Raw genomic sequence first — 144,179 nt, forward strand, 5'->3', positions numbered from 1 at the left:
GGGACAGGAGCCATCACAGGCGGGGGGGGAGGACTGGAGCCACCGCATGGGGGGGACAGGAGCAGGAGTCATCACAGGAGAGGGAACGTGATCCACCAGGGTGGGCACAGGGGGTGGGCATGCAGTATTCTAGTATCATCTTGGGCTTCTCACCCCCTCCTGCACAAGACAACGAGAAGACAGGCTCTCTGTCCAAAATGCCATCCCCCACTGTGATATACAGTACTTACAGGAGATACTCTAAGAGAACTGATTGAACTGATTGTCCTCCATACTTTGTTAATCAGTGTGGGTGCGATTGTGCCATTTCTTTATTGTATTGCAATATGCATGTTTGAAGAACAGAGGTTTGCTTACAAATTAGTGACAGTAATTAAGCTTGGTGAAGAGAAGCAGGTGCTGCCTCAGTGTAATCAGGGGTGTAATCGAGTCTAGGATGTTTGGGGCCCTGGGTAGAAATGGAATGTGTGAGCCCCCCTCTAAATAGCAGATACAAGACGCATTCAGGGCTGTTTGCATGTGAATGGATGCCCCTGCTCCTGAAGCTGCAGCCCCTCCCTCTGTCACCTTCAAGCACCTCTTAACAGCTCATCAAGGGCTGGAGGTGTGAGGGTTGCCATCCCGCTGTGCCTCTACAGTGCTGCTGGGGGTCTGAGCTTTCATACAGCATCGGAGTCAAGAAGGGAGGTGGGGGCAAGCTGTGCCCGGGTAAAATTACGGACAAATGGCGTCCGTTAAAGAATCCTTCACGGACAACGGACAGACAGCCAAAATTACGGACTGTCCGTGAAATTTACGGACGGTCTCCCAACTTACCTCGCTGCGTCTGCGTCCTTCGTGCTGGTGCTACCTTCCGGTTCCTCTCCCCCGCAGTAAGCTAAAACGCTGACCTAACCACGCATGTGTGTTTTTCAGGCATATGCGGGGTTAAGGCAAGTGTTGTTTAGCTTGCAGTGAAACAGAATGCCTGCTTAAAGTCATGTTGCAAAGGCTGTTTCCCTACGAGGTCACAAATAGATCGTAATTCCGAAGCCTTTCATGCCTAACTCAAACCTCAGAGCCGTCAAAGGGGTGCCTGGGACTAAATGCAAAAGACTTCTGAGAAAATGGTTCCCTATCTGTTGGACAGCAGACATTTTGCAAAAACACCACACATCTGTACTAGAGGTTGCAGCCGCAACTAGTTTCAATTAATAAAGTGGCATGATAGCGTTCAGTGCTTTGCCATCCATTGTGCGCTTGGTACTGTAAATATCCCCCTCATTTTGGATCACAATGCTGGCTGTGATGGTTTGTGATTGAACTTAATATGTCGGTTATTGAATCATGAAATTCATTCTAAGTGAGCACCCGTGGCTGTAAAGGCTCGTTTCAGCTTGATTCTGGGACTTTATAAGCAGAAGCACTAGCTCAATGACATTGATGCGCAACCTCTTACTGCAACAATACACTTCAAAACCCCACAATAGTTGATTCATCGACCCCTCAGTTAAGGATAGTAGCTCTACATCGTCTGCAAAAAGGAGAAGCACAGTTTGTTCCTCACCCACGGCGAGCCCTGTCGCTCCCCTAGGCCCTGCAAAGGAAGGTGCAGGTATAGTGGCATTCACAGGGGGGCATCAGGGGGAGCACTGTACTCATGCTATGTCAGCCTTCCTCTGTGCTGGGTGTCAGGACCTACCCTCGCTCCTCTCAGATGCGGGCGCTTGGGCTGCCGGCTACTGGGTGCAGTCCTTTTGTTTGCTCACGCTTGCACTGGCTCTCCTTAATGCAGGGTGGGTATCATTGTTCACTCCCTGCAACGGGCGGAGTATCTTTAACATAAATATTGCCCGGTCGGCAGGGTGGCTTGCTTGTTGGCAGGGGCTGCTGCTGCTGCATGTTGCCTCACAAGCTGGCTGGGTGTCATAGGGTGACCAACCGTCCGTAAATTTCACGGACAGTCCGTAATTTCGGCCGTCTGTCCGTTGTCCGTGAAGGAATCTTTAACGGACGCCATTTGTCCGTCATTTTAACAGGGCACCGGTTGCTCCATCCTAAAGCCGGCAAAGCTTGCACCCACCTCTTTTCTTCACTCCGATGCTGCACCAAAGCTCCTCAGATGCCCCGCAGCATTGGAGAGGCACAGCGGGATGGCTACCCTCACATCTCCAGCCCTTGATGACCTGTTAAGAGGTGCTTCGAAGGTGACTGAGAGGGAGGGGCAGCCGGTTCAGGAGCAGCGACATCTATTCACATGCAAACAGCCCTGAATGTGTCATGTCTCTGCTATTTAGAGGGGGCTCACACATTCCATTTCTACCGAGGGCCCCAAACATCCGAGACTCGGCCAGATTACACCCCTGATGACACCGAGGCAGCACGTGGTTCTCTTCACAGAGCTTAATTACTGTCACTAAATTGTAAGCAAACCTCGGTTCTTCAAACATGCAGTCTGTAATGTAAGAAAATAAAGAAATGGCACAATCGCACCCACACTGATTAACAAAGTATGGAGGACAATCAGTTCAATCAGTTCTCTTAGAGTATCTCCTGTAAGTACTGTACATCACACTCTTCATGCTGGGTATATTCAGACACTATTCCATAAGAAATGGGGGCATTTTTCTTCTCTGAAAGGCTGATCTCTTGGTATTCCAATCCAGCAGGGTGCCTTTTTCTTGTCTGAACCAACATTGTTAGACTATTAAAAAAAAAAAGTTGACAGCAAAATAGTTACTACAAAGCTAAAAATGTAGCCGTGCAGCAGAATGCACTTTTTGGGGCTTGATTGGTTACTGGTGTGCGACCTGATTGGCAAAATAGCCTTGCTTTCCTTCTTTTATTTCATCATTTGATTTGCTCCAAAATCAGCAAAATATTGACACATAGGGTTCGATTCAGATTCGGGAAAAACCGCTATGAATAGCCGTTCGGAGTTTTTTCCTGTACGAATCGTACCCTCCAACGTCCCCCGTACATATGACGAAGTACGATTAGTACCAGGAGCTGGACTCCGTACGAATCGTACAGAGACCGTACGAATCTCCCTCGGAACCCGCTGTACGCGACATCTGTACGGTTCGCGGCTGGTTTTTCCAACCCAGCAAGTACGATTCGTGTCGGGTACGCACCGTATGACCCTTTTTCTACGGGAGCTGTAAACAGCCGTAAAAGCAGAGTTAGCCCCAAAACAGGTATGGAACCCCCCCTGGGTATGGTGCATACACCCCATGATTGCAGGGGTACGCACCGTACCCCTGCGATCATGGGGTGTACACACAGAACCCCTGTGATCATGGGATGTATGCACTGTACCCCATGTTCGCTGGATGTACGGTGCGTACACCCTGCGATCGCAGGGGTACGGTGTGTACAACCCATGATCGCAGGGGTACGCACCGTACCCCTGCGATCATGGGGTGTACGGACCGTACGGTGTGTGATTGTGTACTTTTCCGTACGAATCGCCTTACCTGACCTGGACCGTACGAATCGCGTCCTCATACCCCGGTCCAGATCGTACTCGTCGGGTCGTACGGCATGGGTATGATTCGTACGGAGAGGGTTCCGGATACGAATCGTACAGACTTTTTTTTCCAGGATCGGAATTGACCCCATAATGTCTCTATTCTAGTTGTTTGAGTGTCTGTTGTATGGACATAGAATCCTACTGATTTGTCTCATGTGAAGTAGTGTTTATGTAGAACAGTTGTAAAGTATTTCTGGACGTTTTATGTGATGACTTCATCCAGTTTATTTTGGTGTGGGCAATATGAAAGTAACAAAGATTGGTAAAACCAATAAGTCGGACCCTTTATTAGTGAAAGTGCTTGGTAGGTCATGGGGATTATACTACTGAATATCGACCTCCCAAAATATTGTCATATAAGAGTATTGAGGACAGAATATTGAGGGACACACTATTGTAAGGTGAGTGAATATAATAAAGCTTAAATTTACTATTCTTAACTCTACATGTACATACCTTAAAGATATATGTACTGTGCAGGTACATATATATGGAGTGAGGTAAAGAAAATCTAAACTTACCTGTCGATATTGTTTTTTTAAATATTTTGCCCTCAATATTCTGACCCATGGATATTCAGGGGTTAAAATTCAGGGTGCACACCAGTCATGGGCAAAGTTGCGTGGGGTCATGTGGGGTTGTAAGGATGGAGAAGTCAATTAATGTTGTGCTTATGTGAGTGAGTGAATGTGGGTGATGGTGGATGATGAAGGGTTATGTGATGGGGGAAAATGGATGGAAGCTTTGAAAACTAGAAAGCAGAGGGAGGATTGGACAATAGCATCACGGCATCAATACACCTATGGCCAATCATCTTACCCATTTTTCTGTCTATATATCTACTCACACATTCATCCAACCATGAAATCAGCTATTTGTGTATGCAGAGTCGCCCAGAACCTCAGCATCATCCTGGACAGCGAACTCTCCATGAAACATCAGGTCAACGCCTTGTCCTCAGTTTGCTTCCACATCCTCCGCATGCTCCACAGAATTTTCAAGTGGCTCAACATTAGCACCATGAAAACGGTGACACAAGCCCTCATCACAAGCCGGCTAGACTACGGCAACACACTCTATAAAGGCACCACCATAGTACTCATGACAAGGCTCCAGACGATCCAAAATGCAGCTGCCTGACCGCTCATCAATCTGCCTGAGAGGACCCACATCACCCAGCACTTGAAAGAGCTCCACTGGCTCCCCATCCAGAAAAGACGCCAATTCAAGCTTGTGATCCATGCCTACAAAGCCCTCCTCGATAAAGGACCTGCCTATATGAACCAAGGCCTGAATTTCCAACTACCTACCAGGAACCTCTGCTCCGTTCACCTCACCCTCATACAGATACCATGCATTTGCAGCTGCCGCACTGGAGGATGCTCCTTCTCCCACCTCACCGCCAAGTCCTGAAACACACTTCCCCTCCACCTCCACACCTCACCCTCATTGACTCAGTTCAGTATGGGACTCAAAACCTGGCTCTTCGACTGACACCTGCAGCACAGCGCCTCGATACCCTCTCGGGTGATGTGCAGCGCTCTACAAGTACCGGTTGATTGATTCATTCATCCATTCACCGAATCAGTTATCCTCATATATGCAATCTGTTAATTGTTTACGCTGAAAGTCATACAATTATCAAGTACAAACATTTTATAATAGAGAAGGCAATTCATTTATATAATTACAGCATTAGGCAACTACTTAAAAGTTTAAAAATGTAAACCAAAGAGCAGGTACAAATGTCTGTGCCTTGCGACCCACCGTGCATATGAATTAAAGGTTGCCATATCAGTCTGATGGCTTAGTGTTAATGCATATTTACAGTCTATATTCCTATGCTTTTTAAACAAAGGAAGACGTTTTTTAATTTGCAAGACAAGTGTTTGTGACACTTTATTTCTAACCTTTTCATGTTGCAATCACAAAGACCAGCATTAATCTCATTAGAGTACCATTTTGCAGTGAATAATTTTACAGTTGAGAACCAAAGTCTGAATTTTAAAATTCAATGATCTCCGGATCTCAGTTTTTTATCTCTAAATGAGGTTCAAAACCTGAAGATATCTAAACTGCCAAATAATAGGACAGCAAGGAACCCTCTCTGGCATTACTAGCAATTAACTTGTGCTTTAGCTGCCAGTAGGGGGGCTTAGTAGCCAGGGCTGTGAACATGTGCTTTTTGATGGGATTATTCCAGAGGCCACTACATCTGATCATTTCTAGCGTCTTCGCCACATATATAAGCCACTGCCACTTCCTGGAGTCTTTCATACCCATGATATCATGCAGAGCGTTTAAATACAGCTTTCAGCAGACATTTCAATGTAGGAGTTTAAATACAGGTTTAAGAAGGAAGTCACATGAAGTCTAATACAGAATACCAAGTCGGTTGTATAACAAAGGCATGCATTGCTGAACCACGTGTGCCTCTACCATGCAGCCCCAACAGCGAATGCGTCTAAACAATGCATTCCTTTACCACGTATGCCTTTACCACACAATTGCGTGGTAAAGGCATGTTTGGTAAAGGGATGTGTGGTAAAGTTCACAACCCAGCCCCTCCGACCTGATTCCTAAAATCCTTTCCTCTGCCTATAATCTGAACCCTCTTGAGCCCTAAAAACAACCAGGCCCGCTGAAACCCTAACCTAACCAGACTACCCCGGCCCTGAGCCCTAAAAACGTCCCCCTTCCCTGAAAAATGCCCCTTCCCCCTGTCCTGAGCCCTAAAACTCTTCCCCCTTCCTTAAAACCTACCTCGACCCAACCCCGACCTAAGACCTAAAAATGCCCTTGCCCTGAAAACTGTCTCTTCCCCCCTGACCTGTGCCCTAGCTAAAATTCTGAACCTACCTTAAAACCTACCCACTCCCTGCCCTGAGCCCTAAAACAGATTTCCTCCCCTAAATCCTACCCCCCTTGGTCCCCCCATGCTGAGCCCTAAAACTGCCCCCCTCCCTTTAAACCCCAGCCCAACTTACCTCGCTGCGTCTGCGTCCTTCGTGCTGTTGCTACCTTCCGGTTCCTCTCCCCCGCAGTAAGCTAAAACGCTGACTTAACCACTCATGTGTGTTTTTCAGGCATATGCGGGGTTAAGGCAAGTGTTGTTTAGCTTGCAGTGAAACAGAATGCCTGCTTAAAGTCGTGCCGCAAAGGCTGTTCCCTACGAGCTCACAAATAGATCGCAATTCCGAAGCCTTTCATGTCTAACTCAAACCTCAGAGCCGTCAAAGGGGTGCCTAGGACTAAATGCAAAAGACTCCTGAGAAAATGGTTCCCTATCTGTCAGACAGCAGTCATTTTTTAAAAACACCACAAATCTGTACTAGAGGTTGCAGCCGCAACTACTTTCATTTAATAAAGTGGTATGATAGCATGTAGAGTTTGTTTGTTTGTTTATTAGAAAAACTGTGCGATTACTTAAAATCTTTACAGTCTAAAATACAGTGAACTACAATAAAATGCAATAGTGCTTTGCCATCCATTGTGCGCTTGGTACTGTAAATATCCCCCTCATTTTGGATCACAATGCTGGCTGTGATGGTTTGTGATTGAACTTAATATGTCGGTTATTAAATCATGAAATTCATTCTAAGTGATCACCCATGACTGTAAAGGCTCGTTTCAGCTTGATTCTGGGATTTTATAAGCAGCAGCACTAGCTCAATGACAAGGATGCTCAACCTCCTACTGCAACAATAGACTTCAAAACCCTACAATAGTTGATTCATCGACCCCTCAGTTAAGGATAGTAGCTGTACATCGTCTGCAAAAAGGAGAAGCATAGTTTGTTCCTCACCCACGGCGGGCCCTGTCTCTCCCTTAGGCCCTGCAAAAGAAGGTGCAGGTATAGTGGCATAAACAGGGAGGCATCAGGGGGAGCACTGTACTCATGCTATGTCAGCCTTCCTCTGTGTTGGGTGTCAGGACTTACCTGCGTTCCTCTCAGATGCGGGCGCTTGGGCTGCTGGCATAGTGGGTGCAGTACTTTTGTTTGCTCACGCTCTCCTTAATGCAGGGCGGGTATCATTGTTCACTCCCTGCAAGGGGCGGAGTATCTTTAACATAAATATTGCCCAGTCGGCAGGGTGGCTTGCTTGTTGGCAGGGGCTGCTGCCGCTGCATGGTGCCTCACAAGCTGGCTGGGTGTCACCATCATCTGAGGAGCACCTCTCTGCTCTTGTTCTGGGACCAGCAACGCAGGTGCTGCAAGAAGTGCAGGGGCTTGCTTCTGCAGTATGGGGGTGCTGTGTACACTGTGCATCTTGTCTATACCTTGCCCACTCAGTGGTGCCACATCTCTGCGCCTGCCCGAGGCCACGCAGTGGCCATTGAGAGGGCGGGCATCTTAGTCACGGAGGGCGGTCCCGCCCCCAGCAGCATGTCCAGCGCATCCGCCTCACTGGTTGGAGGAGGCGGCTGGCCGGGAATCTCGTCCGGGCGGCGGGGAGGGGCCTCCGGGTACTTAAGCTACTGTACCCCTCTGAAGAGCCTCTTTGCCGCCCGGACGCCGTCGTGGATTTTCGGGACACTCTTTTCCCTCCCTTCCGCTTACCCAGAGTGTCAGTCTAGGGGGCTGGGGGGGCATTTTAATGTCTTGTTTTTTCGTTGCAGGCGGAGTTACTGGGCGATCCGGGAGAAGAGAGGTGCAAATGCTGTACTTCAGTGGGCACATAGGGGTGCCAGAGCCTAACCTGTAACCTCATGGGAGGTGCAGGAATTCGTGTCGGCGCCCCAGTAGTCCTTCGGGCGGTTGTGGGCCTGTGCAACCGGGGGTTTGCCTAGTCACGCCTAGCAATGGGCGTGTCCGTAGTTCATGTTATTGTACAGCAGTTGGGTGGTTCGCCACTGTGCTGTTTGGCTCAACAGGCGGGCAGGTTGCGAGAATGCGGCCTGCCCTGGATCGCCCGTAAGCTAACCCACCATCTTTACATATGTTGTATGTAATAAATCCTGCAGCAATTTTTTACCCAAACTTAACAAATTGTCTGTGTTTCCTTTGCGGGTTTGGGTAAGTGGGGGCGGGGATCTTCCTGTAGCCCTGATGTGACTATGTGACGCCTTCACTGCTTCTCCGCTCTGTCTGCTGAGTATGGCGGTTGGGCACTGCGCTTTCTGCAGATGGATGGCAGCTGAGGAGGTGGGTGCAGGAGGCAACTGATTTTTATTGTCTCCCCCCCGAGCATGGTCAGTGACTCATTCTACTGTCCTGTGCTTGCATGGGCCACAACGCACACATAGGAGCTGCTGGAGCAGATGCGGGCACTTCTGTACCGGGGGCTTTCAGTGTCGGTGCAAACTTAGTCTTACTCCGCTGCTGGTGGGTTCACCTGGTAGTCAGCACACTGCACTGCTCTCGTCCCGATGAAGGGTCGGGACTGCTTGCTTCGGTTGCTTTGCTGTGGGCACTTGAGTGCAGTCTTTTGCTTTGAAGGTCGGCATCATTGAGATGAATCGAGCGTGGTGCTTGCTGCAATGCTACTCCCCCTTTCTCAACTCTCAGCAGCTGCAGCAGGTGCAACGGGTGCCCTAGACGTGGGCTACACTCTCCCCATGAAAAACAGCGAAGTAGCTACCAGCACATACGCAGGTTTCGGCTCGCTCATCGACATTGTAAATTAGTGGGCTCTGAGCCCACATACTTGGAAATTAAGGACTCAGACAGAGGTGTATGGTTACTGGAACTGACCCAGAGCATGTGCGCTCAGCACCTTTTATTAGCAGGTTCACCTGACGGCGACACCTGTGATGGGTGGGTGTAGATTGTGTGTACAGCACAATCCTGGAACGCCAGAACGTGTCCAGCAGAACACTAAATCTAGTACTCAGACTCTTCCTGAACTCTGCCTCAATTCCACTAAGTGCATTGCTACTTTCAGTCCATTTTGAATTTGTTTAAATATGACCTTTTCATATATTTAACCTTCACCGTCCAGCAAAGAAAACCAGCAATATTTTTCTGACTCCAAAGGGCTACGTTTTTTATTTATTTCAGGATAAATATAGTTGATGACTGTGAGCAGGGAGCATAACTACAATTAAGACAGCATTGAAGATCCTGAGAAAGGTGGATTCCATAAATGTATCCAAGAATGATAGATATCTACTCCGATTCTGTCCAGACAAGGCCCACTGTTTTGTGTTTGGTTAGGATTGGCAGAAATATTTTCAATTAATACATTTCACACCATTGTTCTCAGGATCTTTACACCTAGGGCCCGATGTAGGAAATTCTAAATTACCACTTCTAAAATACCGAATCATACCGATTCGGTATTTAAGAAGTGGTAAATTAGAAGGGGGGAAATGTAGGTATTTCAGATTCGGTAAATACCGAATCGTTAAGATTCGGTATTTACCGATTCTGTAAATACCGATTCGGTAAAGGCCATTGATTCCTATGGGCATTGTAGCCCATAGGAATCAAAGGTCATTACCGAATCGGTATTTACCGATTCGGTAAATACCGATTTTTGAAAGGGTGCAGGGGGTGTCACTTTGACACCCTCTTGCACCCCAATTCCGGACTTGTGTGCCATGTGGCACACAGACATGCCCTAAGGGCATGTCTGTGTGTCACATTGCACAGTTGTGCATGCAGATGTGCATGCACACCTGTATTCGGTATTTTACCACCCAATTGGATTGGGTGGTAAAATGCCGATTCTTAAAGCCCTGTGGCACTCTGACATGTGCCAGCTACATCTGCATTTACAGAATCGATATTTTACCGAGTCTGTATTTACAGATTCGGTAATTTTACCGAATCGGTAAATACAGAATCGGTAAAATACCGATTCTGTAAATGCATGCCCTACATCAGAAAACCTTAATACCGGTCGGAAACGGCCAAATTCGTCCGTTTCCGACCGGTATTAGGGCACCTACATCGGGCCCTAAGTCCCTTGTCTATAAGCTATTGAAGGAGCCTGGGCCCACCCGTTCGATTCAGTCCAACGTTGCACCTCAGATGGTTCTTTTTAGTAGCATGAATGCTTAGAGGGAAGAAAAGGTCATGAGTCATTAGAAATACAGTGGAACACAAATGGCTATACAAGAAACCAAATCAGCAAACAATTGGAGGTTAGACAGTTTATTACAGATTACAAAATAGTTGGACATACACAAACCTTACCATGAGCCTTTAGAAATACAAGGGAAATAAAAGAACATCCAACCTCCTGAAAAGGTTTACTCGATGGAGCATGAAAAGAACTAGTAGCTCAATTATGATTATGCATGAAATGAGAAAATAAAAGTTCAAATCTCCTTGCATCCACTAATTTTTTTTTTTCAATTTGTTTTTATTGCAGATTTAGGAACAAGACCATATCATAGGCCAATCAGTACACGTGCAGCATCACAACCTTAAAGATGACAGAGATACCATACACAGCCATTTAGCCCACATCCCGGAGGTTCAGGACTATCCTTCCCAGGATGATGCTTCCGTGTATCCCTTTCCCAGGATTCAACCAACAGCACTTTTTAGTATCTGCTTTTACCCCCCTAAAACTCCCCCCCCCATGCATCAACAAGCGAACACAGGATTCTCCAGGAAACACCGTCACCAGCTCCTACCCCGTTCAACATAGTTCAGACCATATTGTTCCAGAGTTCCCCTCCCAGGCCCCCCAATATGACTACCAGAGTGCCTGCCTTCCATCGCGGGAGTCCCCCGTTACCTGGGCCAGACCTACGCACTATCCACCAAGTTCAATCCAGGCCGCTATGTCGAGCAACCTCCATCAAGACACCCTTTCCCGCCCCTCCCCCCCACCCCCCCAACTACTGCTGCTGCTGCTGCTAATGCGGGCTGTCCAAATCTGTACCATCTCAGGGGCTCGCCACCTACCAGGAGTCGTTCGCAATCGCTAAGAGTGCATGGAATCCTCATGGACTATTACTCCTCCTCATCATCTCCTACCATGTAATAACGCAACGCTTGCACCACCAACTCCCAAGCTCTCGCCATGTCCAAACAGCTCTCCTTGCCAAGTCTAGTAGCCTGCCGCATTCTAATGATGCTCTCACAGCCCACCCATTTCAACAGCTCATTCATCCACCTCCTCACTGAAGGGCCTTCTCTAGACTTCCAGTGCCAGGTTATCTCTCTTTGTGCCAACATAAGTCCCAAATCAATAAATTTACTCGTAATTCTCATTTTTTTAGTATGCGGGAACCAGAGCAGGAGACACGCCGCCATATCAAAGTCCACCTCCCTATCCGTCACCGCATTCAAAAGCACCCCCACTTCCAGCCAATACGTCCCCAGTTTCGGACATCCCCACAACAGGTGATCTAAGTCAACCTCGGGTGCCAAGCATCTGGGGCACACTGCGTCAAGCACTTGGAAGTACCGCTTTAACCTCTCCGGAGTCAGGTACGCCCTGTGTAATATAAAGAAATGCACTTGCTGAAACCGTGCGTTCCTCGTGCCCTTCCACGTCCGCCTCAGGATCTGACTCCAGACCGTGTCTGGAATGGGCTTGCCTATACTATCCTCCCATCGCGACTTCAATGCCAGCATCGGTGTTAGCCCCTCGTGCAACATTCTCATGTGGAGACACGTTACCGCTTTAACAGTGCCCGCGGCCATCACCACATACTGACACGCCATGGACACTTCCGGCTCAGCGAGCCCTACCCCCCAATGTTTTTGCAGCGCCGCCACCACTGCCGCGTGCAATAGAAAGGTACCGTCTGGCAAGCCAAACTGCTCCTGAAGCACTTGATAGGGAACCAATGCTCCATAAATGTACAGGTCCCCCACCATCTGTAGCCCCAACTCCTCCCATTCCAGAAGCCTGGACCAGTCACCCCCATGCAGCAGCGGGGTTAACATCCCCAGCGGTATCTCCGGTGCATACGGCCGGACTTTCCCCGCTCTCTTCACACTCCTTTGCCAGCACATCCGAAGCGTCCTTTCCTCCACCGTAAGCTCCCTCGAATCCAGTTTCTGTTGCATAACTATATAAGAAAGGATGCACCTCGGAATAACAGCACCACGGTCATTCTCAGGACCCCTAAATTCTCGAGCCACATTCTGTGTTAGGATCTGCAGTTGCGCCGCTAAGTAATACAGTTCAAAATCGGGGACTGCCATTCCCCCTTCAGTCTTAGGCCTAATCAGAGTTTCCAATGCCACCCTCCACCGGCCTTGGCCCCATAGGAAGCCAGTCACCAGCGTCTTTAGTTCCTTAAAGACCCGCTGCGGAACCCACACCGGCAGTGTTCGAAAATAATAAAGCAGCCGCGGTAGCGCCACCATCTTTAACAGCGCTTCTCGGCCCAGGACCGACAGGGGGAGCGAGGCCCAGAATGTCATGCTGCCCTTCAGTGCACGTATGCATCACCCTATGTTCCCCTCCAGTAGGTCAGCGCCTCGTGATATATGCGCACCCCGAGGTAGGTGAAGCCAGAAGGCTCCCATACCACCTCCCTCGCTAACAGGGGACAGGGTGTACCTGCCCGCAGTGGGAATACACAGGTCTTAGTCCAATTCACTTTAAGGCCCGACAACCGACCGAATCCAGCCAGCATATCCACCGCTCCCTCCAGAGACCGCTCGGCGTCCGCCAAGTACAGAAGCAAATCATCAGCGTATAACGATATATAATGCGACTCCGGCCCTTGCGCGATCCCTCCATACATGGCACCCATCCTCGCCTGCGCCGCTAGCGGTTCCATCGCCAGTGCGAATAGCAGGGGGGACAATGAGCAGCCCTGTCTCGTCCCTCTGCAAACAGGGTAGGCCGAAGATATCAGCGGGCCCAGGCGCACCCTTGCCCTAGCCGACGTGTACAGTACCCTCGTCCAGCTCCGAACCCCTCCCCAACTCCGAACTTCAGGAGTACCTCATCTAAATACTCCCATTCAAGGCTATCAAAAGCTTTCTCGACATCAACTGCCAATACCACGGAATCAAGAGCCGAAGATCCGGCACTATCCAAAATTCGGACCAGCCTTCGTATATTCATGGAGGTATTCCTAGTCGGGATAAACCCCGCTTGGTCCCTATGCACCAATGTTGTCATGTGCGGCAGTAACCTGGTGGCCAGGATGCGACTCAAAATCTTATAGTCCACCGTCAGCATCGATAATGGCCTGTAAGACGTTACATTCAACGCATCTTTGCCGGGCTTCAGCAGTGGCACCACTAGTGCCTCCCTCATTGACTCAGGCAAGCAACCCCTCTGCCGGGCCTCCGAATACACCACCACTAGTTTTGGCGCTAGGGTATCCACAAATTTGGCATAGAACTCTATCTGCAAGCCATCCACCCCTGGGGTTTTATTTCGAGCCATCTGTTTAATAGCCACTCTCACCTCTGCCAGTGTTATCGGACCTCCCAGTTCCTTAGCATCCTCACTGTCCAGCACTGGCAGTGGGAGCAAGGCCAAGTGGTCGCCTATCTCATCCCTCTCCGCCTCCAGGTGGCATTCATACAATCCTGAGTAGTATGACTGAAAGCACGCCAGCACAGCTGATTGCGAGTAGACTACCTCCCCTCCCTCCGTTCTTATACTCATAATCGGGCACCCCCTAGGCTCTGGATCTGCAAGCCTGGCAAGGAGCGCTCCCACTTTATCACGTTCCTCATGCACCTTAATGTTGTACAACTTATAGTCATAGCACCGCAGCCGTTCAGTCTCAGTCGCCACCACCTCCTTAGCTTCCACCAATCTCTCCTGCAGATCTGGCCGGTCAGGCCTCTGTCGTTCCAGGCCTCGCAACTCCACTTCCGCTTTCGCCAAATCATTCAAGACCGCCGTCCGCGCATTCGAGAATCTACCCAAGCACACACCCCTCACCACCACTTTCATTGCATCCCATTCTACTGATCGTGACGAGGCAGACCCCTCATTCTCCGCAAAGTAGCGGTCAATGCCCTGTTGAACCATGTCACTGAACACCAGATCTTCCAGTGTCTCAGGCCTCAGCCTCCACGATGGGACCGCCGACCTAGCCCGTTGCCACTGCACTGACACCAATAAAGGGTTATGATCCGATATGGTCCTAGCCAGGTACTCAGTATGGGTCACCATCGTCGCCAAAGCGCCACCACACAGCACTGCGTCCAATCTAACATGCAGTTCGTGTACTGTAGAAAAGTAGGAGTAGTCCCTCATCTCTGGATGCTGCTCCCTCCACACATCAAGCAGTCCCCACTTCTCCTGCCAATCTTTCCTATGCGCCGCCAACCTGCGCACTGGGGAGTCGACCAACAGCGGATGTGACCTATCTAGTTCCACATCAGTGATCGAGTTAAAGTCGCCCCCTAATAAGACCGGGCCAGCCAAAAAGTGAGCCAGCGAACTCGTTAAGCCGTCAAAAAAACGGGCCTGATCGGAATTGGGGGCATTAACACTACACAGGACCACCTCTCTACCGTAAAGTCGTCCCTCTACCGCCACATACCTACCCTCGGAGTCTACCTGCGGTGTCGTGACTTGGAACGGAGTCCCCGCTCTCACCCATATTAGGGCCCCTCTGGCAAATGCCGAATAGGTTGTGCCAAACACTTGACCCCGCTATCTCCTTTGCAAGGCTCCGCATTCTTTCTTAGTTAAATGAGTCTCTTGAAGCATTGCTATCTGCACTCCCCGCCTCACCAAGTATGCATGCACCTTATGGCATTTCACCATTGTCTGAAGTCCTCAGACATTCCACGTAATACATTTCACATTAGGTAACGACCCCATAATAGATATTTCTGCACAATACCACCATTAAACAGTTGTTCCCCGCATTGCAGCAGTTGCGTCCCCCTTCCCAATCCCCCCACAAAACACCCCAAACCCCGCTCCCCAGGACAGGACCTAATAACCCAGCTTCAGTCCCGTTCCAAACCATCAAAACCACACACTAACACTAATCTGTGGTCGCCACCACAGAAGGCCTTAAGGGCCACAAGAGGGTGATAGGGCACCGAACCTGGGCAGACAGAGCTCCCACCCCGCGCCCCAGCCCCATACTGCTTGCTCAGCCCCATACCTGACAGCAAGCCAATAGTCCGGAGAGTCAGTCCCAGCAGGTACCCCGGAGTTACCAGAGTCATCGAAACGTCACTCGTTAAACAATCCATCCGAAGTCTGTGGGGTAACCACTGGCCCACTGACACTCCCCGTCTCCGATTCATCGCCTCCAGATTTCTCGCCCTCTTCCTCCGAGGCCGACCCCTCCGACGTTCTTTCCTGCTGTGATCCTGTAATGCTTACCGTTGCAGCCACAGCCCCTTTCCTGTCCTCCGCCATCTGGGCATCTCACACGGCCTGCTGGAGCTTGTTCCGTGAGCGAATGCGCTGCGACTTCCTGATCCGGATCGGTTTCGGTCTTTCCCTGCCGCTTTTATTCGTGCGGTCCGTCCCAGGGCGGTATAGTTCCAGCCACGACCAGGCCTCGTCCGGAGTTTGGAAGAAGTGTGTCCTGCCATCGAGGATAATCCTTAGTTTAGCAGGGAAGAGTAAGGAATACTGAATCCCCTCTTCCCTCAGCTCTTTCTTAACTGACAGAAAGGATGCCCTGTGTTTCTGCACTTCCTGCGTGTAGTCCGGAAAGATCGTGACCTTGCTATTATCCACTTGGAAGGGACCCTGGGACCATGCCCTCTGTATCAAAAGATCGCGGTCCTTATAGTGCAGCAGTTTCACCACCATTGGTCGGGGTGGTCGGCCCTCCAGGGGTGGCTTAGCCGGGACCCTATGTGCTCTCTCCAGGGAGAAGAAAGGAGAAAGCCCCTCCGGCGCCACTACAGTCTTAAACCAGTCCTCCATGTACGCCACTGCGTCGTCTTTCTCGATCTTTTCCGGAAGGCCCACCACCCTCACGTTGTTCCCCCTGTTACGACTTTCCGCATCCTCCGCCCGTCGTTCCAGAGTCGCCAAACGACCAGGAATATCCGTCAGTTTGTGTTCCGCCGTCACCACAGCAGGTTTCAGGTCCAGGAGTAATTGTTCATGTTCCTTCACCTTATCCGAGAGCTTGGTATGGTCAGCCCTCAGGAGGCCTAGCCCCGTGGCAACCTGCGCAATATCATCGTGCAGCGTTTCCTTTGTCGTGGTAATCGCAGCCAGGATAGCGTCTAGACGCAAGTTCAACCTCTGTTCCGGCGTAGTGTCATCCTGTGGGGCCCGGGTACCCCCCATTTGAATCGAGGTGGACGCGTCGTCTTGTCCCGGCGGCGCGTTCAGAACCCCGCCCGCAGCAGCCAACTTGCGCTCGGAAGATGCTCCCCCTAGGCCACCGCTTATGGCCCCTCCATCCACAGCTCTCCTTCCAGTCACACCACCTGTTGCTCCTTCCCGGGCAAGACAGCGGCTACACGTAGTAGGGCTCCCCACACCGCAGCAAAGTCAGTTCCTGTGTCCGCCATATGCCAGCTGTGCCCCTTGAACGCACCTTCAGGCTCCGGCCACTACCAGCAACACGCAGTCCAATGCTACCATCAGGGCCCTGGGCCACCTCCCAAATCCAGCCGCCCGGGTCAGCAACGCTCCCCCAGACCAGGAGGCGGGTGCCCCCCGGGGCCACTCACGTCGGCCGCCCGACCAGGACACTGCAGCTGGCCAATTGTATAGCCTCAGTCCTTGCTCCTCACGTGCCCCACCTCCGCAAGCACTGTAATACAGGCGGGCGATCGCCGCTAATAGAGCAAGCCCCTGTGGTCCTCAGTTGAATGCAGGGCACCTCCCGTTCCCAGGAGCTCACAGGCGTTGCATCGCCTCCCAAATGCCCGGGTCCCCAGCTGCGCCTGCTCCGGCCCCTCTGCTACTGCGGCTTCAGTGTCCGCCGCCCGCCTGCACCAGCCGATCCTCATGCGATCGGGTCCGCCTGCCAGCGCCGCCCCCTCCAGGCGTCTCAGGCCAGCGCTCTGTGTGTGCGCCCGCCGCCCGCCGCAGGCGCCGCAGCCCCAGGCAGTCCGTCCTGCTCCAGCTTCCAGGACCGGGAGGGGGAGGGGGGAGGGCGCGAGGGAGTCGCACTAACCACAGTCTGGGGGACAACGTTTCCAGCCCCTCCGCCGATCCCGAAGGAGTCCTCAAGCGCTTCTCCGCTCCCCTCACTCCACTCGGCAGCCACCAGGACACCAGCTGTAAACGCCCTCAGTCTGCGGTCCGCTCCGGAGCCTTACGCCGCCATCTTGCCTTTGTGCACGGCCAGGCACCTCCGTGCTCCGGATCCCCGTCTCCGCTCGGTCCCCGAGGCACCGCCAGCAGCCAGACTCTCTGCACCAACCAGAATTCACCCCTCACGGCGAATTTATGCTTCCATAGGTCCCGTAGGCGGCAGCAACAGGATAAATTACGGGACTCGGCGCGGAGCTACACGCTCACACGGCCATCCCGGTCGGCGCCAAACCACGCCCCTCTCCTTGCATCCACTACTTGTAGATGCAACACTTAATTCTAACTATCTCTGCACTCATTCTAAAGGGGAATCCCTAAGTTAAGGCACAAGCAGAGGACGCTAGTTAGGTAAAAAAGGTGTCAGTGGACAAAGCCTCCCTAAGAAGTCACTTCGCCATAAGATGGGTCTGAGGCATGAAGCCACAAGCAAAAGAAAGAAAGTACATCAGCACGTAGGTGCTCTCTCATATGAGTTCAAGCAGGGAAGTGGGTAACTGTCCCTCTCTAGCAGGCATCATATACATAAAGTTGTATTCATCAAATGACCCATAATGCTTTCGCCTAACAAGCTGTACAATGGGCTCAGCGACAAACTTTTCTAAGACTTCAATTACCTTCAAGCCCTTGCCAGGCCCATGTACCCCTGTAACAGCTCATCCCCGGTCTTCTGCCAGTCTCCTGTGTGAAAACGTATCCCTCCACCATATCTCCTGTGATTAAGCTAACTGTAACTCCTTCATTCTGCAGCTTTGCCTAATGAAACAAAACCCCACTCTTCTCTAGAAAACGTTGTCCAACTGCAATGCAAACTTGAGATAGAGACATCCTGCGATTTTCACATAAGAGTTTGAACATTACTATCAGAAATTAAGACGCTCCAAGTGTAGTACAAATTGAGGCCTATGAATCAAGCTAAGATAATAAATTCACCATACAATGTAGGCCAGCAAATACATCAGCTGACTACATTAATACACATTTTTGTATTTAAGTCATTAACCTAAGAAAGCAGTTATTGTTATTAACACATCATTGAATCGCATTTCTGAGACCTATAACAAGTTACATTTATAACAACGATATGTACACATTTTAAGCTATAAATACCAAGCCCTGCATTGGGTTACATTGACTTTTCCAGTAACATGTTAGTTGATTCCCATTTTCTTCTAACATCTAATTCTCACAACATCAAATAATATGTGAGGGCGTTCTACAGGCGATTACATTGAATTCCTAACAGGTACCCCATGGAGGATACACATTTTCCACTCTATCACTGGGAAACATCATTTACCACGAAGGCATTACCACTACTAACGTTTACCACGTGACACTTACCACGCAGGGTGCCTTCCACGCAGGGTGCCTTCCACGCAGGGTGCCTTCCACGACGTCTTTACCACGGGCTGGGGGGGAGACGTGGCATTCCTTCAAGTCGATCTGCGTGGGCATGGAGGGGCAGAGGGGGGGGGGCTCGGAGGGGGCCTGGGGGGGGTCTCCCCCCCAAAAAAATAACAAGCAGGTTACTTTAAAAAAAAAACGAACATACATTTAAAAGAAAAAGGAAAGAGCCTCCCCCAAAGACGTGCCGTGTACGTCAAAAAAGCAGTCCTTTTTTAATTTTGGTATACGTGTTTAGACGCTTGTTTCAATGGAGGATGGAAGTAAGGGCTCGTAATTTAAAGTAAAATATGTGTGTAAATCAGCTTAAAAAACGGGTTGCAATCGTGACTGAAAGTGTATTTTAAAATGTACATTTATTTTGAACAATTGACCTTCTTCGCTGTATTTTTCATCCATCTTGGTTGGGGACACGTCTTTGAAGGGTCAGTGAAAGTGACAAAAGACAAACGCTGTCACTACGCAACATATTTTTTTGTAACCTATTACTTTCATTGTGTTTACTTTTGCGTCGTTTCTGCTTCAAAAACGTTTGGTGCATCATTACGTTATATGCGTGGTAAAATACTTCGTTTTAATTTTCAGCGTGTTAAAACCTCTTGCGTTGTTAAATTCACGTAGTATTGGCATGCGTGGAACTTGTTTGCGTGCTATAATCATATATTCCTATCACTATCGACTGGACCAACTGCTTGTAGACCATTAATACCTCTGACTCTCACTTTCCCAACTGTCTCACTGCAGTTGGTGTAATACACAGCTCTAAAATGCTTCAGCCCCACACGTTCACAACTTACAGTTGTAGGCATGTTGGGTCCTTAATTCCTTAAGAGGCAAGTTCCCAAAATCTCAGCTTTCGTTTTTCAGAGAGTGCTAATTAAAAACCTTCTTACACCTTGTGCCCTGCTGCTTCTTATTTAGCTCAATATGGTTTCCTGCAGGTTTTCAAAAGTTGCTCTATCATATATGAATCAATACACAAAGACATCAATTAAACTTTCATTTTTTTCTAAAGCCTTGAAAATTTCAAGGGTAATTCATAGTCTTTGTGTCTGTCATCCACTTAAAATAACCAACATTTTAAGATTATCCTACATGTTATAAGAATACATTGTCCTAAAGGCCCTTCAAATCCTTGATCTCCACATTGGTTATTCATGGTAGTGTGTAGTGTTAAGTGTTTTTGAGCATTTGAGAGTCTGGAAGTTTGGCATACGTGAACTGTTTGTTCAAAGTGTATTAAAAATAGACTGGTAAAAGATAAATGTAATGTGTTTTTTTCTCTATGAAGGCTGAACATGTTTGCTAGAGTTATATTTGCTGTTTGCAAAATTCGTGTAATTTGCTTTCACCTAAGTTTGTGTAATTTCGGCAAAATGATGCGTAATTAGACAGAATGTGAATCCATCATTTACGGTAGGATTTTAGCACGAGATGCATCCCATCATTTAGCATTGTATTTTAGGAAGAAATGCCTCCTCACATCAACTTTTGATACGAGGTCACATTTCGCACAAAACATGTGTACAAAAACAAAAGCACTGTGGGCCTGATTCACAGAGCTAATTTAAGACAAAATCCTAAACCTACTACCATTTTGGTATTCACAGAAGACACTTACTCATTTTGGCACTCACAGAAGGCACTTACTCATTTTGGTATTCACAGAGGCACTAACTCATTGAGGAGTAAGTGCCGTCTGTGAATACCAAAATGAGTAATTTACTAATTTTGAGTAACTTACTCATTTTTGTATTCACAGAAGGCACTTACTCATTGTGAATACCAAAATTGTAGGAAGTTTAGGATTTTGTCTTAAGCTAGTTCTGTGAATCGGGCCCTGTGAACAAAACGAGCTCCCGTTCAGTTCTTTGCAGAGATTTGTGGTAAATTTACAGCAAATAGCACATTGGCTGTAAAATTTTCTGTGAATGTCTCGTAATCCAGCGACATGCCATAGTAGCATAACTTCCCAAATCTATGCAAATTATGAAATGTTAGTAAAATTGTATCCAGCCCTAGTTTATATCAAATACTCTCACACCACCAAGGTGTCAGCTGCTATTTAGGAATGGACCAAATTTTTGATACATAGCAAACGTCATCAATTTATGGCAAAAACCGCAAAAAACTTCAATTTCGCTATATTTCTTTTTGTGAATTGGTTTGTTTTCAACATGAATCGTTTTTAATAGATATGTTTCCAAGATTGTATTGAAACAAAATTTGTCCGAATTGTGCTCGTTTTGCTTTTGTCAGTATTTTACTATCTGGTTTCGAGATTTTCCATAACTCCCCACGTAACAAGAAAAAAGTGACTCTGAGCTCAGGCAAACACGTTTCCATCACTTCAATTTACTTTTTCCCCAACCTTAGCTTGTTGACCTGGGTTCTTTTATTCAGTGTAAAATATTGTTAATAAAAATAAAGAGATCTTGGACGCGGCTCTGGGCCTCCCCTGAGTTGAGTATATACAGGGGAGAGTTAACTGAGATCTTGCAATTACCTAATGTTGCTAAATTACCTTGGTTTAAGCATGTCAGAAGGGAACTTGAGAATCTAGGTCTTGAGGCAATGTGGTCCGATCCGGAGCAAGTATGTGCAGGGATCTCGAGATTGAAGCTGGTCCAGCTGTACCGGGAAAACAAAAGGATGTGTTTACTGTCCAACATCCAAACGGGAACACTTACAGCCATGTTTCTAGCAACAAAGGACTGCTATTTTTATGAGCAAGTTTTGGATGGTTTGGGCCCAGCCTTGGAAAGGAAGCTTTTACTACAATGGCGGCATGTCTCTTTCCCGATTAGAGCACTGAGTTTAAAGTGGAGCATTTCATCTCCTGGGAACTGCCCAGGTTGCAGCGCCAATCTAGAAAGTGAGGTCCATGTTGTCTTTATCTGCCCTGCCTATGTTATTCCAAGGAGGAGGTGGGTTGCCCCGTTATGTAAAAGCTTGGGGTTAACTCACTGTGCTCAAGCATATAGGATTCTTAAGTCCGATCTCTCGTCGGTTGTGGTCTTTGCTGTAACTAAGTACTTGGCAGCAATGTGGAACATGAGAAGGTCACTGTTAATTACCCTCTGAGGTTTGAACTGTGACTATTCGACTGACGGGGGATTCCCCCCTCTTATCTCTGTCGGGGCACAAGGGACTTGTATTATGCACTTTTTTACTGTTTAATGTACATGGAATGGTTGAAATGTTTTAACTTTTTATTCCTCGTTTTAACTATTTTAGATGAAATAAATGTTTGTCATTTTTCTTTTATGACAAACAAATTGTCGAAATAAAGAAATAAAGAAAGAAAAAGAGATCATGCTAATATCAGCGGAAGGGTCTTGTTCATTAAAAGGAGGTAGAGCTTTGAGGGTTCAAGTGAGACCGTTTGCCTCCCAGATATGCAACAAATATTATTTTGAGTACACACATTTAAAACACCGCATGCAGAGAAAAAGCACCTTGATGTTAGGAGCCAATAAGGTGGAGGTGAATTGCCTTCAGCGAGTCCAGAATGTTGACGCCCATTTCCTGCTCAGGCTCCCTAGAACCTGCCCCACGTCGGGTGCCGTGTGGCGTCTCCACTGGCTACCTGCTCCTAAGCGGATTGAATTCAAGGCACTCTGTCTTACTTTTAAAATCCTAATACTATCGTCCTCTGATATTTTATCTAATCTACTGGTCCCTTCTGTCCCCATACGTCAGTTATGCTCGGCTGAGCAAGACTTGGCCTCGGTCACCCAGGTGAAACGTCTCAGAGCGGGGGGCCGGTCTTTCCGATAGCTGGCCGCTGAGCTGTGGAACTCTCTTCCCGTTCAGACCCGTCGCCTGGATGGCCTGCTTCTTTTCCACAAGGCCATCAAAACTCATCTGTTTTCTACAGGCTAGTCCTGCTGCCTTTCTGACTCTGCTTTCAGCGCCAGGACGCCCCTTTGCTGGGGCAGCTGCGCGCTTTATAAAATCACCTAATAATAACAATAACAATTTTAAACCCAGCGTATTTTAAAATTTATTCTTCACCACTGTACATTTGTCAAGGTGTACTTGGCTTCTACCCCTCCTCTGAAGGTCTTGGAGGCAGGTTAAGAGATTGTCCACACAATGGAGCTGATTTTCAAGCCCCTTGTGCCACCAGTGCGTCAGTTTTCGTGACGCACCGGCGGCGCATTTCACTGCCCCATATTTACAAGGACAGGAAAAGCCACCCTGCGTGACTTTTCCTGTCCATGTAAATTCGACCACTTTACATGCAACATTTTGCGTGAACGGGGCTTTCCATGGGTGTTACTGTGGGTGTTCCCACACAACACCCATGGAACCAGACACATTTCCAGACTTACGAGGAATCGGAAACCTGGAAATGCGTCAGAGTCCTACGTCACCCTAGGGTGCTGTAGCGAGGCACAACAAGGAGAAATGTTTTCAATTCTCCTAGTTTTGCCTCTTTCAATGAATGCTGCACTCTACAGTACACATTGAAAGAGGAACATGCCTGTAGTGATTGTTTTTGTGCTGGAAGGTGCCCCTTCCTGCACAAAAAATAATCTACCCATGATGCAGGCATTCTTGCACCAGGGTGCAAGGGTGCCTGTGCTGGCGCATGGCAGCTGTTTGTGCGCCAGAGCAGGGGAGAGCACAGGAATGCGACATATTATTGTAAATATGTCGCATTTCTGTGCTTTGAAAGTGCGGCAGGGTGGTGCAGCCAAAGGGCCGCGTTGTGGCACTTTATTGTAAATCTACCCCAATTTGTTTACTACAGACAAGGAAATTCATGATTGTTCCGGTGGAAAAGGATGGAGGAGTTGAAACATTCTTTTTCACAAACTTCACAGAATACTAAGGGAAATGGCCAAACTTTATGAAGTTCAACCATGTTGGTTTTCCTATATCTGCATGAAAATCGGGACTTTTGGAACAATTTCTATAAGAAAAAGGAATTCTGTGACAATTTATGTCAGAAGGGACAGATGTGCGCTGAAAATGTTTTCTGTTGTGGAGAAAAGGTTGCATACATTTGCATTCTTGCTTAACTAAGTTTGAAATGAAAATGATCTTGAAGTTGCATCCTAGGGAAATTGATCTCGCAATATTCATAAAACCTTATACCAGCAAGTAAACATACAAGGCAATTTCCCACACGTCGCAATATTCGGAAGCTTCGCCAACAACCAACAAATAAAAATTACACGCAAAACCAGCACCTCACTATCTTTATTTTTTTTATCTTTATTGAGATTTATTTATTTTTTTTTTACATCATGGTTACCCCACCCTCCCCGCCCCCTGAAACCCCTCCTCCCGGTACAGGTAACATTTTGAAATTTGAAAATTAGCAGTAAAAGAATAGAAAAATTATAAAGAAAAATAGGAAAATACAGGCTTCGAAGAATAAGAAGAAAAAACAAAAGGAAATACATTGTTACATTCCTAAAGCACTCGATATATCTCAACCTAATTGAACTATGCTGGGCTCAATAGCCATAATCTAACTGGGTCCCAAATTTGTAATCCTTTTATTTTTTTCCTGATACCTTTCCGGCTATAAATGGCAATTTCAAGATTATATGTAGCTAAGAAGCGCATCCGCCACTGTTGAAATGTGGGTGGATATTGATCCAGCCATGCGGAAGTTAAACAGATTCTTAAGACTGCCATAGCAATATATATGAGTCCCTGCATGGCAATAGGTCTAGTAACTTTATCTACCCCTAACATGATTTCTGCTGTGCTGATCTCTATATTGACTTTGAGTATTTCCGATAGGAAGTTAGAGACTTCTCGTTTAGTATTATCTAAAGTATGACATGTAGCCAACATATGTATCAGATCGGCTTTAGGTCTATTGCATCTGGGGCAGAGAGTTCCCTTCCCTTCCCCCCATTTTGAAATCTTTTCGGGTGTATAATAAAGGTCGAAAAAAGTTTTGTAGAACTGAGCTTGTAGCTTGGTGGACATTAGAATAGAGCTGGATAATTCGAGTGCTTTGTGGGCTAGAGCCTCTGTGATATTGATCCTATTTTGCCAAATATTTGCATGTTTATCAATATCGTCTGGTAGTACAGCGATTAGGTCTTTATAAATGTCTCCAATTTTTACCTTGGCCGAACTGACCACAGTGTTAATTGTGGGGATTTTCTTAAAGCAACCATTGGGTCCCCCCTTTTTGAGAATAAAATCTCTTGATTGTAAAAACTTAAAGAAATCATGCAAATTCAGCCCATATTTATTTTTTTAGCGATTCAAATGAACAAAAACCTGTTGAATCGTAAAATAAGCCGAGTTGCGAGATTCCTAAACTAAGCCATCGCCGCATACAGGAATCCAAAAAAATTTCAGGCAGATTGGTATTGTTTTCTATCGGAGTATAAAATGAAAACCTGCCTATCGCCAGATGTTTCCGACCCATGTTCCAAACTGTATAGATACCCTTAAGTGTTTTAAATCGCTCTTTTTTTAGATGGCATTCATAGGGTAGTTTCCAAAGGTGGTTATTGGCATTATTACCCAAAATTAGTTCCTGCGGAGTTGGAGACGAACAAATGGACTTTGAGTCTTGTTTGGGGATTAATAGTAAACGACTGTATTTGATGGTTGTAGCCCACCAATAGAATTTGAAATTAGGGAGGGCTAGGCCACCTCTATCCCTTGAGTGTGTGATATGTTTATAGGCTCTTCGTGTTTTTCCATAGCTCCAAATGAAGCGAGATAGCATATTGTCTATTTCATTAAAGACTGATAGGTCAAAGTTAAGATAGATTGCCCGGAAGAAGTACAACAATTTGGGCAGAAAAACCATTTTAATGAGATTGCATCTTCCGATTATTGTTAAATGCAGGTTGTGAAGTCTCAATAAGGTTTTATTTGTCTGTTTCACTAAAGGGTCTAGGATCAGGGCCACTAGTTTATTCAGATCAGAAGTGATATTAATGCCGAGATATAATGCATTATCAGTAACTCTTGCATCATCAACACTGATGTTATTATTTATTACAATCTGGGTTTTAGTTTGATTTAATTTGTATCCCGAAATCTCCCTGAACTTTTTAGCTTCTTCCTCCATTATCCTTGCTGTTTTAATTGGATCAGATGTAACAATCGCAATATCATCAGCGAAGGCTAGAGTTTTAGTTACATCATTTGTTGTCTTCATGGTTAGTATGGACGGATTCTTTTCTAGCCTTGCGATAAAGGGATCGATGTAAATGGCGAAGAGTAGGGGAGAACAAGGACACCCTTGTCTTGTACCTCTAGTCACTTTGATGCTGTCCGATGTGACCCCATTGATCATAACGACCGCTTCGGGAGCAATATACATTTTCTGTACTGCTTGAATGAAATGTTCCCCGATTCCACACTTTGCCATGACCGACCATAGATATTGCCAGGAGACCCTGTCGAATGCTTTTTCAGCATCTAATAAAATTAGGCTCACTATCTTTAAACATTTTGTCGCTCCATTTTGAATTACGGTGCTGGTGAAGAATTTCATGCAAATACCTTTTAACACCAGAAAATTACACCACAGCAAGTTGGTAGGCAAGGGTATTTGTTAGTAACATAAATACAATCATACTGTAAGACTGACAGCATGTTTCTGGTATTTTTGCTGAATCATAGATTGGATGAATGGTTATTGTCTTGCTTTTTTCTTCTGAAAATCACAATTTTATTGACAATTTCTCCTAAACATTAGAATACCTTTGTAACATTTGTAAGCTTTGTGAATATCCTCACATAACATCATGGAGTATAAGGATACAGAGCTCCACTTTGGAGATCTCTGTTCTGCAGCCCTGTTTACAATAAAGCAGATGGGAAAAAATCACATAATACATATATCTGTGGACATTTAATAAATGAGAATTAAATGAGTCAAAATATAAAGCAGTCCTTCTTGAGACCCCTTTCAGCTATGAGTTCTTATTCAAAATATGAACAATGAAAACTGCATGATCCAGGCTTGGTTACTGCAGGTATAGGTAATAATGAGTATTTGTTTAAATTATAAAATAAGATGTAAATATTTGTATCAGTCTCTCACTTTGTGTATAAGTGACTGCATGGGTTGGTGAGTAGCTACATGAGTGTCTATATGGGTTATTACTTGGTTTTTCAAGTAAGAGTATGAGTGTCTGTATGGTTCAGTGGAGGGTATTAGTTAGTGCATAGATGCATGAATGAGTGTGTCACTGTTTGTATGTGTTGAAGACAGTATGTGTGCAGGACAGTATGGGTGGATGAGTGTATGTATGGGTGTGTTAGTAAGTGAATGACTGTCCCAATAGTGTCTTTATAAGTAACTACATATATTTTCAACTAGTATATGTGAGTGTTGGTGTATATAAGTGAGTATATGTGAGAGTGAGAGATTGGAAGAGTTCCTGTATGAATAAGTATGTGTTTCTATAAGTGATTGTTTAAAAGAGTAAGTATGTGTACGTTTCTGTAGAAGTAAATGTGCTGGTGTGTGTATAACTGTATATGCAAGTAAATGGATGTTTGATTCTTTATTAGCATGAGTGACTATGTGTGTGAGTAACTCTATGGATAAGTGGCGGTTTGTAACGTGATGTATAGGTGTATGTGTACATATATTAAGCGAGTACATGTATGAGTGACTGTATAGGAATGTTGGTGAATGAGTGGATGTGGATGTAGATCTTGGAATTACTGAATAGGTTGTTGTAACTGGAATTGGTATATCCATTGTTTTGAAAATGTTAGTTTGTATTTTTGAGTGTGTGTATCAAAGGTTATATTAGGGTGAGAGTAGGTGTGCCTCTCTATCACAAGGAAGATGTCATCAGTGATGTAATCAGTGATGTCATTTGAGATACCATCAGTTGTCATGAGCGATGTCACTGACCATGTCATGAGTGATGAGATATGTGACGTCATCAGCAGTGCATTGTGGGCGCGCGAGTTATAGTTAGCTGAACAAACTATAACGGGGGAATTTCAAGGGTTTTGTACGAGTGAAATGTCCAGCTAACTATAACGCCCCTGAAACCTATGGTTTTTTCAGTGAATTTCTAAGGTTTTTTAAATGCTAATTTCTATCTATAACGTCTTTGAAACCTATGGTTTTTTTCAGTGAATTTCAAATGTTTTTAAAATTCTAATTTTTAAGTGTGATGGTAGTTATACCAAATTTTTTTACTAATTTTCTACAGTTTTTTAACTGTTTATTTATAAATATTTTATTTAATAAATAACATCATATGGTTTTCTGAAAATTGCAAAAAAAGATTTTTTATTCAAACTGAAATATTGATTCATTTTTGGGTTTTCATTTTTTATTTTAATACATTTATATTATTTTCTTTAAATAAAAAATTTCGGAGTCGCGCACTCATAGTACACATCACGGTGGGTGCGCGGATTCTAACCACCATTATATAAAAGTCACGAAGGATCCGCGTACTGTGAGTGACGGCTGTGTGTTTTTCAGTTACATCATATACATTTCATATTACGTGATGTGCGCGATTGGTATGCAACCAGTCCGCAACTCCTGCTCCCGCGCATTCACGACACATGCGCATTACGGTACGGGACGTTTGCACGGTGCGGGTCCAGCGGTACGTCATATACGTGCTGGGACACGCTGGGTGTGCGACTCCTGCAAAAAAATGATGTTCCTAAATTATATGTATGTATCTTTAATATACATATTAGGGCAAGAGATTATCTAAGATATTCATAAAAATAATATATTTGTACTTATAATAAACGTATATTATTTTTAAATATATTTTTGCGAAGTCGGGTGCGTGCATCGAGAGCGCAGAGTACCAGGTCAGCAGAGCTGCTGCAGAGCCAGAGAAACCAGGTCAGCAGACCTGTTGTAGAGCCAGATAGAGCCAGGTCAGCAGAGCTGCTCTAGAGCCTAAGAAGCAGGTCAGCAGAGCTGCTCTAGAACCAGAGACCCAGGTCAGCAGAGCTGCTCTAGAGCCAGAGACCCAGGTCAGCAGAGCTGCTCTAGAGCCAGAGAACCAGGTCAGCTATGCTGCTGTAGAGCCAGAGAAACCAGGTCAGCAGAGATGCTTTAGAGGGAGAGAACCAGATCAGCAGAACTGCTCTAGAGGCAGAGAACCGGGTCAGCAGAACTGCTTTAGAGCTAGAGAACCAGTTCAGCAGAACTCTTTAGTGGGAGAGAACCAGGTCAACAGAGCTGCTCTAGAGCCAAAGAACAATGTCAGCAGAACTGCTTTAGAGCAATAGAACTGGGTCAGCAGAGATGCTTTAGAGGGAGAGAACCAGATCAGCAGAACTGCTCTAGAGGCAGAGAACCGGGTCAGCAGAACTGCTTTAGAGCTACAGAACCAGTTCAGCAGAACTCTTTAGTGGGAGAGAACCTGGTCAACAGAGCTGCTTTAGAGCCAGAGAACCAGGTCAACAGAGCTGCTCTAGAGCCAAAGAACCATGTCAGCAGAACTGCTTTAGAGCAATAGAACTGGGTCGGCAGAGTTGCTTTAGAGCCAGAGAACCAGGTCAGGAGAGCTGTTGTAGAGCCAGAGAACCAGATCAGTAGAGCTGCTCTGTAGCCTAAGAACTTGTTCAGCAGAGCTGCTCTAGAGCCAGAGAACCCGGTCAGCAGGCCTACTGTAGATCCAGAGAAACCAGGTCAGCAGAGCTGCTTTAGAGGGAGAGAACCAGGTCAGAAGAGCTGCTTTAGAGCCAGAGAACCATGTCAGTAAATATCGAACCAAACCACATTCACTGGATGATGTCATCAGTGATGTCATTTGAGATGTCATCAGTGATGTCATCAGTGATATCACTGACCATGTCATGAATGATGTAATATGTGACATCATCAGCAGTGGATTGCGGGCGTACGAGTTATACTTAGTACAACTAACTATAACGGAGGAATTTCAATGGTTTTGTACGAGTGAAATGTCAAGCTAACTACAACACCCCTAAAACCTATGGGTTTTTTCAGTGAATTTCTAAGGTTCTTTAAATGCTAATTCCTAACTATAACATGTCTGAAACCTATGTTTTTTTCAGTGAATTTCGAAGGTTTTTTAAATGCTAATTACTAACTTTAACATGTCTGAAACCTATGGTTTTTTCAGTGAATTTCAAAGGTTTTTTAAATGACAATTTTTAAATGTATTAATTGTTATATTTATTTTTTTATACTGATTTACTACATTTTTGTAAACTATTTATTTATAGATATTTTATTTTTTTAATTAAATTATAATTACATTATACATTACATTACAAATATACTTTCTCAGAATGAATTACTTTAGTTTAAATACTTTGCAAATAGGCAATAGACCGTTAAGTACAGTTTTATAGAAAAAAGAGCAGGAAAATAGACAAATACCCATCCCCCCCACCCCCACCCCCTCCTCATCAGTCTCTAGCTTCCTATCCTACCACCCCATGGCCGCCGGTCACCCCTCACAGTAATTCAGACTACGTTTGTGGCTCCAAATGGTTCCAGAGGAGTAAGCTGCAAAATTTGTAGGTATTTTGGGCACATTATTTCCCTCATTTCCTTGGAGAGTAGCCGCAGGAATGGATCCCATAGCTTCACATATTCTGACCTCTTCCCATCCATGCGAAGCGAGAGGCGCTCCATTGCTAGAAGGTGCCAAAGTCTCCGGACCCAGTCCTTTGGATCAGGTGTGGCCAAGGAACCCCATTGCACTAAAAGAACCTGTTGCGCCACGAGTAATGCTACCGCAATCTGTCTGCCCCTCAGAGAGCGCAAAGGGAAGGATTTGGGGTGGGGAAGTCCCAACAGCGTGTGTTCAGGAGCCCGGGGAAATGTAATTTGGAACGCTTCAAGGTCATCAAGAACCCCTGTCCAGTATTGCACCAGCTTCGGGGGTGCCATAACAGGTGTATCAGTGTGCCAGGAAGGCCACTCCCCCGACAACAGAGGCCTGACTTAGTTCCATCCCAGGACTTGATACGCGCTGGCGTATAGTACCAATAAGTTACTACTTTATAGGCAGATTCCGCACCCACAGTATTGGAGGCCGTATGGTGAGCTCAGTAAAATATATGTTCCCATTCTTTGAGTGTCAGAGGACGCCCTAATTCAGTCTCCGACCGAACCTGTGCCTTCGTATGCTGCTTCTTAGGGCGCATGAGGATCATTGCGTACAATTCAGATATGAACTTACGGTCATCCTTTTTACAAACTAACCATTTTTCGAAAGCGGTCAAGGGGCGGGACATCAAGGCGAAATTGGAAGGCTGAGTCACCAAGTTTGCCAGCTGCAAGTATTGAAAAGTGTCTGACTCCGGCAAATTTAAATATTCCTTGCATAATTGAGAGAAGGGGACCAGGCCATCTAGATCAAATAGGGAGCCCACTCCTTTACAGCCCTCCTCCCTCCCGCGATGAAAGACTGGGGACGCGCACCCAAGCGGAGAATCAGGATTATCTACAATAGTAGTCATAGGGGAGGGAAACGTGGTCCATTCCCTGCGCAGCGCTAATGGATCCCAAGCTTTGAGAGTCGGCGAGGTCAAAGGCGAAGAGTAGAGGCCCACTCTCTGTGCTTGCGCGGAAGCCATAGTTCACGCCAAATATTACAGCCAGCTACTGTCTGATCCATGAAGTTACATTGCTTGCTAGACAAGGGCCTATTCCACTCAATGATATAGCGGAGACAGGACGCTTGATGATTAGCACTCAATGGAGGGAAGCCCAGATCTCCCACCGCCTTCGGCGAGATGACAAGTGACAACTCGAGCCTCTGTCGCTTTTGCTCCACAAGAATTTATTAAGGAGCCCTTGCAATTTCCGGAGGACGCCCGGAGCCGGACTCACCGGGAGCATCTGAAACAAGTAAAGGATACGCACCAGCACAGTCATTTTCACTGCTGCTAGCCTCCCGTATACCAGGCCAAGTTGAGGCAGGACCAGTCGGAGAGCACTTTAGTAGTTTAATCCACCATTAACTTATAGTTGAGGGAGACCGTTTTAGCAATAGAAGAAGTCAGCCTGATGCCCAAGTATGTTATGTTGGAGTGCACCCACTGAAAGGCAAAGTCCTGCCGCAGATCCTGGACCTCAACGTCGGGGACAGAGGTATTAAGAATTTGCGATTTCGGAAAGTTTACCTTAAAGACTGCAACCTTTCCGAATTCATGGAGTTCCGCCACCAAGCAACGCAACATAGAGTGAGGGTGGGTAAGCGATAGGATAACATTGTCCGCATACATACTAATTTTGTGGTTGTCCGCGCCAAACTTGATTCTTGCTATATCCAAATTCGATCGTATGTGTTGGGCAAAAGGCTCCATATAGAGGGCAAAAAGTAGCGGGGAGAAGGGACACCCCTGTCCCGTCCCTCTGGAAATGGGAAAAAGGGCAGATTTACACACATTCACTCTCACCGCCACCCTAGGGGCCGCGTAGAGGCATTGAACCCACCAAACAAAGTTATCGTCGAGACCAAAGGCTAGCAAGACTGTGATCAAATAGTCCCAATCCACCCGGTCAAAGGCCTTCTCTGCGTCGATGGAAAGGAGAAAAGCCTTGGCCCAAGATCGGTGGACTAGGTCCATAAGATGAAGAATTCGTTTGGTATTATCCCCTCCCTGCCACGTTGGACTAAAGCTGGCCTGGTCTGGATCAATGCTACCGTCCATCAGGGGGCTGAGTTGCGCCACCAGGATACTCGCAAAGAGGTTTGCGTTGATGTTCAAAAGGGAAATCTACTGATACGAGCCACAGTCTTTAGGATCTTTCCCAGGTTTAAGGATGTCGGTGATCGCTGCCTCTGTCATGGAGGGTGTCACCTCCCCAGTATCAAGGAAGGAGTTGAAAAGTTGTGTTAAAAGAGGAGCCAGCTCCACACAAAAAGTTTTTAAAAACCTTGCGGAGAAGCCATCCGGCCCGAGGATTTGGCTATCTTCAACCGAGCTATTGCTGATATGAACTCCTTTATGCGAACAGCAGTATCCAAAGCATTGGCCAATTATTTAAATAGGGGCGTAAGATTAAAGGACGATAGATATTCGGCTATCCCTCTCGAGCTTGACGCCTCCCCCCTGTACAGGTTCTGATAGAACTGGCGGAAGGAATCCACAATAAGGGTGTCTGTGGTATGCTCAACTGCCTGGGGATCTCTAATAGCCTGAATCGCTGACATCTGCGCCTGTGCTCTTAGCCTATGCGCCAACATCCTCCCCCCTTTATCCCTGCTAAGGTAAAGTTTATGTCGCAAGCGCAAGAGGGCATGCACGCTGTATCTAAGTCTAAGTGTTTCAGCATGTGCCGCTTTGTTTCCAGCTCCCTTCAAACACTTGGAGCCCCTTTCCATTTTTGTACGGCCTCAAAGGCTCCTACCTCCTCCTCTAACTCCGTGCGCTTAGCTTTGCGTAGCCGTGCAAATGATGACGCAAGCGCAATGAACTCCCCACTTACAACTAATTTCAAGGCTTCCCATACCGAGGCTAAGGGTGTACCCTCCTGGTCATTATCTGCAAGGTAGTTGATTATAGTGTCCCATATTTGGGTGACGACCAATTCCAAATGGAGCAGGGAGGTGCGAAGGCGCCAGCAGGGGGGTGGCGGGCGCTGGCCGCGTGAAGTAAGTCGGACCGAGATGAGGGCATGGTCCAATAGGAAACGGGGGGTAATATTCACTGGAGATAAATGAGGCAAAAGAGAGGTTGTGGCTAAAAACTGTTCGAGGCGTGTGTAGGATTTGAGTGCTGCGGAGTAGTAGGTATAATCGCGCTCGGTAGGGTGTTGGACACCCCACACATCATTCAAACCGCCATCAATCAGCCATTGCCTCCCTCCCTGTGACAGTGCTCCCGTCTGATGAGATCGCTGCTTAGACCGGTCCATCCCTGGATCCATCACTATATTTAGGTCTCTACCCACCAGGATCGACGCATCTGGAGATACCAGAACCTCAGAGAGGGCCACGCACAGAAAGGGTTCCTGACGCTTGTTTGGAGCATATAGCGACCCTACTGTCAACTGTGTGTCCCCCCATTGGATGCGGACAGCCAGGAATCTACCCTTAATATCAGCTACATGGGAAAGTACTTTGCAGTGTGTGCGGGCACTAAGTACGGCTGATTTTAGAGGAATATTTTAAAGTTCCAAAACTCCACACTTAGAAGAATTTCTAAGTGAAACCAGTTAATGTTAGCCTATGGAAGGACATTAAAGTTACTGGTAAGTATGGTTCGAATTACTTTTCAGGATCACTACTGGGCTCAAAGATGCAGCACTGGCGTCTTTCCTGATAACAGGTGAATACATTGGAATTCGTAGTTCGGCTGATTTTAGAGGAATATTTTAAAGTTCCAAAACTCCACACTTAGAAGAATTTCTAAGTGAAACCAGTCAATGTTAGCCTATGGAAGGAAATTCAAGTTAGGGTAAGTACGGTTAGAATTACTTTTCAGGATCAGTACTGCACTCAAAAATGCAGCACTGAGGTCTCCCCTGATAACACAAGTGAGTAAATCGGAATTCGTAGTTCGTGGATTTTTCTTCGGTCCAGTATATATAGAGCCACTTTCTTACACCATTCCCTCCTGTCACTACTGTGCAAACACGCCCTGTGGCACGTTTTAAATTGGGGAAATAATTTCCCTTCAATCCTGAGGGTCCCTAGGCTCCAACTAGCCCACTAGGTACATCCAGTAAGCGCCACAGAGATGCATAGCAAAGAGATGTAAAAAAGTGCACAGCCTGGACCACCTCTCTGCAACGCAGCGCAGTGGCGCTTACTGGAAGCACCTGGTGGGCTAGTTGGCCCCCAGAGTCCATCAGAATTGAAGAGTAATTTTTTCCCCAACTTAAAACGCACCACAGGGCGTGTTTGCTCACGTCAAGCCCCGTCCCCTCCCTTTCCCACTGTGTAAACGCGCCCTGTGGCCATTCTAAGTTGGGCGATTAAGTCTCCTTGAATCCTGAGGGTCCCTAAGGTCCAACTAACCCACTAGGTACCTCCAGTAAGCACCACAGAGCTGCATTGAAGAGAGGTGTAAAAAGTGTTGTGTCCTCTGAAGAACTCTGTGCAACGCAGCTCCCTGGCGCATACCGGAGGTACTTGGTGGGCTAGTTGGCCCCCAGGAACCCTCAAGATTAAAGAGGAATTAATTCCTTAACTTAAAGCGCACCACAGGGCGCATTTACACAATGATGAAGGAAGGGGGCGGGGCCTGTGGTGACATGTCTGCAAACACGCCCTGTAGCATGTTTTGAGTTGGGGAATGAATTCCTCTTCAATCCTGAGGCCCCCTGGGTGCCAACTAGCCCACCAGGTACCTCCAGTATGCACCAGGGAGCTGTGTTGCAGAGAGGTGTTCATAGGCCACGCCTCTTTTGACAACACTCTGCAACGTAGCTCTGTGGTGCTTATTGGAGGTACCTGGTAGGCTAGTTGGCCCCCAGGGGACATCAGGATTGAAGAGGAATTATTTCCACAACTTAAAACGCACCACAGGGTGTATTGGCACACATATCACCTCAGGCTCTGCCCCCTACCTTCACCACTGTGCAAACGCACTCCGTGGCACATTTTAAGTTGGGGGATTAAGTCCCCTTGAATCTTGAGATCCCCTCAGTGCCAACTAGCTCACCAGGTACCCCCATTAAGCGCCACGAGCTGCGTTGCAGAGAGGTGTAAAAAGGGGCGTGGCGTCAGAACACCTCTCTGCAACGCAGCCCCCTGGTGCATACTGGAGGTTCCTGGTGGGCTAGTTGGCCCCTAGGGACACCCAGAATTCAAGGGGAATTTGTTCCCCATCTGCAAACGTGCCAGGGGGCGCGTTTGCAGAGTGCTACAAGAAAGGAGCCTGGCCTCTGGTGCAATGCCGGTCTTTTTTTTCTTTGGTTTAAGAAGGGGTCTGTGTGGCCCTCCTTCTTTCCCTAATATTTTGGCCCTGGGGATCCCATCCCCCAGAGCCTGCTCCTATTTTTTTTTTATAAAAACTTCGGGAAGGGGCCGCGTGGCCCCCCTCCAGAGGCCATAATCGCTCCTGGGACCCCATCCTTTGGGACATGGGCCTTTTTTTTTTACATCTAGGAGGGGGGCTGCCTTGCCCCCCTCCTTAGGCCATGTATGGACCTAGGGACCCCAGCCCCAGGGGTCAGCCTTTTTTATTTTGTATTTTTTTTAATGACATTTTGGGGAGGAGGCGTGTGGCCCCCTCCCTGGCCACTTGTAGCCCCAGGGACCCCATCTCCCTCTTCATTGGGGACCATGGGGGGGTCCCCAATCCCCCATGGTCCCGCCAGCTCCCCGCCTCCTGCGGGAGCCGGCATTGCTTATCCACATGGGGAGCAGCTAACATGCTGCTCCCCCTCTGAAAAAGCAATCTGCTTTGCTATTTGAAAGAGAGAGCAGGTTTCCTTGCTCTCTCTTCCAAATAACAAAGCAGTGTACTATGGCAGGGTGGGACCCCAGAGCAGGCCTAGGGGGTCAGGATGTTTCTACCCTGCCCCCTTTTCACGTTTTGCGTGTTTTTCTGATTAGGTTTCTTGTGCCTCGGTTCTATTGAGGCACAAGATGGCTGCCAACACTTCCTGGTTTGCAGTGTTGAGAGCCAATTAGAATACAGCTTGTGCACGGCAGGGTGCTCGGATCCTCTGAGGCCATAGATATATATGTACTTCTGCTTTTGATTTTCTCAGGAACTACTGAATGGATTTACACTATTTAAGCAAAAGGCATGAGTCTGAACCAAGGACTACCTCTTTGCCAAATGTGGTGTAATTCCGTTCAGCAGTTCGGGCTGTAGCCGCGATGAGTGGTTCATATGGAAAATTGCATGGGGATAACACATTTTGGGACCCCCTTTTTTCTCGCCCCCGTTTCACAAATCACCCCAAGACTTTCAGGATAGGAGCAGACCGGAGCACCCCACCAATTATAAAAATTTCGCGAAGATTTGTCAACCTACGCCAAAGTTATTCCAAATAGAATTTTGCGGATTTCCTATGGAAAATAGGTCCTAACCATAACTACCTGCTGGCAACCGCCAGTAGTTTATATATATATATATATATATATATATATATATATATATATATATTTATATATATATATTTTTTTTTTACTTCAGTCTTCGTCTGTATTATTGCTTTGTATTGGTGTCAACACCTAACCTATATGTATTGATTTAAATGGAACCACATGAGAACACCCATGTAGAAACAGTAGCATTGTATTATGTAATTGATTTATAGTAGCAGTAATATTATATCTTACATACCTTGGGTCTGATTCACTAAGGTAACCTACACTTTTGTGTACATTTACAATTTATTTGGTATTTACAAACTGATTTTCATTTCAGTGGCAGCTGGTGACATTTTAAAGTGGTGAGGCTTAAAACAATTGTGGTACTTCACTGCGGCAAGCAAGAGTAGCAAGTGAGTCTGAACCACCTACGGGGGTTCGTGGGGATTCTCCCTCCGAGAAAAATTTGAAAAAAGAGTAGGCAAATGGTGCATTTTTACGCAAATTCGAGAGTGCAACACTATCCCGGAAGTGCTGCAGGCTGTGCTCAAAATAGTTAGTAAATTAGCAAGGATATAAGGTGCCAGTGGGTCATCCGGTGACTTTATTTCTATCAGGAGTTAGGGGGCAGAGCTGAGCTCGAGGGTGATAGGCAGTGCACCCAGAGCCAGCAGCCTCCGTCTGAAATGGAGCACTGGGTGCGAATACTCACTGCAGGCTCCCTTCCCAAGTGCTGCTTCTGTGCCTCTTAGAAGCGGTAAAGTGCCAGTGAGCCATGTCACTGCTGCAAAGAAGTGCTGGTAGTGTCCTTTCACAATGTTATCATACAATTTTTCTAAATTTACTATGCCAGTGCTTGTGAACTGTACAACCAAATAATTTGTGTGTACAATTCATTAATAAAGCGTAGTCTGGAAATATAGGTGCAGGAAATTCACAGACAAATATGGCAATCTAGACAGCACCATGAAAGGCCCTTTCCAGAAACTGATCGCCAACAACAAACTAGCTGACAGATACAGATATGTAAAGTGTAGTAAGTAAGGAAACGACATATATAATAAATTATAATTGTTTATTTGATAGGTGATCTCCGGGTAGGAATCTGTGGCTCTCCCTCTGGCCAGTCGAACTCCAACCACCCATCATTAGAACCACGGACGCCTCATAGGAATGTGGAACACAACGTACACAGAGCTCCACACTCTACAACAAGCATTAAAGATTACAACATATCCTCTTCTCTTATACAAATGAAAAATAACAAAACATAAAATGAAGAAACCAAAATTCCAATTACAATTGGATAGGTTCAACCTACAGCAGCACAAGAAATGCATACTAACAATATGAGGAAAGCTGCTAAATAACTCACAGGAAAAAAAATTAACAAAGAATAATAACTCACTATAGGAACAACACAGTTCATTTGCAAATATAATCCTTTAGATAACCTGGAGGATGACGATTTCTGTAAAGCCTTACCTCCTGAACAGCTTGACGAACCACAGGAGAAGCTGAGGGAGCAGGAGCATCTCCTCCCTGTACAATTTTTTGAGAAGCAATGTTTCCCTGAGAATTGCAAGCAGTAAGGTAATTATCAGAAATGGACAAAAATGTGTTATCTAACAAAGTGTCATGACAAATGCTCTTAATCACCACACTTGTGTTCCCATCACCTTTCTGGTACAAAGCCACCCGTCTAAAATTCCACTTTTCCCCATTATCTAGTACAACACCATAAGGTAACGTAAGTTTAACCTTGAAAGGCCCCAAAAACTTTGTAAAAGGAACACCAGGTCTACCAGAACGTATCTTGACCCAATCCCCTGGACAAATTTTTCTTTCCAATTTTCCTTTGTAATTCGATCCTTGCTGTGAGATTTATGAAATTGGTCTGACAGGAGTTAGGTCATTTGTAGCGATGTCTCTAATCCAGGTGGGAACTAATTTTGTGTTAGGTGATCCCTCACGCATCATCTCAAAAGGTGTTTTTTTGGTAACACTATGCAGACTAGATCGATATGCCCAAATCATTTTTCTGACACCATCAAGTCTATCTCTTCACCACTAGAAATGCCCATCTGAATGGTGCCTTTGATTAAACGGTTGGCCCCTTTTCAACAATTCCATTCTCTTGAGGGTTGTATAAAGAAGTACGAACCTGTCTAGTCCCACAAGTGGACAAAAAGTTTTTCATTTCTACAGACGTCAACTGTGTACCATTATCTGTAATAAGCACTAAGAGTATACCTTCTTCTCTCCAAATGCTCCTCATAGCTTTGATGGTAGTAGAAGTCGTGATGTCTCTGGTAAATTTAACTATCAGCCATTTAGTCTTAACTTCCACCACCACTATCCCAAAATGCAAGCTTTCTTTAAGGCCATTCATTGGACCAATAAAATCCATGCATATGATATGCCACGGCAGACCAGGATCGGTAATATGACCTGAAGATGCTTGAGTACCAACCTTCAAACGTTTGTCACTTTCCTTGCAAATTTCACATTTCATGACCCACGAGTCTACATCTGAGTCCATGCCTGGCCACCACCAATTTGTTTTAAGTCTTTGTTTTGTCCTGGTCTGACCTAGGTTTCCTTCATGGGCAAGTTTGATCAAATTATGCCTTAACAACACAGGAGGAACAAACAAGTCCCCTCTCATTATTACAATGTCTTCACACACAGATAATTCATCTAGAATTTTAACAAATGGTCTATTAGTGAGAGAAACAGTACTCTCCCTTTTGCAACCTTCTTGTATTAACTTTCTAAGTTCTAACATAGAGTTATCAGCGGACATGGCATCAATCCACTCAGTCTTGGTCAGAGCTTGAGGTTCACATACACTCAAAACATCTTGTACAAAAGCTACAGCACTCTCATTATGTCTTTTAAGAACTGCAACTTTGTCAACAGCCTCCCACTCAAGAGATAGTGTCGAGAGGCAGTCAGCTTGGATGTTTCTCCAGCCCTGAATATATTCTACATTGTAAAATTATTCCTGAAGAGGTGAAGCCAATCTGGCTAACCTGGCAGAACATTTTGCATCACCCCCAGGTAATAATACTCTTGTAAGAGGTTTGTGATCTGTTTTCAGTGTGAATTTGGTCCCCCAAAGATAGGTTCTGAAGTATTCGCATGCCCAGGAAGCAGCCAAAGTTTCTCGTTCAATGACCAAGTAATTTTTTTCAGAACTAGTTAATGTTCTAGATGCAAACGCCACAGTTTTCTCCCTATTGTTATGAACTTGCGCCAAGACAGCGCCAAGACCAGTTGCACTGGCATCAACTGTTAGCACAGAACGTAACTTAGTGTCAAATGTTGTGAGGATGTCAGCATCACAAATAATTTTTTTTATATTCTCAAAACAGATTTGTTGCATCTCACCCCATGAAAAACTGATACCCTTCTTCAAAAGAGATCTTAGATCAGCTGTCTTGGTGGAGAAGTCTCTAACATATTTTGAATAATATTCGATCAAACCGAGGAATGAACATAGTTTATCCTTGGTTGAAGGGATGGGGGCCAGTCAAATAGCAACTAAAAGGTTCTGTTTAGGCTTCACTCCAAATTTAGAAATCTCATACCCTAAATAATCCACTTTATTCACCAAGAACTTGCACTTATCCTGTCTAAGGGTCAAACCCGATTCTCTAATTTTAAACAAGGCCTCTCTAAGTGTATAATTATGTCTCCAAATATCAAAATATCATCTTGGAAAAAGAAAATATTCTTCATTCCTCTGAACAGTACACTCATCACCCTCTGAAAAATGCTGGCTGCAGAGCAAAGCCCAAAAGGCATTCTAATGCATTTGAAAATGCCTTCTGTTGTAATAAACGCCGTTAAGGACTTTGATTCTTCGTGTAACCTAATCTGGTGATACGCATTTTTTAAATCTAGTTTAGAAAATAATTTACCACCACTTAATGCCAAGATTAACTCATTAATATTTAGGAGTGGAAACGTATCAACTACCACATTCTGGTTGAGTGACCTGAAGTCAATGCAGAACCGACATTTTCCGTCAGATTTTTCAGTGATGACTACTGGTGCAACCCATGAAGAGCTCTCCACCGGTTCAATCACCCCTGACTTGAGCATCTCTTGTAGCATCTCCTTTACAGCTTCCCTAGCCACTAAAGGTGTTCTGTGTACTTTGTGCTGTACAGGAATGGCGTTGGGTTTCAGAATTATTTTGTGTACATACCCTTTAAAACAACCTAACTCATTTTTAAATACATCCCTTGCTTCTTTTAAAATGTCATCTAAAGATGGATTATCTATCACTAATACTTGTGTTTGAGCTCTTGGATTAATGATATTGTACAAATCAAACTGGTGTATCCATCCAAGAATAGGTGGTCCATCTTTTGCGACATACACCATGCCCTCAATGGATCTACCTTTAAATTCAATTACAGACTTCACATAGCCCACAAGGTCAATAGTTTCCCCTTGATAACCCCCTGGGTTGATATCCTTAGGTAGCAGTACCCCATTGGGCCACAATTTGTCATACAAGCATTTTGGGATGATGGTATACATAGATCCACAATCAACCATCAATTCAACATTTTTATCATCAATCCTAAATTCTGCTTTAGGTCTATTTTTCCTACCTATCAGGTCATTTGGATCCTCTACACTTAAAATTCTGTCAACCTGCAAAGGAGCATCATTAGTAGCACGAATCAAATTTGCATTTACGGATGTGGCGTCATCACTATCACCTATCATAGCCACCCTTTGTTTGAATGATTTCCTACACATGTTGGAAAAATGAACTTTGGTCCACACTTTAAGCAGTTCTTATCTAAGGCAGGACATTTGCGGTAGTCAGCATTATGGGAGTAACTTCCACACTTGTAACATGACCTAAATTGTTGTCTTCCTCTCTGAAAGTATTTCCCTGACTTGGAGACTGCTGCCACCTCTGATTCAGCACTAACAACTGCTGAGACATTGCCAGAAACACTTTCTTCTTTCTTATTCATTTCACACATACAATATTGAGTTTCTTTAAGTACTTTTGCTATATCGATTGCATCTTTTAAAGTAGGGTTCTTTGCTGCCCACAGTCTTTCTTGCGTTTTTTTACATTTACACTGTACGATTAATTGATCGCGCACCAATTCGTCAGTCATTGCACCAAATTTGCACTTTAAAGATAACTCTCTCAGTTTTGATACAAAGTCATCAATTGACTGGCTTTCACCTTGTCTATGAGTGTAAAAGTGAGAACGATTCAAAACTATGTTGATTTCCTTGGCAAATCTTATTTCCAAGCGTCTTTTAGTTTCCACATATACATCCTCAATGGCATAACCATTGGGTAATGTTGCCACAGGTAAGTATGTAAAGATACCTTGCCCTTCTTTGCCAAGGTTGTTCAACAACAATGCTTTCTTCCTTGCAGCACTAAATTTAGATCCATCCAGAGCATCGATGTAATTTTCGAACATTGGTAGCCAATCCTCCCATTTTATAGATAACGGTCCTGGGGATGCTAGAAAAACAGGAGGTGTGATAATTGAGCTTTAATTCGCCTTTGTGTGTGTAGTGACAGTTAGGAATAAAGATAGCTAATACAAGCAAAAACAAACAAAACAAAAATGAACTAAAATGTAAGTTTGTAGTGAAGAATCTCACTCGATAGTTATTAATGAACCAGTGCTGAGGTAAGAATAAGCAAATGTTCTCCCTAAAATGTGTGAAACATCACTAAGTCCAAACGAAGCCAAATCCACTTGTAAACAGGTTGTGCTATCAATTATTCTCGAACATGAGGATCCTTCTTAATGTATTTATTAAATAATTAAATACAGTACCTTGACTATTTTCTTAGCCGAGTAGCTCCATCGAGATTTGCGACTGTAAATGAGAAAACAATCGACTTCTCAAAATGGCCACCACGCCGTGTTGACGTTTGTTTCCCTGGCTGATTGAGCTTGTTGCAACAGCGTGCTTAGCGTGATACAAGTGCTCTTTCTTTAGGCGATTGAGCTTGTGCGTCAGTCAGCTCGAGATTACACTCGTTGACTACGCTTGCTCGCGCCTCACTCCAACGGCTCCACGCTCAAATAGCCCAAAAATGATAAAATATTTAACGCTGGCAAGCCACTCACGTCAAATTCCGATGTGGCTAAATTCTCCGCCGAATCAGCAAAAACTGTACTCAACACAAGCCAATTTCAATTTTGACTCCTCGCACGTCGAAGGTCCTTATGCCACTCCTACTGCGGACAATCGACTTGGCCAGGACATCGCCAAAATGTAGTAAGTAAGGAAACTACATATATAATAAATTATAATTGTTTATTTGATAGATGATCTCCGGGTAGGAATCTGTGGCTCTCCCTCTGGCCAGTCGAACTCCAACCGCCCATCATTAGAACCACGGACGCATCATAGGAATGTGGAACACATCGTACACAGAGCTCCACACTCTACAACAAGCATTAAAGATTACAACATAAAGGTGAACTTTACATGATTTCAGAAGGTTGGATACTTAAATCGGCCTGACCTTCATATATAGAGAGCAACTCATAGAAGATACTGCGCTGGTAAGTGAGATGGCGCTCCTGGGAAGTGCTGGGCTTCGGATGTTGAGTACTGCCCTGCTGAAGAATAGTGTCAGCACTGCCCGTTCCAAGTGTGGCCGCACTGTTGAGATTTGACTCACTGTTTCCTTGAAAGTACTGTAGCGCAGCTGAAAGGTGTCAGTACTGTCGCATTTAAGTTTGCCAGTGATTCTCATTCACTCTTATGTTCCATTGCAGAACTGCAGAGTAGTCTCAGTACTGCTTAATTTAGAATCCTCATTTTGAGTGCTGTCGACACATATCCGTAGTTTGTATGTAGGGTGAAAAATTCTGGTATTGTCCCGGAGTGTTTTCATCTCTGTCTAGAGTAGGATATTGATGCTGAGAGCTGGACTGTTCCCATGAGGCACAGGGTCAGACTTATTTGCATATAGCCATGTCTGAACTGGGGTGGCAGAGTGGGCTAAAGAACAGTGATGGATTAAACCCTGATCTTTTGACTTGGTGTGAGTGTTTGATTGATTCAGATGATCCGTCCATCACCACCCCCTTTTGTACCGCTTGAGAGCTGCTTAATGTCCGGTTCCAGCTTGTGCCGGGCTCCTGGGAAGTGCAGGCCAGGACCTGGTCTGCCCTCAAGGCCCCGTATCAGGTATTGCGGGGCTACTGTGAAGTGCCTGTCAGCGCTTGACCTGCCCTCCAGTGGCGTAACATACAATGGAGCCCCCTGCAGAATTTTCAAAGGCATACTTTTATTCCCCTCTGGAACGCTCTGTGCGCTAGCTCAGGCCATTAAAATATAATATTCACGCGCACCCCCTTCTTAATGGCTTGAAGGGTTCGCTAGCCAGTTTAATCTTTTAAGCCTCTCGTGTTTGTAAATGTGAGGCCATTGTTCCAAGACATGTAAAAATGTCATGAAAATCTGAAAGTAACAAATCCAGAATACAAAATGCACAAAAAGAACGTTTGTGTTGCCTAAACTATTTCTCAACATTTTTAGAGTAATTAGAGCAGAACTGCGATATTAAGAAGCATACAGACAGTTTTAAACAAAATGTCATTCCCTTACTAGCTCATGGCCCTTTCAGAACACCAAAGGTGGCAACCCTAGTTTCAGCTAGGTATGCTAACTACACATACTGCATTACATATTAGCACCTGCTACTAGAGGAAAATTAGTTTAGCCTCTTAGATCCCCTATCAAGTTAAAAACAAACGCCTAGGGCCTTATTTATGAAGGCCTTGCGCCGCCGGTGCGTCACTTTTTCCCATGTTAAAAGTGACGCACCGGTGGCGCAAGGCCTTCATAAATAAGACCCCTAGGATAAAAGATGGCAGTGTGAATCAGTCACCCTCATTTTCAGTCAAAAGCTCTCTGGTCCTCCGCCTCATAACAATCGGGCATCGTAATAGCATGTCATTCTATGCCTAATACATCAGATACTAGCAGCATACATTATTTGAAGAAACCAGAATACCTGCAAGTCATACCTAAAGTAGCAAAAACTCAACAGTTGCAAAGTTGAAGCAGTAGCGGCCGGCAAAACGGGCGAGTGGGTTAACTTTCCTTCATTGTCAGCCTCGCCTGTGTGCCTTATTTCCTTGTTGGCGCTACAGCTCTCGTCACGGTCACCTTGTGCTGCGCCGGCCTCAGGTTACAGACCGGTGAGATCAGTAAGTGCCACCCCCGGTGCATGGCTCTAGTCCCCGCACCTTGCCTCCCCAGACTCTGCTCTTCGCCTCCCACTGCCCGGAGTGCGGCAGCATCTGCCCGGCTATGCGCACTTACAGAGCCGAGCCCCTTGACCCTTGGCATCTGCTGACGCTCGTCACTGGTGAAGCGCTGAGAGGGCAGAGGGGGCCAGGGCAACATGAAGTGAGAGAGAGAGACACAGTGGGTTCACTCTAGGTGTGAGAGGCACAGTGTGTGATATCAAGGAGGGGAAATATAATGACGTGGAAAGTCGCAGGGATACACAAAGTCTTGCAAAGTCCAGGGGCAATTACATTTCTTGCAGGAGCAGATATAATCTGTGCCCAGGAAACATGGGCCATTTCTTCAACACCAATAGGAGACTATGCTGAATATTCCAATCCCGCAATTTAAAAAAAACTTCTTCGGGAAACTATCAGGGGTCATTTCAATATATATCGAGCACGCACTGAAAGATCACTTCTCAGTAATAAAGAATTAATCAGATATGCTTTTTTCTGGAACTTTGAAAAGCTTGACTATGATAGATGTTACTCTGTCCCTCTCCTCAGGTACACCCGTGCCTCTCTCGTGCTATGTCATAATCCCGCGCTTCCCCCACCTGAGTCTGTTCCCAGGCTGGTCTCCTTAGGTTTGCTCACCACCCGCAACTCATTTCCCGAAATAATAAGGCCATGCTCTACTTCAAGGCCCCTGGTCACGGAGCCCAGACCTGGTACCCACTTATCGACAAAACCCTCCCATCTCTCCCTCTCGGTGTCCTACCTCAATACTCGGTCTTTGGTCAGTCACCAACTTGATATTTTCCATCTTCTGGAGTCAGAACAACCTGACATCTTATTTTTGACCGAGACCTGGTTAACAGATGATTCTGCTCCCGATATCCTGGCCGCCATCCCCCCCGGTTATCATATACTACAAGCTAATCGTGCCTCCGGCAAAGTCGGAGGGGGAGTTGCCGCCGTCTTCAAGCACCCGATCCGCTTCTCCATAGTGCCTACTACCAGCATTCCTCTGATAGACTGTCTGGTACTCAGATTGGAACTGTCAGGGTCCTCCCTTATATGTGTTCTGACCTACCGTCCCCCTCTATCTATGCCCAATTTTCCTGCTCAGTTTGGTGACCTCATTTCTCAGCTCACCATCAACAATTCTAATATTTTGGTTTTGGGCGATTTTAATTATTGGCCCTCGGACACCCACGAATCCCCCAGCTCACTGGCCTTCTCAGACCTCATGTCAGGCCTGAATTGCATTCAGCATATTCATTCGCCCACGCATATAAAAGGGCACATCTTAGATCAGGTGTGGACATCCGGTTTGGACATATTCGCCATTCGCGTCCTGCCATGTTTATGGTCAGACCATTTTTTAATCACATTTACATTAGGGATACCCAGGCCTACCATCAAGCCTCGAGAGACGAACTTCCTGGCCCGCAACTGGAATAGGTCAGACTTAAACACTTTTCATTCTATTCTTAGCTCCTCAGTCCCCTCTACCTCTGATCTACCTGTTTCTATTGACACTCAGTCATTAAACCTTACCCGTTGGCTTACTTCTGCTGCCGATGTAGTAGCTCCCTTAAAACTAGTCAGAGCCAGACGCTGCCATGACGCTCAAAGGTGGTTCACCGAGGACCTAAGAGCTCTTAAATTAGGCCTCCGCCAAGCAGAACGACGATGGCGCCGAGGGTACTCCCTTGAGAATAAGGAGGTATTTTCCTCTTTACTCAAAAACTATAAAACCGCTATAGCCCTGGCCAAATCTACTTATTTTTCAAATAAAATTATGGACTCCACAAATAAGTCAAAGGACATATTTGCTATTGTAGAAGAACTATCCAACCCAGCCAGACTTACACCAGGGCCACTCCCCTCCCAAGCCCTGTGCGATTCCCTGAACGATTTTTTTATCGAAAAAATAGCAAAAATTCAATCCAGTATTGCTGCCCAAACTTCGCCTGTTCACCCCCTAACTACTGAGCCCTCTAAATACTCCAATTCTCACACTCTCACTGCTATTCCTCCTATCTCGACGGTCATTTTCTCCTCGCTTCTGCACAAAATTTCCTCTGGTTCTCCTCGTGATTGCTGCCCTCCCTCGGTCCTTCGAGCAGCCTTCATCTCCTGCCCCGAGCCCCCCCTGGCCCTCATTAACAACTCTTTGGCCACCGGGGTAGTTCCGTGTTCCTTTAAACAGGCCGAGGTGGTTGCCATTTTAAAAAAACCTTCGGCAGATCCCTCCATTCTGAGCAATTACCGCCCTATATCCCTTCTTCCCTTCCTCAGCAAAGTCTTGGAATCGCACGTTACCCACACACTCAGTTCCTTCATCGAGGACTCGTGTGTTTTAGATTCTAAACAGGCAGGGTTTAGAACTGCGCATTCCACGGAGGCTGTCATTCTCTCCGTGCTGGACGAACTGCGCAGAGGGGCTGATGTTAACACCCGACAAGCTCTTGTCCTTCTGGACCTATCGGCCGCCTTCGACACGGTCGACCATGGGATCCTGGTCGACCGTGTCGGAGAGGCCGGCATCCGAGGGACCGCTCTTGACTGGGTTCAGTCCTTCCTGACGGAACGAAAACAAGCTGTCAGGCTGTCTCAGTTCTCCGCCACTCAGGTTGAGTTGTCCTGTGGCGTCCCCCAGGGCTCTTCACTATCCCCTCTCCTTTTTAATTTGTATTTAGCTCCGTTACTCCGTGCTCTCCGCGGGTTGAGCGTTACTGCATTCAACTACGCGGACGATATTCAATTGATTTTCAATATTGACTCTTCCGAGGATTCCATCTCTACTTTCCAAAACACACTCTGCTTTATCAGTGACTGGATGAGCCTAAACCATCTGAAGCTTAACCCCGACAAGACTGAACTGATCCTTGTCGGGGGAGCCTCCAACCCCTGGCAACCTTCCATCTGGCCTGCCAGCCTTGGAAGCCCTCCCTCTCCAGTCAACTCTGCCAAAAGTCTAGGTGTCATTATTAGTAATGACCTCTCTATGACTCCCCAGATTAGTGCAGTGGTGTCCGCCAGCCACTTCCAACTCAGGAAACTCCGGAAAATATCTCGCCTACTTACTACCGAAGCGCTCACGTTAGCACTCCTGGCGTTAGTGATCAGTCGACTCGACTATGCTAACGCGTTGTACGTCGGCATCCCTGAGTATCAACAGAGAAGACTCCAGCTGATACAAAATCAGGCTGCCCGCCTGATTTTCCACCAGCCTAAAGATCAGCATGTCCGCCCACTTTTAAAGAGTCTTCATTGGCTGCCGATATCCGCCCGCTGCAAATTTAAGTTGGGCTGCACTATCTTCAAGTCTCTCTCTGGTTTAGGTCCCTATTTATTTCTTCCCTTCTCCATTCTTATACCCCGTCCCGCATTTTACGTTCATCCCAAATGGCCCTGCTATCCGTCCCCAGGTTCAAGAGGAAAAAACACGGGGGCCTGAGGTTTTCTCTTCTGGCTCCATCCCTCTGGAACTCCCTCCCACTCTCCCTTAGACTTGCACCTTCATACTCTGGTTTCAGATCACTTCTTAAAACCTACCTTTTCACTATCTCATACCCTTAGATCCTGTCTCGCATCTTTTTCTTTTCAGCACGCCCCAGCACAGCGCCAAGAAACCTAATGGTGTTAGCCGCGCTCTACAAATTTTTTTCAAATCAAATCAAATCAAATAGATGGCCCAATATCTATACTTCTAATCAATGTCTATGTCAACGCCATGGGTTGGGTTCGAAAGACAAACTTACTCGGCTGTTTAAAGAGATTGAATCTCTGCTATTACAGCATGCAGGCATGGATTCCATCATTCTTGGTGACTTTAGCACGCATGACATAGGGCTAAACCCACCTGAAAATCACCCCAATAGGAACACCGGAAGATTCACTGCCCCATTGCCGGCATATGACCTGGTAACGACACATTCTTTAACCACAAAAGCTAACCCAACAGCATTATCAGTACCTACTTATAACAACCAGACCACAATAGAATATATTCTATTAAATGAGAATCTACAAAAACATATGTTAAATTATGCGGTCCAACCCCGGAACGAAAGTGATCATGCTGCTTTAACCTTACAGTTGTCCATTACTGGGAAAATATGTTACACTCCCCGCTGCATTGGAGCAACAAAGGGAGAAGAGCTATATAGACTCCTCAGAAGAATAAAATGGGGTCCGCGCCTGAGTCATAAGTTTGCCTCATGGAAAGTAACATGGAAAGGCTGGCAGACAGGCCTTAATGAAAAGGGTTACATAGGGCAATGGGGCTGACTTGCCTACGATTTAGCATCTCAGCTTCGGGGAAGGAACATCCATAGAACCTATGTTAACTCTGCATATAAATTGGGACATCAACCAGCAATCAAGAAATCCTCCAGACAACTGAATTTCAAAAGCAAGGCCTATTGAGCAACTAGATCCAAATCTGCAAATAAATAATCAAAACTAGTGGCTAAGAGCCACTCAACACTGGTCTGGCAGGTAAAACGCGAACTCACAGAAGCAAAATGGCTGAAGATATTCGAGCTGCTTGCACCCAGCAAATCTCAAGAATTCTGGCAATATTTAAACAAGGTAATCAACGGGACCTCCAACAGAGAGAACCCACTTGATGCAAGCACTTGGACAACCCATGTAAAAACCCTCTAAACCGACGACTCGAAGATAAAAATAACAGAAAGACCAACAACTTTTGGGGAACGACCAAGTAAATCCATGGATCTTTTGGCCGTTTATACCCCATCAGGAAAACAGGCACTACGAATTATTTTTTTTTTAAAACGCCATAACGGAGGTCCTGGCCCTAATGGCTTGCCCGGTTCCCTCTTCAGGGAGGACACCAACTTCTGAGCTGAAAATCTGGCACAGCTGTATGCAGAGTGCTGGCTCTTGGAGGGTGTCCCAGATTCCTGGAGAGAATCACTACTTCATCCAATTTACACAAAAGGGCCAAGCACTGACCCTAGGAACCATTGCTTGATTGCCTTATTGGAGATTGAGGGCAAGGCTTATGCAAGCACCCTTCTGAGTTAATTAACAGACTGGATCAGCAAAGAGATCTGCTCCCTTTCTACCAGACCGGGTTCTGAGCAGGTGCCTCCACTTTAGATAACATCATTGCCCTATCATACTTAGTACACCGAATGATGGCTCACGGCAATCAGGCGCTTTGTGCTTGCCTCATCGACTACACAGCAGCATTCGATGGGGTAGATCGTAACATCCTATGGACGAAGCTGGCCAGTTGGAACATCTGCCCAAAACTGCTACAGGCCATCAGATCACTGTACTCGCAAACTTGGGTAAGAGTTAAACTCTTGTGTGAATCTGCTACTGCAAAAATCAACACAGACCATGGGTTAAAGCAGGACTGTGTACTTGCCCCGCTGCTCTTCAACTTATATACAGAAGACTTAGGTAGTGCTCTGCACGGAGCCACTTTAGCGACTACAAGGATTGGGAGAATCAAGATCCAGCTGATGCAATATGCAGATGACTTGGTCCTTTTCGACCACACCAAAGTCGGCCTCCAAAAAGCTTTAGCAGTACTCTCACAGTATAACGCTAAAAACAAGCTGGATGTAAACCAAAATCCAAGATTGTGATCTTTGGACGCCATCTGCAAACGAAATTGATGAAATGGAGTTTGGGCCCACTAACATTGCACAGTACACAAATGTACAACTACCTCGGAATCTGGTTCGGTAAAACTGGCCGCTCACAGGTACACCAATACGAATTCCAGCAGAAAGGTGTGAGAAAGTGAGTTTCTGTTGCAGTCCCCCCCACTTTTTGCCTGATACCTGATGCACTTTTCCTTGGTGTGCCCTGGGTCCCTGCCAAACAGGTACCCAAGGCCTGTGTTACTTCCCTAAAAACTGTGCTAAAGCCTAAACCCAATTGGCATCACTGGCCACATGTCAGGCCCTAGTAAATGGTACCCTAGGAACCTAGGCCATTGTGACCAAAGAAGACCACTAAGGGCTGCAGCACTTATTGTGCCACCCTTAGGGGCCCTGTACCGTGACACACACACACTGCCTTTGCAAGCTGAGTGTCCTGGTGCAGACCTAAACAAAGAGTCGACATGGCACACATCCCTGTGTGCCATGCTCACAAACCCACTGCCCTGGCATACATCAGCCACCCCTCTAGCTGGGTGCCCTATGCCAGAGGTGTGGGCACAGGTGCATGAGCCCTGTGCCCCTACAGTACCCAGGGCCATTCCTGGACACTGTAAGAGCAGTGATGCCATTAAGAGTATATGGTGCTGGGAGGTTGTCATTACGAACTTCACAGCACCATAATGGCTACATGAAGGCTGAGACTTTTGATATCAAACTTCTCAGCACATTAAACCCACACTGATGCCAGTGTGGGATTTAATGTAAAATGCACTACAGAGGACATCTTAGAGATGCCCCCTGAAACCTAAACCTACAATCCACGTCTTGTCTAAGAGGCTGCCTAGGCTGCCACACAGCAGACATGTTGCTGGACCCCTGGGTGGAGAGCTCCCGCTCTCCTGGGCCTGCAACAATGCATATCCTGGGACGAGGTGCCAAGCCTCCTCCCCCAGGATGGGCAGGGGAAGCTTCAAAGGCATTCTGTCTTTGTAATCTTTTCCAGACCACTTGCTGAACTCAGCAACTGGCCCCCACCAGTTCTGACCCAAACTCTGGCGGGAAATCCGATGTCTGAAAGGGGGGGGTGCCAGCCTGTGCCAACCCCACCGCTCAGGTGGGAGAGGCGAGGTGAAGCATGATCCCAGGCCCCAACCATCTTGAAGGTGGGGAGCCCTGTCCAATCACAGCTAGGCTCCTGCCCCCCTCCCAAAGGAGAGGAGCAGGCTAGGGGGTGTACCCACCCCAGGACATGGACCCATTGGTCCCTGCCCTTGCTCTACCTGTAACGCCCCTAAATTCAGTATTTAGGGGCACCGTGAACCTTTTTCCACAGCTCCAGTTTCTGAAACAAGAAATAAGAACAAGGAACAAGAAGACCTGCTGCGCAGCTGCTAAAAAGAGGAAGACACCAACTGATTTGGACCCAGCCCTACCGGCCTGTCGACCATCGAACCTACTCCTGCTAAACCCCGGCATCTCCAGTGGTCAGCAACCTCAAAATCCCCAGAGGACCTGACTGCCTTGTGACTCTGACTACCTGGGTTTCCCAAGAGCAGTGGTACTGCTCAAAGCCAGTAACAAGCCCTGGCATCATCCCGGAACCGCGAACCCTGCCCACTCTGCACCCGCCAAGCCTGGCCTGTGCTGGGTTGAACCAAGACCCTGAAGACGCCCCCCCACTGATTCTGACCTGGAATCCAGTGCCCAAGGACCCTCGTCGACGACCCCGATGATGCCTGCAGCCTCGGGACAAATGACCCCTCCAAACGCGTCCAGCAGGGTGTAAGTTTTCCCGACCAGAAAAAAGACACCCCTGCACCCAGCGCCCCACAGACCCCTTTGCCCAACTCCGGGGTGCCTACCTATCCTCCAAGATCCCAACTTACCCCTCAAAGTGTTGGTCACACCAGAGGATTCTCTGTCCCCAAGCCTGCAGCCTTTGTTCCCTTTTCAAGATCTCCTTCAAATAAAATTGAGCGCCCAACGGCTCAAAAGCACCCTGCACCCAGCCGCCCGAGGGGCCCTGGCAGTGCAACCTTTGTCCTATTCTACTTCCCCATTTGCCCTGAGCAAGTGACCAGGAGCCCAGCTCCCACAGCCGCGTGGCCTGCTAGCCAGCATCCTCCCACCGAAGGCCCCCTGCCTCTTATTGGATAACATTGGGCCTAACTACCTCTGCACCCGGCAGCCCCTGTGCTGCTGAGGGTGTACCAACTGTACCTACTTGACCCTGGGGGACCCCTGAGTCTAAGCCCAGAACCTTAACTTCACCAGTCGAGTACTCACCTGAAAACCGATAACTCACTTTCCTGCCATAGGATAACATTGACTGGTTTGACTCGAAAAATCTTCTAAGTGTAAAGTTTTGAAACTCTAAAATATTCCTATAAAATTACCCTAATACCGAATTCCAAAGTACTCACCTGGTATCAGGAGAGAAGCAAGTACTGTACCTTGTAGCCTAGTAATGAACCGCAAAAATAATCCTAACCAGGTTTATTAGTAACCTGAATTTTCTCCATAGGAATCTATTGTCTGCTTTTCTATGAAATTTCTATTTTTGAAAACTTGAAATATTCCTTAAAAATCATACCTACTACTGAAATGTAATTACTTTCCTGTCTCAAGTGGAGACCCCAGTGCTGTACCTAGGAGCCCAGTACTGGATTACACAAGTAACAAGAACGTACTTTACCTGTAACCTGAATTTTCTCTCATTGGATAATATTGCTAGATTTTCACTGAAAAGTTTCCAAGTGTGAACTTTTAAAATACCTTTTTATTCTTTAAAAATCATTGCAATAACTAAAACGTTTTTACTAAACTGGTTTTCGGCTTAGACCCCCAGGCCTAAATCTAGGATACAGTCCTGGAGTTACAAAAGTAATCGATAAAGTAATCAGCTGCATTCATGTAGAAAAACCCATTGAGCTCAATGTTAAATTGTGTTTAGAATTGTGTTGCCTATTGCAACCATTGTACCTATTGTGTTTACAAAGTTTATTGCCTCTTTGCAAAGTAATTACATGAGAGTACTCATATCGAGAAAAGTATATTTTGATACCTGTTTGCTCTAAAAATAAAACAACTAACAGCCTGATTCATCATAGGGAGGTTTTGCGAGTCTGAAATAGCGAATCATAAGGAATCGCTATTCCAGACTCGCAAAACGGGCTTCATGTAAAAATAGCAAAATTGTTTGCGATTCCTACAGATTCCTTATTTGCGATTAGCAAATTGCTAATCGCAAATAAGGAATAACTCCCCATTCATTCCTATGGGCCAAAAGGCCCATAGGAATGAATGGGGAGTATTCCTTATTTGCGATTAGCAATTAGCTAATCGCAAATAAGATAGCGATTTTAAGGGTGCCAGGGGTGTCCAAAGGACACCCTGTAGCACCCCTTAAATGCTAATTTAAACAGGTGTTGCGCACACACATGTCCAAAGGACATGTGTGTGCAACATGCAACTTAGAAAGATGCTTTTTAAAGCATTTTTCTAAGTTTTCGCTATTTACCACGAGGTTTGACCTCGCGGTAAATAGCGGGCCGAAATTGCGAATTCGCAATTTTTTAATGGATGATGAATTGCATTTAAGGAATCTCAAATAAAGATTCCTTAAATGTAATTCCTCGCAAAATTGCGACATCGCTATTACCGATTTTTGCATTTGGGATGATGAATCCCAAATGCAAAAATAGAGCTCGCAAAGGGCCAGATTCTCAGAATCTGGCCCTTTGCGAGCCGATTTCGGCTTGATGAATCAGGCTGTATATCTTTGGATATAAAAACTATTGGCCTAGAGTTCAGTTCTTGAGTGTGTGAAACCTTTTGCTGACTGAGTGTGTACAACAAATGCTTTACACTGTCCTCTGGTACTGCCTTACTGCTCGACCAAGCTACCACTTTAGAGAGTAAGGTCAGACCTGACTTTAACCTCTGTTATACCTCTGGGATTTGTGGAGTCTATACACACTGTACCTTACTTTGGACCAGTACATATAGAGCCACTTTCTCACAAAAGGTAAAATGGTTATCTATGCCATCTGTAAACTTTATGCCGTTTTAGAAAGTCCAACAACTACGGCCATTCAACGAGTCTTTAGGGCAACATTATTACCTTCCCTTAACTATGCGATAAAGGTGTTTCCAGGCAACTTTGCGTAGGACCTTGAAAAGATCCACTGTGCAGCTTATAAAAAGTTATTTTGTCTCCCAGCATACACTAGGAATACTCTAATTCACCTGGAATTCAACCTTAATCGACAATGCTTGGAAAAACTGGCAAGTCTGGCAAAATACTTTTACCTAACAATTGTGGCCCCAGAGAACTCAATGAAGACTGTTATAAACAAAATTTTCCAATAACCAGTTAACCCGTGGTCAATTGGCCTTGCATCAGCCAAAGAACTGTTGAAATTAGCCATAGACAACTGGGACCCGAATATCATCAAGTACACCACCATGAAAACATCAATAAAAAAGCAAGTAAGATCATGCTCTTGTATATTGGACATTGAACCTCTGACAGCTAGAGGCTTCCACGAGACCCAAAACTCCCTGCATACATCATATGGCCTTAAACCACATCTCACACAGCCGGTGGGGAGGCAAGCCCTACATAGGATTCTAGCAGCCAGACTATATTTGCTCCGCCAAAAATTTCTGTACCCCTCAGTGAAAGTAAAACCAGCCTTTACGGAGTGCCGTCTCTGCTATTATAAGCGTGAATCGCTGGCTCACATCCTGCTTTGCTGTCCTGCCCTGTTGCCAGTCCGCCGAATCTACCTAAGGCCCATTTTCCTCCAACTGGGCTTGCAGATGGCAAATGAGGCTGCTCAACAGTTATATCTGCTGGACACAGTGAAGCATATGACCAACTTTGCTAAGTTCATCCATCACGCCTCCCAAGCTCTTATGGACAGGTCAACCTTGGCACTACGTGGGAACTATCTGGACGAGGGACCCACGCAATCCAGCCCCCACTGAGAGTTTACTTTGGCGCATCTAAAGGACTAATACTAATTGCATTTTATAAAACAAAAACACCAAATGGTGGTTTTTAAGAATTGTATATATCACACTATTTTAACGCTTCTTTTATACTGATCGATCTTTTATATTGTTTTTATTAATCACACAAATAAAGTGTCAATGTCATTGTCATTGTCATTGTCATTGTTATTAATATCAAGGAGGAGCAAGGCAGCAAAGTGGGACTGAGGGATGTGTAAAGTAAGAGGGCAGCACTGAGTGAGTGAGAGCAGGACTTTAAGTTGGGCCGGATCCTGCCAGAGCTCAGACCCACCAGTCATTAAATAGTGACTTAATTATTGCCCTAAACTTTACGGATAAAACCACCAATCGGCTTCACAAGAATGGCTGGAAAACTCTTCAAACCGTGTCAGCGATGTGGCGCCAGATTTCATATCACGTTTTATTTGATATTGTTTTTCATCAGAACATTTCTTTTTCTACATGGTGTGTTTTTGTTGCTGTGTCCATATCACATGTGACTTTTGTATGATGCACACTGAACTGAGTCTCTGCTAGGTCTCTAGGTGAGCGCTGGTTCTGGGTGGTTGTGACTGGGTTTATAATGGGTCATGACTGATTGCTCTGGGCTGAGGCTGAAGGCAGTGCGAGTGTCTCACCATGCCTGCCAGTGGGACACAGAGGTGTACAGTCTCAGACAACTTGATCATCCAATCCTTGGCCTCTCGGCAGAGCCTGCGTTGCGTATATACATTTAAATGTGATTCTATAGCAAAGTTTGAGAAGGGGGTACAGCAAACGAAAATAAAATGCTTTATTTACAAGTAACAAGGAGAGAGGAAGATGGAGAGGGGTGTGAGAGAGAGGTCAATGTGAAGGGGCGCCGGTTTGTGCGAAGGGGGAGGGAGAGAAGTGGGACTTTTGTAAAAAATAAAAAACTTATCTTACCTGCTTCCTCCGAGACCTTATCACGCGCCGCAGCCTCAGCTCCTGCTTGCTCTGGAGTATTGGCGCGTTGTAGGCAGCCTCCCTCCTCCTGCTCCCCTAAGCCAATCACAATGCTGCAACGACAGCATTGTGATCCGTGAGGCGCAGCGGAGAGCGCCCCAGTTGGGCCATTTTCTCTATGTAGGTTGCATGCAGCAGCCTACATAGAAAAAAAGGGAGAGTGCGCTTGACTGGGTTGGTCGGCCGAAACAGCCAGTACCCACAACAGTGGGCAAAGACACTCCCCCCGGGCCCTGGAGCAGGACCGCCCACCCGCCCACCCCAATCAGGCACACCAGGCACTCCAGGCACTTCTGCTTTCTAAAAGTGTGAGAAGCAGAATCATAAAATGGTAGTTTTAACATTTTATGTTTCTGCCTTCTCGCACTGCGAGAAAGCAGCGGGGCAGTGGGGCAACACCCCCACGCCCTAATGGGGGAGCCACCACTGTTTAATTTTACTAACAGTAATTTCACAACTGCAGAGACTCCACACATAAAGCGAAAAGCCTCTACTATCTTTTTAAGTGCAGAGTTTTCACAGTTTTAAAATGATTATTAGAAAATGAAACTCGCTGTTCGTTAATACCCAAAACAACTAGTACACTTACACAAAAGTATATTTTACCTTTGTGATTCAGGCCCAAAGAGTGTAGCTAACAAAGATAATGGTCCTTATTACAAGTCAGGGGGAGCGGATTTACTGTATGGAATTCCTCTCTGTCTGATCACAACTGGCCCAGTTTTCCTGCACCTGTGTTTCCTGGGTGCAGGAACATCAGCCATGATTTTGCTGGCCGGTAATTCTGGTCATTAAAACCGCACAAGGCTTTGGCTCGAACAGCAACCAAACGTCATCCCAAGATACCTGTCAACATTGTTTACTGCTATTGAAAAACTCTCACTTTTTCCGAACTATTCTTTCCTTTTCACCCCTCACGAACCACTCCTTCCAACCCATCCTACACAGAAGCCCCCAACATTGCTTACCACCTGCTTAGAGCCGGGGGTATGTATGTGTATTAAATAAATGGAATGCCATGAATAGGATCTACTGTATGGACTTCTACACAGTAATTATGTCTCTACTTAGTTATTTCTCACTGCGAGTGGTGTTACTCGAAATAGCTGGAATTCCATGTAGATTTAGTAGTCAGTAATAAGTTAGCAGACATTCCATTTGAATTTGTGCACTTTGACGTGATCATTTTGGTTGGCTGCTAATTTCCATGATCTGGATGTATTGCAGTTTGAATAACATGAATATCCATTTATGTCTAAACCTGCATCCCAACATGTCTTCCTATTATCCGTTGATACCAATTTAGAGCTCCAAACGTCCTCACATAGGCCTTCGTCTTGATCAGTGATGTAGAAGTGGATGTCAGGGCAGGGGAACCCCTCCACCAAAAAAGGGTTCCTAAGCGTTGCCTTCCTATGTTGGGTAAAAGAGACTCCGACAATATAGGGGCATATTATCAAGGGGGGGTGATAGGCAATTTTCGACGCTTTAGCAGCCGTTTTCGGCCGCTAAACAGCGAAAATGTTATCGCCCTATTAGCAAGCTGTCGCTAACAGCAGTTAGGGACAGCTTCTAGGCGATAGCGAGCGGTTTGGGGCCCACTTTGTATGTCAGCGATATTTATCGCTAATGACATGCAAAGTGGGAGTACCCAACCTGTTAGCGACTGAAAGCAGTCGCTAACATCGCTATCGCCTATTAGCAAGGCAGGCGTAGCGATGGAAATATTCGCGCTAAGCGTGACCAAATACTAACACCTGCCCAGACCAGTTCGTAGCCATGTTATCCAATAGGAGGTGGATAACATGCCTAAGAGCATTTCGTCGCTAATGCGTGAATATCGCTGTATTCTCAGCGATATTCACGCATTTCGCCGCTATCGCCAGGTATTTTATCACTTTTTAGATAAACGTTGCTAATAGCACATTATCTCAGCGATAAAATCCGGCGATGCTTGGCGATAGAAAAATTGTCACTAAGCCTATTTAGCGATAATTTTCGCTAGTTGTTGGTAATATGCCCCATAATTTGTTATCTTTCAGTTCTTTGGCAAAGAATATACTGGCAAATTGGACACATTTAGAAAGAAAGAATCCAATGCAGCACGTGGTCACATTGGCACACACATCAATTACACTGTGTTGACTCTCGCATAACAATATGTTCTGTTAACTAAGCCCTTCATACTGTACAACTGGGCTCCAAATCATTCATGCTATTAACCTTTATGAACTTCATATACCTACTGAATCATGCTGCTGGCAAGGGTAGGTGATCTTGGCTTAGAATCAGCACTTAAATGCATCTAATTACTGACCTTTAAAGAGATGGCAATCTCACATATGCACTCAGTGGCCCTCACGAGAGGTCTAGAAGCCGTCTGCCTTTGAAAAGGTGAAGTGGTGAAGGTGGCTAGAGCTTTCATTACAAAACTAGAGAATGAAGGGGCGATAAAACAGTCCTATCTTAGAAATAACTCAGCTAACAAATGTGTTTATTACAGGGAACACTATAGAGTGAATTTAGGCTACTAAAGAAAATGAGCCCGCTACTGGTCCGATGGTTAAAAAAATAAAATTAACCGGACAGACAAAAATAAAAAAGTAAGTCACTGAGTTGAAACATAAAATGTAGAAAGCTTTGCCAGGTATGCAAATTAGTGAAATTCTCTGGGGCATATGCGAATATGGCTTCGCAAAGCATTTCCATCGCACAATTTCTAACGAGTGCATGCTGAATTATGCCTGAAGAGCGCGGCAGTCTCAGATGCACGGCGAAGCACAGAGTAATCGGAAAGCAAATAAAGGGAAAGCTATGCAAATCTCATCTTCGCGTGGCTGCAGGAACGAGAAGGGGCTGTTCGCTCCTCTGCGCAATCAGCATTTTCCCCTTTTCTCTTACCTTTGGAAAAAATAACACGTGAATAAAATCACAATCATCATGCATGAGGCTTATCAGCGGTTTGGTCAGACGAATAATTTTCAGAAACAAATATTCTCTTTTTAGCCACAAAAAAATGAATATATGTTTTTTGATAAGCAGTAGGCCCTTCTTCCAGCTCTGGTGTGATCAGGAACTCCCATTCTCACCGTTTAAGCATAGTGCAAGGGTGTCTGCGTTGAGGGGAAGATTGTTTATGTGCAGGAAGGTTTCCCTTCCAGCACATACACAATCTTTAAATTAAGTTTTGTAACTTGCGTGTTTGCTGCTTAATGCAGCACCCATGGAAGTTGCAAAATGCCATTTCTTTTTTTTAAATGTTTATGTGCTGGAACGGACACCTTCCTGCACAAAATAATCAATGTCAATTTACTGTTTCTATGTGTGCTGCACAACACAGCACCAGTGGAAACAGCAAAAACGAGGAAAAATACAACATTTCTCTTCGTTTCGCCTGTTTAAGACCCGGTTTTGACTGGTCTTAATTTTGGCGTTGACACCTATTTACGCCACCTTTGTAAATAGGGGGCAGTGTCAAAATCAATGGGTGGGACGCACATCGCAACACCCATTACCCTCCCCTTTCCCGCTATGTACAGTGTGAAAGGGTGCCTTATTCACAAGGCAGCATTGAGCCACGTTAAGTGGCTTAACGCTGTCTTGTAAATAAGGTGAAACCCTTTCTGCCATCACAATGTCACTGAAAGTGACGTTGTGGTGGCGATAGGGGCTTGTAAATATGCCCCAAAATATCTTGATGGTAATCAGATTATTCATGTCACCCATTCTCATTCCGGTCCTCCTTTCTTGGTGAGTTGTGCTTCCTCATGTCTAGGCAACACAGAGTAAAACTTAATTTTTTCCAAAGTCACACTGCTTCCCACCCTTCCCCACTTACCGCTCATAAGCCATCAGAACTAAGCATTCCTAATCTAGCACCACAAGGTTAGTACAGGTAATAAGGTTTGACCCAGGAAGATCTTCCTCTAACCTTACTCTGCATGTAGCCTATTCACATAGGCATTCTTGAGTGTGGAAAGTACTTTACATACTCACAAATTAGATTCACAAAGCCTGGCCAGAGATCTCAGCCTACACCTGCCCCAGCTTGTATGAGCGAAGTTCTTTTGTGTGTGCAGAGGCATGGGTTTTAAGAGTAAATTTTGAGAGGAGCAAAGGTGAGGGGGAGGTAAATGGGGAATATCTTCTACAAAATTGGAGGAGTTCAAGGAAAATCAAGAATAGGAAGTTTAGCTAAGCAGATGCAAAGGCAAAACACACACCTACAATAGAGTAAGTCACTTGCTATTCACCAAAGGTATAACCACACATACTACAGTAGCTCTATTGAAAATACAGGATTAAATCTACTCGAGGGAAGCCTTGAAGTAAGTCAAGACCACCCATAGCCAATCACGGGTACAGCTAGGTACTTTCATAGATATGAATGGAGGCACAGAATAATACTAACACCACCTAGGGAAAAATAGAAAAAAACTGAATTATTGTTTGTATTGAAAATGGAATATATTTCACTTTCAATAGACTTGTTAAGAAATATTCAACACAACAATACGTTTGTCTGCAAGTAATAGAGAATACTTATTGAAACAATGATTCATTCACATTCAGCACATATGATACTGCAAGGTTGAAGACTTCAAAACAGTTATCAATTGGTGAAAATCAGTACAGCATCGACCTCTCACATGCAGTTTGCCAACATATGAGAGCAATCCAAAGACGAAAAAAAGTCACCACATTGGTGATTATCTTTGCTGCTTTGATTTTCATTTTGAAGACCAATTATTCAAGCTTGAGAGAGAGAGGATTTACCCGCAGAGGACCAACATATTTGGAATGTTTAGGGAAGCAGTTATGGCTGGATGCTGCTTCCCTCCTGATGTGATCCTTGATATGCTTGCAGACTAGGAGAAGGAGTTGTATTCACCCACCTTCTGCATGAAGGATGTCCCAGATCATGTCAAAGTAGTGGTGGCCTTTTAATTCCAGACCTCTGAATCTTTCTAGAGTGTCTGTTGGTGTCACAGAGGGAACTCACAGGCAAACCTATCACATTGCTTGGAACATACTTAGATGCATCAACAGACTAGTGCACAAATGTATCCCCATCACACGGTCATTAGTGGAAAAGCATTTTATGGCAAGGGGATTGTATGTCTTTGCCCTTTTCCCTTGGGTATTAGGAACCATCAATTGCACACGTGGCTCTTTCTAGGTGATATTTGTTGACATTTGGATACTAGGTAAGATTCGCCAGATCACACTGACACTGAATGTGTATTTAGGGAATGGCATCAAAAACATAGTCACTCATAACCCTTGACAATAGACAGCTGTAACACTAAGTTTGAATGTATTCATGCATACATTGTGTGCTACATTCTTTATGTTACCACATTCTAAAATATACCTCATGTTTTATTGCAGTTGATTGCCTTTTCTCCCCCATCTCCTAATCCCCTGTCAATGTCCATCCTCACAGTCTTTACAGAGGTTCCATATGGCACACATATTTATTTATTTATTTAGTAATTTATAAAATGTTATATAGCGCGAACTTGACCGAAGAGGGTATCAGAGCGCTTTACATTTATGATTGTTACAATAAAAGTTACATCAGTTACAAGAGCATATAAAGGTACAGTACACAAAAATAATGTTGCAAGAATTCGAAGGAGGAAGGGAAGGAAGGAGTTATTAGCAGGCAGAAGAGGAGGAACTGTGCCCAATGTCCGGCTGGGTAGGTGACGGTCAGGGGGAAACCAGGGCCCATTTCCTCAATAGCTGTCTAGCAGCTCCACCGGACATCAGCCATGTTGCTCAGGTCTCCAGAAATTGTGTGCCAGATTATTGTAGCCTATTGCATGGTGCATTAAATTGCTAGGTGACAGTAAATACATGTAGATCTTACCCCTGGCCTATGACTCCATCTAGGTTCAAAGACTGGATCAGAGAAAAAGGGTCAGGCTTAGCATGTGGCTGACTGACTAGTGGTTCATTTTTTTCCTGCTCGTTTGGTTTCACAGTGGTTGGAGATTGTTGACTCAGTGATAAATGATGGACTATGGACTATGGATCAGAGAACAAAGGTCAGGCTGAGCATGTGGATGACTGACTAGTGGCCTCATTTTTCTCCTGCTAGTTTGGTTTCACAGTGGTTGGACATTGTTGACTCAGTGATAAATGATGGACTATGGACAATGGATCAGAGAACAAAGGTCAGACTGAGCGTGTGGAAGACTGACTAGTGCCCTCATTTTTTTCCTGCGCCGCTAGTTTGGTTTCAGAGTGGTTGGACATTGTTGACTCAGTGATAAATGATGGACTATGTCCCACTCCACACACACTATCCTGAGACACAAGTGTTTCATCATCAGCTACCACATCCAAACTTTCAAGACTAAATATAATATGCATCCACTAATACATTATTCATTCACTTTTTATATTAACAGATTACATGTTATGACAAAATTCATCATTCACACACTAACATTAACAAACTCCCACATGTAGTGTATGACAAAAAAGTTGTAGGTTTACATTTACATATCTTCATAATCACATGCATGTACTTCTAAATGTATTTAAAACACTTACTTTAATGTACATTCCATATAAAACTAGAAAGACTTTCAATATCACACACATGCTTCCATTTCTTTTTCTGTTGTATTTAGTAATCCACCTAATTATCAGATTTCGACGAAGCTATGCAGGTAGAAAACCCCATAGCGGAGGTAAGTTCTACCTACCATGACAAACAGGATATGGCATACAGGAAGTAGGCGAATTCTGCACCATCCAATGACTTCCACACAAGTCTCCATCCTCTTGCATCATTAAATCCAGAAATCTCCCAAATCGCCTAGGATGGTAATGTGAGGGCCTTCAGTTTCTCCAAGAAGGAATTAGAGTTCACTGAGGGGGGAGTTAATCAATCAATCAATCAATCAATCAATCAATCAATTAGTTTTTTTCGGGGTTCCTACCATGAAACAATCGGCATGCATAATGTGCAATCATTAAAAATATAAAAAGTTACAAAAACCCAAATTGCAACAATATATAGGTTGAATATAAGCTAAGAAAATAAAAAATGATGGTTAAAAACTTTCAGTAATCAATTCACCCAGGCTTCGTTCAGAAAATTCTTAGTCAGCCTCCATAATTGGTACAAAAACCTGACAAAGCAAATACAATATCATTGGTATCATATATGAGGACCCTTAGAGCATCTTTGTACGGTCTAAATTCCATTCGTTTACATAGCGTAACATTCCATTCTCTTCCCAAATTGCGATACAGTGGCCCATAAAAGTATATAGCTGTCACATTCAATTGAACTCGAAACTTCTCTTCCACATGAAACTTTTTACGAGAAGTTCCCTAGTGTAAATTTTATGTACACATAGAAGGCTCAATACTGTCCAAGTATTTTTAGAACTTCAGGGACCACTGAGAAGATTAAAAATCATGAATTAGTCCCCCTCCCTGAGCTTCTGAAAACGAACCATTAGTCACATAGGCCCAGTTTATCTGCTCACCTTTAGATTTAGCTACTAGGGGACTGGGATTGTCCAAAGGTCACTGAGTCCTAAACATATACGACTAATTTTTAACAAGCGCTAACCGGGTCGTAGCAAAATCCTTATGCAATTTTACCAACTGATCCAATGACTTTCTGGAAATCTCGAGTCCAAGTAACAGTCCAAATTTGTGACCAATATAACATTGGTCTCAGGTGAACTATGTAAGAGATTCTATGAAGAGGCAGATCAAGATATATTGTGGAAGGTAAAACAACGATCTCAGGAAATTGCTCTCGCGCGGCTGGATGTACGAAGCCTTTCTGCTGTCGCAAACAACCCGATTAGCAGAACTGGGCCATTCATGAATGCAAAAACACGTTTTCAAATGGAGGAAAGCCAACTTGCTATTCAGTAGCACATTATTGAATCACAATTTGGGTTTGGGACCTAATACCGATTTGGTATTTGTAAGCAATGTGTTTAGGGCATCCCTTCAAAGTATTAAAATGTAAAGGTGTGTATTAATGTTTTGCAACGAAAATGTGGTCACAAAACATGAATACTTTACAGACACCTAAAAAGAGGTAATCAGTTCTCAAACAGAAATCTGTCACCAAGAGACCCCTTCTCTTTGTGAATGTTGAAAAAAGTAGTTTTAAAAGTACGCAGTAGTCCATTGGATCACACCCTACTCTCAAAAAAAGAAAAATTACACTCTTCTTTTTTTCACTTTTTTTGTTTAACCGCATCCCATTTTCGTTTAAGGAAACTGGGTTTCATTTGAAAAAGAAATTGCTAATTGCTTTTTGAAAATCAATAAAAGACATTAAGTCTGCTGACCTCAGCAGGCCATCATTCCTGTGATGGCTGAAACCCAAGGGGAAAATTGATGGACAAAATGCAAAATGTAGAACAATGTCATACATTCACCCTAGTACAGAGATCTGGGCCTAAATCCATCGTTCTGTTGCTCACCATGCCATTTCAGTTTGGACCCAGCCATATGCAAATCAGTCTCGACCCTGCCCCCAATGGGAACAGTCCAGCCCAAACTGACAGGCCAGGTTCTCCCTGGACTAGAAACAAGTATCCTAGGACTAGTTTCGGGCTTTCAGCCCTAATCAACAAGGATAGCTTGATTCCAGTGGCTTTGAGAGCACGGGACCCACGTCTGGGCATACCCGTCGCATTTGGGGTGACAAATGCAAAAAGAACAATTGATGGACAGAATGCAGAACAATTTCATACATTCACCCCAGTACAGAGGTCTGGGCCTAAATCCATAATTTTGTTGCTCACCATACCGCTCCAGTTTGGGCCCAGCCATATGCAAATCAGTATTGACTATGCCCCCATTGGGAACAGTCCAGCCCGAAATGCAAGGCCAGGTCCTCCCTGGACTGGAAACAAGCATCCTAGGACCAGTTTCAGGCTTTCATCCCTCATCAGCCAGGATATCTTGACTCCAGTGGCATGAAGAGCACTGGACCCAAGTCTGGGCATACCCGTCCCACTCGGGGTGACAAATGCAAAAAGAACAATTGATGGACAGAATGCAGAACAATGTCATACATTCACCCCAATACAGAGATATGGGTCTAACTCCATTGTTTTTTGCTTACCATGCCAATCCAGTTTGGACCCAGCCATATGTAAATCAGTCTTGACCCTGCACCCAATGGGAACAGTCCAGCCCGAACTGACAGGCCAGGTCCTCCCTGGACTGGAAACAAGCATCCTAGGACCGGTATCGGGCTTTCAGCCCTCTTCAGCCAGGATAGCTTGACTCCAGTGGCATGGAGAGCACTGGACCCACGTCTGGGCATACCCGTCCCACTCGGGGTGACAAATACAAAAAGAGCAATTGATGGACAGAATGCAGAACAATGTCATACATTCACCCCAATACAGAGATACGGGTTAAATCCATTGTTTTTTGCTTACCATGCCATTACAGTTTGGACCCAGCCATATGCAAATCAGTCTTGACCCTGCACCCAATGGGAACAGTCCAGCCCTAACTGCCAGGCCAGGTCCTCCCTGGACTGGAAACAAGCATCCTAGGACCGGTATCGGGCTTTCAGCCCTAATCAGCCAGGATAGCTTGACTCCAGTGGCATGGAGAGCATGGGACCCACGACTGGGGGTGAGTGTCTGAAAAGTTTCAGTGCTCTGTCCATCATCTCCTTGTGTTTGCTTTGTTCGCCCTAAGTTGGCAGGGTGTGCTCAGACGTGGGTCCCCTGCTCACTTTGCCACTGGATTCAAGCTAACGTGGTTGATGAAGGGTATTACCCAGAAATCGGTCCCAGGATGCCTGTTTCCATTTCAGGATAGACCTGGCTTGGCAATTCGGGCTGGACTGTTCCCATGAGGCACAAGGTCAAGACTGATTTGTATATAGCTGGATCTGAACCGAGGTGGCCAAGTGAGCTAAAGAATGATGAGGGATTCAACCCAGGTCTCTGACTGGGGGTGAGTGTCTGATAAGTTTCAGCACTCCGTCCATCACCTCCTTGTGTTTGCTTTGTGACCCTAGTGGGTCACAATTTGCGACCTACCTTATGAGGTTTGTTGTATTGCGACCCACTGCAATTCAGTAATTTACATATCAACCTATTAGTACATAGGTTGCTTTGAAAATTACCACACCAGTTGTGAAAATACTGGTCACAAGTTGTGACCCATATTTTGAGACCAGTTGTACATACATCTGGCCCTTGTTTTATTAATATTGACACTTTTTCTTATCCTTCGGTATGCTAAACTTCAAGTCCATATTACACAGCCCTAGACTGGAGTGCTTTATACATTTTCATAACCAATGTTGTTTGTGAGTTAAGGCCATCTGGCTCTTTGTTATATGCTGTACCCAAGATAACAACTCAGATATCTTTAAACCCAGATAGTCACAGATTTTTACCTTGTCCAGAACTACCTGCCCTAACTCTAAACCTCCAGTGAATTTTCTGTGGTGACTGAAGCTCTTATATTTTGTTTTTGCTGAGTTGATAGTTGATCTCCAGACCACTGTCAAAACAAAATGTTTAAACATATTTACATCTAAAGATCCATTGATGTTCTGGAGATTACAATAGTATTTTCAGCAAACATGACAGCAGGTATTTTACAGCCAAGAGCTTTGGGGGAATCATTAACACAAGCCAACAATGAATAAATAACTCCATTAGTGTATAAGGATAATAGCGTGCAGGCAAGTACACAACCCTGCCTTACTCCCTTTAGGATTGGAATTCACCTAGTTCATTCTCAGTGGCTACCCTACCTAACCTGAACATAGGTGTCCTCATGCACACAAACAAACACAGGCAAGATGTTGTCAGGAAGGACCTTATGATTTAAATTCCCTCCACAAAGATGGTCTTAGTACTAGATCAAAGGCCTCTCCCATGCCAATGAATCCTACATAAAGAAATTCTTTTTTTGTGGCCCCTAGATCCACAATAAATTGGAGAAGCAAAATATCAGATCTATGGCACTGATCTTCTGACAAAACCCTGCTTGAAGACTAGAGATAACATGATTCTCATTGATCCAGTCCTTCGGTCTAAGTCTATAGAAGTTGTCCAAGAGTCTTATTGGCCTGTAATTTGTGGATCTGGGCCTTTTGGCCTTGTGAATCTGACTTATGTCTGCCCCTTTCCATGTAGCTAAATGATTGCGGCTTCCACAGTATTATTTTACAAAAAATGAATATGTGACCCAGAATGGTTCAGATCTATATAAATCATCTGGGATTTTTTTCTTGGCCATGGGCCTTCACCAGTATCAACATGAGTTTAGCTTTATTAGTCTCTGAAATGGACAGCTTCAGGAAGGATTTGTTAGTAGAGTTACATAGCTCCCCAAGGAAGTATAGGTGTATTGGTCGAGCTTTGTGATGTGGGATCTAAATGCACTGAGTACAATTCAGAGACATGCTTCTCCCAAGTCGCTGGTGCTATGGGGAACTCAGCTGAAGTAGTGCAGGCTGCACAGGCTATTGTATGCCAAAAAGAGTGGATATCTTTATCCTTAGATACTTCCAATAAATCACACGAATATGGTCATCCCAAGCTCCTTTATTTACAACTGACGGATTGTATACACTCTTCAGGATTCTTGTAGTAATCCCTATTGTTGCTTTTGCCTGCTGCTATTGAACCTAATTTGATCCCTTTACACTTGGTATCATGCCAGGGACTTTTTTAAAATAAGGTTTGCCAATCTTAACATTTTTTTTAAAGAGAATCGAATAGATCAGTGTGAATCTGTGTGATACAAATGTGACTTTTTGGAAACAATGTATAGGTTTCAAGTGTAATTAAACGGGAGCATAAACATTGGCCAAGGTTTTTGGAGTATTGACTATTATGGGCCACTTAACACACCTGCAGTTGTTAGTTTTGAGGGGGAACTTGACTTTCGATCTGATATGCCAATGTGGGTATACGAGTCTTTCTGGCGGGTAAGGAGAGCATGTGAAGATCACCGTCAGACCTTTCTATGATCTCCACATCATTTACTCCCGACCACAGCCGAAAGTCTAGCAAGAATAATCAGTTCTTCTCTATGATGGTGCCCTTTTAAATGTACATGCTCCCTCAATTGTTTACCACAAGGTTTTTTGGTCATATCCCTCACCCACTTCATTAATTAAATTATCTCTGTTCTCAAGTCCCCCACTATTTTAATCAATGTTTCTATCATGGGCAGATTAATATTTTCCAAATGTAAAGTTTGAATGTTTCTGTCTTCCTTCATACACAACGGCAGTGCCTCGAGAGTTGATAAAGACAAGAATTGATTTTGGCAAGTGAATACATGCTCTAAATGCGCAAGGCCAGGGGAACTAGTAGCCTTGGTGATTCCTTGTCGCTTAGATGCTACAAATTGAAATGAAGGCTCAGAGTTTTAATTTTTTTTACTCATTTTTACAGATACAGGCAGAAAACAATCTGTTTCCCTGGCTCTATCTATACTACTATTATAAAGTAAAAACTTTGAACCTTTGAGGCGGGAAAACTCGGGAACCACAGTGCCAATCCAAACACACGATACATCATTAGAATTGTCAGGGTCTGCAGAGTGACATAGGCTATATATACCCAAAAAATATACGTTCTATAAAAAATATACATTCATAAAAAAGTAGTCCCTTGGAAGTAGCGCCGGGCGTGTGCGCTAACGACGTGAACAGCCGTGCTGAGATCTAGTGCGGGGCGGGATGGGGGGATCGGGGGACAGGAGCGCGAGGAGGTCGAGGAGCGGCGAACAGGAGCGCAGAGAGGAGCATGGAACTCAGGCTGAGGTAGGTGAAGCACGGGGAGGATCGGAACGTGTGCGGCTGAGTGAAGTGCGGGGAGGAGCGGAGGAAAGGACTCGGGCTGAGGTGGGTGAAGCAAGGGGAGGAGCGGCCCGTTAGCACTCACACACGCCTGCGGGAACTCTCCAATGTGCGCCTGACAGGAACGCGGAGAGGAGCAGAGGGAAGGACTCGGGCTGAGGTGGGTGAAGCAAGGGGAGAAGCAGCCCGTTAGTGCTCACACACGCCTGCGGGAAGTCTCCAATGTGGTACCACATTCACAACGGAAAAAAAAGACAGAACGCAAAATAAAATAATAATAAAGAGAGGCATGTGTGCGTGTTTGCACAGGGCATTGGTCAGCCGGAGATGAGGTTTATCGCTAAGAGGTGGAACGCAAAATAACATAATAATAAATAGAGACATGTGTGCGTGTTTGCACAGGGCATTGGTCAGCCGAAGATGAGGTTTATTGCTAAGAGGTGGGTGAAGCAAGGGGAGGAGCGGCCCGGCCCGTTAACGCGGGGAGGAGCGGTGAACTGTGTGCAGCTAATTAGGGGCCCTGAAGGTGGCGGGTGCGCAAAGGGGGAACCCACCGGACAACGTCGGGACGGGCTGCTAGTTTATTTTAAAATAGGGAGAAATACAGAAAGTAAGTTTTCTATTAAACAATTCTCACTACTGTCAATCAGGGATGCTAGGTTGATAGCTGTGCAGACAGACAGATACGAGAGTTAAACAGCTGCAGCATAACAGCTGTGTAAGCTGTTCCACAATGCAAATAAAGTCAGCAGCACTGATTGTGACACCCACTTAAGTAGCCCTTTAAACCTGTCTCGGGCATGTCATTGCAAAGCCTGTGAGTGCAATTTAAACTGCCATTTTGACCTGTCAAAATAAACCTTTTGCCAGGCCCAAACTTTCTTTTTTTTTAAACATATTAGTCACCCCTAAAGTAGACCCTGGACAGCCCCAAGGGCAGGGTGCAGTGCATAGGTACATTTTATTAGTATCATTTCCAAATTGGAAGAGATGACCAGTTCATGTTTAGTGTTTTTGGAATTGGGGTGAACATCCATGTTTAGTGGTGAAGTAGGGTTTTTGTTCATAAATTAAAAAATGCCACTGTAAAAAGCTATCATTTTTTGCCCTTAGCCCTTTTGTTCATATAGCCTGGCCTGGGTCATACAATTGGGTATAACTGAAAGACTTTGTGAATTCCTCCCAGACAGTCACACAATAGAGAGATTATCGGTACCTTGGTGGGCTATCTGCTGGCAGGATGGGGGGTGGAGCTGAACACAGCCCCACTTACACCTGAATAGCTTGTGTCCACAAAGTGCTTAACAACCTGACATAGTCACTTCATCCAGCTTGGAGCCACACCAGGGGAGACAGGAAATTCCAAGCACTTCAAAGCCACTGTTGAAAAGCTTCTACAACCTTCCAGAACGAGGGCACCAGTGTATGAAAGAAGGACCTCAGACACCACCACTTCAGTACACTTCTTGACCTGTGGATACTCTGACAGGAAGAAGATCTTCTTTGCTACTACTAAGCCTGCCACTCTACTGAACTGCTAATCTGAAGGAGCTGCTGCCCTGCTGTCCTGACCTGCGGTCTGCAGCCCTCTTGCCTGGAAAAGAAGAACTGGACCTGCAACCCATCTTGAACCAAGGCCCTCAGAGGGACTTAAAAAGCTAGTATGCTGGCCTTCTGTTCTGAGTTTTAGGGATATAACATGCCCTCCAACAGCTCCTGGACCTATATTTAGTGAGTTGCTGATCCCCAAGTGGTGCCCCTCAGGTCCTGGACCCTTAGTGTGGCTTAGTGGGCTCTTAATTCAAGCTTGTGGGCCCTTTGCAACCGCAAAGCAGCCAGTTCACACCAGAACTACACTGCTCGTACTGAAAATCAGCTTGAGCCGCCACCAACCTGTCTCATCACACAGCTAGCTAGCATTTATTGCTGAAGAGAACCGCCAACAAGATGCTCCAGCCCGCACATCTGTGACACCCGGCCTGCTCCTCACACCACACCAACATCACAAAACTCTTCTTACTCCCTAGAGCCCTCTGCCAAGCAAATGAGACTCTTGGCACAAAACTAGAGAAGGTGAAACTTCAGCAGGAAGAATCTGGGACTGTATCCGAACCACGCCCCATCACTGTCATCCTGAACTTTTGACTTTGTCCAATGTGACCAGATAGCCACCGTTGGAGCTTTATGCTTTTAAGCAATATATCCCAGTAAATCCTTTAGAAATTCATCACCCAGTGTTCTACTTATTGAACTTTTACAAATTTGATTGTGTTTTATTTATTAAATTAAGCTCTATTTTTCTAAACTGGTATGGATTCTTTTTATGTGGTGTTTTCACTGTTATACTGTTTGAAGTGTTGTACAAACACGTTACCCATTGCCTCTCAGTTAAGCCTGACTGCTCTGTGCTAGGCTACCAGGGGGTTGAGCACAGGTTAATTTGGGGTTTTGGTTGAGCCTTACCCTGACTAGGATTGTGGTTGCTGCTTGACTATGGCTCACACTCCAGTCAACCAGTAACCACATTTCTAACAATATGGATAAATGCAGACTGAGATGTAAAAAAATAAATACCATAAGACCCGGAGCTCTTATTGAGATGATGTACCCATGGGATCTGTTTTACCAGTACCTGTCTGCAGTTTATTTCTATTTTTTGCATTCTTAAAAGGTGATTTGCTAACCTTATGGGCTCGTTTGAAGCCCTGTGAGTCACAATTAGGGTTCAAAAGAGAATCCACCTCTTTAATGAGGCTGTCGATTACAAGCCAATCCCATTTAAAAAAAATATTTTGTAATTGGCAGGCATCGTCATTTTCTGAATTGTGATTTAAAGTGTCAGTGATACAAAAAATATCAACCCTTTAAAGCCCAGCAACTTCTTTAAATGTTTTTATCTCAAAAACTAATGATCAGCTTCACACCAAAACAAATGGAACACAAACTATAATTTCTGAGTAATATTCTACTTTCATACCAAATTTATAGCAAAACCTTGAAGCACTCAGAGTGTCCCTGTGTATTTTCGTGGAGGTACCACTGTACTGTGGTGCGGCAAACAAAAACTTTATGGGGCGGTATCTATGGGGCTGTCTGTTGACTACCCACAAAATGCATCTAACATCCAGACACACACAAGAGGTTAGATGCAGGGCTTGGCTGCAGGTCCGGCCCTCTGGTTTAAGGCTGTGCACAGCCAGGTGTAGGCTGCATGCTGGGGATTGTGTTTAAGCCAATCCCGCATAATGCCCGGCCAAAAGCCATGTACTGCTTCAGCTCAGCAGTCCGTTGGGGACCGGACACATGGTCTGTATCAATCACATGCTGCTCACGGGCCCGACATTTCATGACCCTAGAAATTCAGTGAAATAACAAAGGTTAAAGTGACATTATAATTAGGTGTGGTAAAAATACCTTAATTTACATTTAATAAAGCTAGAGAAATCAATTGAAAAAAACAAAGGTTAAAGTGATGTTATATTTATGTGAAAATATCAGTAAAAACGTAACATTTTATACTAAAAAAAGTTTTTTCGAAAATCACCAATTTTAGTTAACTCAAGTAACTATAACTTTCGCACTGGTCATGCACAGCTTATATCCTCATATAATACATCATTAATTATATCCTCTATGATATCATTGATAAATCACTGATGGCATCTGAAATAACATTGATAATGACACCAATGTGTAAGTTATAGTTACTTCAGTTAACTATAACTGGTAAATGTAAATTTATTTTGTTTAAATTGGTACATTTTTACTGACATTTTTGATTAACTATAAAGCTTTTTTGGTGACAAAGCGATATATATATATATATATATATATATATATATATATATATATATATATATATATATATATATATATATATATATATATATATATATATATATTACCTACTGGCGGTCGCCAGTAGGTATATATAGTTAGGATTTTTTCCCTATGGGATTTCTGAAAATTCTATGCCTAATAACTTTTGCGTTCGTGGACGGAATTGGCTGAAATTTTCAGGAAAATGGCACATTTTGTTTCTGAGCAGACCTTGAAAATTTGGGGGGGTTTTGTGGAGGGGGGGCCGAGAAAAAAGGGGGGTCCCAAAACGCCTTTTTCCCATGTTAATTTCCATAGGGCGGTTGGACTCACTTTTAGCCCGAACGGCTGAATGGATTTTCACGAAACTTGGCAAAATTGTAGGGACTGTTAGCCCGATGTGCCTTTGCTAGGTCTCAATATATGTGCTTCAGTGGATTTTGAGAAATTAACGTTTAAATCAAGATATATATCTGTAACAGCGCTCCGGGCAGCGATCCGGTTCGCGAACCTTTCGCGTAACGGAACTTTGCGATGAGAAGCTGATTGGCCCTCCGGTGTCTGTCAACATTCTAAACAGTCCGGAGCGGCCGCCATCTTGTCTCTCGGTAGGATCGAGAGACAAGAGGAGGCCAAAACAAAGGGGGAAATTACCATAAGGGGGCATAGTAGATCCTCGTTGACCCCCTAGGTTTTATGTGGAGGTTTTAAAAGGGCCTAGGAGGGTCCAAAAAAAAAAATTTTTTTTTGCGTGGTAAGCGCCAAGTTCGCGAACCGGATAGCTTTCTGGGCAGCGAACTTTATGGATAAAAGAATGAAAGACTTTTCTAATACTGTATGTTAATTGTTTGTTGTTTTTCTTGTTTTTTTTTGTTTTCTTTATTTATTTATTTTTTTTATTATGATTGTGTTTCATACTTTATTAAATTTTCTAACATTTCATTGTCAGAAATGTCATAATTTATTATAGGGTGTAATTGTTTTTCATTTTGAAGCAAGTTGTCTACTGCTTCAACACATTGTAGAAGTTCGTGGTCTCTACTGTCATCCATAAAGTCATCAAGTTTGTCTTGGCTGCTCTCCTTCAGTTCAATCGAAAATGAAACTTGCTGCTCGCCTTCCATTTTGCCTGAAATTTGGATTAAAAAAATATATATTAGTAGAGATAGGGCACTGTTGGGATTAATTTTAGATAGGCAGTTTTTATCAGTGAATTTATCTTTTGGCAGTGTATAGTATGAGAGTGGAAATAGGACTAAAAAAAAGTGTATGTGATTTAACCAAGACACTACTACTACAGAGGGATAGTGTATATGTAGCAGAAAAAGTCTACTATATTAAGTCATAGTGCACAATATATTAAATTATAACTTACCTTCACAAAGAAGTTGAAGTTTTTTGAAGCTTTTGAAATAGGAGGTACAACAAGAAGTAGTAGTCAAAATGGCTGTGTTTCCTTCTCTCCCTTTATATATATACAGGTATATAACCAATCAAATGTCAGGTAATAAAAGTAGAAAATGAAAGTAACATTTTCATTGGTTGTCAATTCCAACAATTCAGATGTGTTTTGTGAAGTAATTTACCTCACGGTACTTGGAGAGGTCTACAGGCTAAATGGCTAAATGGAATTTCAATGAAATTTGTGAGAATGGAAGGGATTGTTATGTAGTATGAGCTAATCTATATTTGGTGAGAGTGTTTCTAGTCGTTATTCTGTAAATTACTTTCCCGCCTTTTTTTAGGACCGCTTTCCGGGAAGCTGCCCGGTTAGCGAACCTTAAGCGTCACGGGAGTCCACCATTTTGTGTTTCGTTCGCATTAAGATACAAGATGGAGGGCAAATAATGTTTAGAATGGGTAGAAGGGGTCATGGTAGACTTATCTTGACCCCCTAGGTTTTCTGAGCGTGGCTGAGGAGGCTTATATGTGCGGAAAAAAAAATTTTTTTAAAAAAATTCCGCGAGGTTAGCTTTCGGTTAGCGAACCGGGTAGCGCTCCGGGGAGCGAATTTTGTGGAAAATTAGTGAAAAAAGTTAGAGAAAAATAATAATTGTGAGTGATCAGATGTAGGGTAGCTCTGAGAAGAGCTTTTGGGTTTATGGTACATTTAGGTACTTATAAGTAGGTACCAATGCAGAGTCTTAAATTCAGAATGAAAATTCTGTTGCCCTCATCTGAGAAGTGAACTCCATCTCCTCTGTAGATATCTTGCATGTAGTAACGCAAGTTATTGTTGTACAGAGAGCCCATTCCATGGTCTCTCATGTAAGCTGAAACAGATTTGTTTACATGCTTCCTCGCTTTCTCAATTTGTGGACAAAATTGGTTGGACCACCTCCATTTCTGTCTTTGGCATATATTGGAATATACCAAGGCAGTTTGAGGAAAAAGTGCCATTAATTGCTCCAAGGTGTCCTTTAAAAGCATTTCCAGACCTACCCCTGTCAAAGTGCCCAAATCATTACCTCCACAGTGCACTATTAACAGGTCAGGTTTTGGCAAATGCATAAAGGTTTTCACCAATGGTATCAATTGGTGACATTTTAATCCTCTTTGGCCCAACCACTTAATTTCCACATCTTGTAAATTGAGGTTGTGTAAATTTCTGCTCTCAGCATACCTTTGAGCCCAGTGGATGTAACTATGTCCAACAATCCAGACGTTAAACATGGTGGAAGAAGGTTGTTCTGCAGTCAGATGAAGTGTGGTAATGAAAGGGCAGTTGAAACAGTAGGAGTTTCTAAAGAAAAAAAACTGTGGATTTACAATGCTAATGATTCATTAGCAGTGATTGGTGCATTTCCATTTCTGAAAACAGAAAGTTAGGGTGCATGGATGTGTTCTTTGAAAGATGTAATTTGAATGGTCAAGGAAGAAACATTTAATGAAAGATTGCACTGGATACGCAGGTGCACTGAGAGTTCAGAGTTCAATTGAAACATTGTTGTGTGAATTTGCAAACATGAGAGGTCTTCCAGGAGGTGGTTGCTATGGAAACAAGGCAGACAGGGCAGAGGGGGGAAGGGTTTTGATTTGAAAAAAGTGAGGGAAGAGGTATGATTGGCTAATATGAGAGATATGTGAAAAGAATATCTGTATTTCTGTGCTTTCAATAGCTGCAGCCTTTGGAGTGCATCCTTTTTCTTCTGCTGAAGACAATTTGGTGTATTTCTGAGACTGTTTTCAAAACTCAAAAAATATTTGCTAAGGTGAGAAAAGATTTATTTAATTTAGATAGAGAATAGTATGATTTAAGGAGAAAATGATGAAGAAAGCTGTGTTTTTAAAATGTGGTTTTGTCTCTAGTGATATACTAATAGAATTAGTTTCAAAGAGAAATTATAATTGCATATTTGGTGTAACATTCTGGCATGCAGTTACACAAGATATTGTAATACATGGAGGCCATTTCATGGTCTGTTATGTAAGCTGAAACAGATATGTTGCTTTTAAAAACGATTTAAGAAATCAATTACATTTCTAGATATGTACTGCTAGAGCTTCATAGGTTGTTTTGGGCCATATTTATAAGGTATTTGAGTGTCTAAGATGTTATGTTCGCCTTTTAAAATGTAAAGTGTTCCTCATGGGGCAAGTGTCTTGTAAATACGCTCCCACTTGTGCTTGGCAAATTTAGATTTTGATTATGGGAGTTACCTAGCCATGTTAATAGTGTCCCAAAAATGGTGCTAGGGCATTCCAGAAAACACTTTCATGTGTCTCAAGGACATTTTTAGTTATTTCTTCATGAATGCAGGTATACAATTGATTTATATGCTGTGTTTAAAAACGAATTTTGAAATGAATTAAATTTCAGGATATGTACTGTTAGAGCTTCATAGGTTGTTTGGGGTCATATTTAGAAGGCATTTTAGTGTCTTTGATGTTATTTTTCCCTTTTTAAATGGAAAGCGTTCCTCATGGGGCCCTGAGCAGTTCTTAGCCATGTTATTTAATAGGAAGTGGATAACATGGCTAAGAGCATTTGCTGGAAAATGCATGAATATCGCTGATTTTTCTGCTATATTCATGGATTGTGGCCGTTTTTTTTCACATTGCTTCATAGGTTGTTTGGGTTCATATTTAGAAGGCATTTTAGTGTCTTTGATGTTATTTTTCCCTTTTTAAATGGAAAGCGTTCCTCATGGGGCCCTGAGCAGTTCTTAGCCATGTTATTTAATAGGAAGTGGATCACATGGCTAAGAGCATTTGCTGGAAAATGCATGAATATCGCTGATTTTTCTGCTATATTCATGCATTGTGGCCGTTTTTTTCACATTGCTTCATAGGTTGTTTGGGTTCATATTTAGAAGGTATTTTAGTGTCTTTGATGTTATTTTTCCCTTTTTAAATGGAAAGCGTTCCTCATGGGGCCCTGAGCAGTTCTTAGCCATGTTATTTAATTGGAAGTGGATAACATGGCTAAGAGCATTTGCTGGAAAATGCATGAATATCGCTGATTTTTCTGCTATATTCATGCATTGCGGCAGTTTTTTTTCACATTGCTTCATAGGTTGTTTGGGTTCATATTTAGAAGGCATTTTAGTGTCTTTGATGTTATTTTTCCCTTTTTAAATGGAAAGCGTTCCTCATGGTGCCCTGAGCAGTTCTTAGCCATGTTATTTAATAGGAAGTGGATAACATGGCTAAGAGCATTTGTTGGAAAATGCATGAATATCGCTGATTTTTCTGCGTTATTCATGCATTGCAGGCCTTTTTTTATCACATTTGCAAGCATTTCTTAGCCATGTTATCCAATGGGAGGTGGATAACATGGCTAAGAGCATTTGCTTCAAAGGTTGTTTGGGGTTATATACCATTTTTGGGAAATTATTAACATGCCTATCTAACTCCCATAATCAAAATCTAAATTTGCCAACCGCAGGTGGGAGCGTATTTACAATAAATTTGCACCATGAAGAATGTAAAATAGCATACTAGATACTCAAATAACTTATAAATATGATCCAAAACATCTTATGAAGCACTAGTAGTGCATATTTCCAGAAATGTATTGGTTTTCATTTAATGATTTACTTCATTGGTAGGCCTTCACATGTTTTTTTACCTTGGTTTTTTTTCAGTGAAAATCTTATCTGCAACCATGTGTTGGCCTCACCTCAAATAAACAAAACAGGTGATGGACTGAATGTGGATCAATGACACACATTCACCCCAGTCCAAAGATCTGGGCCTAAACAAACCTTTAGATAGGCTACATCTTATCGTCATCCTGAATTAATGATTTAAAATATTAGGGAGTGATTTATGAGTGTTGTATGCCTGTTTTGTACCATTGAGTGTCATTTTTGTGATGCAGTGCTGGTGGAAAATATTTGCTATGTTAAATAATTAGTACAGCATTAAGTTTTAGATGACTGTTATTTATTTACTGTTTGGTAATAGTGGTTAATAACATTTTATATTATATTTTTTCACAGATTCAACTGCAGATTCTTTCATAGTTTGGAAAATGCCTTCCAGAAGTCGAATACGAAAGGCTAGAAAACGTCAAAGACAGCAGGATGATGTTTTATTGCAGCAGTCCTCTTCCCCAAATACTTGTCAAAACACCAAGAAAGGTCCGGGTAAGAGCACGAAATCATTCTTAAGAAATATTTGTAGTAAAAAAAATTTTGCTCAAAAAAATGTGTCTCTTAACAAAAAGAGAAGTAATTTAAATGGAAAGGAGAGACCCATCACAAATGTTACTGGTAGAGGAAGAGATAACTCTGTGCATGATAGTAGAAGGAAACAACAGTTTAGGGACATTCGACAACGAATGTTCCGTAATAGGATATTAGTTAATTTATTGAAAAATATTAAAAAGAAAGGCCAACAGAAAGCGGCATTTTATAGGAAGAAGAAAAATGTAGAGAAAATTATTGATCATGCTTTTGAAATCAAGCGAAAGTTGTTTATTTTGGTAATCAATAGAATTAGGAAACTAAGCAAGGTAATTTCTGATTTCAAAACAAAAAGTAGATGGAAGAGAGTAGTAAATCGTACTAACTTTTGTGAAGTTTTTTCTGGAGAATGGATGCATAGTTCAAGTTCTGAGGCATTTTTTAATGAGGAGACTTATTTTCAGGATAATGATTTGGTGCATGCAGTTGACATCAGTGGTCGAGCTTATGAAGTGAAGGATGGTTGTCCAGTTGAAAAAGAACTACTTGTGACAACAGAGACAGAAGAGGCGCTAAGTGATGAGGTTTTAGGAAGACGTCCTAAGGGTCCTGTGTACATTTGGAAGTGTAGTTCTATTTGCAGTGTGCGACAGGTTTCCATCAATTTGCTATGTGATTTTATACGGACATTTAATAAGAAAAGTTTGAAGCAGAAAATGAAGTTGTTGCAAGATTTAGATCCTTGCAGAGTGAGACAAATGACAGGTTTGCGTGGTCATTCACTGGCTTGTCTTTCCAGGAGAGTATGCCAGAGTGTTTTTCATCATTTCAGGATGCTAGCAGTGCATCATAATAAAGTGAGAAAATTAGTGAGAATGTTGTATTATGCTAAGAGTCCAGCAATTATGCTTAAACAGTTATGTGCTGCTCTTTTGCATGGTTCTGAAATAGATGTGAAGAATCTTTGTGAAGAAATTGAGTTTTGTTACTTTGGTAGTAAAGATGAGAATGTTCAAATTGACCCTGAAGTAGAGGGTAATGTGGAAGATAATGTACAGGTTTCCAGTACAGATAATTTTCAGAAGGAAATTGCCACGTTTCAGATGAAATCAAGTGAGAGGCCTAATTTCACTTGTGTATGTTGTCGACGCACTTATTATAAGAATCAGACTAAGGTAGTGGATTTATATGCAAAAAGTGAAAGGGAAAATAATAGTGAATGGAAGGATTTAGCCACATACTTGATGGTAGAAAATTATTTTGATTTGGGATCGGATCAACGTGTGTGTACTTATTGTTGTAATAAATTAAACCAAAACCAGATGCCTGCTAGGGCAGTTCATAATAATCTGGAATTGGTTGAGATTCCTTCTGAATTGAAGGATTTAAATACTTATGAATCTATTTTGATTCAAAGTATCCATCCCTTTCAGGCTATTGTAAGAATGGAGCCAAAGACAGGGAAATTGCCTCCAGCAGATTTACAGAGAGGATTAAAGGGAAGAGTTGTTTATTTGCCTCTAGATTTGAACAAAAACATTAACACAATTGGAATAGAAAAAGTGGAAGAGGAACCTCTGGTTATCTTGGTTAATGGGGTTCCGACAAAGAATAAGAAAATATGGCAAGATTTAGTGGATGTTAGGAAAGTCAAAAAGGCAACAGTGTATTTGAAGAAAAATAATAAGTACTATAAGAATGTATATGTTGCAGAAGAGGAAGTAAGTGATGAAGAGGATAGCGATTTGTGTGCTGGCCAAATTGAGAAAGTAGAGGCCTCTAAAAGTGAAGAAATATATGAACATTATAGTGTTCATCCTTTGCATTCCAAGGAAGTGATGGGGAATGCTATTGAGTTGTTTCAAATGAAACAAGCCAAAGGGAGTCCCATTAGTGTTTGGGAGGAAAGTTTGGAAGCTCGGTGTTTCCCACAGCTATTTCCCACAGGTCAAGGAGGAAGATATGATGAGCGACCTCGTGAAATTCCTGCGTCTGAATACCGGACTTTACGATTGTATGCAGAAGATCCTAGGTTTCGGCAATGCATTCCCTATTTGTTTCATCTCCTGTTTGAAAGCGATCTGTCTGGACTGTCATATGCAGTGAACCACATCTTAAAAAGTGGTATACAGATGCGAAACATCTCGGCAAGTGACTTTATGCATAAAGTCAATGTCCAAGACAGTATTTTGGATTCTCACTTAATTAATCTCATGGCGTGTCAGCGTGGTACTAATGAGTACTGGTACCGTCGTCATGGTGACTTAAAATGTATGCTGAGGAACTTAGGAACTCCGACATGGTTCCTCACTCTGAGCTGTGCCGAGTATGGCTGGGATGACTTACTTGAATTTCTACGAGAGGCAAATGGAAATATTGAAAACATTGAATTCAAGACACCTGGAGAACTGTGTTCTTTGGATCCTGTGAATGTATGCAGGTACTTCAATCATAGATTTGAAGCTATGATGTCTTTCATCACAAATAAAAAGAATCCACCTCTTGGAGAGGTGTTGGATTTCTTCTGGAGAAAGGAGTACCAAGCAAGAGGTGCCCCTCATATACATATGTTGCTGTGGATCAAGGATGCACCTAAATTTGGAACAGATCCGGATGACTTAGTGATGAATTTCATCGAACAGGTATTCTACGTGTGCTGTTCCAAACGCAACGGAGAAGAAAAGTCTAAGAGAACAAGTTCTACGTTTCCAAAGCCATCGTTGTGGAAAGTACTGTCGTCGTAAATTCAGAAACAAGGACAAGTTCTACACCAAATGTCGTTTCAACTTTCCACGACCGGTGATTTCTAAAGGAAGAGTGAACAGTTTGATGTCTTCGCTGCGACATAATGTGACGAGGAAATCACCCAAGAATACATACAATTTGAAAAGGAACGAAGAGTCCAAGTACATCAATGACTACAACCCAGTGATTTTGTCCATGTGGAATGCCAACATGGATATACAGTTTGTGGCTGACAACTGTATGGCTGTGGCTCGGTATGTGACATCTTACATCACCAAAAAAGAAAAGACCGAACTGAAGGATATGTGGGAGGACATTTCCCATGAAAAGAGCCTCAGCAAGAAGTTGTACAGTTTCAGTCTGAAGATGTTGTCGCATCGAGAAATCGGAGCTTACGAATGTTCTGATCGATTGTCTTCAGCAAGTCTCTATGCCAAATCCAGGAGTCTCGTTTGGGCGAGTCTTGGTCTTGCTGCAACGCGAAATCGAGTTCTTAAACCTGTTCGGGAAATTGAGTATTTGGCAGAAAAGGAACCAAACAGTACCGACATTTTGAAGACCAACATGTTGGATACATATTATCCAAATCGAAGCAGTCACCTTGAGAATATTTGTCTATATGAGGTTCTCCAAAATTATATATTCAAGAGGAACATCAAAGAAGATATTGAGAAAGGAGTGTATGCTGTAATTGGAAGTGAGGGATGCCTGGTCAAGCAAAGAAAATGCCAATTAGTAAACCATCGAAAATTAAGTGGCGAATCTCCAGAAAAAAAGGAGTTTTTCTATTTAGCACTTTTGCAACTTTTCAAGCCTTGGCGTGCAGAAGAGGAACTGCTTGGAGATTTCCTCTGTTACGAAGACTCTTTCAATGCAGCCAAGGAGTCCATAGAATGTCCTGCTTTTTCTAAATATCAAGAAATGCTAACTTTGGAAATTGAGCAGGAAGCAACGATTGCAGCCGAGATTGCCAGAGACAGTTCTCAGGACAGTCAGAGTTCTGTTTCATTGAGTCAAGATCCACTTGGAGGACCTATTATCGAAAATGAAGCTGCCACTGCTATGAATGAAGTAGAAAGAGCCATGGCACATGCTCAGGAGGATTCAGTTAACTTACAAGACTTGGAAAAACAACTCAACGTTGAGCAGAGGAAAATATATGATGAAGTTACCAAGGAAATTGAGCACGGATTAAGTCATGAGAAGAAAGAGTGCTCGTGTACGTCGTTGAAGCCTGTCCGACTGTACGTGAGTGGAGAAGCGGGAACTGGAAAAAGTTTCCTCATTAAAGCAATCTCTTGTTATTTGCAGGAAAGGACTGAGTCATCGCTGTCTTGTGTTGTCACCGCTCCTACTGGACTGGCAGCACATAATATTAAAGGTATTACTTTGCATCGTCTATTGATGCTGCCGGTGGAGCATGACAACAAATTACAATACAACAAGTTATCTGGAGATGCTTGCTGTGAAGTTTCAAGAGTTTTGAGGAAAATGAAACTACTTATCATTGACGAAGTAAGCATGGTTTCCAATGTCATGCTTGCCTTTGTGCATTTGAGAATGCAAGAAGTACTTAAAACTGAATATGATGTCTTATTTGGTGGGAAACACATTATTGTTTTCGGAGATCTTCTACAGCTGACACCAGTAAAAGGTCAACCTGTGTTCAAAATACTCACGCATGAAGATACCAGGAAGTGCCTAGGGAGCATTGGCAACGTCAATATATGGTTAAACTTCAATTATGCAGAACTGCATCAAAATATGCGTCAGGCAAAGGATGAAGATTACAAGAATATTCTACAAGATATTAGAATTGGAAAAGTGACCGAGCATGGGAAAGAAGCTTTAAATGCACGGTTACTGTCAAATTTGTATCCCAAACAAGATATTGTGCCTGAGAATATTTTTCAGAAAATTACTGAGAAGAAATCCGGGATATGTCTCATGCCAACTCTTGCAGAATGTGCCATCTTCAACAACAAAATGTTGAATTTAGAAAAGCAAGAGATTGTGAAACTTGAAGCTATCGACAAATTAGAGCATATGGGATCAACAATTATTTTGTCAGACAATTTGAAATCAAAATTGGATTCATTAGAGAAGACTATATCTAAAACAGCGGGTTTTGAAAAGACTTTGAATGTGTGTTTAAATTGCCGAATTATTTTGAGAAGGAATTTACATGTAGAAAGAGGTCTGGTAAATGGATCAATGGGTAATGTTGTTGATTTTGAGAAATACAGAAATAGAGATGGAATAGAATTTTTAAAAATTAAATTTGATGGCATTGAGGAAGTACAGCAAATTGGTCGTTGTTCTGCTAGGTTTTTGCTTGTTAAAGATTTATATGTTCGCCGTAAACAGTTTCCTGTTTGCTTGGCATATGCGGTGACAATCCATAAATCGCAAGGTTTAAGTGTAGACTGTGCATTGGTGAATATTGGCAGTTCTGTGTTCAAGGAGGGTATGGCATATGTGGCATTGTCACGAGTTAGAACTTTATCGGGATTGTACTTGATTGACTGTGATGTCACAAACATTTGTGCGGATCTAGATTGTGTTAAGGAATACAATAGGTTAAGAAGAGAGTATGCGCCACATTTGCCTCAATATCCTTTGTTTGAGAAACGTGTGGTAGGCCGCAAACGTAGAAATAGCAGTAATAGTAGGGAGGTTGTTGCAAAAAGACTAAAAGTCAATGAACCGAAAATTGTTAGCAGAAAGAAAGTGGATTCTGTTGAAGATGTTGTCGGTTTTCAATTTGAAAACAGTTCTGGTGTCAACTGCTATGCAAATGTAGTGGTTAATGTTCTCTTTTCACTAGAGAGTTTAAAAGAACAGATTCTGTTGAATTCTGAACAAATTTTATGCTGTTTGTTGAATTCTGTTTTCGAGAAATGTAGCAGTGATCGAACAAAAGTAGAAAGTGTGTCTGAAGTTCGTTATCTGTTAGATGAATGTTCAGGTCAAACAGACTTCTCTGAAAATAATCAGCAAGATTGTCAGGAGTTTTTAATGTATATGCTTGATATATTGCAAGTTGAGGGTGTAGATGTAGATCACCTGTTTGGGCTTTCTTATCAATGGCAGCATGACTGCGAGAATTGTAGGGTATCAAGTACTACTAGTGTAGACTCAGAAAGATTTATATATTTAACTTTGCCAGACAGTAAATCAGTCTCCTTTAATAAGCTAGTAAATGCAGCGGATCACAACATGGAGTGTAGCCAATGTAAATGTGATATGATGTCAACATTATTTATACGTAGATATGGCCAGTATGTCATTTTAATGATGCAACGATGTAGGCCTGATGGAACAAAATTGTCAACTTTAATAAAAAATTTTGTGGCTTCTCAGCTGTCAATATCAGGGAGGACTTTTGTTACTGTAGCAATTATCTATCACGATGGTCCATCAACAACATCAGGACATTATACAGCTTACTTAAAGTCTGGAAACGGCTGGTCATTCTGTAATGATTCTGTTGTAACGTTCAAAAAAAAATTGCCGTTTGACCTTAAAAATTCTTACCTGGTGTTTTTAAAACCAAAATTTTAAGTAGAGGGAATGTAAGTCTGCAATGCTGTCTCGATTAAAAATTCAACTATATAAACCTAATGCAAGTAAGTCTGCTTCATAGTAAGCAGTATCAGTGTCATAGGAAAAGGAGAACATGACTGACAAAGAAGAGTAAGATATTAGTAGTCCAGGATTGTGAAAATAATCTCAAATATTTTATTTTTGAAAGTTGCGAAAATAGAAAATGTCGGGATTTGATTGGAAGAATTACAAGATTTGCGAATCGCGGCAACATGATTTGGCCTAGTGGAAACATGTGATATAATGAGAGAAGTTTTTTTTCTATGTAACATATTTCACGTATCGATGGAGGTTTTCTTTCAGAAAGTGGCGGGCTGAAAATATTTAAAGCACAACAGAGTGGATGCTGTTTATAGGAGATCCTTCGACGTCATTGAAAGTAAGTTAATTTTAAGAAGTTTTGAAATCAGATTTCTTAGGTTGTATGGGTTTTTTAAACACAGTCATTTTGATTGTGTTTTTTTTTCCCCGCTGTTACATGATGAATACCTTCAAGTCACTGATTTAAGTGAAATTTGATACATTCTGAGAACAGCAAAAATAAACCATTTAACATGTATAATTAATGTTATGCTTTTTGTCCTTATGATATACATTTAGAAATGTGTGGTACATATGGGTAAGGTGAGTTCTGTAAATATCAATTTTAATGCTTAGAGTGCTGTACTTCTGGGTAGTGTTTTTTTTTTATAAAAAAAAGAGGCCTCACCTCAAAGAAAGCTCTTGAAAGCACACATCTTATTTGCATCCTAAAACAATCATTTACAATGTTAGACACAATTTTATTATGACTTTACATCTTTTTTGCGCTGCTATTGCATCACTATTGTGAGACATTAGCAGTGCAAGAAAAACATCATGTTTCAAAATAGGCCTCAGTTCAGCAATATCAAGATACAGTTTCTTTCGAATATATATCTTTAGGATTGTGTAGGGAACGTAGAGAAGCAGAGACTTCTGTAAATGTCAAAGTTGTTGAAAAACTGTTTGTTTTTGAACCTTTTCCCTTGTCTTTTCTAATTTTTAAATACATGTTTTAATATTTTTTGAAATGTTTGTTCTTTGTTTTACAGATTGAAAGTATGAAAAAATATTTAAAAAAGGTAACAAGAATTATAAGGTAAATGTTTTCCACTCTTTTTACCCGCAATGCACTGCTGATGATGTCATTGACAGTATCTCTCATTTACTCTCTCTAGCTGTCTTTCTTTTTACATTATTCTCTGTTTACTTCCCTTATACTAACTCTTCTTTTTTTTTAAAAAAATATTTTTTTTAGTTCGCTTAAAGTTCGCGAACCGGTCAGCGAACTTGAAGCGAACCAAAAGAAATAGAGCTTGCCAGAGTGATAAACATTCTAGCAATTTTGTTTGAAAGGGGAGGTAGTTCTGAAAAGAACTGTTTTTTTTTGTTTTTGTTGTTTTATGTTTTTTTTGTAATTTTTTGAACATTTTTTGATTTTTTTGTATTTTTAGAACTGTTTTATGTTTTTTTTGTGTTTTTTAAGGAGGGGAGACAACAAAAAACAGGCTTTCAAAACGGCTCAACTGGAGCAAAAAAAAAGAAAATTACTTTTTGGGTGCATTAGGGCACTTATGATTTTCATATGCAATGTTCATGAGGTTGACACTCATGTTGCCATATGACAGCATAGCACCACAGTAAATACAAGACACCTTCATGTGCTGGAAGTTACGTTGGATGTTTGGCACAGTCTCTTGTGCCTCTCTTCCCGTCAAAGACAATGTGGATGTAGATCTTGCCACAGGAGTTGCCGTCGGATTGTCTACAAGATCCCTTAACTCAGCCCGGCTGTAGTTCAAGGGATGCCACCTGCTCATGTGACGGTGCATTGTATAGTTCCCCATACTGTACTTCTTTTCTGTGCCTCTCGACAATCTGTGGTCACAGATGAGGCAGGTGGCATATTTTGCATTCACTTTCTTGGTTCCAGGAGGGATGGTGAAAAACTGCCAGATGAAACTGGTTTTTCGTTTAGAAACCCGGGGCAACTCATCAACAAATTGTTGTCCCTCTCTCTCCTCTTCTTCTTCTTCCTCATCTTCCTCCTCTCTGTTAGTCATAATTTGACTGGGTGGTCCTCTCTTCTTATGGGGAGGTGGAGGTGGTGGTGGGGGTGCACCAGCTGCAGCAACAATGGAAGCCATTGTGGATCTTCAGATAAATGGTCTTTCTCTCACCAAGATGAAAGTCAGAGTGAGGAAATAAGGAGGGGTTTACTTGATTTGGGGAAAACAAAAGTTCTGAGCCAATGAAAAGTGTTATTTTTAGGTCACATGACCTAGTCATACATCATTTGGAAACCAAAAGTGAAATGAACCAATGAGAAGTTTGATAAACAAGTCACATGACCTGTTCCGCTTACGTTACGCGGCGCGCGCCGCGTCCCAGATCGCTTCCGGTTCGCGGTCCGGAGCACTTCCGGGAGCGCTAACGCGGCGCGTCATTAGACGCATTACGCGATAACGTGATACGTCGCGCTTCCGCGGCGCGTCACTGTTCCGCTAACGTAACGTTGACCGGTTCGCGGACTAGATCGCGGCATCAAGATGAGCTAACGGAAAGCTTCCCGGTTCGCGAACTAGAAGCGAAGAAAAAAAATATTAAAAAAAAAATTATCAATAAACATCTAAATATATTTTGGGATTTAAAGAATAATACATTTTACAGCTACAGATGTTAGCTTTTAAAAAACCAATGAAATTCACTGAAAAAACCATAGGTTATAGACCATATATAGTTAGAAATTTGCATTTAAAAAACCATTGAAATTCAATGAAAAAACCATAGGTTATAGACCATATATAGTTAGGAATTCGCATTTACAAAACCTTATTTTACTCGCATAAAACCATTGAAATTCCATATATAGTTAGTTGCGCTAACTATATATCGCGCACCCGCAATCCACTGCTGATGATGTCACATATTACATCATTCATGACATGGTCAGTGACATCACTGATGACATCACTGATGACATCTCAAATGACATCACTGATGACAACATCCAGTGACTGTATGTTTCTGTGAAGTTAAAATATGTCTTACATATTGAAGAATGAGTGGATGTATAAGTGTCTGGATGAAGGATTTAGTAGGTGCATGACTGACTGTATGAGTGAGTGATTAAATGTGTCTCACTGAGTGCATGGGTTAGTGACTAAACTGTCTTAATTTGTGCATCATTATGTCTGTTGTTCTGTAAACTGTTGCATGTGTTGATAAGTAGCTATATGAGTAACTATATGGGTTATTGATTGGTTACCTTAGTATTTGTATGGGAGACTGAGTGTGTGTGTGGGTGGCTGGGAGGTGTATGACTCTGTGCATAGATGTGTGAGCAGTTGATTCACTAGAGGTATGGTTTCAAAAGTGCATGTGGTAACAGCTGTATGGGCGGTTGACTGTGTGCATGAGTGTATTGGTGAGTGAATGGATATCTCAGTGCTACATGTCAAAGTAAGTACATATGTAAAACACAGTACATGTGAGAGTTGACATATATAAATAACTGTGCATAAGAGCCAGTGAATGTGTGAGTGGCTGTATGGATCATTGTGAACTTGTATCAGGGATTGTATAAGAGAGTAAATATGTGTTAGTATATGTTTGAATAAGTAAAGTTTGTATAACTGTATAGTTGAGGAAATGGAGGTGTGATTGATTCTTTGCATGACTGACTAGGTGTGTGAGTAACTCCATGGATGAGTGACAGTCTGTGAGTGTCTGTTTACACTGATTGTATCTAAGGTTATATTAGAGTCTGAAGAGGTTCATCGTATTATCACATGAATGATATCATCAGTGATGTGATCAGTAATGTCAAATGAGATGTCATCAGTGATGTCATCAGTGATGTCATTTGAGATGTCATCAGTGATGTCATCAGTGATGTCACTGACCATGTCATGAATGATGTAATATGTGACATCATCAGCAGTGGATTGCGGGTGCGCGATATATAGTTAGCGCAACTAACTATATATGGAATTTCAATGGTTTTATGCGAGTAAAATAAGGTTTTGTAAATGCGAATTCCTAACTATATATGGTCTATAACCTATGGTTTTTTCATTGAATATATATATATATATATATATATATATATATATATATATATATATATATATAATATATATATATACCAAGATGTGCCCCAAGTCTCAAGGACGCGTCTCCACGGAAGGTAAGTTCACAGAACCATTTATTAGAAAGCTGGCAGTGAGTCTGATTACTTTAAAGTCCCCAACGCGTTTCAGAGCAGCTTGCTCCTTCCTCATGAGTAAGGGTGGGCGGAATATGCGAAATTGACTTTTGCAAATGATTGCAAAAATGTCGAAAATCTCCGCAAACATGCGGTAATATCGCGAAGACGCAGACGTTTTTTTCCCGCCTGTTCACGATATTTTCTGCGTGATCGCTTTGGAAATGTCTCGGCAACTTGCCCATGCGGTCGCCTATGGGCGCGGCCATGTTGTTTTCACTTGTCCCGCCCGATCACGATGCTTATTTCCTATTCGGAGTCGCGCAATGTATGCTCGCGCCCGTTTGCGATACGTATTTCCTGTTCAGGAACGTTTTTACTTGTTCGCGATGCTTTTTGCGTGTTCAGGGGGAAAATATCGCGCAAACTTGCCCATGCAGTCGCAATGGGCGCGGCCATCTTGTTTTTCGCTCTATTGCTATGGTACTGGGGCCTGATTTTGAATCCTCCCTCTATCTTTTCAATCCTTTTTTTCTAGAAACTTTTTTTTGATCTTTTTTATTTATTATCTCCCAGACTATTATCCTGTTTCTATATTTTTGTTTTTTGTCTAATTTTTGTGTGTTTTTAACTACTTTTTCACTCTTTTTCTATTGCCTGCTCTTTTCATTTCTTTTACTTACTTTTCAAAAAAATTTACCTTTTCTTTCGTGCCCCGTCTACCCCAGAACCATGTCGAAAGGGCAAAGGGCTTGACGCAGGAGCCAGAGCTACGACCGCCTTCCTTGCAGAAGGCGTCGCCCACAAGGGGTGCAGGCACAGGCCATCATTTGATGCGGTGGATTTGGCTGCACTGGTTTTCTTTGTGCAGCGCCACCTCCCCTTAACCCTGGCAGCAGGTGGCAGGCCTGAGTCTGGGTGCGGGCTCCGGGAGCGTCAGCAGCGGTGGGGGCAGGTGCGCCGGACAGTATTTCGCTGCTTTGGGTTCCGGCGCACCTAGAACCAATTGACGCACCGGTGGTCCGATATCCTGGACCGGGAGCACGACCTGCTGGACCTGCTAGGAGTGGAGGTCCCGGGTCTTGGTCAGTAACTATTTAAATATTACTACTTTGTGTCTGTTCTTTTGCTCTGTTATATATTGCGAATATCTTTTTTTTTCCAACCAGCTAGAGTGCTGCTGCTTACATTATAGGTAAATTACGTTTAAAAGTTTTCTGTGATTGTTATGACACAGGTGCTCTTCTGCGTTACTAATCTTACTTGTTTGCAACTTTGCCTTTGCGCTTGCTTCGCATGATTATGTAAGAGTTTATTTTAGAGAAATTAAGTTACGTACTGCTATAGTGACTCTAGTCCTTACTTTGTCCTGTCACTAAGAGATAGGGGCGGATTGATACTTAGGTTCAGTCACTTTGTATGAGTTTGTAATTTTTTTAGTGGTATGCGTGATACCCCCTCTGTTACGTCACTTGCTGCTGGTAGTACCCCAGTCTTTATTAGAACCTTTTCTAGTTTGTTCAATGAGTGGTAATAGGCTTAGCACTAGCAGAACATCAGCATCAATCAATGAACCAAAAATTTGGTGTATACAAAAATGTAGTCATGTGTCCTCCATTTGACCCTTTATGCATTGTTGAGGACTAAAAGCAGTGGAAATGCATTCTTAATGTACAATTGGCACGCCTGGATTAGGTGGGCTAGGTCAGGTGGTACGTACAACTTAGGCTTAGTTAGTATTCCGGAATCAGAATGGAAGACTGGATTAGTGTTGTAAATAGTAAGTAGTCGATCCGCGAATCCCCCCATACTTGTCTCGTCATAACTATTAGCTTTCCGAACCCCCCCTAAGATACCCAACAAGTAGACAACCCAGAACATAACACTCCCGACCTCTCAGTCGAGGAAGCAATGTACATGCACACCCTTCCTTTTGCTTGCTCACTCGTGTAAGGCCACACCAAATACCACCGAGTCTACATAAGTTCAAAGGTTTTATTTTCAATTGACAAGCTCTGTACGTTGTTCTATAATACAGCACCAGCATAATAATGCATACAATTAAAACAATAAACATTCTTACACCTAGTTACAGTTACAACAAGTACAGGTACATAGAAAAAATGGAAAATCATGATAACGGAACAGTGGTGGAAGCAACACCATCCCCTTGGTAGGAATATAGTTTATATAAAATTATAAATGAAGATCTCTGAGCGAATTCTGGGGACCCCTCAACATAGAAGAACCTAGTGCTGGTAGTTGTTACATAATAGGCTCTGCAAATCTCTGTTTCGTAGAAGGGAATCTTCTGTCTGTAATGAGAAAAAAGGTGTGCCTTACTATATTGACATTGATCTACATTCTGTCCATCAAATTGTTTTTTGTAATTTTCTCCCTGAGTGTACTGGGGTAGCTCAGACGTGGGTCCCAGAGCCTCCACACCACTGGAGTCAAGCTAGCCGGGCTGATGAGAGGTGTTACCTCGAAACCGGTCCGGTCCTCGGATGCTTGATTCCGGTCTGGGAAAGATATGGCTGTTGTAGTTCGGACTGGACTGTTCCCATGGGGCACAGGGTCAGAGCTGATTTGCATAAAGCCATTATCTGACCCAGGGTGGTGTGGAGTGCAAAAAACGATGGATTTAGGCCCAGATCCTTGTACTGGGGTGAATGTAAGACATTGATCTACATTCTGTCCATCAAATTGTTTTTTGTAATTTACTATATTGCAAGCATTTCTCAGCCGTGCCAAAAGGTGTAGCATTTTTATGGATAAGCAATATGGACTAACACCAGAACTCCATAACGTGGCTTGTTAATGTTTTGGACTTGGTTGACCTGGTACGCAGCGCTTAGACAATAGCAGTATGAGGTCATGTGGGCTCAAAGGTGTCTTATACAACAAGCTGCGAGGTAAAGTCATGTGTGCAAAAATGAAAGACACAAAGGTAAAATGGTTACATGGTTTGGGCTAACTAAGCAAAGACTAGAATAACCCTAGAGACCATATATCTACTAGTGTTTACTATACTACTACTTGATTTGTACTAGTGATGTATGTTGTATATGTATGTATTACTATTAACTCATTTTTCAACCTTGCTACTGACCAATAGGGGAAGGTGTATATGAAACCTAAAAAAATGTGTAATGTTTTTTCTAGGCGCACTACCGGCCACTAGTGCCGGGACCAGCGGCGAAGGTGACGCGGCTGGCGAGGATGCAGCAGTTGCGGATGGAGCTGCGGGGGGGCGAGCCAGCACCAGTGGCGGGCGGTGGTAAGTTAGATTGATAATCCTTAACTATTGACATTACACTCACTGCAAGGGTGTACTGTATGTATGCTGTACTGTTGAGACTTTGTAAGTAAGAAGTTGTTGTGAACATTTCAAGAGTGAAGACAACCTTTAATTGGCATTAGTAAAGGCATTAGGGGCAGGAGTATTCAGTAACCAATGGCCTCTTCTATCTGATTTCAACTCCGCTTCGAAAGTTTTATGGAGAAGGCTAAAAGTCAGATCAGATCACCTGGTGTTGAACTAAAGGAAAAGACGGGTGGAAGGAAGAAGGACGGGCGAGATTTAAAATTTATGACTGACAGAGAGAAGGATACGTGTGATGCAAGCATGCAAATTGCAAAGGTGGCTGATAGGAATCAGATGCATGGTTGGTTGAATGCCTGAAAAAGTCCCGTAAATGTTAAAGCCCAAGCAAGTGCAAGGATAGATACATACCACAAATGTTATGCACTGTGCTTTATAGTGCTACCATACCACTATGTGTATAATTAACTTGTCTTACTGTTTTTCTAAGAGTAAATTTTACAATAGTCTTGTTTTTTCTTTTTGATATACAGCTAACCTTCCAAACCGGATCGGAAGAAGTTGGCCGCCAAGGCACAGCGCCGTAAGCTTGAGGCCATACAATTGGAATATCGTTGGCTGGTGGTCCTGGAAGAGGAGGAGGTGGCAGCAGCTGAAGCCTCCTCCAATGCCCCGGGCCCCAGCCACCACCCTCCAGCGGTACGGCGCTACTGTCTGGCAGCCGCCGCCACCACATTTCTATCACTGGTGCCCCCCCACTGTGGCTGCCACGCTCTAAAGCGCTGCGTCGCCCTACTTGAGGCAGTGCGTGTCCTCCAAAGCAAATCCCGCCGAACATAGGAGATCCTGTTTATTGCCCCTTTTTTATTTATTGTTTTAGTGGGTGGGAATTGGGCAATGGGGTTTTGGACAATTTGACATTTGGTTGGTCTTTTTCTTTACGGACATTGGTTGGGGTTAAGAAGAGGAGTGGTTCAGGTTTTTGTGTTTTTTTTACATAGTTTATTTTTATGTAAATTATTTCTAATTTACATACAATGTTTTTAATGTTTTGTGGGTGGGGATACTGTTTTACATCACACTGTTTCCTTGCTGGTGCAGGGCCACCCATAGCCAGTGTTTGATTTAAATAATTGACTGACTTTGTAAGACTCAAAAAGATAGATGTGGCACCCCTCACTGATTGAGTTGTCCTACTATTACTGTCAGATTCTCTTTTCCAGTCTATGCATTCTTTAACTGGACTCAAAGGGGTGTGTGAAATGATTGAAAACATGTCCATTATTAATTAATCCCTCTCCCAAACTTCTCTTACCTTTGCTTGATGTTTAATTTAGGCACAGTGATGGCTGCATGGTGATGATGGTTTCCTTTCCTAACATGCCATGGTTGTGGTGGTGGTAGTAGTAGTAGACACTGGCAGGGCAGCAGCATTTGCAAAAAAAGAAAATGAGACAGTCAGTCACCTGAGAGAGACTGTTCGAGGAGGAGTAGAATGAAGTACAGTACAGAACTTACCGCAAAACAATAATATGCAAAAATAATTTACAACAAAACATAACGGTGGTGGGGATAGCCTACTAAACAGAATTACAAACTATAGTTGTGTTGAGTCACTTGACTAGGCCTACAGTATACTCGACACAAGCGTAACAGTTAGTGCTGTGTATGTTGATGACAACAAATCCAATCAGTGCCGGCAAATAATGCGGAGGTATATGCTCCTTTGGTAAATAAAAATCACCTCTAAAATATACTGCTCATGGGTGGGCAAGCAGAAGAAGATCCTCTCTCTGCCTTGAAATTGAAGTACTGTTGCTTTCGCCACATCCGCCCCTGCAAGCGTGTGATAAATTATTGGTGTACATTTAATTTAGTCACACCTCAATACGTCACACAGCCCGGGGGAAGAGGGTTAGAGTTTGTTGAATGGATGGGAAGGCGGGTTTGGGGAAATGTTTGAAAATGAAAAACAGACTGTACGCATGGACAAACAACAAACAACAAACTCTGTAGGCTACCATATCCATATCAATATGTTACGGGAGAAAAAGGAAATGCGTGCATGATGAAGATTGATAAGGAGACCCGAATTACATACAGTTCTTGTTCAGTTGTTCCGGGCTTACTTTTACAGATAGCATATACATTTTTTAAATATTGGTAGGGATGTATCATAAACAGAGAGCAAACCTAATGATAATAATAACAACAAGAAGAAGAACACACTGTTGTAAAGATTGTAGACAAAAAAATGAATCAAATTATTTAAAAGATGATGAAAGTTGATACTGTTACTGTGTTATCCTGGTCAAAAATGTGGATCTGCATCTCGGCATTCCTCTTGGTCCTCACGTCCATCAATCTTGGGGGTCGCCAGTCGCCACTGCCTGCCTGTCAAATGCAGATTTATTGGTAAGGTAAGTGTGCATTGTTTTGCCAAGTGTAGCACAAGTCCCGGCCTGTAATTGTAGATGGAAAAACAAAAGGGATATTGAGAAACCACGTTGAAAAAAATGCACAAGTGATGGTGTAGTGCAGCAAGAACACTTTCCGAGGTGGCATGTATGCATCATCTCTACTCTAGTCTGTTTCCAGCATTGACCTACAACACCAACAAGACAGAGCAGGCCCACAGTGACGGCACGTCGCTTAGCACATCCTTCGTTTAGAGTACATTTTTTTAAAGAGTTGGGCAAAGCACATATCCAGCAACATAGCATTTTACAATTTAAGTGACTAAATTATTGCACCGCAGCCATCCCACCGCTACACTCGACTCCACTTCTACACAGACATTTAGGTCTGCTGTGGTTGTTGTTGACTTGTTTACCTTTTATGCCACTCATGAAACGTCCTCCTGACTTGTTATTATTCCATCAATCATCTCCGATTCTTGTACTGACTGACTGTGAAGATCGGCCTGCAGTAGAAGTACAATTTTGTTATTACACAACAAGAGTGGAAATAATATTGGCTTGAGTCACTCTTTAGTGTGTACAGTAAGACTACTAGTACACTTTTACTTCACTTCATGCACAACAAACAACAAAAACACAAACACCAATCACTCAGATTCAGGTGTCCAATGCATGCCATTCATTTTCATTACATGTTCCTTCTCATCTTAAGTTAACGGGCCGTCTTTTTTGCCACCATCATCATGGACTGTGCTGTTGTCATACTTAGTGTGCAGTGTACAGATTGAGTCCCCTTCCTGTATTCAATCAAAAGTAATGTATCAATTTCAATTTATATTCTTTATTCGGTTTTAAAAAGACACCATAAAAGCACATACACAATATACATACACAAAATAAAAAGGAAATTTTTCTTTTAAAAAGAGTTATAAAAGTTAAAATTATCTCACATCATAATTCATTGAACCAGGGGAACAGCAATCAGTTATCAAAAAGGGGTCGAATAGTGTTAAAGTCAAGGGTCTCTGGTGTTCCTCAGCCATAGTGCCATCCGGATAAAATTTATAATGCAAAAAAGTGTGTAGGCATCCTCTGCTTCCTGTAGGAACTTCAGGGCCAGTTTTGCTTGTTTAAACTTTAAGTCTTTCAAGATCCCCACCAGGAACTTGCGTCTTGGTGCAGTATAAGCGGGCACAATAAAACAAAGTGAAGGGTATCCTGCGGAGATCTGTGATCGCAGCCGCAGGTACCCTTCTATGCCACTGTGAGAGTGAACCCAGCCGGAACCGCAAAAAGATGGTGGAGCATGTTCAGCCTAAATCGGGTCATGACATAGCGATCTTGAGCATTGTACATGACCCTTAGATAAGGTTCCATACCTTGCTTCGCCGTGAGTTCACTGTAAGATGTGATGGTGGATTTGTGTCTTTCTTTCTCAACCCTTAGTGTCTGCAGCCGTGCAGGAAAAAGTTTTTTCACCAGAGCTTTGCTCTCACTGGTTAAGGAGTCTGGAAGTATAAAAAAGTCTGTACAATCAATCTCTGCTAGTGAGTTCTTGACGTACTTCAACCAGGGTATGGCATTACCTTTATCTCGTTTGAGGCAATCCTGTATAATTTGTCTTGTGAGGGCTGCCTCAGGGTTGGTCCATACTTTAACCCATGCCAGTAGCGGCTTAATTTTAATCCGGTCTTCTATGAAGGGTTCTCCCACTTCTTCATGGATTATGTGGGCCGGTACGCTCTGGGGCACTTTCAGAATTCTTCTCAAGAATTTATTTTCTTCAATCTGTATTTGCTGTGCTTTAGTGTGTTCAGTAAGACTACTAGTACACTTTTACTTCACTTCATGCACAACAAACAACAAAAACACAAACACCAATCACTCAGATTCAGGTGTCCAATGCATGCCATTCATTTTCATTACATGTTCCTTCTCATCTTAAGTTAACGGGCCGTCTTTTTTGCACCCATCATCATGGACTGTGCTGTTGTCATACTTAGTGTGCAGTGTACAGATTGAGTCCCCTTCCTGTATTCAATCAAAAGTAATGTATCAAACTGCAGTAGAAGTACAAATTTCTAATTAAAAATAGTTGCAAGAAGGGGAAAATTGCCTTGAGTTACTTTTACTGTGTGAAATAATGATTAGTGCACAATGAAATAACTTCATGCACAACAAACAACAACAAAACCACTCAGTCTGTGTCCAATGCATGGCATCATTCATTACCTGTTCCATCTCATTTTCAGTTAATGGGCAGTCTCTCTCGGCTCAGAAAGGAGGATAGCTATAGTAGTCATCATGTTCAACTTCTTTTGGAGGGACTAGGAGAGATTTTATTTGTTCTTCTATTTTGCATCATCCAATCATATTCTGTCTTGAGGGCAATGGATTTAGGGAGATTCAAGAGGATGGAGCGGAAGAGCTGGATTCGGAGGACTGTACTGTGAAATGCAGACAGCTGAAACTTGTATATTGAAATAAAAAGAGTAGAAGACGGTGATGATGGATTTGTTGTGATTCAAAGTTTGTAACCGGAAAAACAGACACACAAATAAAGGAAAATAAGGGAGGAAGGCAGTAAGTGCAAGCCTAATTGTCAGGGAAGTATAGTTCATCCTCAAACTCTGGGGGTTCAACCAGTAGTAGGAAATCATCATGTAACACACTACTTCCGTCACCTGAGCCGCTGTCCTCATCTTCCTCCCTTGATTCATGTAATGTGTAATTCGGTGGTATGAAGTGCTAATTCATTTTGATCATTGTTAACCTCTCCACGTTTATGGACGAGAGGCTGGTCCTTCTCACTGTTACAATGGAACCAGCAGCACTGAAAACACGTTCAGAAGAGACACTTGTGAAGACCTCAAAAGGACAAAGAATGTCAGTCAGGCATTTAACTAGGCACCATTGGTCCATCCGAAGGGTCATGCCTTTCACAGTAGCATCCCCGCTTCGCATGAAATATTCATTGAGTGGTCTGTACTGCTCAAACAGACGATCAAGCATGTAAAGGTTGAGTTCCAACGTGTTGCCACCTCCTGGATGAGTGCCTTGACTGGCATGTTATAGTCACGTTGAATGATCCTCAGCTGCTTCCAAGCTTTAAAAGAATGGATGAAATGAGTGCATATTCTTCGGCAGGTGGTCAGTAAGTTGCTGACTAGGGATTCTTTTTTCAGAAAGTCTTGAACTATAATGTTTATGCAGTGCGCCAAACACGGAACCATGAAATAGGAACCAAGCTCCATGGCCTTAAGTACATTACTGCCATTATCTGTGGCAACAAAACCAATACTAAGCCCTCTTGGGCGCAGCCATTCAAAAACCTTGCTGCAAAACTCCTCCAAAATGTTTACAGGAGTATGAGGTTTATCTATGGCGAACATGGCTACAGTTGCATGTTTCCGAGTAGCTATAAAAATCTCAGCTGTTTCAACAGCACCTCCTTCAGATAGCTTATCTCTAACCACACAAAAGAGACCCAGTGTGCACTGATGCACATGTAATCTGTGGATTGGGAACTGGTCCACATGTCTGTTGTCAGGTGGATATTGTGAACAGCACTGTGCTGCAAAGCTTGTCCAAACGATTCCAGCACATCATGATGTAGTGCAGGAACAGCAATTCCTGCGAAATAGGACCGGCTGGGAACCTTCAATTTAGGGGAGATGGCTGACAAAATTCAAGGTAACCCACACCTTCCACAAATGAAAAAGGAAGAAGGTCCAGCGCTAACATTTTAGCCAGCTTCGCATTGTACAACCGTGCCGTTGGGTGGTTGCGTTGGAACTGCCCCTCCAACCTAGGCATGCTCTCAATGGTAGGCTGGATTACTTTCCTTTGTGGTGCTGTTGTTTTCATTAACCCGCTTAGGCTCAACGACGCACTTTGTCTCATTGCAGTACTCGGTCGCCTTGGTGTCTCAGCCTGACTCTGAGTATAGCTCTTACTGCGGTGCCACTGAGATGTTGCTGAGGAGAATGTGGGCAGTACTATTGCTACTGGGGACAGGTCTAGAAATGCCTCCCCCTTTTTCGCCTTCCACCGCAATAATATCGTCCCCTGATTCTTCATGCTCAACATCAATGGATTGAGTTTTTTACTTTGTTGTACCAAGCTTACCCCGCCGTACACCTTGTCGACACATTGAGCATACAGCAACGTTTTCCTCCTTAGTGCTAACCAAAAAGAAGTCCCAAACTGGGGAGCAGAACTTTCTGGCATTGCTGGATGCGCCACTTTCAATACCAGATGAACTGGAGGATGTGCTTGGAATGTGACTCTGTGCAGCTACACTGTGACTTTTACTACCACTTCCTACTGAGATGGTTGAGCTGGATGTAGGTCCCTGCCGGGCCTTTGAAAATATGGCAGTTGGAGGTTGTGGTGGTGTAACCTGTGTTGGCGGTCTCCTTGCTACATAATGCTCAGCAGCAACCTTTATGGATAGGGTGATAATGTTGGTCTCCATCCTCTTTGGAGCGTGAGTGATGAGCGTGATGACTTGCTCGTCTTCATCAACATCATCCCCCTCTTGTACATCTACCTCCATAACTCTAAGTTTTTGTGGTACCTTCCCTTTCAGAAGGATTGTCTTGTGGTGTATATCACTCTCAGACTGAGCTGGTGGCTGCCAAGTGGCATCACGATCATCAGAAGGGGGGCTTGAAGAAGAAGTTGATGGACTAATCCTCCTTTTCTTTGCCTGTGGCCTGGAAGACAATAGAGCCTCCGAAACAGTGGTTTGCACCACTTTGTCTGCAGGAAGCTCGATTTCCTGAAATGCCCCTACATCAGGAGCAACGACTACTATTGTGGGCTGTTCTTGCGGCTGCTGCTGTTGATGCGGCTGCTGCTGTTCTTGCGGCTACTGCAGTTCTTGCGGCTGTTCTTTCAGCTGCTGCTGTTCTTGCGCTGCTGCTGTTCTTGCAGCTGCTGCTTTTCTTGCGGCTGCTGCTTCTCTTGCGGCTGCTGCTGCACACTTATCTGTTGAGTTGATTGTGTACTACTTTGCGATAATGACATTTCATCATTGCTGTTCGTTAGTAGACTGGCTACCTGTGCAACACAAAAGGGCTTGGGACTAGGTTGGTGGGGTTGGACCGCTGATGCGGAGGTGCTGCTCCTAGCTTGGTTCCTGGACAACGCTGCTTCATGCGTAATTTTTTTGGTCCCAAAAAAAACATTGGCCGCACACCAGTCTTGGTTAGTGGCACTTCCTCTTTCTGTTCCTTCTTCTCACGGCAACTTTCTTGGTACTGGACCTGGTATGTTTCTTTGGGGCCATCTTCTTCAGATGTCAGGCAGGACGCAGGTGCACAAGTTGTGGTCACAAGTGGACATGGTGCGCAGCAGGACTTCTGTCTGTCTGGCAGTACAACGGGTGATGATGATGACACCTCCTCCCCTGGCTTTTTGTGCACCTAAAAGCAAATAAGCCAGGAGAAGAACATCAGTGAAATGTTGCATTTGTTGTTGTGGTTCAGTTACTACTGTACTAGTACAAACAAACAAATAAAAGAATATATGGTCTAGCCATTTCTGAGACTTTGTCAACAAGGTCTATGTTATACTACTGTGTACACACTACACTCGCAGGAAGGATAGGAAAGTGAATAAGAACCACCAAAATACAAATGGGGTGGACCCTATTTGGCATTCATGGAGCTGCTGCTGGCAAAGGGGATGAATGGATGGAAGCAGTAAGCAAATAGGAAAACCATGCCGGCCTACATGGCAAAAGCTGGACACTAATACCTCTCACCACAAAAAAAGGCCACCAGCCACATGGACAGTCACAATCACAAGCAACAAGCAGGAGGCCTGGGAAACACCATGAACTGACAAAAGGCCTATAAAAGCCAGGCAAAGGATGCATGCCAAAGCACACTGCTCTGCCTTTTTAATGCAATAAAATGCAAAAACGAAAATAAACAGGCCAAAACAAAGGTCTGCAGGGTGCATGCATTACACACCAACACACACCAGACCAGACACACAAAACAAAGGCATGTCTTTAAGACACCCAACATCAGAAACCCCACCTCCAAAAAAACACATTTCCCAAATCAATCCGATGCCATCCATGCCCTAAATGATGTCTAAATTCAACAGACCACACCGAAACACTTGTTTAATGTACCTGTGGCTACCTGTTCTGAGCCTACTGGATGAAAGCAGGCCTGTTGGCAGACAAGGCCAGACAAGCTTGCAGGCCTAGGCTTCAAAATGGCCACCAGCCACATGGCCAGGCCCAAAAACAGAAAACCGACCCCCTCAAAAAAACACATTTCCCAACTTAATCCAATGCCATCCATGCCCTAAATGATGCTTGAAAATGAAATACATCCAAAACGCACCAAAAGAACAGTTGCTTCATCATGAACCCACCCATGACTAGCTCTGGGCCTACTGACTTCTACTACCTAGAACAATTTAAAAAATGAAACAATAAGTACCAAAATTAAATTGTAGGTGCAATAACTGCAATGCCCCCAATCAAACAGACACAACACCCACTTACTTGTAAAATATCCAATTCAAAAATCCTCAAATCCAATGATAATGATGCAGAAGACAAAAAGAGGGATCTTTTCAGCTCAGAATCCAAAGGCAGAGTGAGCAGGAGATGGACAAAGCATTGGGAGGAGCCTGCTAGACAGGAACAGGAAGTTGGAGATTCTGTGGAACTTCCTTCCTCTCCCCCCATTTTATAAAAGGACTTCTTGCACAAAAAAGGACAGCCAAATGTCAATCTGAGTAGTTTTTTTTAATCCAAATCATCATTTACAGGAGGTTTTATGCTGCTAGAGATGATATTCTTCTCCAGATTGAAAATTTTACATGTTCGAGTTCTCGAGCTTCACCTTACTTCCGCCGAATGTCAAAGGCGCGTCCAAAAGGACGTGTTTGCGTTCTCTCGCTCGCTGTCGCGTTGGATATGATGTGTTCGGGTTCTCTTGCTCCCTGTTGCGTTCGATTTGATGTGTTCGCATCCTCACGCTCTCACTCACGGTGGAGAATGACGTGTTCGAGATCTCATACTCTCGCGGTGCATGATCGCGAGACGAATGACGTGATCATTGGCGCGAACTCCCGTGAGATAGCGCAAACGGATACCAACATCTCGTGAGCACGCGACCGGATCGGGAATACTTGTCGCGAACACGGGGATCCCAGTAGGCGATCGCGCCTGCGAGAATGTATTTTCAAAGCTCGAGCATGAAAAAAATCTCCGGTACACTGCGGATCGCGGAAATTTTGGCATTTTCGCACTCTACGCGGAACACGAAAATGTCAAATTAGCGCAATTTCCGCAAGCAGAGCGGAATGTGACGCCCACTCATGCTCTTGAGGCAAAGTTCAGCACAATGGCAGAAACACACAACTTCATTTCCCAATATTTAAATGCTCTCTCCAAGGAATAGCATTCTGGCAATTGTGGTACCAATTATGCCCACAGGTGGGGTCTGTACAATTGCTAATAAATGTTCTTTCCTTTAAAATGTCAATTTACGGGGGCGTGGCTTAGCGGGCGATCATGGCGGACGTGGCTTGCTAGAGCTCCCGCCGGCCCGACACTTATCCTGGCATTATCCTGGTCCCTGAACCCTACGGAGTGTACCACGATCGAGGAGACCCGAGCGGACGTCGCTGGGAGCCGTCCGGTGCCCGACACGAAGCGCGGAGATCATCAGGCGCGAAGAGGCGAGTGGGTGAAGCGAGCGGCCTGGTGCCCGCCGGACAGGCCGGGGCCTCAATTTTGGCGTGCCCGGGCCGGACCCGGGGCAGGCGGCGCCGATCCCAGACGGCGCTCCAGGGCCACCCGCTACCAGCGGCCCATCGAGGAGTGCCCTATCCCTCCCCACATTGCCAGCGGTGGGGGCCCGTGCCTCTGTGGGAGCCCTGGTGGAGCTGCGGCCTTCCCGACCTCGGCGGAGCCGGGGCCTCGAGTTTGGCGGCCCCCGCACATTGTGGACCCTTTGATCCTGGGACCCTCCGCTGTTGGCGCCTGCAGCGCCCTACATCCTTTGGCACATCCTGCTGCCGGCGGGCACGGCGCTCTACACTGCAGCCAACCGAGGTGCCAGGCCGTCGGTGCGCGCTGCACCCTCCGCCCGACGAGCCGGGGGTGCCGGTGAGACCAGGGTGGACCGGGCGCCGGCCCGCTGTGGGGACCGCCGGCCTGTGCAGGAGCAGGTGCAGGACATTGTGCCCCTGCGTACATTGGGGCTCGCTGGTTCCACTGGCATAGATCGGAGGAGTCGGACACCTGGGGAGAGGCTTCCATGCGCTGGGATCTGGCGGGGCTGCACGATCTGAGTCCCTCCCTGTGACCGACGGCTCGGCGACGGCGAGATCCTGAGTGGACTGGTGTGCTTCGGCCGCCCCGGCTGGGGCCTGAGCGGAGGACCCTCGAGCGGTGCGACCCCCCTACAGGTGCGTGCTACTGGTGGATCGCCCTTGCCGCTGCCATGACCAGGGGCACGGCCGCCACGAAGACTGGGCCAATTGACAAATTTACCGGCCCCGGTGGAAGTGCTGGAGCGGCTGGTGGGGGCCAGAGTGCCGGACCGGACAACGCGGCGCTGCTAACGGCCATCAACCAGTCCCGTGATATGTTAGATGCGAAAATTGGAGCGGTGGGAGCCGATGTGATGCTTCTGCGCCAGGACCTCCGCAACGCAGTCGCACGCATAACGGAGACGGAGACCAGGGTCACGACAGTAGAGAGCGATGTTGGCGTCCTTAAGAAGAAGATTGCCGACATGGAACAGACCCAACGAGGCTTGGCACTGCGGGTGGAAGATGCCGAGGGGCGGGCGCGACGGAACAACCTGCGCTTTGTTGGCTTTCCGGAGGACTGTGAGAAAGGGCCCATGGATGTCTTCCTGTCTCGGTGGCTGGAGAGCTGGCTGCCCCCGGACGCCCTGTCGAGCTGCTTTGTGGTGGAGCGCGCGCATCGCACCTTGACGCAGAAACCGCCGGTTGGGGAGCGACCTCGCCCGATCATCGCACGGCTCCTTAACTTTCACGACAGGGATGTTATTCTCCGGGAAGCGCGGCTCAAGGACACGCTGCTCTATGACAACCACAAGATTATGATATTCCCTGATTACACCAAACTGGTTCACCAGCAGAGGCATTCCTTTCTGGAGGCAAAGGCCAGGTTGCGAGGTCTCAAGATCCAGTATTCGCTGCTATACCCGGCTCGCCTTCGGGTGGTCTTCAACTCAAAGACTCTCTTCTTTGATACACCAGAGGCCGTCTTCAATTGGACTGATGAAACTGTCAGGGTTCGCCCGCACGTCCAGCCGGGGTTGCACTCCGGGTCGCCACGTGGCTCCTCGCCGGACCGGAGCGACCCACCTGCCAAAGGGAAACGCCATCGCAAATCCCGCTCCCGACGGAGGTCCCTGTCCCGGGATCCCTTGCTGGGGGACACACAACCTGACACAGAATAGCCTGGCGAAGACTCAGGATTGTCGCAGGCCGGGGCTACCTACTGGCGGCCTCTCATCGGTGTCCCTGCCCCGTGGCGGCTGACCTCTGGCCGATGGAGCGGCCGTTGACTGGTGCAGTATTGACTCCTTTCATGGTGGGGGTGTGGACGCTTGCGGTCTGACACCTATTGGTTTGTGGTGCCTTACTGCTGATGTTGCTGTTTCCCTGGAATGGGTTCGGGGTGCACTTTATGGGCTGCCTCCTCCGGATGGGGTTGGGGGGTGGTTCTGGGAGTGTGCCTGGTTGGTTTTAAGGGGGGTCTAGTTGGGATCCATTGGTATGACTGGCTTTAGACGCTGTGTTTTGGGTCTGAAGTACCGTATACCGCGACAGATGCTTCATTGTTTATTGAGGTATTGGGGTGGGGGAGGGGGGTTTTGGGGTGTTTGGTTGTTGGGGGGTCGGGTTGGGACTAGTGGGGTAGCGGGGGTTGGGAATGTGTTCGGTGGGATGCACGTGTTTCGTATGCTGTCGGCGGCTGGTGGGCTGGGAGCTTGGGTTGGGTTGCGGGGTTTGTGGACACGGACCCATTGGGACAATGGCTGACGCCCCACGACTTGTGCCATCTCCTGCTCTCATGCGTGTACTGAGTTGGAATGTCCGGGGGCTCCTGGACAAGATCAAACGGGGGGCTGTGCTCCGCTGGGCAAAAAGGGACCTGGCTGACGTGCTCCTCCTCCAGGAAACGCACATGATGGGTACGAAGGCTCTGAGCCTACAGCGGTTTGGCTTCCACCAGGTGTTTCACGCAGGGTTTGCCAGGGGCTCGAGGGGGGTGGCCATCCTGGTTCATAAACGACTAGCTTATACCCATGAGCGTCAGTGGCTCGATCCGCAGGGCCGGTTTGTGTTTGTGCAAGGGAAGATTGGTGTGGAGCCCGTAATCCTTGGTAGTGTGTATGCCCCTCCCCCGCTGCAGTGGGCCCTTGCGGAGCGACTGTTTACCCTGTGGGCCGAACTCCCCCGTTCTTTGGCAGTAATTGGTGGTGACTGGAACGATGTGTTGGATGTGGCTCTGGACAGGCAGAGGAGGCAGGGGGTCGCGGCTGCGGCCTCGCCTACGAAGCTGAGTGCAATGATTGATGGCCTTGGATGGGTGGATGTGTGGAGACACCTTCACGCGGAGAGACGAGAATACACCTATGTGTCTGCTGTGCATGGCTCCCTTTCACGCTTAGACTGTGTGTTTGTGCCGGGGACCTTCCTCGATAGAGTAAAGGGGGCGGCGATCCGGCCTCGCGGGCTGTCCGACCACTCCCCTGTGGCGGTTCAAATCGACCTTTGCAAGGCGCGCCAACCATTCAGGTGGCGGATGTCTACATGGCACCTGCAGCAACCGGGCTACTCTCGGCATTTGCGCAGTGCGATCGCCCACTATTGGCGGGACAATCTAACGGATGAGGTTGATGCAGTGACAGTGTGGGAGGCCATGAAACCCGCCATGAGGGCTGTCGATATTGCCTGGTGCGCTTCTGCTCGCCGGACCCGACAAGAAAGTATTGCCACTGCGGCGGAGAGTGTGGAAAGGCGGGAGGCACGACACAGGGAGGCGGCCGATGATATGACGCTGCGGCTGCTGTTACAAGCACAACAGTCTTACTCCTCGGTCTTGTTGGATGAGGCCCGCCAGGCGTGGCTGGCTACGCGTAGTAGGGTGTACCAGTGGGGCGACAAGTCCTGCACCATGCTCCACCGGTTGTGTCAGCAGACTTTTCAGCCGATCACTTTACCGGGGCTGGTCGATGGCGCGGGGGTGGCAATAACAGACCCTTCGATCCTTGCTGCGAGCTTCGCGCGCTACTACGAGCGTCAGTATGCCCCTCGTGAGAGCCTCTCCCCCGCTGGCATTGAGGCCTACCTCGCGGCGGTCCGCCCGCAAGCGGTACCTGACGAGGTCCGCGATGCCCTGGATCTCCCCCTGACAGCTGAGGAATTGGGTGACGCGCTGGGTCAACTCAATACGGGTAAAGCGCCTGGGCCTAGTGGGTTCCCCAGTGAATTCTACCGGAAATTTCACCTGCAGCTTGGGCCGCATTACAGGCGGGCACTGGAACTGGCTCGGGAGCGGGGTAGCCTCCCCCCGGACTGGCGTCACGCCGAGATTGTGGTGTTTCAAAAGCCGGGCAGACCCCCCGAGCGCCACGAGTCCTACCGACCCATCTCCCTTATTAATTTTGAAGCCAAACTCCTGGCCAAGGCGCTTGCGAATCGCCTGCTTCCCCACATATCGGCCCTTGTCCACCCGGATCAGGCGGGATTCATGCCGCACCGGGCGACGCGACACAACATTCGGCGGGCGCAGGCGGCGATTGACGCGATCGGGACGACTGGGGACCAGGCGGCGCTGTTGTTAGCTGACATAGATAGTGCCTTTGACTCGGTCAGCTGGACCTACCTCCTTACCCTCCTGCCACTACTGAACCTGGGTCCGGTCTTTGTCTCCTATGTAAAGCTACTCTATACCGACATCACCGCTTCTGTGCGCGTCTCTGGGGCGATTTCCGCGCGATTCCCCGTGGCCAGGGGCACTCGTCAGGGGTGCCCCCTCTCCCCGTACCTCTTCGCGCTGGCCATGGAGCCTATGGCCGCCCGAGTGCGCCAGGACGCGCTCTATCGGGGCTTTGTGTGGGGGTCGGGCCACTCGGACCGCATTGCCCTATATGCGGACGACGTGCTCTTCTTCATGACCGACTTACACCGTACAGGACCTCGTGTTCTCGACATTATGCGGGGGTTCGGCCGGACGTCGGGGCTCTTTCTTAACCCTCGTAAGTCAACCCTGTGGATTCTGGGGGGTGCCTCGGTGAGTTGCCAGTGGGCTGCGTCTCTTCAGGTGGCGGTCGACGGCATGAAGTACCTGGGCGTTTACCTCTCGGCCTCGCCTGCTGTGGCATGGGACCGTAACATCCAGCCGGTGTGGGACAGGGTCCAGGTTGACGTTAAGACCTGGACGCGTATGCCCCTCAATATCTATGGCCGGTCGGCTATTTTCAAAATGGTGGCCTTGCCTCGGCTCCTCTACCAACTACAAAATCACCCGTATAAAATAGACCCGCAGTGGTTCCGTGGTGTCAACTCGTTGCTGGGCAGATTTCTGTGGGCCGGGGGTGCCTCTAGGGTGGCACTACGTACCTGCTTCCTCTCTACCTACTGTGGCGGCTTGGCGTCCGCGGACCTGCTATCGTATTACCAGGCCTCCCACCTTCTAGTGCTCAACGAGTGGTGGTATGGGGATCGTGGCGATCCGGCCTATGCACTGGAACACTCCTTGATGGGTGGTGCCACTCTCCACACTCTGCTGTACTCGGCCAGGCAGAGGAGGGCCCTGCCAAGGGTCACCCAGGTGGTCTTCGCGATCTGGCGGCAGGCTCTGCGCCGCATGGGGTGGTGGGGCAGGCTGACGGCCGAGACGCCGCTGTGGCATAACGGTCTACTACCAGAGCTGGCCTCCTTGTCCGGGTTCGGCGGCTGGGACGCGATCGGGATTTCGTCCCTCGGTAATGTTCTCGACGGAACCACGCTTAAGTCCTTCCAGGTCCTTAGCTCCGAGTATAACTTGTCCAGGACCCAATTCTTTCGCTATCTTCAGTTCCGACATGCCCTTGGCCCCAGCCTAGTGGGGCTGGAACAGCTCCCCGACTTTAGTCCTATTGAGGCTAAATTGTTTATGGGCGACCTGGGCGACAAGAAAGTCTCTCAGATCTACCGCTCCCTGGTCGTCAACTGCTCCCCCTCCCTCTCGACTCTGAAGGCCTCCTGGGAGAATGATGTTGGCCCCTTGGATGATGACGATTGGCGGGAGGCCCTCGAATCCCCTCGGAGTGCAGCTATAGCCGTCCGTCTTCGGTTCATTCAATTTAAATACCTCCATAGGGCCTATTATACTAGGGAGCGGCTGTGGCGTGCGGGCCTCATAGCTGCCCCTGAATGTTTGAGGTGTGGTGCCGAGAGGGGGACACTTTTCCATACCGTGTGGTCCTGTGAGCGGCTGACCCGATTCTGGGCGGGTGTGTGGGACTGCCTGTCGGAAGTGCTGGGGTGGGATGTTCCCCGTACCCCCAGGCTGGGTCTCCTTCATATTCTGGAAAATGTTGGGGGTAACATTTACAAGCGCCACCTACTACTGTTGGGACTAGTGGTGGCTAAGCGTGACCTGGCCCAAGCGTGGAAGTGCGAACGTGCCCCCCCCCTGAGTGCGTGGAAGGCAGGTTTAGATTATCTGATGGGGTTAGAATTACCCGTGTTTGAGGCCAGGGGGTGCCCCCGGAAGCACTATAAGATCTGGAAGCGGTGGGCAGACTACAGGGGTCTGGACCTCGATCCCCCAGCTGACATTGATGATGTGCTGGCCCTTGATGTGGACCCCGGGCCCTAGGCTATTAGCCAACTCTGACATTGCTTCCGTCTCCTGTTGCTGACTAGCGATCACGTGCACTGGGTTAGGGTGGGATAAGGGGTGGGTAGTTGGAAGGGGTGTTGGGGGATGCTGTTGGGGATGGGTGGGCTGGGGGGTTTAGGGGTGTGCCCCTTTTGTTTCCGTAAAACTCTGAGTTCACTATCATGCCTTTCTCTGTCTGTGTTGCTGACAGTCCCCTCCTGACTGTGGAGGGCTGTCCTGAATCTCGATTGAACTCTTAATAAACACGGTTTTGAAAAAAAAAAAAATGTCAATTTACAACCCTCCAGTGGCTCTCGAGATTCATGCACAGCTTCCAAATATTCATACCTCCGAACTGCTGACAGGCTGAAAAATAACAGCCAAGCAGTCCCGTCATCACATTTCCAAACCGGTGGTTCATCCTCCTTGGGCGAGGCCGCCACATATCACATATACCAAGACGTGCCCCCGGTCTCAAGGACGCAACTCCATAGAAGGTAAGTTCACAGAACCATTTATTAGAAAGCTATGCGTCGAGTCTGATTACTTTAAAGTCCCCGACGCGTTTCAGAGCAGCTTGCTCCTTCCTAATGGGGCAAAGTTCTGCAAAATGGCGGAAACACACAACTTCATTTCCCATTATTTAAATGCTCTCTCCAGTGAATAGCATTGTGGTAGTTGTGGTAATAATTATCCCCGCAGGTGTGGTCCGGTCAATTGCTAATAAATGGTCTTTGATTTAAAATGTCCTCTGGGTCTTTAGAGTCATGCATAGCTTCCAAATATCCATACCTCCGTTCTGCTGACAGGCTGAAAAGTAACAGCCAAGCAGTCCCATCATCATCACATTTCCAAACGGGTGGTTCATCCTCCACGGCCAAGGCCGCCGCGTATCAAATATACCAAGATATGCCCCATGTCTCAAGGATGCGACTCCACGGAAGGAGGGTTGTAAATTGACATTTTAAAGCCCAGAAAATTTATTAGCAGTTGTACGGATCCCACCTGCGGGGATAATTGGTAACGCAACTACCAGAATGCTATTCACTGGAGAGAGCATTTAAATAATGGGAAATGAAGTTGTGTATTTCCGCCATTTAGCTGAGTTTTGCCCCATGAGGAAGGAGCAAGCTGCTCTGAAATGCCTCAGGGACTTTAAAGTAATAAGACTCGATGTTCAGCTTTCTAATAAATGGCTCTAAGAACTTACCTTCCGTGGAGTCACATCCTTGAGACCTGGGGCACATCTTGGTATATAACATGTATCTTGTTGACCCATAATAATTTTCAAAAATTAGCTCTTATCAACATCTATTCTCGGTCAACCCGGTATGCTGGTACCTCCCAAACCCTGGATCCTCTGACAACCCTTTTGAATTCTCTACCAGGTGACGTTGTATTCATGATCGGTGGAGATTTGAATTGCCATTATGAGCCACTTAATGGCGTGCCAACGAACACTACTGAAGAAGACGAAACCTGGTCTATCCCAGCTCAAAATATGTATCCAGTTAAGGGCGGGTCCCCATTGGTATTACAAATTATTTCCCTTACTCACCTGTTCTCTTTAAGGGCATGTAATGGGAGGCTTCAGGGTGATAACCCGGGTCAAACAACTTATAGAGGTCTAGGTCACGCATCAGTTATTGACTATATCCTAGTCAGTATTGCATTGTGGCAAAAAATCCTAGGCTTCCATGTTATTGGGGGTACAGAAGGTGACCACAATCCATTAGTTATTCTGATGGATCTCTGCACGCTAGAAGTAGAGCAAGATATGGACAGTTTTCCAAGTAGGGAAATAAGAATTGTAGATGGAGGGAGACGTATACGCTGGGCCACCATCAAACAATCTGGGGATAATATGGCAAAATTATATGAAATAATATTCCCTTTTCTTGAAAAAGCTAGCAAAGTTCAAGGGAATTCTTCTCAGATCGATGCAGGCGGCGACTTGGGTGAACCCCATCAGGAATTAGTTGCTTCACTCCAGGTTTTTTTTATACCACAAAGCCTTCTAAGCACAAATGTTTGTGCGATAGGAGCCATTGGTATAACAGGGGATGTAGGAAAGCGAAGTGTGAATTGCTTGTGGCTCTTAAACAAGGAAACAGGGTATGCATTGTAGAGGCTAGACATGCCTATAAACGAATCATTTTTAACGCAAAATCGGAGTGGGAAGTAGAACGTTGGCAGGCAATTAAGTCTGCCCTTGTAGCGAAGGACTCGCTGACTTTCTGGAACCTAGTTCACACGGGGAAACCAGAGGGCAAGTCTACTATTGATTTAAACATTTCAGAGGAAGCATGGCACCTGTATTTTAAAGACTTTTACTCAAACCTAACATCTGAGGCAAGTGAACCCCCACTAAGCCTTTTAACTTCAGACCCCTCGTGGTGTATACCACCATGTACAACAGCTGAGGTCCAGACTGCTTTAATCAAGCTTCAGATGAATAAAGCACCCGGCCTAGATAAGATACCTGGTGACCTTTTCAAAGAAGAACAGGTGGTATAGATACCCTATTTTTCATTATTATTTAATGCAATCTTTCAGGGTCTATATTTACCCTGTACGTGGATGGGAGCGGAGATTATCCCTATCTTTAAAAAGGGATCACCAGTGGAACCTGCTAACTATAGGCCTATCAGCCTTATTGATGTATCACAAAAAATCTATGCAAGGGTTCTACTTCAACGTCTGCAGGACTGGATTAGCACCAAAAACATTTTGACTACTCTTCAAGCGGGTTTTCGAACTAGAACATTGACAATAGATCAACTATTTAGGCTCCAGACATTGCACTGGAAGCATATTGTCCTGGAAGGGGGTAGTCTGTATCTAACTTTCGTGGACCTGAAATCAGCATTTGATATGGTGGACCGGAACCATCTATGGTGTATATTGCTGGGATATGGGGGTTCCGCCCTACTTATGCTATCAGCTAAAAAGACTCCACGACGGGACTTTCGCAAGAGTCAGATATGGAAAGAATGGGCAGCTGACGGCTCCGTTCCCGGTTGTGAAGGGGGTGAGGCAGGGTTGTGTACTTGCCCGACCCTCTTTCCCTCTTCCTTAATGGCTTGATAGAAGATCTCCTTGCCATTAAGGATATAGACCCTCCAAAACTAGCCTCACAAAGATTTCCCGCTCTTATGTTTGCGGACAACACCCTGCTGCTCTCAAAGTCAGCCATGGGTATGCAGTGGGTGTTAAACCAGTTTGTCCAGTTCTGTAAGAAAAGGAACCTAGTTATTAACATCAATAAGACTAAGTATATGGTCTTTAATGCCAGCACCACTAATTGCCCTATTCCGAGGATGGAGGGTAGACCCATTGAAAGGGTACCCATTTTTGATTATCTGGGTTTATCTTTGAATGACAAAATGGAGTGGGGTCCCCAGCAGGCCAGAGCTAATCTAAAATTAACACAGGCCGTGGGGGGTATTTTAAAGGTTAAAATAATTGTGTTTTAAAAATTATCAGCCCTCCTCTAGAAATTTACAAAGTTCAAGCAAGGTCAGCATCATTATACGGGGCAGAACTATGGGGGCACACCGCATCGAATGATTTAACAATTACTGAAAATAACTTTAGCAGGCAAATCTTGAGCCTTCCTAGAAATACACCTCTAGTGCCTTTAAGACTGGACCTAAATATTCGACCAATTGCAGTCCGCCCATTACTTTACTGGCGGAGGCTATGGAGCACCCCAGAGCTGACTAACTACTGGGATGAACTAAAGGTGGTTATGGCAACCCTGGGGGCATGGAGAATTCCCTGGCTATCCAACATAAGACACTCCTTTAGCCAGATGGGATTGAATAGCCTTTGGTCCAACCCAGAGGAATCTTGCTAAGCTATCTCTAAGAAAACCTTGGCGAATATGATAAAGGAGCATAATTTAATGAAATTGCTCCGGTCCCTAAATACCTCAAGCCTATCGTATGCCTTTTTGGATATTAAGTCATCGTTTGGGTTTGAAGAGGTGATAGATCTTATCCAACCTACATTGGCTAAGAAATTGTGCCTCCAATTTAGGTATGGAACTTTACCGCTCAATGCAATCACAGATAAGTGGGCGAGAGGTCCTACTAACCCTTCCCCTGGTTGCCTAAAGGAAGAGGAAACTGCTACTCATGTTATCCTCTTTTGTGGGGCGTATAAGGTAATCAGGAAGAAATGGATTATCCAATTGTGTAACAATATGGGCATTGGGAATTATCTTCTCTTCTATAGGATCTTAAGGTCAGACACTGACCGAGTTATTGTGACTGCTGTAGCCAAGTTTTTGTTATCAATGTGGAATACTCGTAGGAAGCTTCTCTCTAAAGTATAGAGCTTTAGCATTATTTAGTTTAGCTCAAGTTGCAGAACTCTGTTATTTCTAGCGGTGTTGGGTTGCGCCATCTTTATGAGATAAATACACTAAGGGGAATTTTAATGTTTTAAATTCTAAATGTTATATTTAATTCAAATTTTTATATACTACCTACTTTTACAAATCTTTTCACATGACGATGAATTTGAAAAATGATGAATTCCATTGATAACGAGATGAGTGTATATTTTTGACCTTATTACAATATTTTGAAACTGATGTGTAAATTACAAGTGCTTTTATGGTTTAATCAAACCGAAATAAAGTTTTTGAAGGATATATATGATATATATATATATATATATATATATATATATATATATATATATATATATATATATATATATATATATATATATATATATATATAACCTACTGGCGTTGCCAGTAGGTAGGACCTACTTTCCATATGAAATCCACAACATTCTATTTGGAATAACTTTGGCACTGGTGGTCGAATCTTCGCGAATTTCTCAAAGATAATGGCCTGCTCCGTTCCGCTCCTTCCCTGAGAGTTTAGGGGTGATTTTTCAAGTGGGGGCTGAGAAAAAAGGGGCGTCCCAAAACATGTTTTTCCCATGCAATTTTCCATAGGGACCTTTAGCCAGGGCTACAGCCCGAACGGCTGAAGGGAATTACACCAAATTTGGCAGAGAGGTAGAGTTTGGTTCACAGGTTGTTCTTTTAGTTAAATGGTGTAAATCTGTCCAGTAGTTTCTGAGAAAATTAAAAGTAAAATCATAGAGATATCTAGAGACGAAGCACCGCACGCGTACGGAAATCCGTACAATTACGAGCACTAGCTGCATGCTGATTGGCTGTCAACTGTCTGTCAACACTTCAAACCAGGAAGTGTTGGCAGCCATCTTGTGCGTCGCTAGAACCGAGTCACAAGAAAACAGTAAAACAAAGTTGAGAAATAAAGAAAGGGGCAGGTAGGAAAACATGTTGACACTCTAGGCCTGCTCAGGTGGTCCCACATGGATCTTTAGGCCCAAATGTTATTTTATTTTTTTAATAAAAAAATTGCGGGGTACGCGTATTGTACATGTACATGGTGGAAAAGGGAAAAAAACTAGAAGACTGTTTTATTCCTAATTAGCCCCCGGGGGGCTTAATCCCGGGAGGCATTTTTTCCATAATGGGGGGCTTGTAAGGCACTCCGAGACCCGGGGAAAGGCACCCCCTGGGTTTTATTTTTAAGTATAGAAGCAGGGAGCCATCTGGGATCGTGGGGGCAGTTCGGCTAAAAAAAAACATTTCTGTTTGAGAACTAACTTTACTGGTTAAAAAAGGAGCTATATTTCTATGATAGTATGTAAAACTTTCCGTTTTTTTGTGTACCAGTTGTATTTTCTACGCATACGCAGCCTCGTTTCCAAGCCCATGTTTCTTTTTTTATCTTCAAGTTCGCCAAGCAAAGCTGTCCTCATTTCAGGTATTAAATTTGTCGCTTTCTTTTCCCGGTCCGTGTGTGTCATCCGCTGCTATACTTTTGTAATATATTAATAATCATTTTCTATCTATATTTATTTGAAACGTATTGCAGAGGCGCCAAACGTCGATTACATACTCCGTCCACCGCCATTTTAGTAGTTTTCTTCCGTTATTTTTATTATACCTGTTAGTTTTTTTTTAACTCTCCGCCTATCTTCTCTGTGATCGATGAGATTTCCTGCCACAGACACCACGGTGTTTGTCCTTGGACTCTGATGTTATCAGACTTGGTCAGACGCATACCTAAAATCTAATTTGAAGCACGTAAGCCACAGCCATTACAACACGTGTCCGTCACCAGAAAGCCATTAGGATGTTTATGGCTTTATTATGCGAGGTAAATGTATACTAATTGTAAAAGTATGCGTGGTAAAGCCATATGCGTGCTAATGATTTTGCGGTGATGGTAACATGTGGTTATGACCACGTTGTAATGGTTGTTTCTCCCCAGGACCCTGCAGGAACCGGGTCTCGGTGTGTCTGACTCCAAGGCATAAGGCAGTGGGCCACGCAGCCTCCCTCACACAATATAGAAATCTCCGGGGGGTGGTCGTTTTCATGGTTTGAGGGGCGTCATTGAAGCCCACACAGTTAATTTTGTAGGGTAGTAGGTTTGCACGTGAAATTGTTGGTTTGTAAATGTGGTAAACATTTTTTTGTTTTACTTTGATTTCCTTTCTATGTTGTAGTCCATCCAGAGAAAATATAACTTATTGTACAGGCAGTACTTTTCAACCCTACTGTCAAACATCTTACTATAGTACCTCAAATTATAAATATTATTTTTGTTGTGGAACGTCCCCCCTCCCCCCCAAAAAACAAGCATATAGTTTTTTAATTAACTTTTATTAAAACAACAATAACTGTAAACGTAACTTAAAGATAATGATAACAACAACTAGAAAAATACCTTTAATAAAACAGTATTATAAACAAATTGTGATGTGGACTCCAAAAGACGTTGGGTAGGTAATCTGCAAAACAAAAAAGAAAAAAGAGTTTAAAGTTATGTAGATGTGACTAAATAAGGTGAAGCATTACAAGTGAAGGTAACAGTACGATTTTACGTGTGCAGTGTGCCTCTTTCAATTCACTTCTGTTATAGTTCCGCGTTCAAGTGGTGTCTATATGCCGACTTATTTCTAATGCATTGCAATGGAGGCATTGTATATCTAGGCCGCTGTGCTTACCTGGTATAAACAGTGCGGCCACCGTAGTTCATAACTTCAAATCAAGTCTGCTTCTACAGGTCAAAGTAGACAGCAGTATCTATAACTTTAAAAGGGAAAGAGAAATGATGTCACAGAGAGGGAGAGAGAGAAAGAGAGAGAAAAGAACATTAAAAGTGTCTCGCAGAGTCTAGAGTTGAGATTTTTTCTTGAAAAGTGAGAAGCAGATTTACCAGCTCCTTGCGCCAGTTTTCTCATGTTAAAAGTGACACAAACGTGGCGCATTATGCTTGTAGATCTGTTTCTCAGACTGTTGTAACCTATCTGTTGTCACTGCTCGGAGGTAATTATATATTTCTACACAGTCAAGCTGTTGCACACTACCCACTCTCTCCTTTCACAAATAATTTGTTGTATTTTCAGAAACAAAATTCTTTGTCACCTAGTGCCATTGGCGAGATTGAAAGGTGGTGCTCTACATGTCGAAGAAGCCTTCACTGTAATCAAGAGAGTTAATCACTTCAATTCAGATATGGTTGTATACAGCAGAGTGGAGATAGCAGTGTCCAAAACTTTAAAAAAGAAAGAGAAACGATCTGAGAGAGTAAGAAAGAGAAAGTGAAAAAAGGACATTAAAACTTGGGAGAGACACACACGACAGGGTGGGTACCTGAAGCCAGAGGCACAACCACAGTCAAAAATATCGGGGGGCTTAAGTTCAAGCAAAAAGAAGAGTGAAGCTGCAGGGGCTGTAAGTGGGGGGGGACATCAAAGCCTCAATAACAAGCAAAATGTCTTTAAAAGACCTGTGGCGTACTCGGGTTCGACTGTGTGTGGGCCGAGGAAGCTATGTCATCGTAGCTGAAGCCCCGTTAGACCAATGTGTGTTTTGCGCGTGTTTCACTGCTCACCTTTTTGTGGAAAAGACACCTTCTTCATGATGTAGTCCCGATCTAAAACAAAGAAGTGTCATAAATGATGCCGAGTCTTGATATCTCTATGGCTAACGACATACTTGTGCTCCCATCATCATCATCTTCGCAGGTTCTTCACCCGCTCAGTGCTTCTGGCACCACTAACTCAGTGACCAGAGAGGCCACGCATGTACTAGTGGGCCCCTTGTTTGGTGCTTTGGGAAGACCTCTAAAATGACGTACAACATGTGCGCTTCGTCTTTTTTATACATAGAGTCATGTGTGTAGTGTACGATACGCTCTGATTGGGTGTGGTGTGGGTGTATACCAGCCACGATGGAGTATGTGTGTCGATCTGACAACTAGACCTGCAACTAAGAAATTACTACAATGGAAATTTGGGCCTTGTACTGTTGTTGTGTTTTCCTGGTAGCATAAGAATGGCTTTCTTTTTTCTATGTGACGTTACGATACAGTCACCATGTATGTAGCCTATTTTGTGACGCATTTTATTGTACAATGCATTTCAAAAACTAGTTGTCGTAGGGTGCTTTCGAATTAAACTGTGTACTCTGCTTACGAGTTTGTTGAGTGTAGAAGTATTCTTTTTTTTCTATTTTCCATGCTATCATAAGTGTGCTGACTTTTCTCGTTTAGTGTGCAGTACTATATTATTTTATAAAATGTATAACTGTTGAAATCATCTTTGAAAGAAGAATGGAAGCATGTAAGCTGCTCTCTGTGACCAAAAGCAATGCCGGCTCCCGCAGGAAGAGGGGAGCCGCCTGGGACCGTGGAGGCCTTGGGGCTCTTCCCACAGTCCGCAACGTTACATTTGAGCCCCTGTTGATGGGGTCCTCGGGGATTATAAAAAAATAGTGTTAAAGGCTATTTTTTATGGTAGATTTATCGTACGCGTACCAAGCACATATGGACAACGTACGGTGGGAAGATTGGAAGTCGTACCATAAGCGTACTGAAGGAAGAAAAAGAACATTTTTCAGATATTTATGAAGTGTATATGTTTAGATGTTGGGTGGCTCTAAAAAGAGCCCTTGGGTTTATTTGGAGATGTTAGTACCTACCAGTAAGTACCAATGCGGAGTCTAAAGTTCAAGAGGAAGAGTCTGTTACCCTCATCTTTAAAATGTACACCGTCTCTCCTATAGATGTCATGCATATTGAAATGCAGATTGTTGTGGTAGATGGACTCCATTCGATAGTCTCGGAGAAAGGCAGAAACAGATTTATTCACATGTTTCCTAGCTTTCTCAATCTGTTGATAATAGTGGTGGGACCGGTTCCATTTCTGCCTTTGGCATATATTAGAATAGACAAAGGCAGTTTGGGGGAAAAGTGTCATCAATTGTGCAAAGGTGTCCTTCGTAAGCATTTCCAGACCTACCCCTGTCAAAGTGCCTAGGTCATTGCCACCTCAGTGCACAATTATGAGGTCAGGGTGTTGCAGATGTAAAAAGGATTTCACCAATGGCATCAAGTGGTGCCACTTTAATCCTCTCTGTTCAATCCATTTAATGTCTACATTTGGTAAATGTAGGTCTTTGTGAATTCTTTTCTGTTCTGCGTACCTTTGGCTCCAGAAAATATAGATGTGTCCCACAATCCACACTGTAAGCATCTTGAAGAGAGGTCTGGATGCACTCTGATGGTCTCTGTTAATGAAATGGCAGTTTGAAAAGTAAGATTTTTCTAAAATGGTGGACAACATGCAGTTTTGAAAAAAGAAAAGAAATTATTAGTTGTTTCACAACATTCTACACAGAGCTAGGATGCATGTTTCTGTTTTTTAAAAGCCAGAATTTTATTGGTTAAGAAAAACTGATAGGAAAGAACGTTACATAAGATAAGCTGGTATATTCTCAAGTCAAGCGCACTTGCTGTTTTAATTTGCAACAATGTATGATGAACTTTTCACCTGTGTGCGCAGTTAGGTGTTCCCGGAAGTGTTTCTATGGTAACTGGCAGAATGTGGAATGGGGGAAGGGTTGAAACTTTTTATCAGTTGGAAAGGGTGCAGTAGTTCAAGCAATATAAAAGTGTGTTTCGTTTTGATTCAATATGGGAATAAATGTGATTTTTTTATTTAATTGTATATGTGTGTAGATTGAGTGTGTAGATTGACAGGAAAAGTTTACTATTTACTATAGGACTTCCTGGTCCCCTAGGACTGCTTAGGGGTTTTACAATGATTCCCAAGGTCAAAATCTTTGATGGCCTTTGTTGAGCCTTTGATGGCCCTGGGGAGCACCACCTCTGAGGTCCGGCTCCTGTAGTGTTAAGGGGTGCCTATCCCCAGGACACTGCTGTTTACTATGGTAGGGCGAGAGTTCTCTTTCAAGTAGGAAAGCAGATTGCTTTTCGTCTGAGAGAGAAGCATGTAAGCTGGTCTCTCTGACAAAAAGCAATGCCAGCTCCCGAAGTACGCAGGGAGCCTGCTGGGACCGTGGCTGTTTTGGGGCTTCCCCCACAGTTCTGAACGTTATATTTGAGCCCCGGGGGATGGGGTCCCCGGGGATTGTAAAAAAGTTGTGATAGATGCAATTTTTTCTTTTTTTACGGTATATTTACTGTACACATACAGTGCAAATTCTGAAAATAGTTCCATAGCGTACGTAAGCAAGAAAAAATCAATTAAAAATATATGTTTTACAGATATCTATCAAGTTTATGTGTTTATAAGTTGGTTGCTTCTAATGAGAACTTATCTCTTTATTGGTACTTATAAGTAAGTGCTTATGTATAGTCTAAATTTGTTGAGGAGCAGTGTTTAGAAAAGAATTTATATGCATGTGTAAACTATAGGGTAATTTTACGACGTAATTTGAATGTGGGAAAAGGTTTAGTAAATGGAGCAATGGGTAAAATAGTTAATTTTGTTAATTACGTAAATAGAGATGGTATAGAATTTTTGAAAATCAAATTTGATGAAATTGAAGAAGTGCAACAATTTAGTTGTTGTTCCTCTCGGTGTATGCTTGTAAAAGATTTGTATGTTCGCTGAAATTAGTTTCCTCAAGGTTTAAGTGTAGATAGTGCTTTAGTGAATATTGGAAGTACTGTGTTTAAAGAGGGTATGGCATATGTTGCTTTGTCTCGAGTGAGAACTTTATCTGGATTGTACTTTATTGATTTTGATGAGACAAAGATTAGTGCAGATGCAAGTTGTGTGAAAGAGTATAATAGCTTAAGAAGAGACTATGCACCCAATCTAGGTCAATATCCAATATTTGAAAAGTGTGTGATAGGTAGTAAAAGAAGATTTGAGAATATCTGTAGTGAAGCTGTAGAGAAAGAAAAAAAACAAGATGAAGTTGTGATTGGAGGCAAAAAGAAAAAGGACAGTGCTGAAGAGAATGTTGGTTATCAGTTTGAAAATAGTTCTGGTGTCAACTGCTATGCTACTGTAGTTGTTAATGTTGTTTTTTTTCTTGAAAGTTTGCTACAACAAATTGTTTAAAATCGGAAAGAAAGATTCTGTTTGTTGTTGTATTCTGTTTATGAGAAATGTAGTAGTGATAAAAGTAAAATACAAAGTGTTTCTGATATTCGAAATATTTTGGACAAATGTTCTGGTTCTACTCAATTTACGCAGAATATTCAACAAGATTGTCAGGAATTTGTAATGTATATGCTAGTTGTATTGGAAGATGAAGGTATAGATATTGAAAATCTTTTTGGCCTTTCTAATGAATGGGAGCATAACTGTGAAAATTGTTTTTTTACATGTAGCAGTAACATTGACATTGAAAGATTCATATATTTGACTTTACCTGACTGTGAATCAGTGTCTTTTAACAATCTAATTAGAGGAGCAAGTCAAAACATGGAGTGTAGACAATGTAAATCAGAAATGTCATAACATTATTTATACAAAGATATGGACAGTATGTAATTTTAATGATGCAACGTTGTAGAGCTGGTGGAAGAAAATTGGAAACTTTAATTAAACATTTTGTAGCTGGTCAAGGTTCAATATCAGGAAGAACTTTTGTAAGTAAGTAAATCTTTCTTTATTCGATTTTCAAGGAACATAAAAACCATAAAAGAATTTTAACAAATATATCATGATATGGACAATCAACAAGTTATTATTTTTACAACATAAAAATATAATCTTTCCCCTATTTGTTTATGATATCTCTCATTTTTCAACACTGTACATCTGGGTTTTAGTAAAAGATTTACCCTATGTTTAAAAATACATTTTAAAAAAGTCACTATATATTTACAAACTATTTCGGTTTCTATAAATTGCAAGCGCAACATGGCGGGACGACATCTTCTTAGACCCATTTTTCTAAAGAGAGGGATTCGCCAGAGTTTACGGTGTACGGAGTAGATTTTACAAAACAGAAAAGTGTGCATGGTGGATTGTTCTGATGTGTCATCACATGGGCACACTGTTAGGCACTCTTCCCAACTGTTTTTTATTGGAAAAGCCACCAGTCTATGAAAAATATTCATTCTGAACCTTGTCAGTAAGAAACGCTCAAATGGTGACTGGACATATGTCAAGTACGGCTCAATCTCCAGGGTGGTCATAACTGCGGTGGAATGTTGGACTGAAGATTTTCTTGCCTCCGTGCAAAATCGCAGCTCTTTCACGTGGCTCAGGGCCCTTTTTTTTAGATCTTTTCTGGTTATTTCACCAATTTGTTCCGGGGCAGACTAATATTTACTAAGCCCCAGATCTATAAGGAGGTTCTTTACATACATGAGCCACTCAATTTTTCCCACATGATCCAGAGACATACAATCTTTTACTATCTGTTTGGATAGAGTATTTTTCGTCGCAGTCCAAATGCGTCGCCAAAGCAAGAGCGGCTGTATTTTTGCCAGGTCCGTTATGTATGGGACACCTAGCTCCATATGGCAGGCATAGATAGATGCACATCTGGGGGTTGCCAGCAGGAATCTTAGAAAGGCGTTGTGTGCCACCTGTAGGGAATTAGTGCTTTTATGTCCCCAAAGGCCTGCCCCATAAAGTGCGGTGGATTGACATTTTGCTTTGTAGATATGGAGCAGTTCTACTGGTGGTCTCTTTCCTAATTTTTGTGCAAAGTTTTTGAGAGCGGCGGTTGCTCTCAGCAACTGATGCTTTCGAGCTTCTATAGCTGACTTCCAGTTTAACCTTTCGTCCATCATAATGTCAAGATATGGGTATTGGGCAGTTGTTTCGATCCTTTCATTATCAAGGAATATACCTTTTCCCCCTTTTTTCTTAGTCCCTGCCACTATAACGTAGGTCTTTTTTATGTTTATGCGCAGATCCAGACTGCCCATAAACCTTGCGTACCTGTCTAGTGCCTTCTGTAATTCATGCGGTGTGCTTGCGAGGATCACAGCATCGTCCGCATATAATAAAGCTGGAATTAGCCGGTGTCTTACTCGTGGAAGTTCCTGACCCCCCCTCAACATCTCAACCTCAATACCATTAGTATAGAGGGAGAAGAGAAAAGGAGCCAGGACGCAACCCTGCCTAACACCATGCTCTACCGGAAATGAATCAGTTAGTTCACCGTTTACTCCAAAGCGCACTCTTGCAGAGGCGTTTGAGTAGAGCTCTCTTAAAAGGTTACAAGAGCCTGGTCCATACCCATCTCAGTGAGGATGGACCATAATTTTGAATGAGAAACAGTCAAATGCCGCGGACAGATCGACGTAGACCATATACAGCCTGCCCCGCTTTGCTGAAACGTATTTCCCCATCATTAATGACAGGTTAAGGGCTTGCTCCGTTGTGCCGAAACCCTCTCTGAAGCCAAATTGGATGTCAGAGAGAATCTCCCCGTCCTCAACCCACTCCTGTAGTCGCTGAAGAACCACTCTGCCCAGGACTTTCCCCAGCGAGTCCAGGAGTGAGATTGGACGGTAGCAGGTGACATCCTGTCTTTCACCCTTCTTGAAAATGGGGACCATAATAGATTGGGTCCAGGATTTAGGTAGCCCACAATTCATTGCAGAATCAAATACCCTTTTTATGATTGGGGCCCACAAATCTAATTTATATTTAAAAAAGTCCGCTGGTACCCCATCAGGGCCAGGGGCTTTGCCGGTTTTACTAGCCGTTACTGCATCAATAACTTCAATTAGTGAAAATACTAGTGGGATTGAAAATGAGTTAGGTTGTTGGATGTTACCATTGCTATTTGTCCCCCCCGCAAGCTCTGATTCTGGGGATTTACCAAAGATTTTTGAAAAGTGATTTACCCATGCAGGTCCCTCTATCGCCACCTCTATTGATGGTTGTGTTTTTTATCACTTTCCAGAATGTCTCGCTATTTTTATTCAGGGAACTTTCATGCAAATGATTCCACAGATCTTGTTTTAATTCTAATTTTCTTTCCTTACAGACTAATCTATAAGACCTTCTCAACAACTTTATTTCTTCCTGGTTCCTAGGTCTATTTGAAAGTGCTCTTTTTAGTCTTTTATGGGCCAATGTGCACTTGTGGTTAAACCATCCTTTTTTTGTATCCCTATTCCCTTTCTTATTTACTATTAAACTTTTTTTCACATTTTCCAAAATTAAATCGAAGTTTTGTAGAACCTCTTCTTCCCCTGTGTCAGTATCTAAGCATTTTAATATAGCTGGATAGACCGCGCATACCACCTTAGCTGTTATTTCTGCTGGGTCTATCTTTTCTCAACCCAGGGCATAAGAGGTGTAGATTATTTTGGGCAAGAGCTGCCATTATAAACTGGGGTGAGAACTGGCCCTGTTCTAAAGATAAATTCACACCCAAAGCAGCATGATCACTTAAGGAGTTTACTAATACTCTGAATCCATTGATTTTGCTTGACAATGTAGCGGTGACTAGGATGTAATCTATAGTCGACTCACATCCTCTCCCTAAATAGGTTGGATCCAAACATCCCTGTGAGTTTTGTACCTCATTTATTATCACTAAACCCAAATCAGATAGAGTTTCGTTTAAATAATTTCTCACCATGGAGTGATTAAAGTGGACTATTTGCTCATCTTGATTTTCCGCTAAGCCGCGGATATTGGTATTAATTTTTGGACAAGGGTGCTGATTAAAATCCCCCACCAGATAATACTTGGTATGCCTGTACATTTTATTTGGTTTACCCATTTACTGAGTTTTTGACGGAGCTCACTAATTATTTTTTCCGCCTCAATACCTTGTAGGTTATCATAAAAATTTACCAGGAGAAAATTCTCTTTCTTTCTAAAAGAAAGGGATAGTAATTGGTAATTTGATTCAATTTGGAGGACCGTAACTTTTAACCCAAGTATGGTGTTTGCTATAAAAGTGATCAAGCCACCCTTTGCTCTTCCATGAGCGGCTGCTATCGCTGGGGAAAAGTAAGTTTTATAGCCCATCAAATGCTGTTCCGTGGTAGCCCAGGTCTCCTGTAAGCAGATAACCCCGTATTCTTTAAAGAAATTTAGGGCACTATCGTCCTCAATCTTTGCGCGAAGACCCGCTATATTCCAGAAGAGAAGTGATACCATTCCATCTTTCTGTACATGCGGTACCTCACTTGGGGGACCCTCCTCTCGGGGAGAACTATCTGCTGTCAAAAGCATCTTCTTCCTTAGGGAGCCTATTTTAGTATCTGGGATATTTTTGAGGTCCAGGGTTTCTCCCAGGGATATCAAATTGGAAGGTGCGTGGGGGTGATCATTTGGTATCATTTCCTCATTTCGCTCCTCCATTATTATGTCAGAACTTCTTTTATTACTAGTTCCTGGGGAAATAGGTTTTAGTAGAGGTCCCTCGCCCCCACTTGTATTCGTAAAGAGTCAATCCACTTCATCTAGCCCATAGAGCATTGAGTAGTGATTAATAGAAGGGAAGGTTAAAGCCCTGTTGTACTGGGAAGCTATTATTATTACACCCCCTATACGAGAGTGACCAGCTTGGGTGGTTATAATGATTTTGGAAATGGGGTTGATGGCCCACTTCTTTTCATTGAAAGGGATTCCTTCTTACAGGGTTAGCTTTTTGGTAGGATGGTGGGTCTCTTGGATAGAAATAACTAACATAATGGGTAGAGATGGAATCCCCCCTCTTGCCTCATACCAATCTCCAATGCATTTAACTGTTCTATGGTCCTTAAAGTTTACTATTACAACGTCCCCTTTCTTATCCTTTGGGCTTGAGCCTACCCAATTTGCACGTCTCACGGTTAGAATTTCTCCGTCTACATGGGGGGAGTGGTCTATTTTGTTCTAGCCAATGGATTATTTTATTTTTTAGGGCATAATGGTTTTCCCTCACCCCTTCTGCTAATTCGGGTACTCCTGTCATGATGATAGTAAAGGGGGCAGATTCAGGCGGTAGGTCTACTTTTCTGAACACGTGTCTATGGGATCGCTGTGGGGGCTGTTCCCTATTCTCGTTCTCTGGTCTGTTTTTATTAGGTATGGTGTTATTCTCAGATATCCTTTTCTCGTCAGCGCTTGCGGACTCTCTTTGTTTCAGGAGTCCTTTTGCTGGTTGAGTTGATAGTTCTTTATTGGGCATAGTTTTTGTGGATTTACCCACCACTTTCTTTTCCCCCATTGCAGTCCCCGTATTCGCGTTGGAGGTACTAGTGGAGGGTTGTTCTGTGGTCTGGATACAAGTCTCAGCGGGACCTCCGGTACTCGTTGTGACCAGTGATTTTACTACTTCTGCCAAAACAGCTTTTTTCCTTCTAATTGGTCACCTAGTTTATCTAGCTTTGTGCTGATCAATCGCGTTCTCTCAAATAAGGGAAGTAGAAGAGACCTAACCATGATCTCTAATTTGGATAGGAGTTCGCCCTCTATGTTGGAACCACATGGCAGGGCCGTGGGATTACTGGAGGGAACTGAGTTAACAATCTCTATTGACTGCGAGTTTACTAGGCTTGCAGGAGTTAGTTTGTTTATACGGTTTACCTGATGTTTTTTTTTAGAAGAGCCCCTTCTTTTCCTTTTTTTTCCTTTAGTACTCAATTCCCAATTCTGATTTATTATTGGAGGGGAGGCGATAGATAATTTTGGGGAACTTGATAAGCCCTTAGTGTCTGACTCCAACGAGGAATTATGGAGGGAAACATTTCCACTACGGCAGATCAATTCGTCATCCTCCTCTCTTATGACCAACTGCGAGGGGCCGCCTCCTTCTAAGTCTTTCGTACCCGGGGATGATGCTTGGGCTATTAACGGAATAGCGCTAAGGAAGAGCGCTATTCCGTTAATAAATCGAGGGATAGACGCTTCTCTGTATCAGCGATTTCTTTCTCCAAGACAGTAGAAATACGCTTAAAGAAATGGTCAATCGAGCCAGTAACTGTCCCTTTAGAAGTCTTTACCGTAATATTGTTACTCGCCCCGTTGGAGAGGCCATAGTTATCGATTTGGAGAGTTAATTGTACTACGTAGAGATGACAAACAATTAGTTCACGGTGGGGTAGGCACAATGCTGTCCTTAGGTAGCAGTAGCAAAAAGGTACGTTACAACAAGGGGCGTAGATCTTACCGAAAGCTGTGAGATTGCAAATGTTCGAGGGATGGCCCGTCCCGTCCTTGATCGTCCTTTGACGGCCGCAGACGGTCCCGCCCTTGTCCCGGGCTTTTCCCGGGACGCTACCGCACACTCCCGCGTAGCGGTATGCTGTATCCTATAAGTAGGGAGGGTTACGGGCTGTGGGCGGAGTAACAGGGAGAGCAGACCAGGTGATAGTTCTAGATCTGGCAGGGACTCCTGGGAGATGGAGTCCCTGCAACAACACTCGCAGCCCTGCTGCGACCTTCCGACAGAAGCCCACAGTCCTCAGCTCCTTACAGCCGTCCTGAGTGCCTCTGCACCAGTTCACGAAGCGGCACCCACGGAGTGGGTGCGGCGAGGTCGAGAAAAGAAATGCAGCAGCAGCAGCTGTAGTCCCAGCACTTGCGACTCCTCACGGGACCAAGTCTTCCAAAGAAATCCCACAGAAAGGGTGCAGGCAGGTGATAGAAATCCCCTCGAGTGGGCTGTGGGCGGAGCAACAGGGAGAGCGGACCAGGTGATGGTTCTAGGTCTGGCAGGGACTCCTGGGAGATGGAGTCCCTGCAACAACGCTCGCAGCCCTGCTGCGACCTTCCGACAGAAGCCCACGGTCCTCAGCTCCTTACAGCCATCCTGAGTGCCACTGCACCAGTTCACGAAGCGGCACCCGCGGAGCTGGTGCGGCGAGGTCGAGAAAAGAAATGCAGCAGCAGCAGATGTAGTCCCAGCACTTGCGACTCCTCACGGGACCAAATTCTTCCAAAGTAGCTGTTGCAATTATTTTTCATGATGGACCTTCTACAACATCTGGACAATAGACTGTTTATTTAAAGTGTCTAAAAGGTTGGATACATTGTAATGATAGTCCATTGGTTTTTAAACAACATTTGCCTGAAGAATTACCAAATTACCTAATATTTTTAAAGCCAAAATTTTAGGACCAAAATTTGGCCTTTCAGGATTACTGCTGTTAAGGTAGGTTAGTCTGGTGTTGTAGAGTATTTGTAAGTGAGGGTGAGGAGCTTGAAGGTGATCCTCATGTTGATATTGAGGCAGTGTAGGTGTATCAGGTGGTGGGTGATGTGGCTGAAGCAGGGGACATCACTGATGACATCATCCAGTGAATGTGTGTCTTTCTGAAAAATAAATATTTTTTATATATGTATAAATAAAGGTCGATGGAAGAATAAATACGTAAATAAGTGTCTAAATTGATGTTTTTTTTGGTAAAATTGATTGTATAACTGACTTATTATGTATATCTTAGTGAATACATGCATTAGCGAGTAATGTTTAAATATGTAAATATCTGTATCTTTGTCTCACTTTGTGTATAAGTGACTGCATGGGTTGGTGAGTAACTACATGAGTGTCTATATGGGTTATTAGTTGTTTTTTTGAGTATCAGAATGAGTGTCTGTATGGTTTGTTGGGGGAGTATTACTTAGCGCACAGATGCATGAATGACTGATTCACTGTTTGTATGTGTTTTGAAGACAGCATGTGTGAGGAACTGTATGGGTGGATGAGTGTGTATATGGGTGTGTTAGTGAGTGAATGACTGTCTCAACAGTATTTTTATGAGTAACTACATATGTTTTAAACTAGTATATGTGAGTATTGATGTATATAAGTGAGTATTTGTGAGAGTGAGAGATTGGAAGAGTTCCAGTATAAATAAGTATGTGTTTCTATAAGTGATTGTTTAAGAGAGTAAGTATGTGTTCATTTCTGTAGAAGTAAGTGTAGTGGTGTGTGTATAGCTGTATATGCAAGTAAATGGATGTTTGATAGTTTATTTGCATGTGTGAGTATGTGTGTGAGTAACTCTATGGATGAGTATTGGTGTGTCAAAGGATGTATAGGTGTATGAGTACATATGATGAGTGAGTTCATGTATGAGTGACTATATAGAACTGTTGGTGAATGAGTCAATCTGCCTCTACTCACTGCTAATTACACATTGTGGTTTGATACGGTGCATTTGGCCGCGAATCACGGACGGATGTCAGAGCAGTTCTGTGAGCGCGCACGCCGGTAGTGTCGTGGACGCGGGTTGTGGGCAAAGGCGGTTGCAGGCTGCAGGGCACGGTGGTGGTTGCGGCAGCGGTAGCGGCGGTGGGGCCCAGAAGAGGTTGTGAGGTCGTGAAAGGCAGTGAAGGCAGGGGACGGCAGGGACGAGTAAGTGGCTCAAGTGAGTGGCAATTGAACATCTGAGGGCCTGCTGTCACGGCTCAGAGAGTCCCAAGTCCCGAGTCGACCAAGACTATGAACACCCGGTGCAGTTGAATCGCGCTGCACTTAGGCTCACTGTCAGTCAGCACTGTGCTAGACCTTGCCCTTTTTACTCAGCGCTTGAGGTCGCAGATAAAACCTTGACCCTTTGTTCTGCCCCCGCTTGTCTCCCGTTCTGTCCTCGATCCAGTTTCACCCCATCCGCCTGGCTCAGTGCAAGTCACCTGCCCGGGCTGTTATTCAGCCTCTTCTAGCCACCTCCAGTTCCTCCAGTCTCTGCAATGTGCTCTGCCTCCTTTCTCCGCCCCCCTTCCTGTCGGCCTGCCGCTCTTGGGTGCCTGCTTGCCTAGCCCTGGTCAGCCCTGATTCTGCTCCACCCATTACCAGCTACCCATTGCCACCACTGCAGGCCCTACTGCCAGACGGGAACTGGCCTGTGGTGGCTCACCCAGTACCCCCCCACTGCGCCTTTACCTGGTCTTGCTGGCCTGTTAGCCATGGAGGCTGCACTTGGCGCGGGGGCCTGGGAGTCAGCCCCTGGTGTCAGGTCTTAGGAGTGTAGATAGGGTGTTGTAGGCAGTGAACGGCGAGGGGTTGTGCTGGGGCAAAGAGAGCGGGGGTGCCTGCGTGCCCATTGCCAACTTCCCTTGCTGCCCAGGACAAGACAAGATTCAGCGTTGCTGGGTTCAGGGCCATGCCGTTTCTCCACGTCTCCCACTGACCTTTGGGACTAAATTTTGGTACGGCTGTCAATAAAAGACCGGATGGCAGAGGGCCCACTTGAACTAGTTCCTCAACTTACAGACCCAGAAATATTTCGCATAACAACGGAAGGGATGAGATCCGGGAAAATAAGAAAAGCACCTTCTGCACTAAAACGAAAGAAATCAAAACAGCCGGCCACAGAGGTGGAGGGTGCCCCAGTCAACCTCATGAACCGATTGCCCTCTATGGTCACACCGAAGGATCGTAATTCCCTACTCAACGGAGGGCAACATAACAGCAATATGCATTCCTCTCACGCAACACCCCCGAACGCTTTAAAATCCTCCTCTCTTTTGGACTATTTCAAAAAAGCACCCGGTGGAGTGAAGCACTCTCCATCCCCGCAAGCCTCCGAGGCAATTAAGTTTTGTGACCTTCATCAATCTACTGAGCCAAGTGAGCATTTGTCTCAATCATCCGAATCATCAAACAACAAGCCTGTTTTAATACCGGATGTTTTTATCTTTGGATCATTAGTTGGTGATCAGAATACCGATTCGGAGTGCTTCATGAGGGCAACTCAAACTTCTCCACTAAGTCATCAACCCTCACCAAGTCAGTTTCTTCCCCCTCATGTCATCTGCAAGCAAGAGGCCTGCTCTAACCAACCACCCTTCGAGAGTCCCATTCACAATTTCAGTACCCAACCGCTGCAATCTTTGCAAACAGAGAACTTTTCAACTACATTACCACAAAATTCCTTTTGAATTTTTCCACAAATCCATACACAAACAGATGTAGTGACCAACTCTGATATATTCAGTCCTTGCTCACCACAGGGCTCAAGATCACTTGAGGTGAGCTCGGAGTGAACCAAACTCCAACAACGACCATTTTCACCTCCAGCAGTATTAACTGTTTATCCAAAGTATCCACAAAAAACTGATCCAAATGATCAACTGTTATCAGACCTGTCATCCTTTTTCAAAAATGCTCAAATATCACCTAATCCTAGATCAAAATTCGAGTCAAACCCTGAGGACTCTACAACAACGAGTATCTGGCCTCAATTACTTCAAACTTTTCAATTGACAGTCACTGCCTTAAACTACCATTCTGACAAATTGGACACGCAGGTTGAACTATTGAACACTCTAGCTTTAGTTACAGCAGGGATAGACAATAAGTTGGAAAAATGTAATAATCTAATAATAGGAGCGCAATCGTCATCAAAATTGGTCCAGTCAGTCTGCTGCTGCTCGCTTATCATTGATTCTCTCTCCTCGCTTCCAGCCTTTTTAACCAGTGTTATAAACGAAGGTAAGCTTTTGAAGGGAGACCGAGTAATGGAATGTCCTGACCAGTTACTTCAAAAAACCCCAAAACATAACTCGGAATCGGTCGACTCCTGGACCTCATCCGCAACTGGGACTTTGGTGAGCGGGGAACTAAGATCTTACTCGATTCAGACCTATTAGCCCCAAGACTTCTTCCAAGACCAAGGCTTTCCATCCTCTGTGGCTTTTATACCATCGTCGGCCTTAAGTCCTCAGACAGCGAGTGGGGAACCTCATACTACCAGTAACAACGTGGTAGAGTCTTCCATCAAATCAGCTGCTGTTCCAGCATCCAACTCCGAAACACTTCTTGTCCCCTTTGCAGCCCGCAGCAAGAGAGAGCGTAAACATCAGCGCAAACAAAGAAACAAACTAAGACTAAACCCAACAGTTGAACTTCCTAAATTATTCCCACTGTTTACAACCGCTGACAATAAAAAAGCCCCAAGCGTCCCACAACCACCACCAATATCAACAAGTATCTGTCAAAGTCCACCCATGGCCGACCTAGCCCCAAATGCCAGTCAACACATTTCTGTGTGGCATCATGATCCAAATGCTTTACCCGCGGAAACAGAGGCACTTGACTCACAGTCTGGCACCAAAAAAAAAAGGGGTAAACCTAACGCATCAACCTCAAGGAGGACGACAGATACGATAACCCAACTCCAACTAGCCTCCCCTTCGAGTCTTCCTCACTCTGAAAAACTAACTACTGGATCCAACCCCATAAAAGTAACTTTTAACAATGCTTCAACTGTACCCAAAGACACCCAGACATCCAGCCAAGGTTTACGAGATCCACCTCAACACTATCAGGGATTAGACTTAGGCTCCCTAATTAATAATCCCACTCCGCCTAATTTAAGCCCAAGCACTCAGAGTGCCAAATGTGACTTACAACATTCCAAAATACTCCTTGTTCCTGAATATGAATCAAAAGGACGGCACAATATTCTCAATAGATCAAACATAATCAAATTAGCGAACGGTGCTCCGGGTTTTGAGGCACTGACATCTGCTGAAATAGAGTCCATTGAATTCCTGCCACCAAGAGGACTTCAATCTTCTGAGGTAACCCTGGTGACATTTAGATCTGTTATATGGGCACGAGCATTCTTATTCAAAAGGACACTTTTCACCAGTGCTATCACAGCTCCCAGTCACCCCGAGAAGAGCAACTGGTGTTAAAAACAGGCCATATTCAATCCTAAAAAATGCCTTAGGCACATCTCAACTGACTGAAAACTCATGGGCCAAAGACCTTACCACTGAAAAAACCCCAGATTGGGGATGGCTTCCGGCCGCCCTGTCCCGAAAAAAATCAGATTGACCACTGGGAAATCATCTTGCATTCTCAAACTGCAATGACTTGGTTCAACCAAGACCCCGAGTATCACCTCCCACAAACCTTTTAAAACCTGAGTCGCAGGCGTCTTTTACACTGTGCTCATGGAACATTAGTGGTCTCCACCAGAAAACGACCAACATGGAGACACACAATTTAACATTTGAGCATGATTTAATAGCCCTTCAAGAAATATGGGCTACTCAAAACTGCCCAGTGACGGGCTTTATGGAATAATGGAAACCTGCAACTAGAGACCGTATTTATGGCCACCCCAAAGGTGGTCTGTCGATTTACGTTTCAAATAATTTAAAATGCCCGATCGAGCTATTGAATTTAGAGGAGGACTGGCTACTCGGAGTTAAAATTAGTTCATGGAGCAAACACCGATCGCTTCTTCTACTAAATGTTTACATCAATCCAAGCACACGTTAAAAAAAGGAGCATTTAACATGCTTAATTAAAATCGTGTGTGACCTGGCTGCCGACTATCCTCACCCAGATTGCATGATCACCGGAGACTTCAACACTAACCTTTTTCAGGGAAACCCCGCTGATTAACTAAACCACCTAACCAAGCACATTGCGGCCTAGGAGAGCTCTGTGTGTTGCAACTTTATAGTGCCGGCTTTTTGGTAATGAATGGCAGATCTATGAAAGACATTCGACCAAAGTGGACCTGGACAAATGGTCGCAAACAATCCGATCTGAAGATCATCTGTAATTTAGCCCTGTTTCAACACTTGGGTAACTACAGCATTCAGCCCCGATCGGAAAGCGGCCATCACCCACAAGTCGTCACCCTCAATGTAAAGCCAACCTATAATAATATTGCCTCATCAACATGCATAGGAACCTACACTGAAAATCTGAAACGACTCAGATGGAGCGACGACATTTCCATAAACGTTATGAAGGAATGTCTGACCTTTACGACAGGTGGCACTGACTTGGCGGCCTCTCCCACTGCCTCCTAGTCCATCTTCTGCTCCCATTTGATAAGCATTTTTCCATCTAAACAGCACTTCCATAAGGCTTCTACCAGCCCTCAGCCTTCGACCTCAAGCCAAATCATGGCATTGAAGAAATTGAGAAATAATGCTTTGCGCACCTCCAAGAATTTCCCAGAGAACAGTGAGCTCCTAAATACATACAAAACTGCCCAAAAGACATTTAGGCTGGCTCAACAAAAAGACAAACGACTTTACTTAGACCGATTCTGGTGTAAACTATTATGGGAGAGCAAAAACCGCAACTCAAGAAAATTTTGGGCCTTAATCCATCGTCAAAACTCTAGTTCGTCCACCTCCGGGAGCGCAAACATTTTAGAAGCCGGCCAAGCTGCCTTTTTGACCAACCACTTTAGGGCCACAGAGGGAACAGCCTCCACAGACATATGTGTTTTCAACTCGACAATAGGAAGCCCGAGTAAGAGCTGGAGCAGCCCCATTGAATCTTTAGAATCTCCAAGGGAAGATTTGAAGATTTCCGAAGAAATGGTCACTGAAGTGTTATTAAAAGCAAGACCAGATGGAGCACCTGGCCCAAATGGCCTATCACAGATTCTATTTAAAACAAATATAATCCTTTGGTCGGGATACCTAACCAAACTTTTTTAACTGTGCATTAAGCAACTCAATCATACCAGACTCTTGGCGGGGCGCGATAATCCATCCGATTTATAAGTCAGGTTCTCATGCCTCTCCAAACAATTACAGATTAATTGCCCTTTTAGACATCGAGGCACACTACACAGGCATTCTATTGGAGGAGCTGAGAACCTGGGCAGAGCAGAACAACCTGATCCCAAGGAACCAAACTGGCTTCACTGCGAATTCTGGCACCATGACCAACCAATTGACACTGTCTATAATCATTGACAAAGCACTTATTACATCTAGGGCTGTTTTCTGCTGCTTTGTAGATTTCAAGCCGCTTTTGACCGGGTCCCGAGGGCTGCTCTATGGGTAAAGCTAAAAATATGGGGGATCCCAGCCAAACTTTTGGAGACCATTATTAATTGCACTCAGGCACATGGATACAAGTGAAGCTGGGTACTGGCGCACATCTCTCTCGGAAAATCATGACAACCAGAGGTGTCAAACAGGGGTGTCTGCTGGCCCCACTACTTTTTAATTTGTTTATAGCAGACTTGCCAGCTACCCTAGAGGAAATAAATAGCCACCCACCCAAGATCAGTGGTGTGTCAATAAGTAACCTTTTACATGCAGATGACTTGGTCCTTTTTAGTCTCACCCGGGTAGGACTGCAAAGGCTACTAAACAAACTACACAGCTATACCACCATGAATACTTTAGAGGTAAACCTAAAGAAAACCCAAGTGGTTATCTTCGGTAGAAAACGCAACCTCGGTGGTGGATGGCTATACAATAATATGACCCTTACAATAGGAAAAACATATAAATATTTAGGGGTCAACTTTGACTCCAGGTGTTACTTTGCTAAACAACGTAGCAAAATATCAATAAACGCCATGAACCTTCAGGTGAATTTTTTTAAGCTCTCAAAAAAACTGTCCGGCCCGAGTTTATCACCACTACTGGAAGTCATGAGAGCAAAAATTGGGCCTACTATGTCGTACGGCATTGAAATTTTTAGGGGAAAACAAAATGCCAATCTTAACCAACATGTGACCAACATTTACAAAAAAAACCTCCACATGCCTAAAACCGCTTCTGCAGCACAGATCAGATTAGAACTGGGCCGATTAAATTACGAATTTTCAAATATTGGCTCGTATTTGAATCTGTGCCACAAACTAAGACAAGAAGACCCAGGTACATTGGAGTCACTACTCTGTTAGACATTTCACAGAAAAACCCAGGTGGACGTTTTTTTAAGGACTCAGTCGAGCAAATGTCCGTGGGCGAACTATGGGATCTCAACCCCAGTAAGGCAGTTTTTAAAATCAGCATTAAGAAACAAGCTCGAATGAGGTCCCTAATTGCTGATAAAGCTCATTTCTCTAAACGTAACATGCCTGGGCAATAATGAATTCTTACGGACTTGCCACTCCCCTCCCTTATCTGTCCTGCACTTATCCCTTGCACTTAAAACTTAGCTTCATGGCTCTTAGATTGGGTGATTGTCAATTGTTAAAGGATCTAACCTCTTGGCGTCGAACGTCAGAGGATGTATTGTGCAGAGGGTGTGGCAAGACGGCTGAAACCTTATAGCATGTAGTCTGTCTTTGCCCCGCTCTTATGCCACAGCGCAGACGGAAACTGAAAATTGAGCGGAACAGGCTGGGAACCCGGACTTGTAGACAGGCAATTTTTGCAGCTCTGAATCCAGAAAATACAGTTTTAAACATAGGCCTTATAACTTTTACACGCTATGCATACTGCAATTTCACTCTATAACCGGAAGGGCCAGTCAACGTTTTTATTTTTTAAAGAATACAGTCTATACTAAACCGCACTTTATTTTATGCTGCTAAAATTGTTTACATCTGACTGCACTTTACCATAAATTGGTGCTAGTTGTTGAACACTTGACTGTATCTATTAGCATACATTGCTATCGTCATACCCACAAACTTTTTTCGTCTAAATGCAATTTTTGACACTGTTGTTTTGCATATCTTACCTTTTTAACATATGTATGCTATTGAAGTCCTCTAATGCAATTTGGAAGTTTTTATCTAGTCACTGTTTTTATGTCTTGCTCTTTTACAATAATTTGTACTGTCTCTGGTATTTTTGATGTGTACTTTTATGGATATTTTATATCCAAATAAAGGTTTCTGCACTGAGTGAATCTGTATGTAGATGTTGGAATTACTGAATAGGTTGTTGTGATTGGTATTGGCCTCTCCATTTTTTTGAAAATGTTATTTTCTATTTTTGAATGTGTGTATCAAAGGTTATATTAGGGTTAGAGAAGGTCTGCCACTCTTTCACAAGGATGATGTAATCAGTGATGTCATGAGTGATGTCACTGACCATGTCATGAGTGATGTAATATGTGATGTCTTCTGCAGTGCATTGCGGGCACGTGAGTTATAGTTAGCTGAACTAACTATAACAGGGGAATTTCAATGGTTTTGTACGAGTGAACTATAACATGTGTGAAACCTATGGTTTTTTCATTGAAAATATATATATATATACATGTTTAAGCAAATAGCCCTTGAGCTTCAAGAAGTCACCCCACACTTTTTCGCCATCCGGCTTGCTTGGCTTTGATGCAGCTCTCATGGCCTTTCTCCTTTGTAATAAGTTCATCCGACGCGTTTCGAGGCCATTAACGCCTCTTCTTCTTGGGATTACACACAAAGAATGCCGTTTTCACCTTCTTATTCGAATTTCTTTTTGTTCGAATTTCTCCTCCCTCAGTGGGCGTGGCTGTAGATATCACCCATCAGCATGCTAGTAGGTGTAGTTCCTGAAGGTAAAAGAAGTTTATTTTAGTCCTTAAGTAGCTGCATAACTTCGTGTACTATTTAATCAACATTAAAACCTTAAGTAGGCAGGAGAATACGGATATAGAGCTGCCGTTCAAATAAACAGTGTCCTGAAAAGCCAAATATCTGTGCCTCGGCGCTGCTTCCTCGCATGCTCTGCTTCCGTCTGCATGCGGAGAATGGTGCTCTTCCCCACGGCAAAGGACAGCCATGTATGTAATGTGATTAAGCAAATAGCCCTTGAGCTTCAAGATGTCACCCCACACTGTTTCGCCATCCGACTTGCTTGGCCTCCATGCAGCTCTCATGGCCTTTCTCCTTTGTAATAAATCAAGTTCTTCCGCCGCGTTTCGAGGCCATTATTGCCTCTTCTTCTTGGGATTACACAAAAAGAATGCAGTTTCCACCTTCTAATTCGAATTTCTTTTTGTTCGAATTTCTCCTCCCTCAGTGGGCGTGGCTGTAGATATCACCCATCAGCATGCTGGTAGGTGTAGTTCCTGAAGGTGAAAGAAGTTTGTTTTAGTCCTTAAGTAGGTGCATAACATATATATAATGCATATTTAAATAACGAAGCAAACCACATTCACTGGATGATGTCATCAGTGATGTCATTTGAGATCTCATCAGTGATGTCACTGACCATGTCATGAATGATGTAATATGTGACATCATCAGCAGTGGATTGCGGGTGCGCAAAATATAGTTAATACAACTAACTACATAGGAGCAATTTCAATGGTTTTTGTATGAGTGAAATGTCCAGCTAACTATAACACCCCTAAAACTTATAGTTTTTTTTTGTGAATTTCAAAGGTTTTTTAAAAGCTAATTCCTAACTATATAAGGCCTGAAACCTATGGTTTTTAGTGAATTTCAGAGGTTTTTTAAATGCTAATTCCTAACTATATAAGGCCTGAAACCTATGTTTTTTTCTGTGAATTTGCAAGGTTTTTTAAATGCTAATTCCTAACTATATAAGGCCTGAAACCTATGGTTTATTAAGTGAATGTGCAAGGTTTTTTAAATGCTAATTCCTAAATATATAAGGCCTGAAACCTATGATTTTTAATGAATTTCAATGGTTTATAAAATGCTAATTCCTAACTATATCAGGCCTGAAACCTATGTTTTTTTCATTTAATTTCAAAGGTTTTTTAAATGACAATTTTTAAATGTATTCATTGTTATTTTTTATATTAATTTACCACATTTTTGCAGGCAGGTGTTCAGAGGGCACGCCCCCTTTTTACAACCCCAGGCGCGTTTGCAGAGGAGGAACTAATTCCCCTTCAATACTGTGGGTCCCTGGGTGGCAACTAGCTCACCAGGAGCCTCCAGTATAAGCCAGTGGGCTGCATTGCAGAGAGGTGTAATGAGGTCACACCCTTTTTTACACCTCTACAACGCAGCCCCCGCACATGTTTGCAGAGGGGGAACTAATTCCCCTTGCATACTGAGGGTCCCTGGGGGGCAACTAACCCACCAGGAGCCTCCAGTATGCACCAGGAGGCTGCTTTGCTTTGCCCCGGAGGGCGGTGGTCCCCAGGGCAGTGTAGGGAGGATTGGGCACCCCCCACACTTCTTTATCACTATGCCCCGCGATTTGGTCCCCCATGGGGGTAATTTTTAAATAAACATAAAGGGATTTTTTTAAAAAACATTTTTGCCCTTGGGGGTCTTTGTGGGACCCCCTGGCATGAGCAGGACTATGGGGTCAGGGTGCTTCTACCCTGCCCCCTTTTTTTTTCTACACGTTTGTTTTTCTGCTTTCTTGTGCCTCGGTCTAGCTAGCACAAGATGAATGCCAACACTTCCTGGTTAGAAGTGTTGACAGCCAATGAGCATGCTGCGTTCCTGTGAAAGGCATGCTGATTGGCAGTCACTGTCTGTCAACACTCCAAACCAGGAAGTGTTGGCAGCCATCCTGTGCCTCTGTAGAACCAAGGCACAAGAAAGCAAAGCAAGAAAGCAAAGGTGCAAAACACGCAAAGGGGGAGGGTAGAAGCACCCTGACCCCCTAGGCCTGCTCAGGGACCCCACAAGGACCCCCCCAGGCCCAAAATTATTATTATTTTTTTTAAATATCTCAGGGTGCACGGACCGTATGTGCAACGTACGTGTACGGTGCGCTCACCCCCGCGTTTTTTCCCCCAAAAAATTTTGGGGGGCCTGGGGGTCCTTGTGGGACCCCCTGAGCAGGCCTAGGGGGTCAGGGTACTTCTACCCTGCCCCCTTTTTGAGTTCTACACATTTGTTTTTCTGCTTTCCTGTGCCTCAGTCTACCGAGGCACAAGATGGCTGCCAACAATTTCTGTTTTGGAGTGTTGACAGACAGTGGCAGCCAATCATCATGCAGCTCGTACTCGGGAAGATACAGAGTACAGTGAGCTTACAGTGCACGCACGGTGCAATGCCTATAGATATATATATTTTTTTAATCCGATTTTCTCAACAACTACTGGAGCGATTTACACCATTTAAACACCAGGCTCTACTGCGTACCATTCTCTACCATTTTGCCAAAATTGGTGTAATTCCGTTCATCGGTTCGGGCTGTAGCCTTGTATAGATGTCCTATGGAAAATTGCATGGGGAAAACACGTTTTGGGACCCCCCTTTTTTCTCAGCCCCCGCTTCATGAATCCCCCTGAAACTTTCAGGAAAGGAGCGGAGCGTAAAGGGCCATCTTCTTTGAGAAAATCGCATACATTCCTTAACCGGCGGCAAAGTTATTCCCAATAGAATGTTGCGGATTTCCTATGGAAACTAGGTCCTAACTATATATACCTACTGGCGACAGCCCGTAGGTAATATATATAGATATAGATAGATATATATATATATATATATATGTATCACTATGTCCGTCCTTAATTTCAATTTGTCCATCATTTTTGTGTAGTTTCTTTCTTTTTCTGTTGTGTCCTTTCAATACATTTTACTTTATTCTATTGAGAGAATATATATATATATATATATATATATATATATATATATATATATATATATATATATATATATATATATATATATATATATATATATATATATATATATATATATATATATATATATATATATATATATATATTCTCTCAATAGAATAAAGTAAAATGTATTGAAAGGACACAACAGAAAAAGAAAGAAACTACACAAAAATGATGGACAAATTGAAATTAAGGACGGACATAGTGAGCCGACAATCGGACAAAGGGGGAAATGTAGTGCTATGGCCCATGAGAAAATACAACGTGGAAACTAAACTGAAGTTAAGGGACACTGAATGCTATCAGAGAGTACAACAAAGCAACATCATGGAGCTCAAAAATAAATACCACAAAGAGTTATTGAGATGGAGGGCCATGGGTCTCAATATGGAAGGTATTTGAGAATTAACAATCCAGTAACACCAGTATTGTACCTTATACCAAAGGTTCATAAAAATATGTTATCCCCCCCAGGCAGACCACTAATCTCGGCCATTGGCAGTCTCTTTGAAACCTCATCAAGCTATATTGATTATTTCCTACAGGACCATGTGAAGTCCTTGCCGTCCTATATCCATGACACCAGGGATTTTTTAAGGAAATTGCATGAGATTCATTGGGAAGAATCAGATATCCTGATAAATTTAGATGTAGCCTCGTTGTATATGAGTATTGCACACAGAGAAGGGCTCTTAGACATTTTTTGGTCACCAGGCCTATAAAGTCCTATCAACACTCGGAGATGCTGATCAAAATGGCCAAACTGTGCCTAGAAAACTACTTCTTCCTGTTTGGGAATGACACCTACAGGCAATTAAGGGGCGCAGCTATGGGCATCTGCTTTGCCCCCAGCTATGCAAATTTATATATGGGCTGGTGGGAGGAGCAGGTGCTCAGGGTCGAGTATGACCATTAGTTATAATGGGGTAACATGCGAGGATGTGAACATACCTGCTGATGACAGTAGATTTAAACCCAAAAGCGTGTATCAAGCGCCAGTGTCACACAAAATCATAGACTTCTTTGAAGAGACAGTGAAGCGCGACTTGAAGAAGATTAGATATAAGTCTACCACAAGAGCTAACTTTAATAAACACGAACAAAGCATCATTCAGAATATTACTCAAGATGGCAAACTTACACCGAAACCAGCGGACAAGGGAGGTGCACTGGTTGTTATGGACACGGACTATTATTCTCGAAAAGTTGTTGATCATGTTAATGATACGAACACATACATTACTCTTGACAGTGACCCTACCAACGTCTTACAGAGTATTTTGCATGATTACTTACAGATGGCCAAAGAAGCCGAAATAATCAATGATGATCAGATGGCTTACCTCACGACTCAGAACCCAAAGAGACCACACTTGTACATGACGTCAAAATACACAAGCACTCCACTGACCCACCCTTCCGCCCCATTGTGGCGGGGTGTAGTTCAATCTTTGATCCTGTTGGGAAATATCTAGATCACTATTTTCAGAAATTCGTGCAAGGATGGTGCACCTATATAAAGGATTCGACGCATTTCCTCAATAAAATAGAGACAATACAAGAGATGTACAGCCAAGATTGGATATTGTGCACAATTGACGTTACTGCATTATATACGTCGATTAATCATGAAGAAGGTATGGAAGCCACAGAATGGGCACTACTGCAATTAGATCTCCCTGAAGATAAAAGTGTATTTCTCTTGAAACTGTTACATTTTTGTCTTAACAATAGCTATTTCAAATTGAAGGACACATACTATGGTCAATTGACCGGCACTAGCATGGGATTTTCTGGGGCACCAGCATATGCGAACACTTTTATGTCCAAATTTGAGGAAAACCATATTTTAACCGATCAGGCATGGCAGACAGGTCTCGTTCAGTACTGTCGGTATATCGACAATATATTTTTGATTTGGAACAAAGAGCGAGATGAACTTCAAAGGTTGATATCACAACTTAATGAGAAGAATCCAAGGATCCAGTTCACATATACCATCAGTAGCAGTGAAGTAAATTACCTGGATGTGAAGATCAAAAAAGATGAACAGAATCGTATACTTTCCACAGATATTTTCACAAAGCCTACAGATCGGAATAATTCTCTATTATTCACAAGCTTTCACCCTAAAAGCCTCATTACCAATTTGCCATATTCACATTTCTTAAGAATCAAAAGGATATGTGCTAATCCTGAGACATGTAACACGCAGGTTCAATCTCACCGCACCAGGTTTGACCAGAGAGGGTATCCTCCAGAGATACTGGACCAAACCATTGATAGATTGGCGATTGTGGACAGACAAACTTTACTGAATCTTATGCCGAGAGCACAAAAACAAGGCATTACATTTGTATCAAAATATTCTACTGCCTCCAGCAGAATTAAAAAAATCATTCTGAAGAGATGGGAATTATTACAAACAGAAAGTGATTTTAAAGGAATTTCTTTAGAGAAACCAATTTTTGCCTATACTAGGGGAAGACATTTGATGGACATCATGAGAACCTCTCACAGGAAGAATATTGTTAACGGATATAAAGGAACCTTGCGCTGTCTTAACTGTGTTCATTGCAATAATATAATAACAGGCAATAGCATTGTACACTCCACATCTGGCAAAAAATACAGTTGTGCCATTCTGGCGATTGTAACACCACAAACATTGTTTACTGTTTGAAATGCCCGTGCGGCAAGTTGTATATAGGCAAAACTGAACGCAAATTTAAGACAAGGCTCACAGAGCACAAAAGTAACTTTAGATGTCAAAGCACAACAACATTCGTTGCTATCCACTGGAATGAACCAAAACACAATATTGCCCAACTCAGAGCACAGATTATCGAAGTCGTGGCCAAACAAGAAGGCTGTGATAATAATGCTAAACTTCTCCAGAGGGAACTGTTTTGGATCGAACATCTTAGCATGCTGATACCGAATGGTCTTAATGACAGAGTTGATTACAGTTGTTTCTTATAAATCCAGACATATGGGTATTATTTTCTCTTCTTCTTTTTCCATCACCATAACACAAACTTCGGACCTCTAATCGTATCTCCTCCAACATCCACAGGTAACATAATATTCTTGATAATCATAAGTAGGTTTTTCATTTACAATTCACAGAATAGCAGTCTAACACGTTAGATTATCACATACATTAGAAACCTCTTCCTGTCACATTTGTGAACTTTAGATAGGGTACAGGTACAGACGTTTTGATGTTACTAACCATGAGTTTTGGTTACAATTAAAGTATACTCTGATGGATTTCCATGCTCATATCATGCACCATTGATTGGTAATTATTAGATTGTGACTATCTAAGATAGAGGGTACGCATGATATGACGTTTATTATGAGGACATCCAATAACATTATGATACGGTTGTTATTTTGTACATGTTTAGTCAGTGTACGGTTAACATATTGAATATCCCATCATAGTGAGTATATGTATAGGTGAAACTGTCAAGTAATATATCCTATTAGATTGTAACTACCCCGGTAGAGTGTAGGGACAGAGTCTTTACTTCCCACCAATCTGGAAACGTTTGAAATTAATATAGCGCATGAGTGAGGTTTTACACAGGGGCGACATTATATTATTCCCATTTATTATGGTCACAGGGCTAACATCTTTCCTGAGGTTTTGAACAGAGGGTACAGGGAAATTTTGTAATCTGGATATTTTCACATCATATACGGGATCCTTATGAACCGCATGTTTTTCCTTTGAGTTGATGTTACTATAAGATTGAGTTATGTAGAATGGTTCGGGTTCAGACAGTCCTATATGGTTGCTGCATACTATAGGCTATGCAACGGGTTCTACGTTGTGTAATGACAGTCATATTTTTATTCTTGTTGATCGCGTATGGACTTTCCAGAATAAGGGCAAAGTAATTAGAATATACTACATATCCCACAATGCTTGCTATAACCGAGTTTGAGCGGCACTACTTAAGTCTGTATGGTAACCTTCCGCTGTATTTTCTTATTCACGTCGAGCGCCACAGAGGCTTGCAGCATCAGCTAGGTGTCGGTAAGAACCCTTCTGTAGAATTATTGACACTGCCCTGTATACGATGATATTTAGCCGGCATCAATTTCTTATCCGAGTTTCCCCTTTTTTTTGTCGATTTAGCCACAGCGGCTTGCAGCATCAGTTAACTGTCAAAAGCATGTAAGCTGGTACTTCGCATTAACATTTCGGAACAGACTTAGCATAC

This window comes from Lissotriton vulgaris, chromosome 11, assembly GCF_964263255.1.
Source record: "Lissotriton vulgaris chromosome 11, aLisVul1.2, whole genome shotgun sequence".
NCBI classification, from domain to species: Eukaryota; Metazoa; Chordata; class Amphibia; order Caudata; family Salamandridae; genus Lissotriton; species Lissotriton vulgaris.